Source organism: Piliocolobus tephrosceles, chromosome 1 (genome assembly GCF_002776525.5).
Source record: "Piliocolobus tephrosceles isolate RC106 chromosome 1, ASM277652v3, whole genome shotgun sequence".
Taxonomy (NCBI): Eukaryota; Metazoa; Chordata; class Mammalia; order Primates; family Cercopithecidae; genus Piliocolobus; species Piliocolobus tephrosceles.
The window spans coordinates 23,025,727-23,169,905 of NC_045434.1; the positions used below are offsets into that span (position 1 = coordinate 23,025,727).

Consider the following 144,179-nt stretch of genomic DNA (forward strand, 5'->3'; position numbering starts at 1 on the left):
ATAGTTTATGTACTAATATTCTTTATCACTCCCCAGCTCCCGATTAGAGTGCTAGCTCCTGAAGGTTTGGTTTGCGTTGTTCACGCCTGTGTCCTCTGCACTTAGAACAGTGCCTGTCACATAAGTGTTATATAGGTGTGCCCTACATAGGTGTATGTGTGTATGTAGGTGTGCCCTATATATTTGTTGAATAAATAATAAATGAATATTTATGAGGGCTGAGTAACGGGAACGAAGAGAGGTAATTGGGCCCATTCTTCACATCTACTTCGTTGTGGACCACAAGAGAAATTACTGGGAAACTCCTCAGCTTGGTTTTCAAGCCCCTGCTCCGTCAACTCTAAGACCCACTCTCCTCTTTCCTAGAGGCCTCATGTCCCTCTACCAGACTTAGGTCACAGGCATCTTCACAGAGTCATTTGGGAGCCTCGGGGCTGGGAAGGGAATGCCGTGTTCCTCTTTGCATCCCCTGTATAATAGATGATACAGTTTGAATGTGTCCCCATCCAATCTCATGTTGAAATGTAATCTCCAGTGTTGGAGGTGGGGCCTGGTGGGAGGTGTTTGGATCCTGGGGGAGGATCCCTCATGTACTGGTGCTGTCCTCATCACAGTGACTGAGTTCTCACGAGATCTGGTTGTAGTAAAGAGTGGCACAATTCCCACTTCTTGATCCCACTCTGCCATGTAAGATGCCTGCTCCCGCTTCACTTTCTGTCATGAGTTAAAGCTCCTTGTGGCCTCCCCAGAAGCCGAGCAGATGCCAGTACCGTGCTTCCTGTACAGTTTGCAGAAGTATGAGTCAACTAAACCTCTTTTCTTTATAAATTACCTAGTCTCAGGGACTTCTTTATAGCAATGCAAGAACAGTCTAACACAGTAGATGTTACACTGAATCTCTGAGGGGCTGCCTTCCTTTCCAAGTTCCTGCCTCCTAGTGTAACTTGGTAACAAAGGAGCTAAACACAGATACAGGAATTTCCCTGTTCATTGCTTTTGGTTTCTGCCTAAGTGAGCTCACCAGCAGGAAAATCTTTCATTCAGGAGGGAAGGAGGCAACACTGAGCTGGGGCCGTCTGTCAGCTTTGGTGCTAATTTTTCCTGAGACTTTTGCAGGAGCCTCCCTGCCTCTAAGATCCCAGGATGACTGGTCACTAAGTAACTCAGCACTCAGACTCACTGTGCGTGCACACACAATCACTTTGCAATGAGCTTCAGCCCATCCATCCTGAGACCTCCTGGTGTCTTTTCCATCTTTAGGGAAGATGGGGCTGTGTGATAGGAGAATAACACAGTAAGTAGCAAACGGGCAGGGGAAAGCCTGGAAAGGAAAATATCACAGGGCCAGCTGAGATTAGGTCTGGGATTGGACCTCTTTTCCAAAATGTGTTTCTTCATAGAGCACGTGAATCAGCCTAGAATTCTCTTGAAATCAAGCTTCCTAGAATTGGCCCAGATGAGGGGGATTTCCTCAGGGCTGGGGATGGGAGGTGCCCATCAGTCTTTTCCAGACCTTAGCAGGGCACTCTGAAGGATCCCTGACACAGCTACCTCAGCACCTACTTCCCAAGGCAGCAGGAGCCTTCAGCTAGAAAGGCGTGTGGTGAGGGGCCCCGTTTTTGACTGAGCTGGTACATGGATGAATTGGTGAATCAGTGGACTATGGCTGATTCTCCCTGGGGCTTCAATGGTATTTGGAAAGAGGGAAACATAGTGGTCTCATATCCTAAAAGGAAGTGGTTTCCTGGAGCACTCCCATTTCTGTGGTAGCTTTTGGCATGGAATTGAGGCCACACATGAAATAGGCGACTTACTGTTATTCCCCAGGAGCCCCTCACCCCTTCCATGACCCTGGAATGGGTTCAGGGCTAGCATTGTAGCTAGGATTCACAGCCAAGATGGTAGCTGTGTGGCAGGTTCTTATGTTGGAGGCTCACACTGCCTGGAGGGCTTATCTCTACTGGAAGCAGAACAGATGGAGGCACAATACCCAGTGGAATAAGTTGGAACATTCCCTGCCTCTCTCCCACCTAATGGGGGAGGGAGAAGTTTGGGCTGAAACTGACCCCACCCTCAGTCCTCTCTCAAGGGCCTTTCCTTGGGGTGGCAGCCTCTCCATCCCTGAGTCGGCAAGACCCCAGCTAGCTAAGAGCAGGGGCGGAGGATGTCTCTCTTTGCTGAGCTCAGGACAAGCTATGTGGCTAAGCTAATGGACTTAATTGTTGGACCTCAGTGTTCTTCTCTGAAAAAATGGCATGGCTGCATAATATGTAGGCTTCTTTCTCAGCTTTAAACTTCCACACCAGAGCCATGCAAAGCACACTGGATAGACAAGATTGGGAAACTTCAACTCAAGCCCCAGCTCTGACATTTATGAGACTGTTTTTTCATATGTAAATCAGGGCTAGTAACACCCACAGGGTTGTTGATAGGACGAAATGAAGTACCACTATATGTGTCAAAACTTGGTAAGCCATGAGGCTTTATACAATTGAGAGGGCTTAGGAATCTCTGAATCTGAGAAAGAGAGATGCATGGAAGTCAGGGGACATAATGGATCTTAACTCTGGGGGAGGTAGGCCTGTCCACTTTTCTTTTAAACTAAATCGCATAGCTATACAAGTGGATGGCAGCCTCATGGCTGCTATTTATTTGACATTGAGGAGATATTTGTGTATCATTAAACACTCAAGAGAATCAGACTGCAGGCCACCTCTTGGTAACCTTGAAATGTAGCCTGGTCATGGGCACCTTAAGTTCTCCTACGTCCCACTAAGGGGCACTGTTCCTCTAGGGGTTGGACTCTCGGAAGAAGTATGATTTGGGGGATCATTTCTGCCATCAGTTTAATATTTTGGAATTCAGGAGTGCCAGAGTCAACTCAGAATTGCCCAGGGATGAACTCTTCAGCCTGCTGCATTTGCCACTGAATTGTGGACTCCTCTGTTCCGAGTAGGAAAGCGATGTCAGGAACAGAAAACACTCAAAATTCTCCACCAGGTACCATTTTTTTTCATCCTCTCAGAATCTTAACAAAGGGTCCATAGGGCTTCAGTTGGAGCCCATTTCTCTTTCCTCAGTGACAAGAAATAACTGGTTCCTCTCATCTTCAATGTAGATAGTCTTACGGGGTGAAGAATTGCCACGGACTAGCTGTTGAGCTGAAACAAAGATATGTTCTAGAATTTGGGGGAGAGATTTGATTTAAACTATTTTATGTCTTGATCAGGTGAGGGACAGAAATTTTTGGTTTGGAAACCATGATCATCATGATTTTAGCATCCTCATATCTTTTTTTTCCTTCAGAGATGGGGTCTTGCTCTGCTGTCCAGGCTAGAGTACAGTGGCAAGATCATAGCTCACTGCAGCCTTAAACTCCTGAGCTTGAGCAATCCCTCCATTTCAGCCTCCCAAATAGCTAGGACTACAGGCATGTGTCACCGCACCTGGTTAATTTTTATTTTTTTTTCGTAGAGATTTCCGTATGTTACCCAGGCTGGTCTCGAACTCCTGGGCTCAGGTTGTCCTCCCACCTCAGCTGCCTAGTGTTGAGATTACAGACATAAGCCACCATACCCAACCTTCATCTCCTTTTTATTTACTCCTGAAGTTATTTCATTTCTGTCTTGGTTCATTCTCTATCTTTCTTCCTGAAAATGAGACTTCCCCACTCCCTTCATTTTGAACCTAGGCTCATTAAGATATCTTTGTTTTGGGGGTGGTTTAATCCAATTTCCCTTGGAATCTTGGTGAGGAGCCTCAGAGGCAGGGATAGGACAGTTTTGCACATCCCCAGACTGGGTAGATGGCTGAGGAGCTACCTGTCTTTCCTTGTTCTAAAGTCTCCCACTCTGACCATGGGTTCAGAGCTAGGATTGTAGCTAGGATTCAGAGCCAGGATTGTAGCTGTGTGGCAGGGGAGAAGAGAGACGGTGACATTTGCAGCTCTCTGAAGGTACACTTTTATTTTTTATTTATGTATTTATGTATGTATGTATGTATTTATTTTTTTAGGGCAAGAACATTTCCTTTGTAAAAGCACAGGGATTGGGCAGATGAGCTTCAGAATCTTTTCAGAAAGTAGAGTATGCCTCTCCTCTTATAGTTTGTACCTCCTAAGATCTCCCTTCTAAGATCTGCTAAGCCGAATTCGGTTTTATTTATCAGCTTAGACTGATGGACTCGGTACCAGCTGCCTTGCAGGCCAACGTGACACTTTTTTCTGTTCACTGGTGGGCATTCTCCAATGACTAGGATAACAAAGAGGGAGAGACCTGGAACAGGAATAAATCCAACTGGTTGTTCACAGCCACTCCTACACCCCTGGGAACCATCACAGGCTTGGCCATTTCTCCACACTTGCACTGTGTACACTGAGTGCTCAGAGGCTGGTCACAAAGGCCACATGTTGGTGCTTCTTCAGTATACGTACTGTAATTATGCACATCCTTTTAGAGAACACCTTAGAAGTGGGCTTGCTTTGAATCCATTTGAATCAGATAATTAGTTTATAGACAGAAAATATATGCTGTTTTAATTTTTCAAACTTGAGTAAGGATTGCTTTGGGAGTTGTGTGCAGTGTGTTATAAAAATAACTCCTTTTAATTATATTTATTTACTTAATGAATCACACAGATGATAGGTGAGTGGGGTTTTGAGACAGCCTGCAGAGTTGCCCCAAAGCCTCACATTTGTACTGTGCCTTATGATTTATAAAGTAATTTCACATCCAGTCTTTCTTTTTTGAGATGAGTCTCACTCTGTCACCCAGGTTGGAGTGCAGTGGTGCTATCTTGGCTCACTGCAGCCTACACCTCCTGGGTTCAAGAGATTCTCCTGCCTCAGCCTCCCGAGTAGCTGGGATTACAGGCATGCGCCACCATGCCCAGCTAATTTTTTGTATTTTTAGTAGAGATGGGGTTTCACCATGTTGGCCAGGCTGGTATTGAACTCCTGGCCTCAAATGATCCTCCTGTCTTGACCTCCCAAAGTGCTGCGATTACAGGCATGAGCCACCGCACCCAGTCACATCCAGTCTTTGCAGGGAATGTTTGCAGGGAACATTTCAAGGTTTTGTATACCTAGTAAGAAGCAATGCTGGGTCTCTATTTTAGCTTCCAGCTAAATTTAGCTCTATTCCAGCTTCATGTTTTGTGCTTTTTACAAGTGCATTGAGAAAATCATATGATGAAATCAAAAGAGCCATATTGGAATCCTCACTCTAATGTTTAACAGCTGTGTGAACTTGAGAAAGTCATTTTATTTTTTAAAGCTGCAGTAAATGAACTCTCCATGGATTATGGTAAAGACAGTAGACGATAATTCTGATTCTGCTCTGAAATGTATAAAGTGTAGATGTGAAGCCTTTAATGGAATAGGATGCCTGTTAATGCATAGATTAAAGGAGGTGCCTGGAGAGGCCAAAAATTATTATCTTTATTAAATGTAATAATTGATAGCTGCTTTGTGGTATAGCCCAGACATAAAGGAAACAACTCTGTCCTTTTAGTTCCTTTCATCTGTTCTTTTTTCTCCTCCCATATTTCTCATTGCCTAACATATACAATTTCTATACTTATTATGTCTACAGTCTATCTTTCCTCCTACTAGAATGGAAGTTCTAGAGGGATGGATTTTTGTCTGTTTGGTTTGCTGAGGAGTTCCTAGCATCTAAAACTCTGGCACATGGCAGTCACATAATAAGTGCTTGCTGAAATAGTACATCCTTCTGCTCTGCAGATCACTCCAGTGATCTTCTTTAGTTATGAAAATGTAGGGTTTCAGGGAGAAGAAGGCATGGAGGACATGGAAAGTTCATTAATTTGTAAAGGGAAGCTGGAATTCCTACAAGGCAAACAACTGACAGCTCAGCTCTGGAACTTTCTATAAGGCAAGGAACTGAAAGCTCAGCTCTTCTTCCTCAAGGTTTGAAACAAGGATTCCCATGGGAGCCCCAAGGGGGCCCACACCTGGGCTGGGAGCCCAAGAAAATTGGCAGGTCACCAACTTGGGGAGGACAGCGGTTTAGGTTGTTGACTTAGGTGTAATGAACAAACTTAGAGAATTGGGAGGGAACCTGTTTCAGCACAACTTAGGAATGATTCTGGACAGGCCTCCAGTACTGGCCCCTTGGCATCATCCTGCTTTGAGAATAATGACTTGGTATGCCAGAAGCTAAACCAAGGTGACAACTTATGTCCTGGGCTTCCTGGCTGCAATGAACTGCCATCTTCCTTTAGGCAGTGGGCAGGGAAGGCAGGAACAGGTTAGTATGCCCGTCTTCTGCTTGGGGTTTTGAATCTCTTGGGACTGAGTTCAGGACCCAGGATTTTTGAGAAATTGGAAGTAGATGGACTGGGAAAACCTTAAAAAGGGATTACTGTGCTCTCTGTTAACAAAACATAAGATGGTTCAAGTAATTAATTTCAAAAAATAAAAGAAATGTGACCATACATGTAACATGGCAGGCTATACCATTTCTTCATGTGGGTAACAATAAATACATAGTTTTGCTTGAATATTGTCTTTGCTCCCCCAAGTGACTTCTTTAAATATATGACAATTTGGTTTTCAAAAAATCAAACACATCCCTGTTCCCTTTTCCAAGTTAACATGGAACTTACAGTTTTTTAAGTGAGAAAGAAATACTACTTGTATTTTCAGTTTGCCTCAACTGTCACTATATTCTACCAACCCCCACTCATACATTTGTGTTGTATATATACACACATACATACTGCAGTGTGTTCAGCAATTTCCAGTGCCTTATCTATTTCTTGAAATGAATGAACTAAGAAAAAAGTGCCAATTGTTCTTTCCAGAGATCATGCATTCTGATAGAGAAGATGCAGGAATCCCTTTTCTAAAATGTATCTGCAAAGCTGCTTGCTCCAGAGTTGAGCATGTGCTGCTCAGGTGACCTGGTGAGGGTAGAGGGTTATCTTAGGTTAGGTTGGACAGATGTGTATTTAAAAATATTCCCTCACCCCATGACATGCATGACAGAGGCTCTTTTCTTAAATCTTTTTTTCCAGGAGTGATAACCACTATTTATCACTTTTTATTTCAATATCTGGGTCTCCTTGCTCTCCTTCTTTTGACTGGTGTGTGTGTGTCTGTGTGTGGTGGGTGGCGGGGAGCCCGGAGAGAGAGAATATGAATGAATGAATGTGAATTAGTGACTCTCAGCCCTCTTAAAACTGTCGACCCCACAGAAGGGTCATATATCTTGTGGAAAGGTCGAGTGCAGGTGGTGGGGAGGGGCAGGAGGAGGGCTCTGACAGGCCGGGTCTTCAGTCCTGTCAACCTCCAGAGTTTTCAGAATCCAAGTACACCTCAAGACCTGTCTTCCAACCATGCAGTTCACATTCTTGCCTGGATAAGTCTGACCATTTACAGATACCAATACTCAGGGAGAGAAGGCAACATTCCAGAAACCTAACTGCCTTCAGGAGCTCAGACTTTAAGATGACCTGTTTTGATCAGATCCTAGGTGGCAAACATTAAGCTAAAGTAAAATAATTTAGCAACAGCAAAGCAGAATCTGGTCAAGGTGTCCCACGAAGAAATGGTAGTAGGAAAGAGATGGATGGGCAAACTTTATCCTCTGGTTCTAGAATGTTCTCTTTCTCCCAATTTCACAGCACTGAATCATAGATGAGAAGAGTGCTATGTTCCAATGTCTGTATCCCCCACAAATTGGTAATTTGAAATCCTAACCTCCGTGGTGACAGTATTAGGGGGTGGGGCTTTTGGGAGGTGATGAGGTCATGAGGACAGAGCTCTTGTAAGAGAGGTACAGGAAGCTCATTTGTCCTTTGTACCATGTGAGGGCACAGCTGGAAGGTGCCAAGTATGAACCAGAAAGCAGGGCTTCACCAGTCATTGAATCTGCCAGAGTCTTGATCAATGGACTTCCCAGCTTCCACAACAGTGAGAAATACATTTCTGTTGTTTATAGGCCACCCAACTTAAGAAATTTGGTTATAGCAGTCCCAAAAGACTAAGCCCAAAGCGTGTCATTAGGGAGAAGGGCAAGGATCCCTTTCTTTCCCTTACAGTTGTCCATGCTTTTCCTCATCTTAGAATTGTCTTTTGGACCACATTTAGTGGCAACATTGTGCCTTAGCCTGCCAGAGCTTTCCTAGCTGGGCAGGATTCCTGCATCTGCCCTCTGTATGTTCCAGAGCTTTCTTGTTCCTGGGGCCATCCCCAGGTTTTGTAGAAAACCAGGCACTGCATCTTTGAGGACCAAATTAAAGAGAAAACATATTTTGTTGTTGTTGTTGAATACACACTGTATTTAACTTTTTTTTTAATCCCAGAGAAGTGAAATGCAACATCTGTTTGAGTTTATGTAACATCTGAAGACCGACAACTCAGAATTTCCTAATTAAAGTCATTTTTAAGGCACTCTGCAGAGCCAGCTTTCATCTCTTCCTTCGCTGGGTTTTTCTCCAAACTGTAGCAGAATACCTGGTTTCTCTTTCTTCAAAGTGATACACACATGCTCATGCCTTAACCTGCTCTTCTGTCCTCCAGGACAACGAAACACAGCATAGTTCTAAGGAGGAAACGGTAAAGGAAGGAAATACATGGTGTAGGGGAGCAGGGTAAGGAGAGAGCAGGGAGGACACGTACAAGTAAATTAACTGATACAGTCGGTCGTAGCTGAAAAGAGAAAGAGCAGAAGGGAAATTGAACAGGGTGGGGTGGGCCAGATGGCTGGCAGCCGGTGAAAAAATAGGCTACGTTTCCCAGTGAGATCTAAATTGATTTAGCTAGTTCCCTGGTTTTTTTTTTTTTTTTTTTTTTTTTTTTCATTTTTAAAGATAGGGCCAATGCAAGGAAGGTATCTCAAAATTATGGAGGGTATAACGTAGATAAGTGTGCTTGCTTGTGCTCATGCACTTATGAAGGGCTGCGCTTACAGACAGGTATGACTTGGGGGCTTTAAAATGCCCTCCTGATATAAAAGAATCTCCCTTACTGGCCCACTTCTGTGCCTGAAATTCCCACCATTACAGCCACTCTTTCTGATTAAGGCATTATCTGTAGCCCCTATTAAAACATAAATGTCACCTGGGAAGGGTAACACTCGACTCTAGCACCCACTGACTGAACTGTCACCTATCAGAGAGTAGGACCCTGAGAGATGGGACAGAGGGCAGGGACATTTGGACTGATGGGGAAAGGCGGCTTGGTGGTATGGGACGCTGGAGAGGGAATGGCTGGGCAACTGAGGGGAGTGTGTGAAACAATGCTTGCCCCAGGAAATTACTTAGATGGAGGAGATGGGATGGCGAAATGAACTTACCCACATCACAGGTTTCCCTAGGCTTTCTGTGTGTGTGTAGTGTGTCTAAGAGTTTGTATATATTATACATTCTGTGTATATACCTGAAATGGAATTCACTGGGGCCCGTCATGAACATAGTACAGTGAAACTCCATCAAGTGAAAGACAACGGAAGCCCTCAATTGTTTTCATGTAAAATGTAATCACATGTAAAGTGAAGTCTGGCATCTCTATGTATCTAGATGGTTTGTATGCAGATAGTGTGTGCAAACATACGTGTATACACACACACACACACACACACATTTACTCATACTCAGCAGTGGAGATCTTGTAGATGTGAAGGGTGAGATGCCTCTTCTCAGCCATCTAGGACTTGAATGCACAGTGGCTGCTGCGTTGTGCATCCAAATCCTAGATAGCTGAGGTTGGTTGCTGGAAAAAGGACTTGCTGGGGGAGCACTATGACCCCTTTCTCTGTTAACAGTAGACCCTCATTCAACTCAGTTGGCTCTGCAGAAATGGCCAAGGCTTGGGTTTTAAGACTTACATGGGCCACACCACCAAGATTGGGGCTTGGAGACAGAAATGTCGCCAAAGTGCCCTTTAAACTTTTGGAGTTTGGGAACCTGGAGAAGGCGCTGGTGAACAGAGAATCTTGCAGGGGATAGGTTTCTGTTTCTAGAAAAGCTGGAAACTGTTTGGGAGCAGCCCCCAGGCTAGATGCAGGAACCAGCCTCAGAGTACCACTCATGGGACCTGTCCCCTCTCCAGGGATCTGCTATCGTTGGCTGAGCTGATGGGGGAAAGGTTCAGTGAGGAGAAGGGGCTAGAGGAATGGGAAGAGGACTCTGGAGAAAGCCTGGGAAGTAAAGATGAAAGAATCTGGGTGGGGAGGGGCAAGGGAGAGGTGATACTAGAACTTTCCAACCCTATTTTCACATTAGAGTCATCTGGGTAACTTACAAAACTCCAATGCCCAGGATCTACCCTTCGATGCTGTAATTGGTTTGGGCAGGGGACCAGGCCTGGATATTTTTTAAGCCCTTAGACGATGCTAATGTGCATCTGATGTTAGAATACTACATCAGAGCGGAATGAGAAGTTTTGCTCTGCACTGTTAGGCTGAAGGTGGCTGGTCAATCCCCACCCGAGTAAAGGAGAATGAGAGGATTGGTGCAAGGTGGTTGGGGTGGAGGCCGGATTCTGAGAGCTGTCTGGACAGTCAAGCCTCTGCTGATTTGTGTGACTTTACAGCCTTGTTAGCTGGTGATTTCTAATCCCATGTCTGGTTGGAAACGTGGCTGAGGTGGAGGTGTTTTTGGGCGTAGGGAGAAAAATTTCCCTCTCTATTCTGAAGCTTCAAAGAGAAATAATTCACTGTGCTCTATGGGCCCAGGAAGATAAATTCTGGGACTGATGTTTAAAAAATGGAAATGGATGTTGTGTTGTATAATAAATATAAATAAATACATTAGTAAGCAAGCCAATAAATAAACCAATAAATAAACCAATGCACACCATTTCTGCCATCTTAAGGTGGTTTTCCCCTCACCCCACTGATCCTGGTGACTTACACTCTGCCCCTGGTCACCTGAAGGCACCCAGCCTGGCCGTGGAAGGGGGAACAAGATGACTGCCTTGGCCCTGGCTCTCCGAGGGTCAGAGAACTTAGAGAAACCTAGAGAGGTCACCCACAAAGAGAAGGAGGAGGAAGGGAGATACAAATACTCCGTTTCCCACCCAAAAGCAAAAGGAGGGAAGGCAGGGTTTGGGAACCAAGGCTGGGCCACGTTAGGTATTTAAAGTCCCAGGCTGACCAGCTCTTCATTCCTGGGAGGCTTCGCTTTGAGGGTTGGTGAAAGGACTTGGGATCTGAATGAACCCCATCTTTCCACACACAAAAAGATACAGCAGGCACAACTCCCACTTCAACATAGCTCCCCGTGGGCCAAGCAGGCAGCCCAGTCAGCCCAGGGCAAGTGCTGCATGGCTCATGGAGGGTGGGTAGGAGGGACTGGTCATGGGATGGGAGGAAGGCGAGGAGGTAGGCAGGATGGTACACGTTTTAATGGGAAATCAGCTGTCCAGGGATTCAGCTTCTGGAGCCGCCAGCCATTGCTCACTTCCTCCTTCTCAGTCTCTGCCATGTGGTTGTGCTTGCTGGGCTTTCCTTGTCCTACTAGGAGACCTGTATGTGGACACGGAAACATGTAAATAAAGTGGGCGTTAAGACAGTGATCAAATTAATTCCCTAAAAGCAGATGGTCATGATCTGGGCTCCATTAATAGATTTCAAGGGGAGATGACCCTGAAATTTTATGCAACATTTTTGTTATTTATTTTCATATGCACTTCTCTATAAAGAGAATCTATAACTTTCATATGGTTATTTTAAAAAGATTAAAAATAAAATAATATTAAAGGATTATAGGTCATTTATATGTATAACCCGTTAGCAAGGCACTGCTAAGCAATCCATGGAAATGGGGGGGAAGCTGAGATCCCCCATGGCATTGTTTTTTAGCATCCAAAGCACAAAGGGACTTGCAAGAATCATTGAGTGACCAGAGCTGTAGCTTACTCAATATTCCTGTGCAAGGGGGTCACACCATGACTGAGCTAAAACTTAGTTTTATTCCAGAGTCCAAATCACTGGTAAAGAGATAAGTAAGAGATAAAACTTACTTCTTGAATATGCAACATTAGAGAAAACTGAAGTTATTCAGTTATTCAACCCGAAGTTGTCATGTAATAGTTGTGGTCATAACAAAGTGGGTGAACTAAAGTTTTAAAATTAGAAAAAAGCAGTCTTGAATATATGAAGAGAGTTGCTCTAGCATAAAGCCAAGCATCAGGCATCCTGCTCTTTTTTTTCTTGATCATTCTTCTGTTTGGTATCTTTGAATTTTTGATATGCTCGGTTTGCTTACAGGGATGTACTGCTATAATGAGACAATTTTTTATGATTATAAATTAATTAACATGTTGCCTTTTCAGATTGTATGCATGGTTTCAATTTTAGGAAAAAACCAAATTTCAAATTCTTACGTAGATGGTAAAAAAAACTGGTTCCAATTGTTTGAAGTCAGTAGACAACGCCATTACATATATAATTGGGGACTTAACAGCCTAGAAGACAATGCCATTACATATATAACTGGGGACTTAACAGCCTAGAAGCCATTCTAGAAAGTGTTCCTCTGTATTCCCTGTGCTGTGGAACAGCTGCCATGCTCTTTGGTGCCACTTCCCCCTCCTGCAATGAGATTGGTTAGAATTGGTCAGAGGCACTGACTGTGCTAGGCTTTGACAGCCCTCAATACCTTGTGTGACACAGAATGACAGACACAACAGGAATAGAGGGGAATGAGTAGGGCACAATGTGGCTGCACGTGTGCAGAGGCCTTGAGACACCCTGAATCTGCCTATTTCTCCTGAACCATACTGGAGAGATGCCTGTGTGCCAGTCACATCAGCACAATGACTGCTTTATGTCATCATTATTTCACTATATTATTTCTGTTATACTTATTATACAATAAGGGTGTCTCTGGGTTAGGACAATTTTTCTGCAGAAAATATTTTAAATGCATGTTTGGATTCTATCAGTTTTCTCTAAGGCAAGGCACAGAGGCTCAGGGCTCTCCGTCAAATGTGCTCTCACAAGCCTAAAGACTTTGAGGGTGAATATGGTACTGAGATTGGCCTTCTTCCCATTTCACAGACGGAAAAGTGAAGATCCCAAAGATGGCCTGCATCAGACCACCATCAAGCCAAAATCAGGCCTCAGGGGTCTCAGGTCTTCTGGTCCCTGACACCACCCTGTGCCAATGAACACTGTGTTTGATACAGAGAACAGGCTTGGAGAGATGTAATTCTACTGAAGAGAAAAAGACAGGCTCAGGTCAAGCTGCAGAAGCTTTGGAATCCAACTGAGTTTAAAGCTGTGTATTCTTTCACAATAAATGCCCTATTTCCCTTCTGATGAACGTGCCTGAAGAAGGCGTTTTCCTTTGTTTGATTTTGTGAGTGGCTCCTGGGAACAGATGCTTTCTTGCTATTTCAGAAGACTTAGGACATTTTTTAGGTGAGACAGATGAGTCTTTAGTTCCCTGATGCGTGTGCATGTGCCTTCTCAAAGAGGTGGGTGGGGTAGCCTCTCAGTCCCTGCTCATCTGATAATGCATGTGCAGAGTCTTTCTTTCTTTCCTAATTAATTAGAAGTAATAGCTTTCCATAGTTTCTGGTACGTGAGGGAGTGAAGTGGGAAATAATTTAATTGGCTGTCTTGCTTTCAAAGCCCAGTTTAATGAAATAGTTCTCAGCCTGAAGTGCATGTATTATCTTTCCTGTTATTTTTCCAATTAACATTTCATTGGATCACGTCTGTGTGGAATATTCTAATTGGTTTGAAGGGTGGGGTGAAGGGACAAGAGCAGATGGAGAGATAACCAGCTGTTTCTTTCATCCCCAGTGTCTGTGCACGTACTGATGTGGCTGTAGGTTTTTCCCAGTGCCTTTCCTTGGAAGAGCTCTAAGTGCTCGACAGAAGTCCTGCCCTGTCAACCTCACCCATCCTCATGGACCCCCTGGGCCAGGAAGGCAACATCTCCTCACAGGCACACTGGCTGATGCACTGGATAGAGAGAACTAAGCAGGCATTTCTGTAGGTTCTGGGCTCCCCTCTGATGGGTGAGCCCAAGGGGGAAAATAAGTGGCTCCCAAAGCTTCCTGTTGGCATTGTCTCCCTGAGGACAGGACTCTGTTTAGCCTGACACATAGGAGACACTCACTACAGACTTGTTGACAGAACAAGTATTCAGAGGGATCCCATGACATCCTCCCTGCTCGATCTTCTTGTGAAGAGAGCAGTGAGTTGGAGGTGGGCATGAAGCAGGGCTGGGACTGGGGGAGGTAAGCCAGGTGCCTAGGGTAAACATTGAATGAGGCTTGCTTGCACAGGGGCAGGTGAGTGCAGGATCCAGTATTTAGGAAGGGTCTTACTCTCAGGCCTGGGCATGGCCTGAGAGTGAGTGCCTTCTTAAATACAGGATCTTATGAGACCAGCCTGGGCAATATAGCAAGACTCCAACTCCGTGAAAAAATAATAATAAAATAAAAATATCCTGGATCCTAGTGCCTGCTTGGCTCACCCAGTCCCAGGACTGGCATGAAGCAAACAATCTCTCCTTGATATTTCCTCTCTGTTCCTAGTAATACTGGCCTTCAGCCAGCCTGAGAACAGCCCTAGGCTCAGCGATCTCACTATCCAAATACTTCTTGGCACTGGCTGTATTTCTCACAGTCCCCAGTGAGGTCCGTGTGGCACTGGGTTGTGCTCTGTGTCTCTGGCCTCTCCCATCATTGCTGTTAATTCTAATATGTTTTCCCTTCTCCCGGGCATTTCTGACCCAGCACTCAGCTGTTTTGAAGATCAACCCGTTTTCTGGGTTAGCCAAGGACAAATGTGGGCCTGGAGGCAGAGGAGGGGCTCCTATGCTTGGCCACATGGCCTGCTGCCCAGAGGCCTGGCTTCACATTTGTCCTGGTAAGAAGAGTTAGTTAGGTTCTCTTAGGGGCCATTCCCAGGCCCAGCTGGGAGAGGCACAGTTTGGGTATTAGGACAGGGAGCCCTTGGGAAGCAGCCCTGAGGCAAACAGTGTGGCTGGTCCATGTGGGGCCATGGGGAACGGGGCTGCCTTGGGCAGGTGCAGAGAGACGGAGGCCATCATCATATATGCCTCCAGTGTGGTGAGACAGGCTGGGGGCTATAGGATACAAAGAAGTATGTCTTCATTTTATTTGCACCCACATGGCCAAATGTGAAATGACACCATTAAACTGTGGGGGCCCAGCCAAGATCTGGGACATCAAAAACTGTGTAGAGACCCACATAAAACTTTGAATATATACATATATTTTCCTCTATCTCTTGTCTGAGCCCATAACCGGAAGAATGCAGCTGTTCCTGGCTGGCTTCTCTAGGTTTAAACTATGCAAATTGGGCTGGGATTTCAAGTCTGGCCTAGATTTGACATTCCAGCCTCCTTTCCTTTCCAAAAGGCCTCTTGGAGTTCCAGCTACACATTCTTTCTAGAGCTGCTTCCCGGAGCGTTATGCAAAAATCTTTCCTTCCTTGACCACCAGGGTTCAGGCCTCCCTGAACAAGCAAGGTGGCTGGGGGAAATGGGGCCCACTCTCCGCAGGGGCCAGGCCTCACTTGGCAGGAAGAGCGGGTTCTCCTGAGATGGTTTTGGGCTTCCAAGTAGATGAGGCCACAGGGCCTGCCGTCAGTTTCAGGCACTGTGATTCCACTCAAGTCTTAATATCTTACATGAGGCAGCACATCAGGCAATTTGGAGTATTTTCAGACATTGTCCCACTTTGTCTTTCTGATTTTGACACTGGGTGGGCTGTATTAATATCTCAGTTAACAGAGAAGGAAGCCAAGGCTCAGAAAAGTTAAATGATTTGTTTAAGTTCAGCTACCAGCAGGACCTCCGAGATCTCAAGTCATGCTGATGTCCCGGGTTCTGGCCTCCTACCTCAGAGCACCCAAGTAGGCCTCCCTTCTAATGTGGGACAGGAGAGAAACCACTTGAAGGCACAGCCTGGGCCACCTGAACCCTGACTCCTCAGTAGAGCTTATTCTGTCTGGTTAAAGTACAAGAGATCAATTAGGGCACTCTTCCCTAGTCAGCCCTGCCTGACTAGGAACAGTAGTGGCTGGACAAGCGGAGGAGGGTGCCTGCATTTAACCAGGGAATGTTCTGTGAGAATGGAGTAAAGGTCTGGGGTAAAAATATCTGTGTGCAGAGGGCTCAAGTGCTTAGGGTACCACTAAATTAGTGTGACCTTGGACAAGTCACTTGAGCTTTCTGCTTCAAATTCTTCATTATAAAGTGGTGACATAATGCCAAAACATTACAGGATTGTTGAGGATAAAATGGCAAAATATTTGTGTCTGTACTATGTAAACTGTAACATACTAATCAGATGGGAATGTTGTTACTATTAATAACAACAATGACAGATCAGGCCAATATTAAGACTTTCCATCTAGAACAGAGATGCCTTTCATTCTACACAAAGGAAATGAAAAACTCCTTATAAAAAACCGTAAAGCACTTATACATAAAGGGAATTTTAGGACCCTAAGGTTGGTGATGGGCTCTGTCATGGGTGGGTGCACCACTGACCTGGGTGGGGGTGGGGATGACACTCCATCTCCCCAGATGCCTTCCTGTCAAAGTGTTTGGAATGACCAAATAACCTTGACTGTCTTCTGGCCACTGAACTGGCAACTCTTCTGATGGTCTTCCATAGGCAGATATCCTACCAGGGAAACTGGAACCAGATGTACTCAAGATCTCAAAAGAAATTAATGGCAGTAAGACTCTGGGGTAAAAATATCTGTGTGCACAGAGCTTGCTCACTCAGCTCCCTTTCTATCTAAGGATCATTTAGGCTTAATTATAGAGTTCAGGCATTCATTGGGTTTTTGATTAATTTTCTTTTCAGTTTGAAGAGTATGTGAGTGTGGTGGGTCTGTGTGTGTGTGTGTTTACATCTTTCTTTGCAACTCAGTTGGGAGCTGGCTCTTGCAATGTTTAATTGTGCCCTCAGTTCTAACAAGCATGTTCAATGTGCCAACCAGGGCTTGGAAAGCCATTGTTTCCACTGCTCACACCCCAAAGGTTGCTCCTGCCATGTTGAGGGACGGCGGGTGGCAGGGCCTTGTTCAGCTGGGACCTCAGTTGCAGGATGCATGCTTTCCCTCTCCTTTTTGGCCTTGTGGTGCTTAAGGGATTCTGAGACCAGGAGAGCAGATTTCCTACTCCAATTACCAGTACTCTGCTAAGAGCTGCTGAGTGACAGCTAGCTCACCCACACTGCAGCCCCTGTCAGGCATTATTTTCTGGGATAACCTCCCAAAGGATTTCTTTACATAAGAAAGCAGTGTTTGTTCTCGTATGTTTAGCATATCCATTTAATAGATTGGGAGAGACTACATGACTGTGTAGATGAAAAGTGACCAGCTTTCTCCTTTCCTTCCTTTTCTTTTGTGCCCTCTAGGCAGGGATGAACAAGAGAAGCAGAAAAGGATAATGGAAGGGCATGGAAGTTGGAGCCAAAAGGCCCCATTTGAATCTTGGCTCCTGACATTTTGTTTGTGTACTCATGGATATGTCACTTAACCTCTTTGGTCTCAATTTATTATCTGAAAATGGGGATAATAACACTCCTTAAGAGTATTACACTCATAAGACTGGGGATGAGAAAATGCATGTGGAAGACTTCTGTAAAAACACTCTATAAATCATAGTTCTTTAATTTTACTGATCAGAATTGCTGCTCAGCACTTGATTCTGACCTATGAGATGTCATTCCAGCACCAGGAGAGAGGGAGTTGCAAAAAGGTCCATGGAATGGGAGGTGGGTAGGGGACTAGCCTCCAACCTTCTCATGTGCCCCCATCTCATGTGAGATGAGATTCGGGAGATGTGCTTGGCTCTTCTTCTGGCTAGGTATGTGGGCTACAGCAATGACCCAGGAATGTCAAGTGCATGCAGCGAAGGGCCCAGATTAAGGGTTCAACCTCAAAACAGCCGTCACAGATAAAGGGAATCTGGAACATTCAAATTTTCTTTTACATAATAGTAACAGGGATTTTTCTCTTGTTCTTTAAAGGATGGATCCAATTGTCTCTAGTTTTTAGACTCACTGGTTTGTGGGTGAATAGATTAGGGATGATGATAATGTTTTGGTTGCAGACAAGAGGCTGTGGGTCCTCGCTAAGTGTGACCATGTTGTCAGATGAAATTTGGGAGATGGTGCCTTCTTTTGGCTCTTCAGCTGGCTAGGTATACGATTCTGAATAGATGACCTAATTTAATGAGGCCTCAATTTCCTTCGAGATCATGGACTAAAAGATCTCAAAGGACTTGATTAAGAAAACTTAAGACCTGATGAAATGCTTTTTCCTATAGAATTCAAAACTCTGTTGCCACCAAGAAGCCATGTGTTGTGTGTGTCTAAGTCCTGAGACCACCCAACTAAAACTTAAGGCACTAAATGAGCCCCTTTAAATTGATGGCATCTGGCGTCAGGCCCAGGCACTTTGAGGGGAAGGAGGACTGGATGGGAGGGCAGAGGTGACCTCAACAGAGATTTCAAGGTTAATTCTCTCTTGTATGACAGACTTTCATTTGGCAATATCCTGACTAAGCTGAAAGATAATGACCCACAAATCACAGGAAGAAAAGGGGTCATTTCCTTGTAAAACAACAGTAACTTGAAAATAATTGGCTACAGGGCAATAGAGCGTTCTGCCAGGCTGACTTCAGAGCTGAGAGACACAACTGTAGAGTTCACAATGGTATCAATAACAATAATCACAATGTATATGCTGCTTTTAACTTTCATAAGCACTTTCCCATTTTTTTTTTTTTTTTGTCATTACACAATTTCCTAGAAAACTGCTGTGGGGTTAATTTAAAACTCTGAAAAAGTGTGATTTTTCACGGGAAACAAGTCTAGCTAAATATGCTACACCTTGCTTTAGAAATACAGATATGCTTCTGAAAAAGTTATTTGTAAATATAGTTGTGTAAGTCATATAGTATTTTAATGTACTAGGGGAATTTGAAAACGTAACTCTTCCATAGCATTTTGTAATGTAAATTCTCATTAATCTGTTGTTACAACTTTGGAGTTTAAAATGTCAGGTTTTCGTCAAGTTGGGCCACACGGATTAGATTCTAGGATCAGTATCCACTCCCCAGAATCCCACAGGGGTAGAGTCTAATTCAGTCTGGGGGAGAGATTGCGGCCTGTGGTGTCAGCATGGAAAATAAGCTGCTTTGTATTTTAGCCATGGAGCTCTTGGGGGCTGCCTTTCCCAATAAAACAAGGAAACATGGGAAGGGACAGAGAATTTCAAATGTAACAGCTGAATTATTTCTCAATGAATGTCTCCAGGTCCTCTGTGAGCCACTGATGTATTATTAACGTGCTGTTATAAATAACTTGCCATCAATAACTAATCTATAACAGAATAGTTGATGGTTGGGGTGTGAGGTTAACACTACATAATTTGGAGCAGATCTGTTAGCACTCTTATGTAAATAAGTACCATCCCCTGGGACTAGAATCTGAAATAAATTACACTAAATTGAATTTTTAATAAAAGTAATAAACCCTCCTGCTTTTTATTCGCTATCCACAAACTCTAGTAGAAGACAGCTCTTTGGAGCCAATCACGAGATTGTAGAACTGCCTTGAACTTCAACTTTCTACCTCTGAAATTAAGCTAGCAGTGTCTACTTATTATATCTACAATGACAATGTGAAAATTTTATAATTAGTTTGCATGGAGGGGGGTGGTGAACAAGCAAATATATATACAACCATATATATGGTTGAATTACTAAGAATAAAGGGAAAAGTTCTTTTTTTGGAGTGGGGGAGGGTAGGAAGGGTGATTCAAGCTAGAACTGCAAAAATCCTCACTGTAAAGACTGGAAACCCTCAAAAATAAGTTTTATATTGGCCTGATTAAAGGAAACCTGGCCTCTCATCTTTACTGGTTAAATCTTAGCAATACAGGCTTACTTAATATGAGTAGCTTAGATTTTCTTTAAAGAGCTCTAAAGTTAAGGCTTAAGTAGTAGTTTCTCACAAATGCTCAAGTTTGAGCTTCTGTGAAATAGAGCTAAAATATATATATATATATATATATGAACATACAGTGTATGTACATACAAAGGCTACAGGTAGATATGTAGGCACTGGTGGCAAATATGCCAGTAATTATGCTATATGCATCCTTCATGTGTGCATGTGTCTGTGCACACGTGTCCATTCTATGTGTTCAGATCATTCAGAAACTCAAAAGAAATAGAATGAAAATACTGTTCTTATTTGCTGAAATGTTCTTGAAATCTTACATGGATTCATGGCTTATAATTTTTTAAATATAAATTTAGGGCTAATCATGGGAACAGAATAAGCAGCTGTAAACAAAATCAGTTAGGATTTCACTAAAACATGGACAGAGCCCCAAATATCCTAACTACTGCAGAATACAGGAATTACAAAGTCAAATACTGTGATTAAAAATACTCCGAATAAGCAATCTTTTTGGAAAGAGGTGGGTAGATGGAACTAATGAAGTGTTTCCGTTAGTTCACATCAGCACCTTGGACAGTTCCAAGGAGGCTTTCTCCCTCAGAAAGGAACAAATATCAGTATTTGTCTAGTTTTCTAAGTGTTCATTCATTCCAGTAAGTGTGTGTCAATCTGATCAAGTAATAAATGCAGAGGTATTAATGTGTAATAAAACCTTATTCTTTCCTCTCCCCATCACCCATTCTTTCACCACCCTTTTCCCCAGCACCCTCCAGTCAGACAGCAGGAGTCTGCCTTACGACCACCTGGTGTGGATGTTTTCACTCCTACTTCTTATTGGTTGGGAAGCAGCATTTGCCACTGGCACTGTTTAATTTTGTTTCCATCCCCTGCATCTCACAGGAAAGAAATGGTCAATAGTTCAGATAAAAGAATCATCCTGGTCAGCTCCAAAATATGGCTACTTGCATGGTAATCACAGCAAGTCTGTCAAATCAGTGATTTCTTTATTCCTAAGAGGAAGGGATTTTTCCTAAGGATTATGGTTCTACCACCCAAGGAGCAGCCCTACTCTTCAAAAGTGGCTGCAAAGGCTGGCAAACCAAGAGGTCTACTTTGGCTCAGAAACTCAGTTTGGCTCCTGTCCACCCCTGGCACCCTCACTGCAGGTCTCAGAGGCATGTGATCCACACACAGTCAGGCCAGTCTGCTTCTACTTAGGAGGGATCACAACCAGAGGTGGCCCCCGCTTGGGCCTCCACATGAGGACCTGGGCATCATTGGCATTGGGTTTCACTAGTGCATTAGGGGGGATGGGTTCCATCCGGCTCAGGATCCGGGGCTGCTCCTGCTGAGTCCTGCCCACCAGCCGGGCCCGCTGCCCCAAGAGCTGAAGAGGGTCCACCTCAATGTCCACCCTCATCCTCCACTTGATGGTCTGCAGAATGATCTTCTCCTTTGTGGTGGTGTTCATGGCCACCAGCCAGGTCGTGAAACTTTGGTCTCTCTTGATTCTTGTGAGCAGCGGCACATTGCTGTCGCTCACAGGCACTGCCCATGTCACACTGGGGTAGAAGTTGTCATTCATGCTGACGGAGAACCTGGAGATCTTGTTGGTGGGGCCAACCAGGGTCACAGTTTCTGTGGTGTTCCCGTACCAAGGGTAGCTCACCCCATCTGAGTCACTGATGGCTTTTACTCTCCCTTCCCTCAAGTCAGGCAGTTCCCAGCTTGACCTGGCAAAGCAGAAGACATGCACAAGAAAAGAAGAGGCTGAATGAATTTTTCAAAAGCTGGAGAGGTGCTCACTGCTTACTAACATAGTCAACTTGGGCAAAATGAGAAGTTCACAGGGGAATTCAGGTCAAAAAGTTCTATGCTGTGCTGTTTCAGGATTACACGAGAACAAACCAAAATAAAAATAACAAAGCCGTGCCAAAACAAGTTAAACACAACCATGGCTGACCCAATTGAGAACAGGAAGCTCAAAGAGGCAGTTGTGAGACCACAAAGAGACATCAACTAGTTAGATGATGGTAATCAGCAATTTAGAGGAATTCCATTACAAGAACCACTTTCTTGGAAATATGAGTGTAAGATTTGGTTTTTGGGAAGAAACGATGGTTGAAATTCGATGTACTTGGAAGGCAGTATCTGGTGGAAAGAAGGGCAAAAGGAGGCAAAATTAAAGGTTATATTAATTTCTTAGGAAATCACAGTAATAGAATTTCTACTCAACAAAGAGGGTTGTTTAAATCCTAGGCATCAGCCAATTCATCACTTAGGCATAGAAAAGCATAACATGAGGAAATAATGGTCATCTTCTGGAAAACCACCTGAAAGTGAAAGTTGTTCTACAGGCTGGCATAAACTCTAATGCACTGCCCTCCCGTTGCCTTCCAGTTCAGCCTAGAAGCCTCATAGCTTAGTTTGGCAAACTTGCCATTTAGCACCAACCTACTCCTGGCTGCCTCTGACCTTGTACAGAAGGAGGAACCAGTGTCTCTCCCCACTGCTGTAGACTGTTGCTAATAATAATTGCTGATACTTATTGAGTGTTACTCTATTCCAACCATTGTACTAAGTACGTCATCTCAGTTAGTATTCAAAATACTCCACAAGATAAATAAATTTTTATTTCCATTTAACACATGAGGGGAGGGAGGCTTAAAGATGTTAAGGTACATGAAAAACGTCCTACAGAGTGCAAGAGGTGAAGCTGGGAGCTGCCTGACTTCAAAGTCCATGGTTCCATGGTTTTGACCACTAAATCATACTGCCTCCCAAAGTGCCCTTACACAGTGCTGGAGAGAGCAGAGCAGAGAGGACTCAGGCTGTCCAATGAGTTAGCAGCTCCAGGACCAGTCACGGAGAACTGGACTGGACCCCAAGGGCAGAAGTCTAGTCAGCAGAGTCTGATTATGCATTCTTCATATTTTCACTCCGGGTACCAGGGATGGTGCTTGGTAATAATGCACTAGAATTTAATAATTAAAGAAATGTGACTGCTTTATTCATCAGCTAAGAGGTAGTCGTCTTGTCTGATATAAAGTTCTTCCTCCTATGAAGTGACACAAGATCCTGCAGGGTTTTATACAAGTGGTCTAAAAGGGAGTTGCATTGTCAAGCTGGTGCTGATTAACATTTCAGCATTCTTTACTGTCACATGAGGACATGGAGACACTAACTACTGCCTCCTACTGACCCCTCACAGTACCTCCTAGGCTAGTCAGCCCCAGCCTGAAGTGAAGGGAGGGCTTGGCTGCCTGGGGAGGAGGTAAGCCCACAGCTGCAAGAGCCTTTTCTCTTGTCATGCCCTTGGTAACTGCTGGGAATAATTGCAGTGTATCATGGTTGGCAGACACTAAGTAAGGAATTGACCTGACGCAGAAAGTCAGAGAGAGCTCATTTTGCTACATATGCTTTTGCAGCTGGGGGCAGGAGTGCCCAGGTAATTCTATGCCATTTCTTACTGTACAAAAGGGAGTACATGTTGTTTGAGTGGGTCAGAAGTTGGGTAGAGACCCAATCTGCTCATTGGGTTCATGAAATAACCATACTGGAGTTGGTTTCATGCCCCCATGCAAAGGGCTAAGACAATTCTTCAGTCACAATACATCTATTTTCTGTGTTGCCTAAATCTTGTTTTTCATTTTGGTTGTAACCAGTCCCTGCTGGCCTTTGATTTCCTCCTTAGAATTGGAGGGCAAGCATTCCCAGCAGTGGCAGACTGTTCTTGCTCTCCCACCCTACACACTGGGTTTACTGTGGCATATTGCCTGGGGAATTTGGTTTTGAGTGGATGTACTTTGATTCTGTTACAACACAGTCCTTTTCAGGACTATCTTGCTAGTAGATTCAGTGACTTTATCTATAGAGTCTTTATAGTTCTCATATTTTTGCCTCCTGTCTTCCTGCCCAGAGCTGTGTGAACAGAGACTTGGGCCCAGGGTCTGCAAGTCAGCCTTGTAAGACAAACCATAAAACTTAGTTTGGTCCCAGGTTTTTTTTGGGGGGGGGGGGGGGGAAGAGAGAGAGATAATACAATAAAGACACACTTTTGTGGCTCTCTTAGGAGGGAAGGAAAAGACCTTTTCCTTGGAGGAGTTTCTGGAACAGAGAAATATAACAGGCTTCTTAATTATCACATCAGAACAAACACATCTGGCTACATGTAGTCATTGGGAATAGTGACATTGGAGGCTACACTTTAGTTTCAAACACAGTGCTGTTACTTCTGCAACTGTGCTTTTGGGAATTCCTCAGGTCAGAGGCAAGTTCTCCTCCATAGCCCTAGGCAATTAGGATTACATCATTAAGGGATGGTTTGATTTTGGAAACAGCCAAAATTCATTATGACTTAAGTCTGGTGAATAGGGAGCTGCTTTAGATGTGAAAAATATCAAATTTTTCCTTTATGAAAAATAGATACTAATGTACACCCCAAGGCAGTGACCTTCCCTTCTTCCCTCCCTGTCTTTCCCTCCCTTCCTTTCTCTCTCTCTTTTTTTTTTTTTTTTTCCCAAAAAGAGTCATGTCTATAAAATGCATGACTGGTTTACGTAGCTGATAAAATGTCTTTGGTCATGGTTTTTTGGGAAGTCTCTGTAAAGTTCCAAGAACAGTAGCACTATTTGAGTCACTCAATGACCATTTAAGGGGATTACTTTGAACGGAATGCCGGAGGCATTTCCAACTCCATATGGCTCAAACTGAACTCATCATTTCCACCATAAACCAAGCCGTCTTCCCCTGTCTGTGCTGCAGGGGGTGGCCCACTGCTCACCCAGTCTTCCAGGTCAGAAGTTAGGGCCATCTTTGGCTCTTCCCACACCCTCCCCTAGGCTGCCACAGTGACTGTATCACTGCATCCTGTGAATTTTGTCCCATGGTGATGCTTGACTTTATCTCCTTTTCCCTATCCAACTCTTACTGCCTTCACTTAATCCAAGCCCTCAGCATCTCTTACCTGGTCTACTGTAATGGCGCATAACTTGTCTCTTTGCATCCAACTCTGGTCCCTCTCAAATCCATCTTTTAGGTTGCCCAAGTGTTCAAACATGCAAATCTGATCATGCTCTTTCTAAACATAAAATCCTTCCAAGGCTTTTCTATATGGATATTGCTGGCATCACCCACAGGGTAAAATTCAAGTTCCTTAACAGGACATACATGGCTCTCCATCATCTGGCTTCCCCATCCCCACACACCATGCATCTCACTTCCACCGCTGTGCCCTGTGCCTATGCTGTTCCTCCTCCTATTCAATTTCCACTGTATCGAACTACTCATCCTCTGAGAATCACCACATGTATCACCTCCTCCATGAAGCCTTCTCTTCCGTGTACCCATAGATATATCTACATCTACAGGTGTCAGATTATATTATAAGGATTTATGTGTCTTCCCCATTAGATTACAGGTTTCTTGAGGCTTGGAATTATGACTTATTTTTGAATAATTAGTGTCTTGCACATTGCTGGCACATAAAGCTTAATAACTATTTATTAAAAGAATAAATACTTTATTTGAATTATTTTCATGACTATATTCCTGGAGCTTGGTAGAACTTGTATACAACAAAGTGTTTTATTACAGTTTTATACTTTACATATTTACTAACCTTTAAAAAAAATCTAACATCTACTATCCATTTAGAATCTATTTATTAGAATAGTATCATGCCTTGCACTGAAAGTTGCTTATCCTTAAAAGGAGGAGGCACACTTAAATGAAACTGAATTAGTGAATATGAATGTATTTTAGTGACTACTCATGCCAACATATGCCTATGTATAAAAATGAGTGTCAGAGACTCCAAGTGATACAGCAATTCAGAGACATGGACAACTAGGCAGGCTACAGCAGGGGAAAAGCTTTGTGAAGGAAATGGGATATGAACACTTTGGAATAGAGACAGGCATTCCAGGTGGGAGACTGCGTCATAGGCTAAAGTGTGATATCAAGCATGGATGTGGCGTGTCCAGGAAACAGAGAACACTGGGAAAAGTGAAGATACTGCTGGGGGCGCAGGGTAGTATCGGGTTTGTGGAGCACCTTCCAAAATAGACTTAGGTACTTGGGCTGCATCCTAGAGGTGGTGAGACTTTTGCTCAGGAGAGTTAACTGCAAGGAAGAAGAGTAATGAAAAAAGTAGGATTAGAGGGCTAAAGGGAGGGAACGAGGATGTTTAGGAGCTTCTGCAACACTGCAAGTGATCTTTAATGATGGCTTCATCTAGACTGGTGGCTGAGAAAATGGACAGGTGTCACATATAAGAGATATTACAAAGATAGGTTCTCTAAGGTTTGGTAACCAATTGCCTGTTAGAGACAAAAGAAGACAAAGAAAAACAATCACTCAGAAGAGGCAAGTACGGCTGACTCTGTGTGTGTGTGTGTGTGTGTGTGTAAATCATTCACAAAAGTAACAAGGTTGTGGTCTCACTGTCCCTGACATTTTACACCCATCCCTGAACCAATCACAGTGGTATTTCAAGGTGTAGTACCTGACTCCTGCATTAGAGCATGAGGATGGTGAGGATGGGGTCGTATTTGTCTTTGTATCCTTTGTCTGGAGCATGGTGTCTGGCACATGATGCATACTTACTAATCTTGTTTCTCTTTATATCTCATTATTTCTTTTTCATTGTCCTTTGCTGGTTCTGCCTCATCTTTCAACCTTTTAACATTGGAGGGCCCCAGGGCTTAGGCTTTGGTCTTCTCTTTTCTGTCTATTTGCATTTCCTTGGTGATCTCATCTGGTCTCATGATTTTAAGTACCATCTGCACTGTGACAACTTCCAAATTTGTATCTCTAGGCTGGATTGCTCCCTTGAGCTCCAAATCCATATATTCACCTGCCCACTTGCCAAAAACTTTGGAGTCACTCTTGGCCACTTGCTCACATTCCACATGCTACCTATCAGCAAATCCTGTGGATGCGATCAAAATATATCTAGAATTCTACTCCTTCCCACTACCCCCATCACCATGACACTGGTCCAAGCTAGAGTTGTCTCTCTTAGATTACTGCAGTGGCCTTCTAACTGGTCTCCTTGCTAATTACTCAAGTTTGCTTCCCTGGTCTATTGTCAACATGGCAGCCACAGTGATCTTGTTAAATATTTGTAAAATTGTGTCACTTTCCTGCTCAAAACGTTTCCATGCCTCCTAAAGCACTCAGGAACAGCTCAGCTACTTAAAATGGCTTATGTGGTCCTACATGATCTGGTTCCCTATTTCCTCTCTGATTGTATCTCCTTTTCTCTCCCGCTTGCCCATTCTGGCCTCTGCGCTGTTCACTGAACATGCCAAATAAACTCCCACCTGAGGGCCTTTGCACTTACTGTTCATTTCACCTGGAACAATATTCCCTTGGATATCTGAAAGGCTCGCTCCCTTGCCTCCCTCATTCCTGGCTCCAATACCACGTTCTCACTGCAATCTTTCCTAACAACCATATTTAAAATTGCAACCTCCTGTCCCAGTGCTCCCCATCCTCCATCTCTGCTTTGTTTTTTCTCCATAGCATCTTCTAATACACTATAACTCACTCATTTTGTTAACAGTCTGTCTCCCCTCATCCCACTCTCCAAATATAATCCCTAAGAAGGCAAAGATTTTATTTTATTTTATTTTATTTTATTTTATTTTATTTTATTTTTTGAGACGGAGTCTTGCTCTGCCGCCCAGGCTGGAGTGCAGTGGCCGGATCTCAGCTCACTGAAAGCTCCGCCTCCCGGGTTCACGCCATTCTCCTGCCTCAGCCTCCCGAGCAGCTGGGACTACAGGCGCCCGCCACCTCGCCTGGCTAGTTTTTTGTGTTTTTTAGTAGAGACGGGGTTTCACCGTGTTGGCCAGGATGGTCTCGATCTCCTGACCTCGTGATCCGCCCGTCTCGGCCTCCCAAAGTGCTGGGATTACAGGCTTCAGCCACCGTGCCTGGCAGATTTTATATATTTTATTCACTGCTATACCTCCAGTACCTAGAACAGTGCTGGAAAAATAGAAGGAGTTCAATATTATTTGCTGAATAAATATCAAATTGATCTGAAGTGAAAGATGAGAGGAGACCATGAATTTCAATTTGGACACTACCGTTTTTGTGGAATTGACTAAACAGGCTGACACTGTGTCTGTGAGTTAATTGCAAACTTGGGTCCAGAGCTTAGTAGAAAGTCAGGGCTAGGGATGTAAATTTGGCAACCATCTGCATGGAGAGGATCAGGTGCTGGGTGAGCTCTTTGAGGATGACAGACCTGTCACATGGCCAGAGACAAAGAAAAGTATAAAAAGCAAAGGAATAGCCAGGAAAAAAGGAGAATTAATTTCCAAAGTCAAGAATTTCAGGGAGTCAGCAGTGTCAAAAGTCACAGAAATTGAAGAGAAAAAGCCATTCAACTTGTTAATTCTCAAGACAGCAGTAAAGATATGCTGGTGGAAGTCATTCTGCAAGGGAATTAACAAGCACAAGGAAAAAAGAAGAAGTGGGCAACAAAGGGGAGAAGAGAGATGAAGTAGAGAGCTGGTCCAGCATCATGGCTGAAAGCAGCATTCTGGAGCCAGACTGCTTAGGCCTGTAAACCTAGTGCTACTACTTACTAGTTGTGTGAACTTTCTGTACCAGTTTCTCCATCTAAGAAATAAGGAATAAACATGATACTTACTTGATGTACTTGGTGTGAGAATTAAATAAGATAATGAATGGGAAGTACTTAGCACAGCTAAATACTTTCATGTGTAAAACAGTAAGAAAAACAACTCCAAGTCTCCCTACATCTCAGAACTATTACAGAAATCAAATGATGATGTAGGAGCAAATGCTCTGTAAACTACAACACATGATGTCTCTCTCTCTCTCTATATATAAAATATTATTTTTATATATTTATATATTATATATTTATATATTTTCTATATATTATATTAAAAAATATATAATATATATTTTTTGAGATAGAGTCTCACTCTGTTTCCAGGCTGGAGTGCAGTGGCACGATCTTGGCTCACTGCAACCTCCGCCCCTTGGGTTGAAGCGATTCTCCTGCCTCAGGCTCCCGAGTAGCTGGCACTACAGGTGTGTTCCACCACACCCAACTAATTTTTGTATTTTAGTAGAGACGGGGTTTCACCATGTTAGCCAGGATGGTCTCATCTCCTGACCTGGTGATCCGCCTGCCTCGGTCTCCCAAAGTGCTGGGATTACAGGCGTGAGCCACCGCGCCGGGACGTCAACATTAGTTATTATCTAATTAATTCCCTTCCTTCTCCTACAACCGTTCTCCTCACTGTGATAAACAGTGTTTTTGCTTCAGACAATCAGCCATTGACCCAAAGCTCACAGCTAATGGACTTGCCAATGGGCCTGATAATGAAAATATCGATTATTGCAACTTTCATGCTTTCTGCATCCCATTTTTAAAAGAAAGAGGCAAATCTCAATCAAACATCACGTTAAGCATTTCATTCAAATAAGGAGTCCATGGGTTTAGGTCAAGACTCCACTCAGACCCAACAAATTCTCCCATTGCCTTTAAGGGGTACAGCAACCTCTCTGAGAACCCCACTTTGCTCCCCCTGAAGCCCTGCAGTCATTGGGGAGTCTGGAGAGAGGCTGCCAGCAACATTCTTGGAGGCAGGGAGTGGGCAGTTGTGCAGGGACTCTACTGATACTAATGTCCCCTGATGCGGTGTGGGATTGGAGTCAGGGGGAACCACACATGGAAGACTGATGGTTTCAAGTCTAGAGAGCTTCTAGGGCAGGCTATGAAATCTGGGGCAGTACTACCCTTAGACCCAGGGGAGAGGAGCCCTGGCCTGGCCTTACATGTTTTGTTTTTTTTTCTTTAGAGATAGGGTCTCACTCTGTCACCCAGGCTAGAGCACAGTGGCACAATCACAGCTCACTGCAGCCTTGAACTCCTGGGTTTAAGCAATCCTCCCGCCTCAGCCTCTGGAGTAGCTGGGACTACAAGCATGCACCACCATGCCCAGCTAATTTTAAACCATTTTAAGAGAGACGGAGTTTTGCTATGTTACCCAGGCTGGTCTTGACTTCCTGGCCTCCAGTGATCCTCCCGCCTCTGCCCCCCAAGTTGCTGGGATTACAGGCATCAACCACTGTGTCTGGATGGCCTCACCCTTCGAAGGGACCCACTCTGGTATCTTCTGGCCACGCTCTTTCACGCTGGGTAAGAAGTCTGTGGGGCTGAGAGGATGCGCCCCTTCTTCCAGAACACTCTCTGGGTACCTAGGATCTCAACATTTCCAGCCCAGATGTCCCCTAAACATGCCTCCAGAATCTATTCAGGCCTTTTCCCTGTCCTGTCTTTCCAAGGGCAGTCCACTCCACTGTGTATGCACTTTTGGGCCCAAGGGGTGCCCAGAGGGTGGCTGTTTGTTGGGGGTATGCATGGAGTTTGGGACCATGTGTTGGGCGCCCACATGCATATGTGTGATGGAACATCTCTTTCAATAGGGTACAGAGCCAGGGGTGGGAGGGGAAGTGGGTGGGGCTAGGGGGCTGAAGGTCACTTGTTCCCATGCTGCTACGTTCTGGCACAAAACTTTCAGGAGTCCAAGAATCCTAAATTTGAACATAGCCTTCAGGTTTTTATAAAAGGTATACTTGTCTAGGTAGGAGGACAGAACTTACTTGATTCAGCCCTCTGTTAGTCTGAGCTATAACTTACAAATATTGAGAAACATGGCACCCAGGCCTTTGTATTCTCACTCTGAAGCCTCAAATGTTAGGGATGGGCAGAGCTGGGAGATCTAGATGCACAATTCTGGAACCCAGGGCAGTTCCAATCTGGAATATTTTCCTTTTGTTATGTGTGGTTTCACTGATGCTTGTTATGCCTTAACATGCACAAAGCACCCTTACAACCGGTATCACATCTACTTTGTACATCAATTGCATGAGGTGGGCATCATTCTATTTTCCACTATGCAGTAGGGAACCTGCTCAAGATCTTTCAGCTAGGGAGGGGCAGAACTGAGCTGTGAACCCAAGGTCTGATTCTAAACACATGCTTTTTCATGATGCCTCCCTGGTACAAAATTAAGAGTCCAAAAGCTCTGAAAAATAATAAAAGTCATGGATGAGATTAGCTGATACACACTGCTATGACCATGCCAGTTGTTAAAATATTGAAACATTTTTGGAACAATTGCTAAACGATCCCTCTCGCTCCCCGTAATGCCTTCTCTTTGGCCACCTAGGTTCCTCCTCAGCTACCCACCACCATGTCTCCAAAAATTAATCAACTAAAGGGTTAACACAGGCACAGCTGGGGATCTCCAAGACAGGCTCTGGTTCTAAGGCTGAGTATATTTATAGTTCTGATAACATCACCTTGACCATAGCTCACTCTAAACCTGAATGCCAAGCACTGTCCTGAGAGTTTGTGGTCTAACCACTATGTTCAGTCTGCTCTTTAAAGGAATCCTGACTGCTGTGTTAACTTTACTGCACTTAGAGGGTGGGAAAAGAGGATTCTGCCTTTTCTCTTCATCTTCAGGGCTGGAACCTAAGGTGCTACTATGTGGGTATGTGGAAAGTTTAGTTAAAGAGAGCACCGCACACTGAGCACACTGAGGCTTCCCTCCATCTAATGTGAAGGACAGCAATGTGCTCCCAGTCTTGTGAGTCTCATGTTCTGTGTCATTGCTCACTTTGCAGCAACTTTCTCCTCCCAACCCCTCCACAGGAGGAGCTGGAAATAACAGTCCATGGTGGGACAGTGAAGAGAGAGGAGGCACGGAGCAGGTGGGGAATGGCGCAGGGCCAGGCCCCTGTCACCTGGGCAGCCACCTGGCCCCTGAGACCAATTTCCAGCCCTGGCTCTGGCAGAGGTCCTGATTCTCAGATGCTCTGCAACCATGATTACAGAGTTAAGTGTTAAAATTAGGATTTTCCTCATTCTGCACTGTTTATATCAGACTCCAAGCAGCCTGTAAATACTCCCCTCCCACTTCCTTTCTGACCACATCCTTTTCTTTTTGGCGCACAGGGAGGCATTTTTCCTATTGCAGAAAAGATCATTTTCAGTGTTTTTCAAGAGTCATCAGTGCGGAGAGAGGCTTCATGTTTGTTACTACCCTTGTGTTTGTTCTGTTTAGTGAGTCCTTCCAGCATTGGAGACATCTTCTCACTGTGTATTTAACCTTCACCATGTGGAGGTCAGGTCACCTTGTGCCCTCTAAGTTGCTCCAGCTGGGTTCTCGGAGTCCTCTGCTGACTTGTTTCTATTTGACAGCCCTGAGGTCTGGGGTCAGTGGCCAGTTTTCTAGGTCACATCTGAAAATGGTTGACTTCCGACTCCAATTCTGAGTTTCTTGGGGCAAAGTATCTTATCCCACACAGAGAAGCAGTGTTTGCTAACACCTGCAGAGCGCCGTGCAGGCCCAGGCTGTGTCCCTCACAAGGGTCATGTCCTCTGGCCACACAGCAAGCCCTTTTGGCTCCTTACCAGTCACTGGGCCTTGTGCTAGGCCCAGGGGCGTTCGTTCTCCATCCTGAAGGAGGTCACAGCCCACCCGAGGTGACAGGTCAGATGTCCTCCCACAGGAGTAAGGCCCTGCTTATGCCAGGCTCCGGGGGTGCCAAGAGGAAGCAGAGGAAACGGCCTGGGGGTAAAGGTCAGGAGGGGAAATGGGGCTGCAGTGGGACCCCAAAAGATGAGGGGAAATCGATGTGGGTGGCATTCCAGGTGGTGAGCATGGAGACCTGTCTGTCCCTCACCAATGCCCCAATCCTCATCTGCTCTTGGACCAACATGTTTCTCCACTATGCCTCTATAATATGGCCAGAATTCGTCTCTTCTAACCTCATGGCCACCAGCCTGCTCCAAGCCATTTCTCCTCTATCTGGGACCATGCAGGTCCTCTCCTCACTGGGGCGCTGCTTCCAAGCTTGTGCTCCCCCTACAAGCCACAAATGTGGTTTTTATAAGATGTACATCAGGCCGTGTCTCATCTCTGAAAAATCCCACGATGGTTTTCTACTGCATTCAAATGTCCATGTTTCCTTATCTGCCCCACCAGTTCTCCATCCTCATTCATCCTCACCCCCTCCCTCCTGGCTCTCTAGATTCCAGCAACTTGAACTTTTCTCATTTTTCAACAAGATAAGCTTCCACCCACTGGACTTGTTGGGCCTTTGGATTTGCTGTTCCCTTTTCCCAGGACCATTTTCTTTAAGTTCTTTACATCTGGACTCCTTCTGTTTTTCTGAAAATAGAAAAGGAGTCTCGCTACCTTTCCCAGGCTGGTCTTGAACTCCTAGGCTCAAATGATCTTCCTGCCTCAACCCCCACAAAGTGTTGGGATTACGGGCATGAGCCACTACCCTTGGCTCCCTTTCATCCTCAACTTGCAGCTCCACGTCACATTCTGAGAGTGGCTTCCAATTGCGTACACATTTCAGTGTGCTGATTTGCTTGTATCTATGCCAGTTTTCCACTAGACTGCATGCATCCTGAGGACAGGCTTTACTGTATTTTCAGTACCTCCAGAAGAGCCCAGAACAGGTGCTTCCTTCAAGCAGCGCAATGAATGGGGCAAGTGTTTCTGGAAGAGCAGGCAGGGCTGGCTGTGAGATGAGTTCAAGGGAGCTGCAGAGGGAATAAGATGGGGAAGGCTCTTCTGGAGTCTATGGGAGAGTCCCACGTGACAGCAGAAGGGATGGGAAGGGACTGAATACAGATACATTGGAACGAGTGTCCCTGGGGTTCCTGGCAAGGTGCTGAGTGCCTTTCCTCAGACAGCTTGCATTAAATATGAGCCCAGCTAAGCTGGGAGAAGATATAGGGGCTGGGTGGTGGCATTGAGGGGCATGGGGATGCAACACACATTCAATCCAGGCCATGGCAGTAGACTGTATCCTCTACTTCCAGCCCTTGAAGCTACACAAATGGCAGGTAGAGGAGATGGGGAGTGGATGTGTTTTTTCCTTCCTATTTTGGAATTCTGCTATTATAGGCAGAACCTTAGTTAACCTGAGAAAAGACATTACTGGGTGGATACACCAAAATGTGAAAAGTGGTTATCTATAGTTGTGGGACTATAGGAGTTTTCTCTTTACTTTTGTGTATATTCTCATTTAAAAAATTAATTTGTCTTTATCCTGTACTAAAAAGGAATGAGTTACCTCACAGAATTGCACAGAATGAATGTGAAGCATTTCCAGGAAAGAGAGAGAAGGAGGTAGGGGAAGAGTGTGGGGTGGGACTCCCAAGACCTGTATGCAAATCTGGATGTTACCACCTGCTGACCATGTGGCCTTGGACAAATCACTAAGCCGTTTTGGGCTTCCATTTCTTATGTGAATGGGGATAATAACAAAACCTATTCTGTAGGTTTTCCTTTTTTTTTTTTTTTTGAGATGGAGTTTTGCTCTTTCACCCAGGCTGGTGTGTGGTGGTGCAATCTCGGCTCACTGCAACCTCTGCCTCTTGGGTTCAAGCGCTTCTCCTACCTCAGCCTCCCGAGTAGATAAGACTACAGGTGTGCACCATCACGCCCAGTTGATTTTTGTATTTTTAGTAGAGATGGGTTTCACCATGTTGGCCAGGATGGTCTCAATCTCTTGACCTCATGATCTGCCCACCTTGGCCTCCCAAAGTGCTGGGATTACAGGTGTGAGCCACCATGCCCGGCTTTTTTTTTTTTTTTAAATGAGAACCCTATGAAAAGTAATCTATATCATGCCTTCCTGGCACATAACAGGTCACAAATGAGAACTATTATTATGGGTATTGCTCATTCAAAAAGGATGTTGGCTGGCTGGGACCTGGGCTGCTTCAAAGGGTAGGATGCATTTCCTCCCTTTATGCAAGTGAGACCTGAGAATTTCCCTTCTATCCTGACAAGGTAACAGGAGGGTAGATGGTCACACTTCATTTACATAATAAGGACACTGAAGTAGAGAAATGACTAATTCATGGCATGCACCAGGAAAGACGCACATCCACAGACAGTATTCTTTTCACAAAGAGCACCTACTTTGTTCTTAACATTGTGTTAGGTTTTGTGGATAACAGAGGATGTAGAAATCACACACACACACACACACACTCTCTCTCTTTCTCTCTCTCTGCATATAATTTCATCTGGTGAGGGTCTCAAGTCTAAAAATATATGCTCTGGAAGCTATCAGCCTAGATGCCCTTTCTGGGATGACTTTTGGGCTGCAATGTGAGCCCTTTCACCTTTAATTTCCTCATCTATAAAACGGAGTAGAATAAACAACCTCATGGATAAGGATATGTCCAGCTCCTATAATCTCTGACCAAAGACCTCAGTCTTTGTGCTGATGGCGAGTGGGATTTTCAGGGCCACAAGGGACGAATTATGGTTTCAGAAGAGAGAAATGTGGTTATTTCCAAGGGACGAGTTGCTCCTCCCAGAATACAGGACACCACACAACTGGTTCTCCCTGGGCTGTAAGGCTCCCAGGGATTCAGAGTGGCTTCCCTGTACCCGAGTCCACATCTACTCTTCTATCAGGTTCCAGCTCCTCCTGATTGACTTGTCGTGACACCTGCAGCTGGGGAAGGACTACAGCTCTTGAGCCCTGCTGGATGTCTGACTTGCTGCTTGTCAAGCCTGCCACCTGCGCATCAGGTGGTGGAAGTGGGGCCCACTCCTGCCTGCACATGGCCTGGATTCCAGCCCCAAAGCCTGGCCTACCTTGGTGTCTGGACCTGGAGTCTGGAATCTTGTAGGTCCTGTGGCTATAAAAGGCCTTAACACTGTGAACACCTAATGCCTTTTAATTTTTTTCCCTTTGTGCCTGGGCATTGACAGAGAAGGCGTGGTGCACTTCTTTCTTTTTACCTTATTTGTCAAGTAAGATTCCTAGTATGGAATCTTCTGGTGGACCCTGGAAGAGGAGCTCTTGGGGCCCTCTGCCATTTACCCTGTCTTGGTTAACTGACACAGTTTGGCAATGCATCCTCATCTCATGGACTGTTTTAGCGCAGAACATCTGCAGTTTTAACTGTTACTTGTAAAGACACGACTAGTTTTTTTGTGGCTGAATCTAATGGCTGCACATGCATCTGATGGAGATAATGAATACTGAGCATAGTTGGCTGGGGACTCTGGGCTGCTCAGGGGAAGGAGGGCCACTGTGCCATCCCTTCCCATCTGGACCTAGAGCTGATGTGTTAGCTTTGGAGGCTGGGGTCAGAATTCAAGATCTCTTCAGATCTTTTGGCCTAGACAGCAGCACTTCCTGCAATTTATTCCCATCTGATTTGGGAATCATTAAGGAGAACAAATTTTCAAGGTTAAGGAGACACTGATAAGGACATGGTTATCAAATCTTCTCCAAGATGAATCAAGAGTTACTAGATACTTATCAGCTGAATGAATGAATGAACCAGGGCAGGTCTGCTGGGCACAGCATGTGAGCAGGAGTGCAGGGCACTACCCGCCCTTCTATCAGACAGTACTCTTGCCTTTCTCCTGCCTCCCTGGTTACTGAGGCCTCAGTGACCTCATGACAAGTGATCATAACCAGAAAGAACATAACCCATAGGGTCTGGGTAGCTGGGAGTCAAAGGCAAGTCTGGGCTGGGGCTCCTTGGCCTCAGTGGTCTGCAGGGGTCCAAAGTCTGGAAACCAGGAAATAGATGTGTTTACTGGGGCAAGAACAAGGCCAGGACAGTCACACAGCAAAACAGCTGTGGTGACAAAGTTGAGATGATCGACAGGCTGGGGGCAGGAATCTCAAATGTCAGGTATTATTAATACTGCTACTACAGGTAAGAGGAGCTAATATTTACTGAAGGCTTCCAGGCAGTCTGAATTCTTCCTATAGTAACCTTCAAAGTAGATACTATGTTACCTTTTTTTTTTTTTTTTTTGCATAAAGGAGCTGAGGCTTAGCTAAATCACTTGCCAATGTCACAAAGCAAATAAGTGGCAGAGATGGGACAAACCTAACTCTGGCCTCTGGCTCTCCAGTACCTTTGACCCCTCTTCCTGGTCAAAACCCAAGGCTTTTGCAGCCAGTACTGACCCAGGTCCTGTAACCTGATTCTCGCTTCCCCACCATCCCCAAAGCACAGAGTTTCTTCATAGGTGACACTAGAGCAGAGGAATGTCCCCAGAGAAAGCACAGTGGCAGAAGGGCAGGACTCTGCTGCTGGAGCAGTCATTTCTCTCATTTCTCTTACTGGTGCTGGGCAGGGTGAGGGTGGGAGGACAGAAGGGGCTTCCCAGTTTCCACCAAATAATGCTCAAGGTGTAGGGGGAAGGGTCAAGGTCATGAAAGCTGGGCAGAGGGAGGCAGATACAGGAAAACAGAAGGGGAGAGGCTGAGGATGGAGTGCTCTAGCAGCACAGACTTTAAAATCAGAGTTTATTGTTTTCATTAACTTTCCACTTTGTGTTCTTTGCATGCCACATTTCACTGCATGCTGAGTAGGCCAGCAGATGTGGGGAATTTCCGGCAGCAGCTGAGCTGGGGCAGGAGATATAAGGATGCTGGCAGCTGAGTGCGTACCCTGGTGACAGGACCATGGAAATGTCTAACTAGGCAGATGCCAGCTTAGAACACAAAAGGGGTGCCTGTCTGCAGTTGGCAGAGGTGGGGCCACATTGTCCACACATGTGTGGACACAGGAATTCACATGGATATGATCAAACTAGAGGGGCAGAGAGACTGCAAAATTCCTAGGGATGCCTAAATGTTCCCCCAGTGTGGCTACATGCAGTCTGGCCCGGGTGAGATGTCTCTCCCAGCGATTGTGGATGAAAGTGGTACACACACTTGCTTTCATTTAATGTGCAACAACGCTACCGGGCGGCTACTATGATTACCTGATTACCATCTCCATTTTTTTTTTTTTTTGACGGAGTTTCGCTCTTTCACCTAGGCTGGATGGAGTGCAATGGTGTGATCTCAGCTCACTGCAACCTCTGCCTTCCAGTTTCAAGCAATTCTCCTACCTCAGCCTCCCAAGTAGCTGGGATTACAGGTGCCTGCCACCATGCCAGCTAATTTTTGTACTTTTAGTAGAGACTGGGTTTCACCATGTTGGCCAGGCTGGTCTCGAACTCCTGACCTTGTGATTGCCATCCTCGGCCTCCCAAAGTGCTAGGATTACAAGCATGAGCCACCATGCCCAGCCCACCATCTCCATTTTGCAAAGGAGGAAACTGAGACACAGTGATACCCAGGATGACAGCTGGAGTAAACCATGGAGGCAGGATTCTCACCCTAACAGATACCTCCACAGCCCAAATTTAAGTATTCGTGGAAGGAAAACTACTATGTCTTGAGCACCTGGTGTACTTCAGGCACCATGCTAGGTACTTTGTGTGGGCTAACTCATTTGGTTGTAAGTCCTTGTGAAGGAGGCATCGTAAGTCCTGTGTTACAAATGCAACAACTTAGATGGAGAGAAGTTAAGTAATGTGTCTCTATTAGCCCAGCTTGTAAGCGGCAGAGCTGGGACTTAAACCCAGAGTAAACATCCACATGACTGTGTTGTGTTTTCAATTTTTAAAAATTACATTACTTATCTGCACCCCCTCAAATGTTTTATTATTAATTGATTGGTTAATTCTTTTAACGGGTAATGGTTGAAATGTGTAGGCATCTAAGGCAGTATGTGGGCGGGGGGGGGGGGGGGGGGGGGGGGGAGACACACAAAGATGACTCTGACCTGGCTCCTAGCAGGTATAAGCCATAAGTAAATGACTGCAGTGCAAGGAGGAATGGGAGGAGTGCCTCTCACGCTGGAGAGCACTCTGGGGTGCTAGGGATGGCAGAGGGTACTTGTGTCTGCTGCTTTTACCTTCTGCACCCTGGGGAGGGTGGTTCAGAAGTCAGCCTGCCCCAACGCAAAGCCCAGGCTGCAGATGCTTTGACCCAATTCTGCTCAAGCTGTTGGTCATCTCCTTCCAACACTCAAGAGACTGGCTTTTGTCCCCGGATGGATCATCTCTGCTCTGATGATTCTGGCATCCATGTGAGAGCCAGTGGGGGAACTGCCATGCAACAGAGGCCTCTGGAACCTCACGCTCTTTAGATGTTAAATTGAAATCAGGCCCTTTATGACTCTTCTGTATTCAGGAGCCCATCAATGCTGCATAGGAGCTGCTGTGGATTCAAAAGGAACACCAGTGTCATCACTGCATGGCCCTTTACTCCACTGGGCTCCATGTTCTCTTCACTCCCTCCCAAGGGAGTTTTCTCCCATCTGCAGGCCCTGCTGGGTGGGGCAGAAAGAGCACTGGGGTTGGACTCAGAAGATCCAGGTCCACTAGCTGGTCTGTCACTCAGCAGCATGACTGTCACGAAGGCTCTCCTAGGACTCAGTCTTCTGAGCTATAAAATGGAATAATAATGCCTTCTCGCAGAGCTGCCATGTGGGTTGCATGAGAAGTATATGGAATGGTAGGTGTTACACTTATTGCATTTCCAGGCCTCACCGACTGGCATCCAGCTATGGCCAAGTCATTCCCATCCTTCAATCCTCTGTGAAGGGCTTTCTGACTGTTCCAGCCTGCCAGACTTCTGGAGGAATGAAGGACTAACCCGAAGTATTTGGCCAACCAGGGGGAGGGGCAGAGGGGGCAGACACTGGGTGAATATGGCTTTGGGTTGTGTGGAGCTAGTGGGCTCCTCCAGTGTACAACTCTTGAGAGGCTTCCTAGTACTGGTAGAATACCACCCAAACCCCTAATGTGCTCCACACAGTCCTGCATCCTCTGGCCTCTGACTCCCCAGCTTCATCTCACACCACACTCCCCCATGCTCTCAGTGTTCCACTGCCAACAGCTTTCCACCCCCAATAGCTTTCCTTATGGTCCTCCAACATGCCAGGCTCTTCCCTGCCTCAGAGCCTTGGCACACACTGTCTGGAAGATACTTTTTCCCACTGCTCACTTGGGCAACTGACTAATCCTTAGGTCTAAACTCAAGTGTCACTTCCTCTGGGATACCTCCCCTGATCCATGCACCTCCTCCTCCCACGCTGAACGAAACTAGGTCTCTGCCATAGAACTGCAACTTTTCCTGATTCACAGAACTTATCACCATTTGTAATTATATACATGTGAACCTATTTATGATTTAATGTGTCTCTCTTCATGTGGATTGGAACACCTTAACTGATCACTACTACTGATGAGGACCCACCACCGCCTGGGATATAGTGGTATTCCATCAGCGTGTACGAAGAGTGAATGTCTACATGAAACAGGTAGCAACAAGGGGCAAGAGGATGGAGGAGAGTGGGGAGGGAGTGGTGGCAGTGATGTGCCTGAGAGGTATCACAGTGGGGAGCAGGGAAAAAGCAGAGGGCTCTAGGAAGTGAAAGAATAGGTCAGGAGGAAGACCTGAGAGTCGGCTGTTTGCATTTAAGATTTCAGAGGGGCAGCCATGAAGCATGGCCTGTTTTGAGGCTCCTAGGAAGGGGCAGTTACAGCCTTGTGATGGGTTTTTGTGCAGTTAGGGCATCCAGAGTGCCCTGGGAGCTGGGAACTGGCAAGGAAGTAAGAGAGAGTTCTGGGAATGGGGGGTGAGGGGGTGGGTACCCATGGTGCCTGTGTCCCTGTGTTATGGGGTGGCCCTGCCCTCCAGATGTCACCAGTATGCCTTGGACTCAGTAAGAAGGAGCTCCCTCTGGGGGGAAGGGAACTCTGTTAACATAACCGCAGTGGGGGTTAAACAGCAGCTTTCCCTCAGTGGTACAGAGCCCTGAGGCTGGCAATACTGCACAGCTCTCCGAGACTCAGCTCCCACTGTCCCTGAGCCACACTGGGGCTCTTCGCCCTCCTGGCAGCAATTATAAAGTTGAACAGCAGAGGCAGGGGAGGATGGAAAGCCAAACAGGAAGCCAGTAATTGCCTCTTGCAGAAATAGCTCTTTCAAAATAAAAGTGAGGTCCTGAGGTTCCTACCCAGGTCAGTTATACAATGCTGCTCCTGTCCCTCCTAGAGCCCTGTAATCTTCCCAGTGTCTACTTTCTGGCCCTGAACTCCAGTATAGGTCAAAAGATGTCCATGTGAAAACTAAGAAATGAAAAGTCCAATCCCCCACGCAACACTTTTTAGGGCTCCTGAGCACATAAACACGAATGAACATATGACATTTTCTAAGCCTGGTCATCACAATCATCTGTCCGCACACCGACACATGAACCTTCTTAGCTCCCAGACAGGCAGAGCAATGCTTCACTCACTGAAACTGACCCTTACTCAACGGGAAGACTAGGCTGAAAAAAACAAAACCAACAGGGGAAGTAGGTGTCAGGAACCAAAGGAGGAGGCCACTCCAAGGACAATGGAATGAGAGATCTCCAAGGTCACAGGATATTAACTCGGTCCTTTCATGGGTAAAACTAACCCCTTTGAAGGGAACGCAGTCTCAATCAAAGTCAGTAATAAAAGCCACCTCAGAGATACAGTTCATGAGACATGCGTTCGAATGATTTCTTCACCACCTGCCATGTGCTTGGTACTGTCCTGGGTGCAGGGGACACCAAGACTAATGAGACAGCGTCCCTGCTCTAATTCTGGGATATAATCAGAGGCAGATCACTTCAATACAATATGGGATATTTAGGGACAGAGACATGTCATCGGGGCAGCAGCAAAAGCCATCTGGCCACCTGGGAAGAGGTGGATGGTGGTGCCCATAATGATGGCTAATGTTTATTGAGGGCTTACTCTGTGCAGGTATTGCTCATGGCACTTCACACGTACCAACTGATTAATCCTCACAACAACCCAATGAAGCTGGTACTAACTTTATTCCCATTTTCCAAGTTGGGGTGGGGGCGCGACTGAGGTTTGGGGAGGTGAAGAAACTGGCCTAGGGCAACACAGGATTTGAACGCAGGCTGACTGGCTCCTGAGCAGCATCCTAGGTGAAGGATGAACAGCAGAGGAGGAAGCAGCGTGAGCAATGGCCTCAAGGTGTGGCACAGGCAGAAAGGGCAGACCTAGTTGTTTCTGTATTTCTTAAACACAATGTTGGGCCAAGAGTGAGGGAAGTCAAGGCTGAAGGGGAGGTGGTGGCCTTGACAGCTCCCCCATCAAAGCCTGGTTGGATTGGTGCAAGAAGGATGGTGATATGGTTTGGCTGTGTCCCCACCCAAATCTCATCCTGAATTCCTACATGTTGTGGGAGGGACTCGGTGGGAGGTAACTGAATCAGGGGGGCATGTCTTTCCTTGCTATTCTCATGACAGTGAATAAGTCTCACGAGATCTGATGGTTTTAAAAAGGGGGAGTCTCCCTGCACAAGCTCTTTTTGCTTGCTGCCATCCATGTAAGACGTGATTTGCTGCTCCTTGCTTTCCACCATGATTGTAAAGCCTCTCCAGCCATGTGGAACTCTAAGTCCAATAAACCTCTTTCTTTTGTAAATTGCCCAGTCTCAGGTGTATCTTTACCAGCAGCATGAAAATGGACTAATACAGATGGTATCTCAAGCCTAATTCTTTACGGGTCCCACCACCTGACACTCCCACGGACACCTGACACCTGACACTGCCATAAGGATTTGGTGGCTGAATAAATGGGAAAGTAACCATAACCAGATATGGACTTAGTACTTTACATTTCACAAAACAATCCCATATAAATGATCTCATTTAATCTTCACAATAATGCTATGAAATAGGTATAATGTCCTCTACCTTAAAAACAAGGAAACCAGAACTCAGAAAGGTTACATGATTTTCTCAAAGTCCAACAGTTCGTAAGTGATGGAGACCGAGGTCTTAAACCTACATCCACATTCTGTTAGCATTTTCTACCACACTACCCCTGCTTCTCAATGAGGCAAGACAGCAGGAGAACCTAGACACTGTGTAGTTAACATGATTCAGTCATTATTTTTTTTTGTTTTTGCAAAACAAAAAGTAGGAGAAGCTTATGTATCAAAAATCTATCTTTCTGAAGAATTTTCCAGAACTTAGCTCTCAGGAGGATGATCTGCTCAAAATACCAGTAGTATACTTGGTAAACATGAGCCAGAAATAATTAGCTAATGAGCTGCCATCAATGTTAACTATCTGTGCCAATGGAAGCGAGCACTGATTGATATGGAGAATAAAAAGTGTGGCAGTGTCCCTTGGATGGCAGAGCCACAGCCCTCCTCCTCCCAGTGGGGGATGCTGAGTTGTCCTGCCCTATGTGCAGCCTGCACCCCCAACCCTTCCTGGCATTGCTAATCACCACCTGCCCACCAGGGGCTTGTTCAAAGGGGCCCCTCCAGGTGGTCAGTGCTCTCAACACCTCTTCTACACCTCCTCCCACCCCCAGTTAGTCCTGCCCTGCTTCTTCTCTTCTGTAGACCCCTTGCTGTGGATTCAGTTTTGGTTCTCTGCCTATTCTATGCCTACTGGTCTTTAGGCCTCAAGCTTCCTTAAGCCTGATCTTGTCATGAAGGATGCAGACTCTGAGTCCCCTTCACCCCATGCTCCTCAGCTGCAAGCTGGCTCTGCCCATCCAGAACTCCAATCCTGACCCCTGGGACCCCAGGGTGTGGGCTCCCCAATATGAATTTTGTGTATACAGCACAGCTTTCATTTTAGGTCCAACTATCCCAAACACATTCTTTAAATTTGATGACATCTGTCTAGTTATTTTTATGTGATACAGTGAGAGTAAAAGAGGCCTTCAGAAATGCCATTCTAATACACATTTTTGATGAATGAAGGAATAAGTAACTTGTTAAATCCTCCCAACAATGTTGGTTAGGTGGGTATCATCATCATCAGACAAGTTTGCTGGATCTAAGAGACGTTCTACCTTGCAGATAAGTGGCCGGGCTGAAATCAAACCTGGATCTGAGCCCCAAACCTATACTCATACAAATCCACTTACAACAATATTAGTTAAGAGTATATTTAAAAAAAAATATACTTGGGTAGATACTCCTAAAAGGAGCCCTGAGAGAAGCATTGTTTGGAATAGAAAACTCTTTACATAATATGTAAATAAGCACCTATTAAATTTTCCTATTTTATATATTTTTTCAAATATATATCTCTCCAGCTTCTTAAAGTGGGGCATGCAGTTTGTGAGAAATGGCCCAGAACAAATATTCGGCAGAAAGGTGGGAAGAAGACACGGCCAAGTCTTGTCTACATTCCAGGTGTGAACAATGGTTATAATCAGCAGGAAAATCATAAAAATGATTTTAAATCCTCATCTCCAAGCAGAGGTTCCAAGTCCCTGCCCTTCCCATTGCTCCCACCTCTTGTCGGAAACACGAGGCCGACAGGGCATGTGTCTCCTTTTATTTCCTTTACTCCTGGGTCAAAGGCAGAAGAGAAGAAACAGAAACATTACTGCCCTGACATGTTTGGGCAGATCCTATATGACCTATATGACCTATATGACCATGGATCTGCGTTTTAAAGCCAGGGGCTTGCCTTCTTTTACAGAAAATATCTTTCTATTCCTCCTCACATGTAAAGGCTCTAAGAGACTGAACCTTTGCCAAATTAGTGGAGGACAAACTCATGAGAGAAAAGTATTTCAGGGCAATTCTTTGCAGAATAAAAGAATCCTGATCAGCTGAGGCTTCTCCAGGGCCTGTCAACGGCAGACAAGCAGGTCCCATGGGAAACACTATGTTTTTTTTTTTTTAAAAGAAAGCAGTAATATTAGCAGTTGTAGATTGGGCTCTGGTGGTAACGCAAACATTGATTTTCTTAGGAAAGATCTGAATTATACCTTGATGTGTCCTGATTGGCTGGGATGATACAGAATAGGGCTGCTGCAGAGGGACTTGCATAGGCCCAGGATCAATGATGGTGCATGGGGAGAGAGGGGCAGGGTGGGGGCATGGGGGACAAGGAAGAGGGGCACACAGGGCTTGCGAATGAGAGTGTGTGTGTGTGTGTGTGTGTGTGGTGTTCTTCAATCTCTGCTTTATTGAGCCAGTGGTGCAGCAGGGGAAGGAAGCAGGACATTGGGATGCAGGGCTGAAGGAAGCACTGAATGCAACCAACCCCGAAGCAGAAGCCACCAGAACAGACAGCACTTAGGAACATGCCTGTGCCTACAGCCAAGGGACAAATGATGGCAAGTGAGGAGCAGGAACAGAGGTGGCAGGAATGACTGGAGGGAAGTGGGCCCTGATGGAGCAGGAGGCTGTAGTCCGGAGGAGACAGAAGCAGAAGGCTACCAGCCTGCTTTGGGACAGCTATAAAAAGAATCTGTGTCCCGTGTTCCATGTAGGGCTCAGTCTCACGCTATGGCAGGGCTCTCCACTGCGAAGTGTGCATGCAATGCTGACACCTGCACTTTGACAGAGAGCTGCAGTGGGCATTTCCCAATCACTATGGACCTAGAACTGCCTGTGGCCAGGCTGCACTGTGTGTTGATGAGTCTGTGAATTTGTGCCATTGTGTTCTGTCAGGGCAGATGTTCCTTGACTTCCAACAGTCTGCACTTTTCTTGGAAGACTGATAGTGCAGGAGTGTCCTATATATGTGGAGACAGAATGTGCCTTAATGTTTCTGCAGTGAATATTCTGACCCTATATGGATGATCCCGTGAATCAAAATGGTCACATATTCTGGACGGACCCCTGAAAAGATGAGGAGGACATCTGGATGCTAAGTCAGGTTAAGACATGCCGGGAGGGACAAGACAGAACTTCCTTGGTAGTGACGGCAATAACAGTGCTAGTAACACTTACTGAGGTTTATACACCTACTGAATGCTGGAGGGGGTAAAGCATGCTACATACATTTCTTTGCTTCATCTTCGGAATGACCATTCTGCCTAGTAGATATAATTAGATCGGTTCTGTCTATAAGACAAGTTTAGGGAGCTGAAGAGACTTGTCTAAGGTGACCAAATCAGCAGGTGGCTGAGCTGGCAGGTCTGACGCTCAGGACACTTTTGCCTTCATCATTAGATCTGGTCTAATGATGACTGTCTGTCCATACCAGTCCTTGCAGGGTCATCATCATCCTCGCAGGAGCAAGTCTGCTGACAACCCTTCCCTCAGAGGCTTGGAAGGTCACTCCTTAGGGTGGCTTCATTTCCCTGTTCCTAGAGGCCTTGCCCACGCCCCGTGTGCGGGGTGGGCTCCTTTCCCTTGAGCATGGCATACTCGATGCAGCAGCCCCGCAAGAGCAGCCAGGGTGCAGGTGGCAGCAGAAGAGTGTAAAGCTATCACAGGTGAGAACAGAGGTGTGCTGAGCAGTTTGGACAGGTTTAAAGATGACAGAGGGGAGGGTAGAGTGGTCAGTACAGCCAGTGGGCCAGGAGCCAGGACAGGCAGACAGGAATGCTGATGAGGTTCAAATAGGCCTGGTGCTGCCCTGAGGTTCAGTACATACGCCTTTGGGGGTGTATGTACTCTTCCTAGCCAATACTGGGGCATAGGCAGGGGAAGGGAGATTAGGAACATTATGGCCAGCCCCTCCACCTCTGCCCCAGTCATTGTGAGCCCGTAGGAACCCCAGGCCCACCCAGAGTCCCCTCTCCTCATCCTGCCAAAAAGGGGGCAGGAGGAAAAGGGCAGGGAATTGCTTATGTGATAGACAGTGAGTGCTACATAGACCACACCCAGTGCCAAGCCAGGGAGAAGGTCTCTGGGACCTGAGTAGATGGAACGATTCAGAACTGTTCCTGTGTGTGTGTGTTGTGGTGGTGGGGGGTGTGTTTGGGGGGGCAACACACCAGTGGCACAGAGGAGTAAGGTGCTGGCTCCCAGGATCAGTGACAGATTAAACACAGAGAAAATCAAATACTAAATGCAGGAAGCTGCAGACAGAAATGTAATTCCCAGCTGGAAATGGCAGCACCTAAAAATACTGAGCCGTGGTTTTCACAGGAATGCTCAATGCCCCACATTCAATCTAGAATGGCTTCTGGATTATGGGTTAGAGTAAATAAAAAAGATAATCTAAGCAACGTAACCATAGGTTTTTAGCTTAAAATGACATCTGGTATCAACATATTATCTGTCTCTAAGAAACTCAAATTGCCAGTCATCCCACGAGCCTCTGCTGCTTTCAGCAGATTTTCATCCTGACTTGCTATGACTGCTGGGGAGAATATAAGTTTGGATTTCAGCTCTCCCTTGGGTCTTGGAGTTCTACTATTACCCAGGAGCCACTGTTGAGGGCAGGCTGGTCATTGGTCAGCACATGGCCTGGCCACTCTGGCACTGCACAGTGAGCCTGGGCTACTTACATCTGTGGATGGGCAGCTCATCTCACTGGCCAACCCAAACAGCCCCATGCATAGATCACTCTACATCCATCTCTTCTCCAAGAAAAACAACGTTGTGTGCACCTCTCGATGGTTGGTCAGTGGTAGCATTTCATTGTTGTTGTTGTTAAGAAGGAAAACTTGCTCCATAATAGATCTAATTCCTGGTTCTACAAAGTCCTAGCTATGTGGCCTAGGGTGAGTCACTTGGCTGCTCTGTGCCTCGGTTTCCTCATCTGTAAAAGAACTAGAGTATCTCCGACTGTCCTGAGGTAGTGAGAGAGGCCTGCCTCAATGTCACTGTCCTCCTCTCCTTACCCAGTTGGTCTTCCTCCCTGAATACCTACTATGGCAGCTATGCCTGCATCCCACCCTAGGCTGACCTTTGACTCCAGAAACCAGCCTGGAGTCCTAGGATCCAGAGAAGATGAAGAGTTGTCTTCAAAAGAAAAAGAATGGGGCGAGGGGAGAGATCATGGTGGACGAGAGGCAAGACTAGATTGCAGCTCCGGACAGAGCAGCGGGCAGTGGCTCACATTGTAAGTTGTAGCTCCAGATCGACTGCAAGAACAAAACAGCACTCCCGAGAGGACCCACAGACCCTCTGAAGGAAGCGGACTGCTCCTGCAGGACCCAGGACAACACCTGCCAAAACTGTGAGTGCCCCAACTGCAGAAGCAGGAAAGGGAGACCCTCCTCTCTTGCCCACACACCCCTGCTGGAGAAGCTGAAGGTCTGTTTGTAGGAGAAGTTTCCGACTTTACCTGGAGTTGAGTCAGTCTGCAGAGCTGAGTGAAATACTGGAGTAGAGGAAGCAGCAGAAAGGCTCTGGGAGCTCGCTGGGTCCCCTAGCAGGCCATTCTTGCCTCGCACCACAGGGATCCAACGGGAGAGGAGTAGGGGGTAAAGCTCCACAGGGAGAAGGAATTCTCTAGCTGAACTCTGTAATAACTTGAATAGGGCAAGAAGCCTCCTGGCTGGAATTCGGCGGAGGGTGCAAATCCAGTGTGTAGACTGCAGAGGCAGGGGAAGAACCAAGCCCCTTTTCTTTCACAGCTGAGAAGCAGATAGCCAGGGGCAGGTTTTCAAGCCCATATGGCTCTCCACCTGGAAAGGGTCTGGGGACTGTTGCGGGGAGCATGGTGGGAGTGAGATCAGCTCTTTGGGGACTGAGACCAGCCCTTTGGATTGCATGGGAGCTGGGTAAGGCCTGTGACTGCTGGCTTTCCCCAACTTCCTTGACAACCTATATGACTCTGCAAAGGGAGCCATAAGCCTCCTAGGTATACAACTCCAGTGACCTGGGAATCTTATCCCCACCCCCACAGCAGCTGCAGGAAGACCAGCTCAAGGAGAGTCTGAACTCAGACATGCCTAGCCCCGCCCCCACCTGATGGTCCTTCCCTACACACCCTGGTAACAGAAGACAAAGGGCATAGAATCTCGGAAGTTATAGGGCCCCACCCACCACCAGTTCCTCCCCATATTACCACAGCTGATGCTCTCTGGAAAGTGTCACGTCCTGGCAGGAGGCCAACCAGCACAAAAATAGAGAATTAAACCGCTAAAACTGGACGGAGTCCTCACGGAGTCCATTGCATACCCCCACCACCTTCAACAGAATAGGCACTGGTATCCATGGCTAAGAGACCCATAGACCCAAATCACAAGACTCTGTGCAGAAAACGCCAGTACCAACCCAGAGCTGAGGAGACTCACTGTGTGGCTAGACCCAGAAGGCACGACAATTACTGCAGTTTGGCTAACAGGAAGCCACATCCACAGGAAAAGGGGGAGGCACTACATCAAGAGAACACACATGGGACAAAAGAATCTGAACAACAGCCTTCAACCCTAGACCTTCCCTTTGACAGAGACTACCCAAATGAGAAGGAACCAGAAAACCAACTCTGGTAATACGATAAAACAAGGCTCTTCAATACCCTGCCTCCAAAATCACACTAGTTTACCAGCAATTGATCCAAACCAAGAAGAAATCCCTGATTTACCCGAGAAAGAATTCAGAAGGTTAGTTATTAAGCTAATCAGGGAGGGACCAGAGAAAGGCGAAGCCCAGTGCAAGGAAATCCAAAATATGATACAAAAAGTGAAGGGAGAAATATTCAAGGAAATAGATAACTTAAAGAAAAAACAATACAAAATTCAGGAAACTTTGGACAAACTTTTGGAAATGTGAAATGCTCTGGAAAGTCTCAGCAACAGAATTGAACAAGCAGAAAGAAAGAAATTCAGAGCTCAAAGACAAAGTCTTCGAATTAACCCAATCCAACAAAGATAAAAAAGAATAAACTATGAACAAAGCCTCCAAGAAGTCTGGGATTATGATAAATGACCAAACTTTAGAATACTCGGTGTTCCTGAGGAAGAAGAGAATTCTAAAAGCTTGGAAAACATATTTGGGGGAAAAATCAAGGAAAAATTCCCTGGTCTTGCTAGAGTTAAGACCTAAACCTCCCAACACAAGAAGCACAAAGAACACCTGGGAAATTCATCGCAAAAAGATCTTTGCCTAGACACACTGTCCTCAGGTTATCCAAAGTTAAGACAAAGGAAAGAATCTTAAGAGCTGTGAGACAGAAGCATCAGGTAACCTATAAAGGAAAACCTATTAGATTAATAGCAGATTTCTCAGCAGAAACCCTATAAGCTAGAAGGGATTAGGGCCCTATCTTTAGCCTCCTCTAACAAAACAATTATCAGCCAAGAATTTTGTATCCAGAGAAACTAAGCATCACATATGAAGGAAAAGATACAGTTGTTTTCAGACAAACAAACGATAACAGAATTTGCCATTACCAAGCCACCACTATAACTGCTAAAGGATCTCTAAATCTTGAAACAAATTCTGGAAACACATCAAAACAGAACCTCTTTAAGGCATAAATCACACAGGACCTATAAAACAAAAATACAAGTTAAAAAGCAAACACAAACAAAAAACAAAGCACACAGGCAACAAAGAGCACAATGAATGCAACTGGTACCTCACAAATCAATACTAACATTGAACATAAATGGCCTAAATACTTCACTTAAAAGATGCAGAATCACAGAGTGGATAAGCACTCACCAACTAACTATCTGCTGCCTTCAGGAGACTCACCTAGCACATAAAGACTCACATAAAGTTAAAGTAAAGGGGTGGAAAAAGCCATTTCATGCAAATGGACACCAAAAGCAAGCGGGGTAGCTATTCTTATATCAGACAAAACAAACTTTAAAGCAACAGCAGTTAAAAGAGACAAAGAGGTACATTATATAATGGTAAAAGGCCTTGTCCAACAGGAATATATCACAATTCTAAACATATATGTACCTCACACTGAAGCTCGCAAATTTATAAAACAATTACTAATAGACCTAAGAAATGAGATAGACAACACCACAGTAATAGTAGTGGACTTCAATACTCCACTGACAGCACTAGACAGGTCATTAAGACAGAAAGTCAATAAGGAAACAATGGATTTAAACTATACTTTGGAACAAATAGACTTAACAGAGACATACAACAACCATAGAATACACATTCTATTCAACAGTGCATGGAACTTTCTCCAAGACAGACCATATGATAGGCCATAAAATGAACCTCAATAAATTTAAGAAAAACGAAATTATATCAAGCACTCTCTTAGATCACAGTGGAATAAAACTGGAAATCCACTCCAAAAGGAACCTTCAAAACCATGCAAATACATGGAAATTAAATAACCTGGTCCTGAATGAGCATTGAGTCAAAAACAAAATCAAGATGGAAATTTAAAAATTCTTTGAACTGAACGACAATAATGACACAACCTACCGAAACCTCTGGGATACAACAAAGATGGTGCTAAAAGGAAAGTTCATAGTCCGAAATGCCTACATCAAAAAGACTGAAAGCGCACAAACTGACACTCTAAGGTCACACCTCAAGGAACTACAGAAACAAGAACAAACCAAACCCAAACCCAGTAGAAGAAAGAAAATAACCAAGATCAGAGCAGAACTAAATGAAATTGAAATAAACAAAAAATACAAAAGATAAATGAAATGAAAAGCTGGTTCTTTGAAAAGATAAATAAAACTGATAGACCATTGGCAAGATTAACCAAGAAAAGAAGAGAGAAAATCCAAATAACCTCACTAAGAAACAAAACAGGAGATATTACAACTGACACCGCTGAAATACAAAAAATCATTCAGGGCTATTATGAATACCTTTGTGCACATAAACTAGAAAATCTAGAAGAGATAGAAAAATTCCTGGAAAAATACAATCCACCTAACTTAAATCAGGAAGAATTAGATACCCTGAACAGACCAATAACAGGCAGTTTGAAATGGTAATTAAATTACCAACAAAAAAAAAGTCCAGGACCAGATAGATTAATAGCAGAATTCTACTAGACATTCAAGTAAGTATTGGTACCAGTCCTTTTGACACTTTTCGACAAGACAGAGGAGGAACCTTCCCTAATTCATTCTATGAAGCCAGTATCACCCTAATACCAAAACCAGCAAAGGACATAACCAAAAAAGAAAACTATAGACTGATATTCTTGGTGAACATAGATGCTAAAATCCTTAACAAAACACTTGCTAACTGAATTCAACAACATATCAAAAAGATAATCCATCATGATCAAGTGGGTTTCATACCACGGATGCATGGATGGTTTAACATACGCAAGTCAATAAATGTGATACACTACACAAACAGAATTAAAAACAAAAATCACATGATCATTTCAATAGATGCAGAAAAAACAGTTGACAAAATCCAGCATCACTTTATGATTAAAACTCTCAGCAAAATAGGCATACAAGGGACATATCTTAATGTAATGAAAACCATCTATGACAAACACACAGCCAACATAATACTGAATGGGGAAAGGTCGAAAGCATTCCTTCTGAGAACTGGAACAAGACAAGGATGTCCACCCTCACTGCTCCTCTTCAACACAGTACTGGGAGTCCTAGCCAGAGCAATCATACAAGAGAAAGAAAACGGCATCCAAATCAGTAGAGAGGAGGTCAAACTGTCACTGTGTGCTGACAATACGATTGTTTACCTTAAAATCCTAAGGACTCCTCCAGAAAGCTCCTAGAACTGATAAAAGAATTCAGCAAAGTTTCCAGATACAAGATTAATGTACACAAATCAGTAACTCTTCCATACACCAACAGCGACCAAGTGAAGAATCCAGTCAAGAACTCAACCCCTTTTACAACAGCTACGAAAATAAATAAATAACAAATACTTAGGAATATACCTAATCAAGGAGTCAATAGACCTTTACAAGGAAAACTACAAAACACTGCTGAAAAAGATCATAGATGACATGAACAAATGGAAACACAACCCATGCTCATGGGTGGAATCAATATTGTGAAAATGACCATATTGCCAAAAGCAATCTACAAATTCAATGCAATTCCCATGAAAATACCACCACCATTCTTCACAGAACTAGAAAAAACAATCCTAAAATTCATATGGAAACAAAAAGGAGCATGCATAGCCAAAGCAAGAGTAAGCAAAAAGAAGAAATCTGGAGGCATCACACTATGTGATTTCAAACTATACTATAAGGCCACAGTCACCAAAACAGTATGGTACTGGTACAAAAATAGGCACACAGACCAGTGGAACAAAATGGAGAACCCAGAAATAAACCCAAATACTTACAGTCAACTGATCCTTGACAAAGCATATAAAAACATCAAGTGGAGGAACAAGTAGAATGAAACTGAATCCTCATTTCTCACCTTATACAAAAATCAACTCAAGATGGATTAAGGACCTAAATCTAAGACCTGAAGCTATAAAAATTCTAGAACATAAAACTGGAAAAACCCTTCTAGACATTGGCTTAGGCAAGGATTTCATGACGAAGAACCAAAAATCAAATGCAACAAAAACAAAGATAAATAGCTGGGACCTAATTAAATGAAAGGGCTTTTGCACAGCAAAAAGTAGTCAGCAGAGTAAACAAATGGACCACAGAGCGGAGAAAATCTTTACAACCTATACATCTGACAAAGGACTAATATCCAGAATCTACAATGAACTCAAACAAATTAGTAAGAAAAAAAGAAAACAATCCAATCAAAAAGTGGGCTAAGGACATGAGTAGAAAATTCTCAAAAGAGGATACACAAGTGGCCAACAAACATATGAAAAAATGCTCAACATCACTAATGATCAGGGAAATGCAAATCAAAACCACAATGCGGTATCATCTCACTCCTGCAACAATGACCATAATCGAAAAACCAAAACACAGTAGATGGTGGCGTGGATATGGTGAACAAAGAACACTTCTATGCTGCTGTTGGGAATGTAAACTAGTAGAGCCCGCTATGGAAAACAGTGTGGAGATTCCTTAAAGAACTAAAAGTAGAACTACCATTTGATCCAGCAGTCCCACTACTGAGTATCTACCCAGAGGAAAAGAGTCATTATTTGAAAAAGATACTTGCACATGCATGTTTATAGCAGCATAATTCACAATTGCAAAATCATGGAACCAACCCAAATGCCCATCAATCAACAAGTGGATAAAGAAACTGTGGTATATATATCTATATGATGGAATACTACACAGACATAAAAAGGAATTAATTAACAGCATTTGCAGTGATCTGGATGAGACTGGAGACTGTTACTCTAAGTGAAGTAACTCAGGAATGGAAAACCAAACATCATATATTCTCACTGATATGTAGGAGTTAAGCTATGAGGACACAAAGGCATAAGAATGATGCAATGGACTTTGGGGACTTGGGGGGAAGGAAGGGGGAGAGGGATAGAAGACTAAATATGGTGCAGTGAATACTGCTCAGGTGATGGGTGCACCAAAATCTCACAAATCACCACTTAAGAACTTACTCTTGTAACCAAATACCACCTGTACCCCAATAACTTAAGAAAAAAAATAAGAAAAGAAAAAGAATGGGGATTTATCACAGGCCCTGATCCTGCTATTCCCTGGGTATCATGAAATCCCAAACTCAGACCCTCCCTCTGCATAGCTGGGCATCTTTGAAGAGTCAGGCAGTAAGAGATAACAAATGAGCTTTTACTTCTGCCATTTTGGACGTGACTCATTATTATTATTCTTCTTTTTCCCTGTGGCCGAGGACAACACAAGTGGTAAGCAGTCAATGGCTTTTTCTCCATGTGGTAGTACCCAAAGCCCAGATGAGAGTTAACTCCACCACTGCTTTCTTGCTTGCCTGTCATGGAAGCAGTGACTGTACCACCTGTGCACACTGGCTGGTGGCTTGGTGGGCAACAGTGACTTAAGATGGTATCCAGCTTTGAACGGAGCCACACGGGGAGACCCCACGAGTCTCTGCTCTTAGACAGTAGAGCCTATGCCCCCCACTATTAGAGATTCAGCTTATGACACCTTTCCAGAGCATCTGGCAGAATTCTGTGCAACTGAGCACGTTTAGACCTGAGAGGAGTGAGGCAGAAGTTATAAAGAGATAAAAAGATATTAGGACAGGCTGTGAATTAAGAGGTTACAAGTGTGAGCATATATTAACACTATATAATCAAGCTTTGGAAAGTCTGTGCCCCTATAAATGTATATAGAAATGACAGAAACCTGAAATGTCCCTGCTGGGCAAATATGAAGGAGGACACAGGAGTTGAGGTGAATAAAATGACCAGTATGAACTACCATCTGGATAACCCAGCTAGAGGGGAGGAAAGTGTAAGGTCTCTCTGCGAAGATAAGCTGACAAGGCCACTGTAGATAGGTGTCTCCTGACCATCCCAGGAATACTAGCCCAGACTTGGCCCTTCTCTTTCGTATCTCCTCTGGGTCAAGCAACCATGAGGTCCAGGTGGCTAGGATCTGTCCAAGGATCAGCGCTACTTTCTGCATCAAGGACACTCCAAATGTATGAAGTTGGCAGAAACAGGAACTCTCTCCAGGACTGACGGGCAGGGATAGGAAGGGTAAGGTGATGCTGAATTTCGTATTTGCTCTCTGCACTCCCACCAATGGGCCTCTGCTTTCAGAGCTGGGTTATCAAGTTGAGAGGCCTAATACACAAGTGTAGAGAACAAGTTAGAAATCTCAGATATGTCCAGGGCTCCCTGTTACACAGGCTGGAGCAGTTGTCCACAGCAGTAATACATCGACTGTGATTCACAGTGTCCCTGCTGTGCCTATAGTCTATTTTGGAAATGTAAAAAGTCTCTTGCTTTAGTTAAAGTAACTGGGAATATAACTTCCTTTTGGCCACCTGAAGTGGGGGAAAAGTCAGACTCCCAAGGTCAAAGTCTACGTCTTTATAACAGAAAACTGTCAAGTGGTAACTGGACTGGGATGCCCTCTGCATGGGGGGTTTTCAGGGGATCCAATGAACGCAGGTCATCGAAGTTCACAGCACAGTTCTTGGCACATAATAAACACACAGAGCATGTGCAGTTATCTAATTTCCTCTAACATTTAAAATACAACTAGCCATAGGGCAGGGTTCCTGGCTTCCCAGAGGCTATATTTCATTGCCTGTTCCATTCTTTATTGCTATCTGGCTAAATTTCCATCCAGGTCATAGTGATTTTGCCTAAGAGAATGTAAGTTGAGTGCAGTTAAGTTGCGTGATCCAGGCTCCTGAAGTTACGTTTTCTTTATTAAAACATCAGAAGACATGACTCAGTGCTGTGGCCTTCCCTGGCTATAATTCTGCAGTTTCATCTCCAGAAGCAGCCTAGCCTCTCTGGCATCACTGCCTCTGCCTAAATTCTTGGGGTATATCTGTCCACTGCTCTGTAATTCTCTTCCAGCTAGCTCATTCCCATCTTCAAAACAGATTTGCCAGGGGTTAGCCTTCTTACTTATTTACCACATTTCTATTATAATTGTGCTCACAACCCTGGTCCTTGGATTGATAGACACAAAACAGATTAAGAATGAAGAAAATAAAGGTGTGAGCCCAAAGCAAAGCAGAATTCTATGAAGCCCCGCTGATTTCATTTCTTGTGATCTTCACCTCAATTCACCCTGTTTATTAAAAAGTACTCATCAGGTTTTTTAGGTCAACAGTCTGAATTAGTCTAGGAGCGAAGTCTCTGGAGTTTGAAAGGGCACCTTCCCATAGAATCTGCCACCAAATGCTGCAAGACCAAGTGCTCTCATGGGTCTGCCTCAGGGAAGGCCTTGAAAAAAAGATACTAATTCTTGGATTCTAATGATGACAAAAGGAGTACACACTAATGTCCCATTCCAGCTGCTCCTTTCTGAGGATGCCCTATTATTCAAGGAGTGGCTAGAATATGCTGGTGCTCCATCACTCCATAAGGCAGGCATTATCCACACCCCTGCTCTCAAACCAATAACGGATGGAGATACGGCAGCAAGGCCATGGTCCACCTCGGATTCTGTGAGCACTTCCTACATGCCAGGCCCTGTGTAAACACTATGCAGGCGACTTGTCTTCCCAACAATCCTATGAGGTACACACTAGCATTACTCCCATTTTACAGATGTGGAAACTGAGGCCCAGAGAGGTTATATATTGCCATAGTCATATCACTAATAAGTGCCAGAGTTGAGAAATAAACTCAAGTAATTTGACTCCAAATGTCTGTATTATTGGGAAATCCACTTAAAGTGCATTGTTCAATTACCTAAGTTAGAGGAATGAGAGATTTTTAAAAATCTGTTTTCTAATTAAAAAAATGAAAATACAGAAACCTATTGTAGGGAAAGAGGCTCAGCTGTGCTGTCTGATGGTCACTCAGCTGAAAGATGCTCAGTGGCCCCAGACCCTACATATCCTGTCCTGGTCAAGGTGAGGAGGTGAGCAAACTGACTCTCAACACGACCTCTGGACCAGGTTTGTTGGCCTTGACCAGGACCCTCCTTTGGTGGGCCCTGCGAATCCCCCAGTCAGGGTTCTGCCTCCTTACAGACTTCCTGGGAGAAAAAGACTTGCTTTCCAGGGGGATAATGTTAGGTTTGGAATCCCATCTCTGTTCCTTGCAGATGCATGTTCAGATTACTTCACTGCTCCAGCTCTGGTTTCTTCATCTGTTAAACAGGGCTAATAGCTACTTCACAGAACTATGTAGATTAAATTAAATGTGTGATGAGATAGCACGTGTGAAAGCCTTATAAACATTAGCAACTAAGTACACAACTAAATTTATTTTCACTGGGGTGTGAATGCCCATTAGGATTTACCCTCCAAGGACATCTGCAAACAAATGATGCTCAAATTAGTGGGATGTGTATGTGGCATCAGAAGTTAAGGAGTCCTGAGACTTCCTCCAGCTGGCTGGAAGGACTGGAGCCACACCTGCCACCCTTCTGCAAGGCGCGTCCTGCCACAGTGTCCCAGCTGGCTTTCCCTGAGCTCTCACTTAAGAATTTTGCCTTAAGCAGCCCTGGGCAGCAATGAAAGGGTGTTTCCTGGGACAGAAGGGATGCTGAACAGGCATAGGAGATGGGCCGGTGTGCAGATGGGTGTACCTCTGAGACCACCAGGCCTCTACTCAGCTCTGTCCTCAGTGGGGAATGGAGAACTGGAGAAGGTGCCATCTTCACAGGGGCAGTCTCAGGGTCCAAACTGGTGAAAACCATTGAAGGTCAAACACAGGTCAAAAGCAGCTCATCAGAACCCTTAGCACTGCCCACCACATTAGGGCCCACCAACCTGAAAACAATTGTTAGACATGCAAACCCTTTCCCAAACAAGACATGGGACAATAAATAAATAGACATAGACACCAATTATCCTTTCACTGTTCAGCCAAAGGCGTCCTCTGTGCACACTCTATGCTGGGCACACCTCTGGGTGCATGATGATAAAAATACATTTCTGTTGCACATTTGAATTTTTGAGGTGCTGACACATGCATGATCCAACTAAATTCCTGACACAAACCTGTGCAGAACATGGTCTAACGCCCATTTAGAGGTCGGGAAACAGGCTCAGGGAAGAAGAGTGCCCTGGGTCATAGTAATTAAATGACAGAGCCTGTGCCAAAGCTGACAGGTTCACTCATTCATTCATAAAGTGGTTCAAATTTTTCAGAATTAATTTTGATCCAGTTTGGAATAGATGTGCCACCTTTTAGAAAGACTGGCATTTAGAAAGTTCTGTGTGAATACTGAATACTACACTTCCCACCAGGATGGGGTTTATAATAGAGACAAATTCTCCAGAACCAATTTTCAAGGAGAAAAGAAGAAATGCACTGCAAGCAAGAAAACTGGGTGTCTGGGAAGGTTTCCAGCCAGGAGATTTCCAGCAGGACTTGAAAAGACTTGGTCCATCCTGCATTAGAACAGATAGTGGGAGTAGGGAGGAGGTGGCCTTTACTCATTCCTCCCTGTGCTAGTTACCTCAGAGGACATGGGAGGGGAAGACAAGGAGCCTTCCCAGAAGAGAATAACAATATGGATTCTTTATTTTAAAAGAGACAACAATAAAGCGTATTTTTTTTTTTTGTTCTCTTTTTCCTCCCCAAACTCAGAAACCATGGCCATCCTGGCAAACAGCTTAGAGTTAGACTACATCTGACGCATGTGTATCCTGGGGCCTTCTGACTCCCAGGGAGATAGTCTGGTCTTCTGGAACAAGTTCCCTTTAGCCTTCCCCATTGATAGCATTGAGGTGGTGATTCTCAAATTTTAGAGGGGAAAGGGTGAGACTGACAGTTTTGGGAGGAGCATGTGGTATGACTGTCCTCTCAAGATGCGACAGAAAACACCTTTGGGTGCCTGAACATGGAACAGCATGGTTTGTTCGTTCATCTGACAAAAGTCTACTGAGTGCCAGGGACCACTCCAAGCTCTGGGCTCACAAGAGTGAATGAAACAAAGCTCCTGCTCTCAGGGAGCTTACGTACTGGCCGGGGAAAGAGACGATACACAAACAAGATAAAGGTAATGAGAGATGGGGCGGCTTTTTAAGACAGAAGGCAGAGATGGCCTCTTTGAGAATGCTGTCACATTGTCATTTTAAGCAAACCCCCATATGAAGTGAGGGAGAGAACTGCACGGTTATCTGGAGGCAGTGTTCCAGGCAGAGGGGACAAGCAAGGGCAAAGGCCCTGGGGTGGGAAAGTGCTTTGTGCATCTGAGCTCCACTTGGGAAGGTAGATAGGGGTGAGGTCAAAGAGGTAGCAGCCCAGCAGCAGGACAGGTCCTATGGGCCCTGGAAGCCATGCTGAGAGGACCCTGAGTACTTATAGTGCAGCATCTATGTGCCAGGGATGTCCTAGGGCCTGAGAGGAGAGAAAAACATGTCATGATCCCTGCCTTCACCGGGGCAGCTTATGATCTATCAAAGGTTGACAAAGAAGGAGGTGAGTCCAGGACACTGTGGTAAGTGCTGAAAGCCATTTGGAGGGGCTGAGGGCTCAAGAAAGGGCTTCCAGAGGAGATGACACCAAAGCTGGAAGGAACAGTTGTGAAATAAGCCAGAAGTCAGCTGTGTTCTGGGGCCACTTTTGCCCATTTCCCATCTCAGTCAAATCCTTGGATCTTTCTGAACTTCAACTTCCTTGTGTAAGAAATGGAAATAACAATACCTGTTCTCTGAACAGAAAACAAAGTCAAAGGTGTGAAGGTCTTTTCAAGACTGTAATGTTCTAGAGAGATGTAAAATACTCCTACTATCTCACCACAGTGCTTTCTCTTCCTACAGACCTGTGACTGTGTGTGAGTGCACACAGCTAAATGCATAGGCTCCTAGCACCTCTCCTTGCACCCACCAAAGCTGGTCAGTTTGTAAAGCCAGGCTTCTTGGCCCAAGGCCTGGGTGCACTCTGCAGCTTTCACGTGTCTTGCGGCTCTTGGTGGGGCTGCTGGAGACACCATCCCTGTGGCGTTTTCTCTGCTGGTTAACCGGAATTCCTCAGACATGTGTGCAGACTCCTGTTGGCTTCTGGGCTCCTCATCTTCTCTGATAAGAACCAGAGATGGGATCCTGCCCCTGCTTTCCAGGCCTCAGAGAAGAGGTGGCCACTAGGCTGCAGGTGCTTGGTCACCCTGCATTGCTGTTTGAATGCATTCAGGTGGGGGATGCTGTTCCCACATAGGCCAGGTTTGGCTCTGTCCAGGGCAACATTTCTCCGTAGTGATAGGCGCTCAGCCAGGGAAAGAGAAGCGTCTGCCCTCTCTATTAAGAAGGTACTTTGGGCCAGGAGATCGAGACCATTCTGGCTAACATGGTGAAACCCCATCTCTACTAAAAATACAAAAAATTAGGTGGGCGTGGTGGCAGGCACCTGTAGTCCTAGCTACTCCGGAGGCTGAGGAAGGAGAATGGCATGAACCCGGGAGCGAGCCAAGATCGCGCCACTGCACTCCAGCCTGGGCAACAGAGCGAGACTCCGTCTCAAAAAAAACAAAAAAAAAAAAAAAAAGAAAGTACTCTGGGGGAGTAAATTTCCATCAGCAGATTGGCAAGGTCATGGTTTAAAACCAACAATGAAAGCCAGATTGCAGCGTGATCCACCTGCCCTCTCTGGGGTTAAAAAGTTCTTTTTATCTAGGACCCTTCAGAAAGAAGAGTCTATTTTCACCAACCCCAAAGCTTTAATGTATTTCATCTTCCAGTGTATTTTCTCCAATCGGAGCTGTCCTACAGTAATCTTACCCTCTTCAGCTGAAAAATCCCCTTTCAACTTATGGGAAAACACTGGCTGGGTTCAAGTGTTGGTTCTGCTCTGTGACCTTGAGCGCCCCTTTGGCCTCAACAATGATCTGTAAAATGGGAGGATTAAGAACAGGTGAATCTTAAGGTTCCTTCCAGCTCCAGCCTTCTAGGATCCCATGACCCTTTGTCTCTAATGGGAGCGCCCTGCCATCTGTCTTGGCTAAGGAGTCACCACACCCCTTGATGTTGACCTTGACTTCTGCCTTTTAAAGTAATAAATGAAGCCTATAAATGCTAAATAAAATATGTGGTATTCTCCTACTTTGACAACTATATCCTCATATCTGGAAGACCAAATTCAAATTTAGAATTTTCAGAACCCCCCCAGAACTCTGTGTCGCACTATGGTTTCTTTCTGCTGTTTTCCCCCTTAGTTTAAGGAGACACACAATCTCCCTGAGTGGAATTCTTATTGAATTCCAGTAGAATTCAAGAATCCTACTGAACAATCCCTGAGTAGGATACTTGTCTATTTTGCATTTTGTATCTTGTGGGACATGTAGTTTGTTGTTGCTGTAGATACAACAGCAGACTAACGGACCTCCAAATAGCACATGTTTTCTCTCTCCATTTTTTATTTTATTTTTTATTTTTTTGTAAGGGGATGAATATCAGTTGTGAGGCATATTTTCCTTTCTTCATTTAGACAATCAGCTGTTAGTCTTAGCATCCCATATCACATTTCCTCGTCAGCAGAAGCTGCTATTTCTCCTATCCATTAATTTCCATGTGAAAAGTGCAGCTTCTAGGGTCCCCATTTCATTAGTTTTAATGGCGCTTATTTTTCTATGGATATGCGCTTTGTTAGAATAGGTTTCCGTCAAGAAGGCAGTTAGTTGTTTTATTCAAGGCAAGAGTGGCAGACCTATGGGTATTATAGGTACGTGGAAGGCACTGGAGGTCTCACTGGTCGAAATAATGCGCTTTAAATATATAAAGGGTTATGGTATATTTTAAACCTTTTCCCTAGATGAATTGGGACCTAGGGGCTGGACACAGCAGGGCTTCTGGGTATCTGGGAAGAGCACAGAAGTTGAGTCAAGTGGGGTCTAAAAAACAAGAGTCAGGAGCACAGCTGGAACGGAAAGCTAAGCAGACAGTCCCACAGAATTGCTCACCTTAAAAATCTGGGCAAGGGGGAGCAAACCCGACATGAGGCAACTGGGAGGGGCAGGGGTGCTGGGCCCAGAGCCAGGTTCAGACTGGAGGGAAGGAGGCAGAACTGAGGTGGTCCTTTGAAGCAAACTTCACAGACTCTGTAAGAGAACCGCAGCTCCATTCCTGGAGACAAAGGTAGAAAGAAAAGGTGGAATGAAGGAGCAGGCATAACTAGGACCACTGGGAGAAAGTCACACGGAAGCAGATTCCGCCTTCACTAAGAACCTGCTCATGGACACGAGCTTGGATGGTGTGGGTTGCCTCCTTAGATGACAGGCTCTTTGCAGGATACAGATAACCAGGAGTTAGGAACTTGTTGAGCTTTCAGCATGAAGGGCGCAGTGGGACTCTATGATTGCTAAAATCTCTTTGAGCTCTAAGGGTCTGAAATTCCATGAGATTTTTAAAAAGTCTGTACCAAGATACCTATCTAATGTATAGTTTCAGTTAATCACATAGCAAATAAAAGAACCCATAATTTCACACACTAATAGGTTTTGTCTTCACAAGATAAAACATAGCTTTGTTGCTAGAAATAACCTTACATGTAATTTAATCCAGCACTTGACAAACTATGGCCTACTGCTTGTTTTTATATTAATAAATGAAGTTTTATTTAAACACAGCCATGCTCATTCATTTACATATTCTCTTTGACTGTTTTGGGGCTATCATGGCAGAGTTGAGTGGCTGCAAAAGAGACCTTACAGCTCACTAAGCCTAAGATACTTATTCTCTGGCCCTTCAGAGAAAATGTTTGTGACCCTTTGATGTAATCTAACCCCCCATTATACAGATAAGAAAACTGAGGCCTTCAAAGTTAAGGGCTTACTTCGAGGCAGCTAGGTGGTGACTGAGTTGTGGCAAGAACCATGACACTTGACAGCGAGGCCTTTGTTTCTCTACTTCCGCTCCCAGTGTCCCATCCCCGGCTCCTCTGTTGATGTGCACCTCTTCACACCAGTCCATTTTGTCATTTTGCAGACACCAGGCCCGAGAGGCAGAGGTGAACTGACTGGCTCAGGGTCACTCTGCCTGTCTGCCGGCCACAGGACAGGCCTCACACTTTTGAGTTCTGATCCTACAGAACCGGCTTCAAATGGTACTCTAAGCAGGAGTAGAAGAGAGAGAGAGAGTTGGAAGGCAGAGAGAGCTTCTAAGAGCTTTGAAGACAAGAACTCATTTGGCTCCCCAAGTCCCTCTCAGCATTAGCATTCACCTTCTGTTTTCCAACAAAAGGACACATTTAAAACTGTCTCGAGTTCAACTTGAAAACCCTTTTCATAGGTTTCCAGGGAAATTACTCCAAGCAGCCCTGTTGGGCTAAAATGATTTCAACACACCCAGTCGTCTTCAATTCCTTCAGTGGCATCTCCTACAAACAGCAAAACATATGAGTACCTGATATTTACCTTCCTTTGACATGAGAGATTCCAAAGGAGACGACGCACAGGGTAAAAAACAAGCCCTGTCTACCCACAATCACATTTAAAGAACAAACAGCCAATCTGAGGCCCAGATCGGGCCTCCGCTCTCTGTGTGGGAGATTTCCCAGAGCGACAAGAATCAATCAGCCCATTAGCATGCTCTACATTTGTCCAGGAGAGTATCGGCTGAAAGCCGACCCCACTTTAACCCTTCTTCCAGCTGCCTCCCTAAGAGAGCAGTTTTCCTCCTCTTTGCCATTTACAAGCCTTTACAGTTTCTGCATTTCCACTTCTATTACGCGTCTCTCTTGGACAGACAGGAATGAATATTCATCCAAGAGATTAAAGCGCATCAGTTCTAACATAAGTGGTCAAAAGAATAAAGGACGCGTGTCGTAAGTGGCCACACGAGACTCCCTGAAGCCTTGCCAAGGCAATACACTGAACACGTGCATGGTTCCCCAGGCCCGCAGAGCTTCTGCCCAGCTCAGATGTAAGCCTGAATTTCAAGGGTGACATTTCCAGCCAAAAGAGGGAAGCTAAGCACGAGAGAGATGCATCAAGAGAGGCAGCTCTGTTTTGGGCTCAGTCTGTGGATCTACTGTTCCTTGTGCCTCTGAATTCAGCCCACTCCCTCCCATAAAGTCAGCTCCGCACAGCTTAAAGGTGAAAACCAATAAGGATTGTGAGAGGCACCGGGTGGGCTGCCGAGAATCAAAGATAAATAAAGTCCTTGTCTTTACATTTATTGAGAATCTCTCTGTGCCAGATGCTGTGCCGGGGGCTTTATATATGCCATTTCTTTAAATCCTCACACAGCCAAAAGGTCAGCATTATTTTCCTCATTTCATACACATAGCACCCACAACATAAGAGAAGTTAAGTAACTGGTCCAAAGACACACAGAAAGTTGGTGGTGGAGCCAGGCATTCAAACTCACAAGTGTGCCTGTGTGTTTTCCATCACACTGCACCATATCCAATGCCTGGAGGCTTTCTTTCATCACAGTTGCGGGCTGACTGTGCCAAGCCCACTTAGCAAGGTGGCCACCAATTGTGGGAACATGGGTCGAGGCTCAGGTGCATTCAGTGTCCTGTAAATCATGTTGAAACGAGAGCATGTTGAGCTGAAGATCATTTGGAGAGCGGAGGCAGAGGAATGAAATGAGAGAACAAACCCAATTTGTGTGGAAATATAACTGTGTTAATGTGAATTATTTGGATTGATTGTGGCTGGTGAGAACTCCAGACGTACAGACAACAGTGCTCATTTGGATAATAGGGGTCCTGAAGACGGGTTCCTGTGGACCACTTCAAGGGAGGTTTAATATAGCAAAAACACAAACTTCCAGCAGAATCTGAAGTGAGGTGGGTGGATGAAAACAGAAGGAGCTAAGAGCTGTCCCTAAGAGCAGCAGCAGGTGGTGAGCAGAGGACATCCATGGTGAACTCATAGTTAACCGGGGCAATGGATGAATGCACTAGGCAGGAGACTCCAGAACCCTTGCCATATCTGCAAACACCATTTGTCTTGTTCTTTACAGCTAAGTTTCCAACACTTTCCCCTTCATCCACTTGGCCAAAGTGAGTAGATGGAGAAGTGTGAACATAAGTCAGTACGGTAATACTATCACTTCTAGATGCTGTCACTAGAGCTTCAACTCAGAGCGACCTTTCTTGATCTCATTCTTTACCAGCAAGATTATCATCACCAGGTATACTCTTAAAATTTGCAGAGCCTCGGGCAAATTTTTTAAAAAGCCCACCTATCATATGACTAAATCTTTAAAAGTTACAAATCAAACCTACAAATGCTAAATAAAAGACATGTTGCACTATGGGGCAAAGGACGGCACACACATCAGTGTCAACACCATCAAGGTCCACAAGGGGCCACATGTATATGGTCCTGGGGACTTCAGCATTCCACCATGGTTGTGTAGCTGTGGTGGGACACTGAAGTCCTCAGGACCTGGCTCTGTCCACACCCTCACCTCAGTCACTCTTGGACCCCTGAGGGTTCACAGGGTAGTGGGGCCCACCCTTAGGAAGCAGACGCAGGGAAAGTGTCCACACAGGTTCTGGGAGCTCTAGACTGTCTAAGCAGGGAATTCCAGGGTCCTGGCTACCACTGAAGAATGGTCTAGAAGGAGGGGTACAGGCCTGTGTTCTTGGCCCTTCAGAGCTCCATACCCTGTGGAAAGGGACATAAGAGAGGGCCAGAGCAGGGCCCTCTAAAGCATGGGTCCCAGGGCAAGGGGCTCCAAGTGGTAATGACCTTTGATAGCACCATGTACTAATAATGCTTCTAATAATTAGCACCATGTGCCAAGGTTTAGTTGTCCCAAGCATTTTACATGTGCTAACTTGTTTAATCCTCCTAACAACTCTATGAGGTAGGTACTATTACTACCATCATTCTACAGATGAGGAACCCGAGACACAGAGCAGGTAAGCAACTTGCCCAAGGTCGTAAGTGACAGAGCCAGGTCATCTGGCTGCAGGTCCTCACTCCTACTGTCTACACCATGCCCCCTCTAAACACAGCAGGGCCCACCTTTGAGGCACATACTGGCTTATAGGGCAGCCTCCCAGAGCTCAGCCCTGAACGTAACTCCCAACCCAGCCACTATGGAGCACATACTGTGTACTCATGGCCTATATTCATGAACATCTGGGACAACTCTTTGTCACATCTCCGCACTTCTGACTGCTTTGCGGAATCACAGATTAATTCCCAGATCTGTCCAGTAGGTTTGCTGAAGCACCATTCTGGAAAGTTGAAAGTGAGTCAGGAGATGGCTTTTTTTCCTTGCCTCAGCCAGGATAAGGAATGAAATCATTACCTATAGGAGGGGTAAGCATAGTCTGAGGGCATTGGCAGTTTGATGCCACAGCTGATAATCAGGAGAAGGCTGCTCTGCCCAGGACACAGATCTGCCTGAAAGCAGGAGAGATGGAAAACACCCCAGATGAGTGGGGTTTCTAGCAGCCAGTGATGATAGCTGCCCTTGAGTTGGGAGAAAGTACAAGCCAAAGAAAAGAGATCTCAGTTCTCTTGAAAGCTTAAGCCACCTCTATCTAAATCAGGTAACAAATGCCAAGGAAAACACCATCAGCTTGATGTTTATACATGTTTATAAAGCTTATTAACTAATATTATATAAGCCAACTCATATCTCAGATATTAACAGGTCTCAGAATAGAGATTTACTACAACCCACTCACAATGCTTAAAGAAATCTTTCCAAATGTGGAAAGGGCATTGTGTGAATCACCCGGAAACTGGGTTCAAATCCTCATTCTCTCTCTTAGCAGCTGTGTGGCATTGTATATGTTATTTGATTTCTCTGAACCTTGGCTTCTTAGCTGCAAAATGGGGATGGAAAATATCTAACAGGATTATCGCGAGAATTCAATGAAATAGCATGTAAATACTCTGGTATATAAAATCTGCTTTAAATATGTTACTTTTCCCCCTTTTTTGGTCATTTCCAGTTTCTCCTCCTCCCTCCTGGAAGCCTCTGCTCTCAGGTTCTCTTTAGGATCCCATGGAATGGGTTATTCACAGCTATCTGAGGCCCCTCTTTTACATGGGGGAAATGTGGTCGGGCTGAGAGCTCCAGGACGAAGGTATAAACACAGCAGAGGGCAGAGCCTGCTTTTGATCAGGGGCCACTCTAAGAAAGGCAGGAAACTAGATAAATACATTTAAAAGAAATTTCGCAGTGGCAGGGACAGCAGAGCAGCATGGGGTAGATCCCGACATGGAAAGGTAACCGTGTGATATGGCAGAAAGGCTTTGGTTGCAAGTGGAGAACAGACGTCTCTGGCTGCCTCTGGCAGCTGCCTCCTTCTGGGTCTTGACCTTTCAAAGCCAGGCCAGGCATCCCCTACCTGTACCACCTGTAGCTGGTTCAGGGGCCCCAGGCTGGGCTTCCTAGATGAAAACACAGCTGACTCAGTCTCTGGCTCTGTCGGCTCTTGGCCACCTGGCCGCTCCCATAACTGATTCTCAGGTCAATCCCTCTTCTCCATTCCTACTTCAATGACCTCAGGTCAGGCCCTTGCCACTTCTCTCCTGGACAACGATGACAGCCCTTCACTGGTGTCCTCGTCTCCAACCTCTCTAATTTATCCTCCACAGTGCTGTCAGAGCGACGTCTCTAAAACACAACGAGCCCAATTTAATATTCTTCCACGGCTTCTGAGGATGAAACCCAAGCTCTTTAGTCTATTAGTCAGGACTTTTTCATTTGCAAATATCAGAAACCAACTTGAAGAAGCTCAGATTAAGAAATAACGAAAGGATTTATTGGTAGGATACTGGGAAAGTTTCTAGCAGAAAAGAACCATAAGAACTGGGCAGTTCCTGGGATCCCAGGGGTCAGGGCAGGGGCCTTCACCATGGGGTGAGGAAGAGGCGTTTAGGGGCCCACAATCACACTCCTCCAGCAACACGCCATGAGGGGCAAGCTAGATTCTTCCACCCCAGCTCCAGCAGAAATCCTGGGCAAACACTGCGACTGGCCAGCTTGGGCTGCATGCCCATTGCTTGATAATTATTGTGGACAGAATGGGGAATGTGATTGATACCTGGGTCCTAGGCCTGGGCCTAGTCCAAGGTGGGAAGAGGAGGAGTGGGATCTGGGCTGCAGAAACCAGGAGAAGGTGCTCAACTGATGAGGACAAGAGTCCCCTGTGAGCTGACCCTGCTTTGGCCTCATCACTCACTACGCCCCACGCCGAGGCTGCCACCACAGCAACACCAATCTCCTTGCAGTTTCCAGTACACACCAGTCTGCTTTATGTCTCTATGTCTGGCCCATGGGTTTCAACACCCTTTTCCTGGAACATCCTTTGCACCTTCTTTGGTTGGGTAATACACAGTCATCCTTCCAGATTCAATTCACAGTTGCTTCTCCCCAGAATCCTTCCCAGAGCTCTTAGATTAGACTGCTTCTTTCTGGGCTCTCAGCACACCTGTGTGTCTTCATTGTAGTTACTACAGAATAACACTAAACAATGATGATAATAACAAAAACAAACACACGCAGCACTTACTATATGCCAGGCACTGTTCTAGGCATTTGGTATATTTTAATTCACTTGCTCCCATAACAACCCTATGAGGTGGGTACTACTACTAGCAAGTAGAGCTTGCTTTATTGAAGCAAGGACACTGAGGCACAGATAATTTATGTCACTTGCCTGAGATCACAGAGTTATAAGTAGCAGAGCCAAGTTCAAACCCAGGAAGTATAGCCCTGAGTTCTGCTTTAGAAATAATTTAACAGGCTTCAGTCTACCTGGCTAGGCTGTGAGCCCTCCAGGGCAGATACTGTGACAGCCATCCTTCCACTGCTGGTATTGGCTGAGTCCCTCATGAAATACTGTCTGACAGAACTGAACAGAATCTCCTCTGTTGGGCAGCAGGAGGAGGAAGAGAGAAGTAGAAAAGGCCACTTGGGCCCTTGGGAGCGGGATCATAGAGGGCTGTGGAAGGAATGGAGTCACTGGAGTCTGGTCCCAGGTTGGCTGCGTCCTTGCAGACCTGGTGTGGGAAAAGGGACACAGACGCTCAGCAAGCTGGTCAGTACCCTACACCCACCAGGTCACCTCTGAGAAATGTCTCTTCCCAACTCAGCTACGCTTTCTCTCTCCAACTTGTTTCCTGATTCTTTAAGCAAATTTGGCTTCTCCTATGGTCAACCAAGACTTGCCAGCATTGAGCTCTCACAATTGCAGTACTTTTCCATGTGTAACTTGATAAGGCCTATGTTGTGGTATGCATGTTCTGGAGTGATTTTCACTCAGAGCTGATTTTCACCCATTAACTTAATTGAGCTAATCCCTCAGTTTAGCTTCTTTTTCCTATGGTTGTGGGACCAAGGGCCAGGCAGGTCTCTGACTCACTGTCTTTCCTTAAATAAGCCATTGAATGCCCCCTGAGTCAGTTTCTCCAGTTGCATATTGAGGCTGAGTCTAATAATCTGCCTCAATGGGCCTCAGAGCTCAGTTGAGGGCCTATTTGTCTCCACTGGGAAGGCTAGAGGCAGGAGGGAGGGACTGCAATCATTATGGCCAGTCATTAAACATGGTCCATCTTCCCTGCCAGTGGGACCTGAAACTTAACTATAACCCGACAGCAAATTTATCAAGGTCAAAATCAGATATGATGAGAGAAGCCTTATACTGAGTCCTTCCTATGGGTCAGGCATTGAGCTAAACTATTAACAAATACAACTGTCCCTCTCTATCTGTGGTGGATTGGTTTTATGACCAATTCAAATACCAAATACCCAAATCTGCAGATGCACAAGTTCCATATATAAAATGGCACAGTATCTGCATTTAACCTATGCACAGCCTTCTGTACACTTTCAATCATCTCTAGCTTACCTATAATACTGAATACAATGTAAATGCTATGTAAATAATTGCAATACCATATTGCTTTTTGAATTTCTGTTATTATTGTATCATTACTTTTAATTTTTTTTTGAGATGGCGTCTTGCTCTGTCACCAGGCTGGAGTGCAGTGGCGGGATCTCGGCTCACTGCAACCTCCACCTCCTGGATTCACATGATTCTCCTGCCTCAGCCTCCCAAGTAGCTGGAACTACAGGCACGTGCCACCATGCCCAGCTAATTTTTGTATTTTTAGTAGAGACAGGGTTTCACCATGTTGGCCAGGATGGTCTCGATCTCTTGGCCTGGTGATCTGTCTGCCTCAGCCTCCCAAAGTGCTGGGATTGCAGGCGTGAGCCACTGTGCCCAGCCTATGACTTTCAATTTTTTAATTTTCTGAATATATTCAATCCATGGTTGGCTGACTTCTTGGATGCAGAACCCATGGATACACAGGGCTGACTGTCCTATCTAATTTAATTTCCACAAGTCTGTGTTAATCCTTTTGACAGTTATGATTAAGTACCTGTAGATGCCAGGATCTATATTGGACACTTGGGAAACAGCAGTGAATAAAACAAAGATTTCTGACTTGTATACGGACAAGCAATAAACAGAATAAACAAGTAGTAAACTACAAGGTAAACCATGTAGTAGGTTAGGCAGAAACAGTATGGATGAAATAGTACAGCAGGTAAAAGAGACTGGGAATTCCAGGGGAATGGTCCAGGTAGGCCTCATTGAGAAGATGATAACTGAGCAAAAATTTGATGGAGGTGAGGGAGTCAGCCATCTGGGGGAGAGACATTCTGGGCAAAGGTCTAAAAGTGGGAACATGCTGGGGTGCTCAGGGAGTGGTAAGAGGGCATGTGAGGCTGGGAAGGAGTGATCATGGAAGAGATGAGGAGAGAGAATGAGGGGCTACATCATACGGGGTGTAATATACACAATAATATGTGATAATTATTACATTATGTAGGCCACAATATTGAGTACCAATATTAGCCCCATTTTATAGATGAGGAAGCTGAGGCAAAGGAATATTACATATCTTGTCCAAGGTGACATAACCAAGTATTGGAGCTGGGAATGCACCCAGGTGGTCTCAGCTCAGAGCTTGTGTGTGCATCTTAATGCTAACACATGGAAACCAAGATGTCAACCAACTTAGGCACAGTGACATTTGTGATCTGAAAGGAATCCAAGAGATTTCATCTGATTCTGTTGTGGTAGAAGGAATAAAAGATTTTGAGGCTGAAGCCTGGGTTTTTCTCTCTCTTACTGGGTGACATATAATGTAATCTTTCTGAATGTCAGTATCCTCACCTGAACAATGGAGAAAATCACTCCTGCTTTACAGGGTTGTGAAGATTGAAATGGATGCATGTCCAAGGGCTTTGAAAAGTGCTAGCAGCTCCTCTTTCATTTCCTACCATGTCCCCAGCTTTTGGCAGCTGCAATCACTGACAATTCATCTCCAAGTTCAATTCTGCCGTAGACAGAGACTGCATCTATATTGGCTGCCTCTACCCCAATCACCACCAGTCCAGGAGGGAGCTTGGAATTAAGTCTTTCCCCAGACTTTGGGCAGAAGGGTTTACCTACGATTGTGGAGGACCACCTCCCTTTTTGTCTCTACTACATGGAGAGTCCAACTTCCTTCCAGGCGACTCAGGATCTGGTGCTCGAGGAGTCTCTAACCTTGAGACGCTGTAGTCCCTTTTCTACCAATTGGGGCCTACTGTATGTGCTCACAGCTCCGTTTAAAGTGTTAGACACATTCTAGGTGCTCAATAAACAGCTGTTACTGATAATAGTACTAGTAGAAATGGAATCTGTTGCTACCAAAATGTACTGCCAGTTTGAACAGATGTTGGTAAAGGAAAGCCTGGTGATGAAAAGAGAAAGACAAATTTAGTTCAAAAATGTGTCTGACTGCTACTGTATGTCTGTAGCAGGGAGAGGGGGTGGGTGCAGTGACACAAACACACTAAGGTCAGAGAGCACACAGACCACTGCTGAGGTTAACTCAAACGCTAAGGATGGCACCAAGATCATATCTCACCTGCAATAGCCCTGGTCCATCAGGTGGCAAATGGATCCACACATAATTACTTGGCACATACTTATGATTATTTTAGAAGTAGCTGGTATAAAATATAGAGCCACCACATCAGACAAGATATTTTGCTGTTTGATAAAAACCACCTATGAAATTGGCCTCAGTAGTACAAACTTTATTATAGGAGCACTGGAAAACTTGTAGTAAATAAAAGCCTAAAACACAGGAAGTTAAGGAAATGTGGCAACTGAGAAATAGGAGAGCTAAGCCAACAAAAGTAATTCTGACACCCTATTATCTATAGGAGCTAAACTTTTCTTCTCTGCAGTTCATCTCCTTTTATTCCTCTTTTATTTATTAATTCATTCACTTTATACTACCCTCATTCATTTTATACATTTATTTCATTCCTCCTTTATTTATTCCTCACTCCACGAAGGCCATAATGAGCACTGAATGGACTGGAGGAAGCCTGCAGCAAGAGAAAGAAGGGATGCAAAGGGCCGTGGCAGAAGTCAGGAGGTGGACAGGGCCTGGGCTGGCAGTCAGACACCTGGGGTCTGGTCCTTGCACTGGCACTGAATCACGTCCCTCCCTCTCTGCACTCTGTCCCTTATAAAGCAGGCAGTTAACACCTGCACTAGTTTGCACTGTGACAACTGAATGCACTAATGTTGGTGAAAATGCCTAATTGTGAAAGGCTATCCCCATGTAAATCACTGTTCTTTGGTTGTAAGTCAGAGAATAGAGGAGAGAAGGTTTCACAGCTGGATACCACTGCTAACATTCACAAGCTAGAGCCAAAGGAGGTCTGGTCTTCGGGCATCTCCTTCCACTTTCCCACTGGGAGAGAACATGGCATTGAGTCTGTGAGGGACAGTGGGTGAGGCAGGATGACTTGGTTCCCTATGACAGACCCACCAACACATGGAGCATCTCTTTGGCTGGTTAGTAGATAAATATTAATGACTAAATATGTATGCAGGGTAGAAGATGGATGGGTGTCCTGGGAGCCATCACTTTGATTGTCCCTTCTTAGATGCATTTAAGGATCTCAATATCGTAATTGCATAGAGTGCTGGAATGAAATAATACAAAGCGTGGGAGGAGGTGAAGCAAGCTTCATGGGAGGAAAAATAGATCAAAGTCGGGTCACCTGCTGGGGGGCCAAGATGCGAATGTGATTGAGTTGTCCCTGAGAACACAAATGTGGGGATCCTGCTCACACCCTCAAGAGTCCAGGCTATGCTTCTCTGTCTGGGTGTGTGAGCAGTGGCAGAAGGCCCAGCTGTGCCAATTCAGTGTCCAGAGGCCCTGCTGTGGGCGCACTCCTGTGTATATAGATTCAGAGCATCCCAGTGTATTGTTAGAATATTAGAAAAAAGCAGCATATGGCATATGCTCTGCATGCAATTCTGCTCCTGCTGTTAACTTAGTTAAATCCAAAGTCTGATTCTTTCTGCTCATAAAAGGTGCTTTGCACAGGAACGAAAGCCCCAGGCTGAGTTGCTTTTCTTTTTTCCTTAATGTTATTTTTTGAGGGCCACATAAATAGTCCTTAAACGATAAATGGATTCAAGAAGCCCATCTCTGCAATAAACAAAGCATCGAGCAAACACTCACATGCCTTTTCTCCCGGGAAGTGTGTGAGACCTTTTCAGGCATGGATGTGGATGAATTTAGGAAACCCTCAATTTTAATGTTTTACCTTGGCCCTTCTCCAGTGCTCGAACTTCCTGATTCCTGGTTCCTCCTCTTTCTCCTGTTCTATTCCGGGAAATCCTTTTCTCCGAGCTCTAGAGTCAAAATTGTAGTCCTCTCCTCCTCCTCCCTTTCTTCACCTTCATAGACCCTGCTGCTGCTCCTCCTGCACTTTCTCTTCCATTAACCTCATCCTCCCTTCTCCTACCACAATCACTCTACTCAGGTCCCCCAGCCACCTTGTGCTGGCCTCTCTTTACTCGAATCCATTGCCACATGACCCCTTCAACACAGCTATGGCCATGCCATATCACTGCTAAATTAGGGACAATGAACACATTTGGCATTCCAAGCCTTCGCAGACTGACCACAAGGTCTTACCTCTTGCTACCTTCTCATCTAATCTTATGTGCTTTCTATCCTGGGTCACACCGCTCCCTCTGATTCAAGCCCCTTCAGGCTATACCAGCCCATCTCTGTCTACTGAAATCCAAACATCACCTCCTCTGTGAAATGCTTCCTCTCTGACACCTGAGCATGACTTTCTGGTCTTAGTCGTTTCTGTGCTTAAATATTCCCCCCATGAGAATGTGTCAACCATGAAAACAGGCACTGCTACTCACCTTTGTGGCTCTCCACACACAGTAAGTATCAAGCCCATTAGAAAAGGAGAAACTTACCTGAATTGCACAATGTGAAGCATGGACATAACAAGTCACTTGCTGGACCACGTAGGGATGTGGATAGAATATGCTGTTTCTTCTTTCTGCTTCTACATAAGTATAGCCAATCAGAGAAGACTGGAATGCCAGAGGAGGAGGAAGACAACCATGATGTTTTGTATTTTCACACAGTTATTTACAGTATCCTGCTAATCCTATGAGTTAATGCAGTGGTTCTCAACTGGGGGCAATTCTGCCCTTCAGAGGACACCTGGCTATGTCTGGGAACACCTGGTTGTCACAGCTGGAAGGTACTTACTGGCATTAGTGGGTAGAGGCTAGGTATGCTGCTAACATCCTACAATACACAGGACAGCACTCTGCTGCCACTCCAACAAAGAACTAACCAGGCCAAGATGTCAATAGTACTGCTATTGAGAAACCCTGAATACTTATTAATTCAAATAAGTATTATTAATCAAGTTGAAAAAACTGACGCACAAACAAGTGAGGTGGCTTGTCCAAGATAGAACTATTTAAGTGGGAGATACAGGCCCAAGCCCCAGTTCCCTGACTCCCAGACCTGTGCTCTCTCTCCTGCACTGTGTGGATATCTGCACAGCCAGATACTGTGGCAGAACTGAGAAGAAACAGAACCAACAAAGAATGCTGTCATTACTAAGCTTGGCAGATGTCACAAGGCTATGGGACCAGGAGGTAGAATAACTCAGTCTATCTGCATCTCCCCTACGTGCTTTTTTTTTTTTGATACAGCAGTCTTGTTCAACATGTTGCCCAAGCTACAGTGCAGTGGTGCAATCTTGGTTCACTGCAACCTCCACTTCCCAGGTTCAAGCACTTCTCCTGCCTCAGTCTCCTGAGTGGCTGGGACTACAGGTGCCCGCCACCACACCTGGCTAATTTTTGTTTTTAGTAGAGATGGGGTTTCACCATGTTGGCCAGGCTGGTCTGGAACTCCTGACTCCAAGTGATCTGCCTGCCTCGGCCCCCCAAATCGCTGGAATTACAGGAGTGAGCCACAGTGCCCAGCCCCCTAGGTGCTTTTTAATAGTATCTCCAAATTATGTAGGACAGTGAGAGGCAATGTCAGAAGCCCAGCAGACAGCTAAGGCCCATCCCAGTAGTCCAGGCAAAACTGCTCTAGAGGTGAAGCAACTCCACTGGTCCACGTTATAGAGGAGGTTAAAGGATAGCAAACTACCTCGCAGTAGTGGGCAGCTGAACCCTCCAACAGACAGTGACTTTACTGAGACCAAGCAACAGCAAGGTTAGTTTTCCTGGCTCAGAGAGCTGCAGTGAAGTCTGGGAAGCAGCCCAAGGACAGTAGATACCTTTGTGATGGGAATAACATGCTGGGAAATCTAACACCAACCCTTCCTTGGTTACTGAATTCCTTGACTCAAGAGAGCAGAGAGGTAGCATGCTGGCACGGAGGAGGAAGAGCTTAACAAACATAGATCATAGATGCCATTTTTCCTGAGCATTTGGACCCATGTCCTAAAACCTACCACCTGCATGAGTGGTGGAGTGGAGGGCTGGGGAGGACTGCTGTGGACAGAACTGAGGGGAGGGGGCACAAGCACATCCTGAAGTCTGCAGAGTGGCTATGTGTGTCTGTGAGAAGAGCTATCTTGGGGGGCTCTGGTGGGCAGAACTGGGCTGCATGAAGAATAAAATTTGACCGATTTGGGCTCAGTATGAGGAAGACTGGGGAGAACTATCTACACTGGCACAAAGTTCCATGTCATTGGGGTTCAGGTAAGTTGGGTTTCTCCTAAGGGACACTCAGTGTCAGCAGATATCTCTATAGTAAGGGACACTCAGTGTACTTTAGAAGAAAACAGTAAACATATTTTTACTATGTTTTATGAAAAAAGTAAAGTTACACGGCTATGCACTAGTTGGAGGGCCTGAACCGAAGACCCCAGCGGCAGGGCTGTCTAGGGGTGGGAGATAGAACTTGAAAAAATTCTGCCCTCAAATGGCAGAAAATAGTCAGCTGGGGGCAGAAGACCCAGGTCTTACATTGCAGTGACAGTGGTGTACGTGCATTGCTCTCCCTCTGATGAAAGCTGTTGACTTCAGTTGAGAGAGACGTCTGCTTCAATCTGAGGCTGAATGTCAGGAAGGCCACATAAAAGGCAAGGCCTAAACACAATTTTCTCCGATTTTAAAAACTTGTCAGCAGATATCTCTACAGTAAGAGCAACAGGCTATTGGAAACATACCGGAAACATACTAGCCATCATCATAAAATAAGAATAAAGTAAATATGACATGTTTAGTGATGTCCTATCATTACCATTGTGTAACACCAGAATTAAGCAGTTCACATAATAGCTGAAAGGATATGTTTTGGTTTTTCTGTCCTCTCTTTGCTACCTAGAAGAGTGGTTCCAAACCTCCCCTCTCCCCTAACCCTGGCAGTGTGAAGAACATGACACACTGGACTTGACTAGCAAAATCTAGCTTGCAATTTAACAGTGTGACCCTGGGCAAGTCAAGTCATTTTTATTTTGCAGTTTTCTTATTGCAAAATGGAGATAATACTACTGCTTACCTTTATTAGGTAATTGTTGAGGATTAAGTGAGATGTTTGTGAAGTGCAAAAAAACCCAGGTGTGTGCAAAGTAAGTGGCTTGTGAATGTCAACCATTATTACAAAGGGCTTTACCATATGCTATCTCCCTTCTTGTACAGCAGTGGGAGATTCCCTCCATCCCCCCAACGAATGAGTCTCCACCTGACTATTGCTCTCTCTTGCCAAATCATTCCACCTAATTAGACAAAAATTTTCATGTTAGGATGAAGACACCAAGTTCAAAAGCCACTTGCCTCTAGTTGTTTTCTGTGAAGAAACCACTATAAAGATAATACTACATCAGCTAAGTGTACCAGAAAGGCCAGCTTTGTTATTTTCTGCCCGATATTGTTAGATAAACATGACTTGAGTTACAGTACCAGCTTATCAGTGTGATGAAACTGCTTCATAGTATCTGCTGGTTTCTCAAGATGAACCATGATTAAAATGGTAAGGGCGGTTTGTAGGGGTGTCACTGCCATATTTATGCCCTCTGGGATACGAGAACAATCTCTGGGGCTGGTCTAAGGTTATCAGCAACACTGAGAATTTGTTGAGGAACTGGAGCTTCCAAAAACAAGGAAAGGTATGAGTTGTTCATTAAACTGGTAGATCTTGGCAGGGCAAGGAGATTGCTGACTCTGAGAATAGCAGAGTGGCCCTCCTTTTCTCTTTAAGAACAATATTTCTGCTAGAGGTTAGACCCCAGCGTTCTTCTACTGGCTTCCTGGAGAAGGAATAAGGGCTGAGCTCTGCACAGCTGCATATCCTGACCTAGTGGCTTCATAGTAGTACCGGAAACTCCTCATAAGGTCCACTCTGGTCTTCCTCAAGAGTTGGTTACGGGAATTCTCGGGAGAAGAGAGGATACTTGTTATTGTGCAACTTTAGGTTTAGAGTTACATTTTTCTTTTTTCTTTTTTTTTTTTTTTTTTTGAGGCAGAGTCTTGCTCTGTCACCCGGGCTGGAGTACAGTGGCCGGATCTCAGCTCACTGCAAGCTCTGCCTCTCGGGTTTACACCATTCTCCTGCCTCAGCCTCCGGAGTAGCTGGGACTACAGGCGCCCGCCACCTCGCCCGGCTAGTTTTTTGTATTTTTAGTAGAGACAGGGTTTCACCGTTTTAGCCAGGATGGTCTCGATCTCCTGACCTCGTGATCCGCCCGTCTCGGCCTCCCAAAGTGCTGGGATTACAGGCTTGAGCCACCGCGCCCGGCCCTAGAGTTACATTTTTCTAAAGATAAGATGTATGTTAGAGGTAGAATTTCTCATGCAACACCAAACCTGCAATTTGCACATTCTGCCAGCAGGTGACAGCGATATGAACCAAAACACAAGATGTCTTTGCTTCATGTGGGGATCTTTCTGCAAATCCCACAAATGTGTAACTGTTAATTTCAATGATTTATTAAAATATATGCAACTTTTAAATAATACTAATCTGTAAAGTTGAGCAATCTTAAAAAAAAAAAAGAACCATAAATATAATGTGAAAGTGTGAATCTGATTTTTGGTGGTTAGAAATGTATTCCAGTGCTAATCTTATGCCTAATTAGAGTGGGCCTTTGCACAGCTGTGGGCTTCAGGATATGGCCTTTCTCAGGCTATCTGCTTCAATTGCACTGGCTTCTCCTTCTCTGAGGGCTACTCACTAGGTGTTTACCATTATAACTGCCGTTTTGGAACTCCCATCTCCTTTCTTTAAACATTATTATTTATTGAACGCTTACTTTATACCAGGAACTAAATGAGATAACTTCATGCCACTAGTCTCATTTCATCCTCACCACCCCAAAAGTTACATGTGCTTACCTCCATTTTACCAACAGGAGACTGAGAGTCAGTGGGTGACTGAGCCCAGACCTGCGTAACTCCCACCCTATGCTCTCCCAACTATCTACCTTCTCAGGTTCAGAGAAAAGAAAGTCTGGGGGATTTCCCCATGCTGACAGGGGTTTCCCTGCACTGTCCCTATAACATTCATTTTCTCCTGTCAGAAGGGAGAAGTGCTCTACTTTATCCTCCGCCCCTGGTGGGCAGTCCCCCATCCCACCCCCAACCCCATTATTCTTTTATTCTAGGGACTCCCTGTGTGAGTGTGCATATAATATTTATTTACTGATCCACAGTATTTTGCTATCAATGGGGCCTTGGAGGGCATTTAATCCAACTCCCTTTCTTTGCAGAAAAATGAAGCAGAAGTGCAGTGTTGCCCCTAGTCAAGTAACTAGCTAGTGGCAGAAGCAGGACTGGAGCTCAGGTTTCCCATCGTATGGTTGGGTTGAGTACCCCCTAGCTTTTCCAATTCATTTCAGAGAGTTCTGAAGAAGTGGCCATTTGAAAGACACCAGAACATTAAAATAATAATAATAATAATAATAATAATAATAATAATAATAATAATAATATGTATAGAGGTTAAACTGACCTAAAAAGACTGGAGTATAAATAGTTATAGAGGTTAAACTGGCTTAAAAAGACTGGAGCATATGAATTGAATAATACCTCAGTAGGTCAGACCAGCATTCATCTACCTAACATTCTGTTTCTGATTGTGGTGTCATGAGGGTCACTGGAGAATATGGGGGATCCATTCATAATGATAACTTAAAACGATTAGAAAATGCCCCCTAGCGTCCCTTTAATAACTCAATTTATATCTGTCATCCATGACGCTCTCTAGAAGTTCGTGTCTGGCATCTATTTATAATTTCAACACATACTGTTTCTGGGAGTAATGATTTTCACACATTTACTACCTACGGTGTAAAGTACTACTTCCTTTTATTTGTCCTAAAACTATCAAGCTCTTTGGCTCTGCTGAGCAGGGCAGGATGAGAAGCCATTAACATCTTTCACCTGAAGAATTATTTTTAAAGAAGCTAATTAAATGTACAATGAAAACAGGTATGTTACTATGCAAACACATTAATTAGATCAATTTTGTGAGGTTCCTACACGTTCCCCGAAAAAGTTCAGTCCACCTACAGAGGTTAATTTTCCCCAGATGACTTCCAGTTAGAACTACTTCTGTAGGAATTTTCTCTAAACAGCTGTATCGACATGGCTTATAACTGCCCCAGAAAAAAAAGTGAAAAAAAGCAAGACCAATGGGCAGGAATGTATAAGTTACAAAGTCTAATAGCAATGACATCTTGAAAACACATTCTTTTGTTTTCAAAGTCCAAAACTCTGAAAACAACTCCTCTTTGGACAAAGGGTACACTGGTAATGGTTAACCAATTCCAGTATCTAAAGCTAAAGCTGGGAGATGGCATAGCAGGAAGTATCATCCTGATGATGATTCACATGGCATTACCTGAACCCTTCCACATCAGGATTTATAACGAAAGCATGTATCATGATTGCTCCTTGTCTGTTTCACTAGCAATAAGTAATAAGATTCCATTGCTCTTCTACTCAGTCCAGTAGCATGAGACATGCTGGGTGAAGACATTCTGCTTGAAGATTCAAAGAAAGGACAGAGAAAGATAGCACCCTCTGAGTATTCTTTTGCAGCCAGGTGGGGAAAAGGAGAAGGAACCAAACTAGAGAGAATTCCAAATGGAGCTGTTTCCACCATGGTCTCAGGGTTCTGGACTACCTGCCCCAAACAACACAGGAGCAGCCACAGCACTTTTAACTCAACACCATGACTTTGTCAACTGCGGAGGGGAGGTTTAGGCCCAAAGACATTTCTTTCCTCTGAATAGTCACATTCTGTGTGTGTTCTGCAAAGATGGTGCAAAGGTTAACAATCCAAGGTATTTTAGAATCAGTACAGACCAGACCCATTTTCCAGAAGTTGGTTTTTGACATATTAACAACAGATCTAGTCTCCTAAGACCTAGAAAATCCCCAGGGGTTCCTGCATTCTCAAGATGGAGCAGAAGAACGCTATAAGCCTCAACGCTAACTTTTTTCAAACAGCTCTTTTAAAGGGGACTTGTCTCTCATGAGTATTCTAGGTGGACTAAGTTCAGTGTCTTAAACAAACCCTGCCAGTAATTTGCTTGTCTGTGGGACCAGCTGGGAACTAGCAAAGGACACTGAGGATGTAACAGAACAAAAGTGTATGAATTCTGATGCATGGAGGGTGTCAGAGATTTAATAAGAGTTCAATCTTTTAGCCATGCCTGAATTCACAGCATGGCTTTTTCCAAGAAGTGCCAAGTGCTTTAAAGATGACACGCTAATCTTCACAGAGCCTGGGTAATGGAAAGCCTGAGCCTGCAGGGACAGGGTGTGAGGGTTGGAAGCTGACTTCTAGCTGTGTGCTGGCCCCGGTGAGCGGATCAGTGACGTAGGTAACAGAGCAGCCATCTCCAGATGCCTTCTCTCTCTGCCCTCGCAGCTGCTGCTGTCTCTGCCAACTCTCACTCCAGTGTTGTTATGAACCAGGATCCCTTCTTCTTCCCCGCTTTAAAGACAACAGCATAACTTTGTCGATAAGTTAATGGCAAAAAGTAAAGGCACCAAAGAGCAGATAAACAAGTAAAGGGCAACAGGAAGATCTACCAAAAAGAAAAAGCAATGAACTCCTGGAAGGTAACGTTATGAAATGAAAAAATCCACCTCTACCTGAGGCCCCAGGATACCTTGCCCCTAACTGGGCCGGTGACTCTGATTTAGAACAGTTGCAGCAACACAACTTGCCTGGATGGTCAATAGTCTAGGCTCCTATTCAGTTCCTGAGAGGGAAGAGGGTCTAGATGCCTGGTGGGGAGCTCAAGTTGCTGTGTGTTAGCACAGTGCCTGGCACACAGTTGTCAAGCACTGACATCAGCTAACTGAAAGTACTTGTATGGCTCATAACTAACATGTGAGGTAGGTGTTATTATACTCTGTGAGGATACTAAGCTCCTAATGGAAAGAGAAGGGTCCTGAACCTAGATCTTATTTTAGTCCCTTACTTTTCCTACGGATTTACAGAAAAGGAGTGTTCCAGGATGACGTGATGTAGAGAACACGAGGCTGGGAGGAGACCAGTTTTCTATGCCCAGAATGCTAGACTGGAAAAAAACTTGGAGAGCTAGTTGAGGAATGGCAAGCAATTTCCTTTTATGTGCTAACCCTGATTTCCAGCAGTGGTTGCTGGCTCCCAGGAGCCCTGTACTGAGGACTCTGGGCTGCATCTGGCTCAGCAGGACAGTGAGCTATGATCAATTAGCCATGTCTGCCACAGGCACGCAAAGGACTAAAAGGACTAAAGATGTCCACCATCCGCCATATTTTCTTCTTCTAGTCCAACCTATTTATTTTATAGATAATAAAATTAAGCATCAAAAAACAGATGTATTCTAAGTTACACAGCTGGACAGTAGCTAATATGTGAACCCAGGATTCTTGACTATAAGTCCAGTACTTTTTTCTTTTTTAACTGTGTTAGCTATCCTGGTCCTAATACAAGTTATATTATAGCTCCACAAGTATGGATAAATGTGCTCCCTGTGACTCAGTTTCCTCACCTGCAGATCAGAGGAAATAATTCCTGTTTTATCTACCTCACAGAAATACTGACAACCAAATAAAACATTAGAATTCCAGAACTTTGAGTTCTGAGGCCATGTTCTTGCTGTCATACCACGATGTTATTAGTAAATAGATGTGGAAATACTGAAAAGCATAAGCAGCACTACAAAATGCAGAGTAGTATTATCGGAAGTAAGGAGTCTGGGCTCTAGACTCTGCTTCAATTGCTCCATACCTGCAGGCTTCCTGTCTACATCCCCGCACGCAGGAGTGCAGGAGGGAACCAAGGCTAACAGCAGAAACAGACCCTGGTCCCCCTGCAGGCAGCTGGTCTCAGGTATGTCTCAGAACAGAGCGGGTGGCTGCAGGCAAAAACTCCTGGCAGGGCAGGGCTTCTGCCCTCTTAGAGCTCTCTATCCCTCCTTCCTGCTCTCACAGTGGACGTCCCACTAGTCCATGAGTACGAACTTGTGTTTGCAACCTGGGACACTGCACCTAGATTCTCACCTCTACGGAAAGAGGATGACAGCAGTAGGACCTAGAGGGGAGGGAGGCTGGGTTTCTGGGACTTGAGTTGGTGGTTTCCCCGTGTCTGTCTCCTACTTCTGCTCCTTCTCACTCCCCTCATCAAAGGCTTCACCCCACCTCTCCTGCTCTGTCTCCTCCTTCTCTTCCTCATGACTCACATTCTCTGGTCCTTCAGTGAAGTTGCCCACCCCCTGTGTTTCTCTTTCCTCATCCTCAATATCACAGGGATCTCAAGAAAAAGCAACCCCTCCACCCAGATACTCACCACAATGCACATTTCTAAAGTACTGTTTTTTTTGGTGCCTTTTCATAAGAACAGCCTGCTGCATCTACCTTATCTCTCTTCCTAGAGTGACAGTTGCCACTGAGTGGAGGTCATGATTTGGCTTAGCTGGTGTTAGAATAGAGAGATCACACATCTTCACTAGCCTTAGGTTCATGGGATTGCCGGGCTAAAAAAACCTAACAATGTCATTTAGTCTAAGCAGCCACTGGAAGCAGATTTCTAAGTACTAAACATATTCCCAAACACAAAGAGCTCAATAGTTCACAGGCAGTTCGTTTTGAGGGTCCAAGAAGCTCCTCTCCATTGTGTTTATTTTTGAATTGTCTCTGTTCACTAGAATGTCAACTTCATAAGGGCAACAAGATTTTTGTCTGTTGCATTCATTACTGCATCACTATTGCTTAGAACAGTGCCTTGCACATCGCAGGTACTCAAACATTTGTTGAATGAATTAATAATTGGTCTTGTTTATAACCTGTGGGGCTTTTCATGATAATCTAATCCTTTTCATCTTCTACAAGATAACCCCTCAAATAATTCCAGACAGCTGCCATGTTCCCTGAGTTGTCTCCCACCCTGAATACTGTATGAAGAATTTCCAGACCCTTTGTCACGTTGGGGTGTTCTCTGAATGCACTCCAGAATTACAAAGCAGCAAAGGGGCACCAGAAATTTTTCTAGCTAGCCCACACTCTCATTTTACAGACAGGAAAATGGAGGTCCATAAAGGTATAGCAGGTTTGTTAGAAGGGGAAGCCTAGACTCAGAGTTTTATGTAGTTGGAGATGAGCCAACATAAGACACTTTGTAGGCAAAACAAATCCCAGACCAATACATTTCCCATCATCTTGATGCTGTCCATATCAGTAGAAGAATTCCAAAACAAGTGTCTCCAAAATCAAACCACTGTAGCTTTACATGCAAGCAGACTTTTTATTCATTCAATAGGCATTGAGAGTACTGTATGTGCTATGAACTATGCTGAGTTTTGGGGATACAGAGTTGAAACAAAAGTCTCTGAACACTTAATACTTACAGTCTAGTAGAGACACCAAGCCAGTAATTAAAATTCTATAAAATGGCCACAGTGATAGAGGGGCAGAGTTGAGAGGGAACAGAGAAGGAGCCCATAAGGCAGCCTTGGGGAGGCGAGGAAATCTTCCTGGAGGAAGAGGTGGCATTTGAACATCAAGACCACACTCATCTGGAATGGGTTTGCGACTGGCTTCAGCACCAACTCTAGCATATATTGGTTCTATAGCTGACAGAGGAGCCTGCAGGGTTGGTCTTAACCAGACTAATGAATCCCAAAGGCTGTTCTTCCTATGGACACCATCAACCAGGTCTGTGCTGCTCCAGAAATAGCACAGTATGGTCTTTCAACCAGAGAGCTGAACAGCCTTTTGAGGGTCTCCCTGTTGCTGTTGCTTCCTCATGAAAATCCAAGTTTGGCTGTCCTGCTTTGAGGGTGGAGGGAAGAGACTGGACTTTCCCACATGCGAAGCCAGGTGGCAGCCTCCCTACTACCACCACCAGAGGAACCTTGGAGCAAGGATGTGACAAAGGCCACGCAGGATGGAGGAGAGGGTAAAGGCAGGTTTCTGCAGACCTTTTCAGGAGCCTACTTTAAATGAGCAGGAAAGAGCTTAGAGCACATATGCTTCTGAAGCCTGCAGCAGGGCTAGACTCTTCTAAGGAATAAGATGGCCTTTCTAATAGTGGCCTGGACATTCCAGGAGCAGAAGCATTGCTCTCTACCCCAGCAAGCCTTCAAATGTGCAGGCTACACATTCACTCTTTCCCATAGCACAATCCACCATCAACATGTGGCTTCTAAGTGTCCTGGAGAGTGAAAGCTGACTTGCCAGGAAAAAGTGAGCCCACAATCAGATGAGGAACCAGCCCCAGCTTGATTGCTGCCTGGGAGGATCTGGATTGGACAGTGGAAGTGAATATGTAAACCGAACTCCAGCTATTGTTAGGGGCTAGAAACCATGGTCATAAACCTGGGAAGCCAGACAACAGCATTACAGGACTTCGGGCCTTCAGGAAACGATAGTTAGGATGACCAATACATCTGAAACTTGACTTCTTAACTGAGCCAGAGCAGCGAGAAAGGCACCATCATCTCTGCTTAAGAGAAGGATGATAAAGCTAATCCAAAGGAGACTTCTGTCTTTTGTGAGGCTGCTGATGCTAAATAAGCCATCAACGTGTGCCTCAGTTTTCCTTACTGCAAATGGTGGGATAAGTGGCTGATTACTAGAAAATAGTGTGGTTTGTTGAGGTTCTCTAAGAAAACACTTGAGGCAAAATACAACAAAGAAGCCTTTTTTTGGCATATGATTTGTATCCTCCCTGATCACTGGTCCACCACTGATCTGTACTATGGAGAGCAAGTCACTTGAAGTTTACGAAATGGTTTTCCATAATCCTGTTCACTCTCAAAACAACCCTGTGAGGCAGGTAATATTATCATTAGCGCTCAGAGGAACCAGGCAACTTACTTGGAGCTCATAGTCAGCCAACAGCAGAGCTTTGACTGCAATCTGGTCTTTAAACACCAAAGCTAGGCTGCCGCACTGCCTATGTAAACAAATGCAGCACAATTAGAGTGGCATTAATATATCAGAAATGCTCCCCTGACATTAAAGGCCAGGCCAGTGAGCAGGTGGAACCCTCACAAAGGGCTCACCTGCCGTAGTCCAAGAAATATGTATAAAGTGCCTACTGGGGCAAGGTGCTGTGCTAGGTACTGGGGACAGCAATGTGCAATGTACATAGGTCTGATCTCTGCCCTTATGGTCTCTAGTGGAAGACACAGACAAGATGCATGTAGGTATGTCACAGTGAGAAATGGTTGAGGGGGCAGGTTCCAACACTGACCACACCAGAGGTTTGGGGACATAGAAACCTAAGTGTAAAGGTTTTACTCCAATTATCGAGCAAGATATTCCTCTCCCTGAACATCCTTGTCATAGAGATCATTAAACAACTGAAAAAACAGCATGGACTACTACTTCTTGTATATTCTGCACATAGTTTTGAAACTCCTTTGTCTAAGACAGATTTTCTTAAAGCTATTGTAATTGAGTGTTTACTATGTGCTGGTAGCTAGGCCAATAATAGGTACTGAACAGTTGTTAAACTAGTAAACATAGAATCTTCAAAGAAGCTCTGCAAAGTAGGTAGGTTCATACCCATTTTACAGAACAGTAAAGTGTATTCCGACTTGGAGGTGATGGGAGGTACATATCTATGTGAGGCCTGTCAAAGGGTGACTGACAGGTAAGTGGCAGCTACCTCTGGTAGCTACCCAATGCACAGTCCATCACAGCTTGCGTTGGCTTTTGCATGGACACTGACAGACGCAAGCTGTACATGCCAAGCACAGGTGAAGAGTGCCCTGGAACTGGGGGAGAGACAATGCTCTGGGATGGATGACCATTCATCCAAATCATCCAATGCTGGATGAGCATTCATCCATATCATACTGATATGGAGAAAGGGAGGAGGCAGGCTGACAGATGCTGGTCCTGCAAAGTTGCAGTGTTCTCTCCTGGTCTTGGAAGGGCATGCCACCTGTGAGAGGTCCCAGGTGTCCTTGCCCTGAGCACAGCTCCTCAACAATCAGACTGGCTGTGAAGGTGAGTGGCACGGTGACTAGCCCTGCTCTGACTTGGGGTAGTCTGCATGGAAGGGGACAGCTGCCTTGCAGAGAGCTGTACCCAGGCAGGTCACTAGAGGACATTACGCAGTGGAAAACCATTACTGGGGAGTGGAGGGTTAGACTGCACTTAAAGGAGGTTCTAGTGTCCTGAACCTAGAGTCTACTAGGGTCTATTGCAGCTTGAGACTCTGTACCCAAAAATCTACTTCCAACCTAGACTCTCCCAGACTCTCTCTGTGCCCTAAGTCTTCTGGGTGACTGCTACCAACCAGGCCTGGGAAGACTGCATAGCTGAGGCTAGGACATGGGGCAGCAGCAGAAGCCTGAAGTCCACAGATAGGGTCAATGGTGCATTAGCACCAGCACTTGCTGAGCACTGGGCATTGACATATGTATGGTACACTGTGGGGTTCCTCCCCTCAAGGATCTTGAGGTCTAGGTGAGAAAAGAGGGAGACTAGTTTTACTTGATTGACCACAAAACAAAGAAACTGGTTTTGTTTGTGATTTGAGGACTCATTTTCATTACTTCAGGTTTGGGTATAATCTTTATCTCTTCAACCAAATTCTAAGTTCCTCAAGGGTGGAGCCTTGTCTTCTAAGTCTCTTGCCCTTACCACTGTAGCATATAAAAGGCCCTCTAGGCACTTTTTAAATGAAATGATGTACGGGTAACAGGTTGTAAAAGGTGGGCTAGTCTTAAATCTACTGAATACCAAAGGCCTAGAAGGATGAATAGGTTGCAGGGTTAATTAAGAAGGAAGTGTGCTCTTGCCCTGTGTCAGGGCACAGGGTGCAAACATGAGCAGCACATGGTTTCTTAGTTCAGGGAGCTCAGTCCAGAGATGGTCATGGTTTGGTCAATGGTACAGTAGTGTAAGAGGCCACAGAGCCCAGTGGTTATGAGTGCAGACTCTGGAGCCAGATCATTTGGGTTCAAATCTCAGCTCTTAAGAGCTGTGAGATGTTGGGCAAATCAGATAATTTCTCTATGTCTTAATTTCCTTATCTGTAAGTAACCATAATAATAACAGTATCTAATATAGGATTGTTGTGAGGATTAAACGAGTTAAAACATAAAATATTTCTGAACATGTGTTAACTATTAATATATAGTAGAGGCTGGGACAGTGGCAGGGAAGATGAATAATTCAGACTGGGAGAAGGGTGCCAAGGAGGGCTCTGGGGAGAGCACAGGTGTCTTCTAGGAGAGGAGAGGGTAAGCCTAGCTGGGGAACAGCATATGCAAAGGTCTAGAAGTATCACGGCTGGGAGCTACATGCAATGTGGTGTAGCTCTGCCCCAGTGCCAAAGAGAGACTGACAGATGAAGACAGGCCAGAGATGTTTCTGGTTCCCTATGCAGGAAAGGTCAGGCCAACAGAGGCTTGGCATTACTTGCTAAGGTGTGTAAATTTTATCTTGAAGGGAATGGGGAACCTTAGGAGGCTTTTAAACAGGAGAGGGTGATATGATCAGATTTCTATTCTGAGTTGCCTACTTGGGCTGTGGTGTAGAGGACAGGTGGTGGAGGGGAAGAATGTGGAGCCGGGAAGAACAGGGGCCCATCAGGAGGCCATGGCAGTAATGAAGGTGAGAGGCAGTGAGGGTTGCTCTGAGGAAGTGAGGTGGAGAGGAAAGCACAGATCCGAGAAAGATCAAGAGGTTAAACAACAGAACTGCATATACTAAAACACCATCACTGACAAAGCATTGAGCCCTTAACCACATGTCAGGCCCTGTGCCAAACACTTTGCATGGAGCATCTCTTTTAGTTCTTACCCAAACCCTATGAACCACACTGTATGTGAGGGTTGAGGGCAGAATGGGGAGGGAATGTCCCTCCTATTTGGATGCTATTTGGATACATTCAAAATAGCTGACAAAAGGCACCAGAGAACTCCTGGGCCCAAATTAATGGGGGTCCAGTAACCAGGGTTCCCAGGAATGAAAGGCTTGATGGGTGCCCACTTCCAATTATTTAGGAGATGAACACCAAACTCTACATTTCCTGACAGTCTGTCGTGTGTGTGTTAGCGTTTTCACAGATCCCTGCTCAGGCATTTGGATTGGGGAGAGCTATGAGTAAGGCCGGGGGGTGGGGGTGGGGGTCTAGAAATGGGCCTGATTTTCTTTATGAATGATCTTGATGTGGGTGTCACAGGAATGAAATCAACAGATGGCAATACATTTGTAGGAAATGAGAGAGACAGATTTAAATCCAGAATCACAGGAACCCTTAAACTGCCTCTATGCAAGGAAGGCACATGAACATTAAATATTTTTGAAAGGATTAGCTCAACTCTGATCTGTCTCCATCCAAAGGTGGGAGGCAGGGATGGGGAGGAGGACATCGGCTGTTGTCCTCATGATGGAGCAGGAAGGATCAGAGAGTAATAGGGTAGGCGGAAAGGGGGGCAGAAGGAGGTCCCCATTCATCTTAAACTGTACTGGCTCTTGACAGACAGGGAGTGGGTGGCTGTTTATCTCTCAATCCTCAGCTATTTTCTCCAGCAATAAGGTGTAAACTAACTTTCCTCAAGGCAAAAATCTTCAGCTGCAAGAGGGGAAAAGCACATCAAAGGTATGGAGCCCACAAAAGAAGGAGAGACCTGCCACCTCATGGGAGAAACCCCCTTTCTGTTCTTCATCATGGCACCTCACCCAGGGCTTTTGCTGTGAACCCACCAATCTTTCCATAAAAAGGCAACCCACTCCTCTGATTTCCTGTCCACAGAAGGGAGAAGTTTGGGGTTTCTTTGGAAAAGATAGAGGTGGGGTGGGGATTGGGAGGACTCACACTACCTACCAGACTTGACTATCATTTTAAAGGATACTTCAGTCCCCAGTTCCTTGAATCTCAAACCACACCAAAGACGACACGTGGGAGGATGGGGGAAATGCCCTCAACTTGGGTCAGGTCTATTCCAGTCATGGTGAAGATTGTACCAACTGGCTGGCCCTGGACAAAAAAGCGGAACCCCTCTCCGTTTCTGATATCCACAAACTAAGGAGGCCAACCACTGCAGGAATCACCATCCCTGCCTTAGACTTCCACCTCTTCCATCAAAGCTGCTTCCATCAAGTTTATCTTTGCAAGTCAAAGGTGCCTCCTAAACATGGTACCAAAGCAAGATTTTACATGTTGGGTGTGCTTCCACCTGTCTCACTCCCCTGCCTGGAACCTACCTTCTCACGTGCACTAAGGCATCCTGTAGGTTGGTACCAGGTGCCATCATGGCAGCAGCACTTTGCCCATGCTTTCAAAGGGAAAGAGGGCTTCTGATGGGCAAACAGGAAGACGGAAGGGCCTGCATACAGGATATTTGCCTGCCTCTCAGTTGCATGGAGGAGGGAAAGGGATGAGTCAGATGTTTTCCAAAATTCTCTTCCAGCTGCTTTAGGACTCTAAGGCCACAATGCATTATCTTAGCAGAAATCCAGCAAAACATCTAGTCTTGGATCTGTAACTTATCAAAGACAATCTCAAGTCAGACACATTTTTGGCACCAAATGAAGCCCATCCATGCAAGCTTTTCAAATGAAATGTGACTAACACTTTTTCTTGGTTGGCTGCACATTAAACTGATGCTAAATTCACAACCTGAAGGCTAGCAGGGTGGTAAAGTAGACAAATACTGGATAATGAGTCAGAAGATACTGTTTTAGTCTTTTGTCTCCTCCTTCTGGCCTTGGACAAGAAACGTAAGTTCTCAAAGTCTTAGCTCTTTTTGTTTACGAAGGAGAGATGATAGCTTCTCTGCTTCCTCTCACAGCTACTGTGAGGAGCAAAAGAAATGTGAATGAGAGCACTCTGTAAGCTTCTACTACCTGTATGAAGGATGAAGGATGGTTATTATTAACATTGCTCAAAAGGTCCAAAATCTTCCCTGACGGCAACTCAGGGGGATGCTTTAAAACATTAGTTCAATGGACTCATGTCTCACAGTGCCACAGCCATTCTGTTGAAAAGACTTCTGACCCAAGGACCAATTTCTATTTTCTTCACTCAGGGTTTTACGGCATCTGGGACCACAAGGCATTACGTTTATTTAGGATACTGTCTGAGACATTTCTTCTACGTTGAATCAAACTTATTGATTTTCATAGTCCTCTAGTATTCTAGTATGGTGCTTGCTATAAAGCTGGTGCTTGATAAAATAATAAGAGCTGCTGACTGGACAGGCAGGATGATGCAGTCCTACAGGAATGAAGATGGACAGAAAGTTGCTCTTGTTTACCAGTTTTAGGAGGAGATTTCTAAAAACTAACTGGGCTAAAAGTACTCCAAGGTCAGAGATCTACTAAGCCAAGGGCAAGGCGGGTCTGAGGCTACCTCTGACGGTCTCCACACATTCAGAAAAAGGAGGTCGAGAAGTTGTCAATATACAATGGGTCAAGGGCGGCACATTAAGCTGATGCTCAAATTCAGAATGCAGAGGGGAAGTGGGATGTTAAAAGTAGACAAATCATAGAGAATGAGTCTTAGGGAACATCTCAGTCAATCTCTCAACAACAGTAGAAATGGCCTTCTGAGCATCAGCATTCATTTCATTTGTGCTGGCAGGAGTTATCCTGAGCTTCCTCTTTGCAAGCTTCAGGTCATTCACCTCCCTCTGTATTGAATGCGCAGGCTCAGTTCACCACTCTGTGAGACTAACCTACGATGTCTCCTTGCAGGTCTGATCCTCACATCACCAAGCACACACACAAAGCTGTAAGGTTCCTAGACATTCTGAGCTCATAACCTCATCCCAGAGCTTTGAGTTCCGGGTCTGGTACTCGCTTGACTGGAGTTCATAAGAGACCAGATCTAGGAGGAGATAATCAGAAAGAGCCTTACCCTAGGAGAGGTGGTGAGGAAAAAACAAAGTTCAGCTTAGAAAGTGCAGCAGTGGATACAAGGAGGGGAAACTTGCTCAACACCATGACAGGAAAGGCTGATTGTGTGTATGGTGAGCACAGTCAGAAAAGTCCTAGGGGTTGCTGAAGGTAACAGCCAGCCTCTCTTACTGGCCTGCTATGGTTTCAGAGACAAAAAGCAGGCAATGCCAGGATGATAATGTCTAAATGAGCAACAGTGGGCAGGAGGCCCAGGGATGTCCTCTCATGGCTGCAGCCAGCTTAGGCCAGACCCCAGGAAGTTCCCCAAGAAGTTGGGGAGCCGAGCCCAAAGGATAAGTTAGAACCCATAAGGATGCTTTAGAGAATTGGCATAATTCTGCCTGGGGAAGGCTGGATGGGAAATTATGGTATTGTCAAGCTGTTCTTATGGGTCTACTGCGTTCCCCCTGCTCAGACAGTTAATGTGCCTGAAATCACAGCTAGTAAATGGTGCAAGCAGGATTTGAACTCACATACTAAGGTTCCAGAGACCATGCTTTTTTTTTTTTTGAGACAGGATCTCACTCTGTCACCCATGCTGGAGCAGAGCAGTGCAATCACAGCTCACTGCAGCCTTGACCTCCTGGGCTCAAGCAATCCTCCCACCTCGGCCTCCCAAGTGGCTTGGACTTCAGGTGCACACCACCACACCCCAGGCTAATTTCTGTATTTTTTGTAGAGATGGGGTGTTGCGCTTTGTTGTCTGGGCTGGTCTCGAACTCTTGGGGTCAAGTGATCCTCCCACTTCGGCCTCCCAAAGTGCTGGGATTACAGGCATGAGCTACTTCCTTGGCCCAAAGTCTATGCTTTTTAATGCTGCCTGCAATCAAAGAGGGGTTAAGGAAAATGAATTCTTGGTGACTGGTGACTTCTGAATCTCATGCTCCTCTCCATTGTGGTACACTCTTTCTGTTAATTTAACACTTCAACTTTAACAACAATTAATCTCTTTTTGTAGAAACCCATCTAGAAACCTCAGATGAATGCAAAGTAAGATATGAGGGATCTAGAGAGCTGGTAACTCAAATAATTCAACTCTAATTAGATGTTTTAAGGAGTGTCTTATGGCTAACAGATAAATCTTGAAATACCTCTGGTACAGTAATTTGGGAAGAGTGATTGCAATAGTTTTGCCAAGAGATGTTCAAATTATTTGCTGTGCCCAGCTTTCCCAAGTCCTGCTCAGAATCTGAGGTTCCTTTTTCTCTTTTAGGTGAAGCATCTATATACGCATGATGGTAGTTGGAGGCATAGCTTTGGAATTCTTTGAACCTGGTGTTATATGCTGATTCCAGCACTGAAAGTTTGGGCAACTTACATGGTCTTTCATGAGCCATAGTTTCATTATATGTGAAATAGAGATAATGTGAATGAGTGTTAAATGAGATATCATTTGTGTAAACGCCTAGCACCTCATGTTCATCTGTTCCCATTAGGTGATGAATCAATGATGAAAATCTGCATTAGAAAAGGATCTGCCCAACGGCGGGCAGGCAGCTGGGATGCAGCTCAGACTTCTAATGGGAAGTCAACGGAAATGAGAGAGGAGACAACCTGTGCTGTCACTTTCAGCCAGGACGGTCAGGTGACAAAGGGAGCTCATATCCTTTCCTCCCAATGCAGTTGTCCATTCGGCTAGGTTATTCCTGTAGACTGTCATCCCACCACAGAGTCGGTTTCTCAGAGAAGCGATAAGCATTCATAAAAATTACACTTACTGAATTGAACTGTTATAAAAAACAGACATTTTAAAATAAACTCCATCCTTTGAGGATCTCTCAGCTTTTTGTATGAGCTTGGGCAATTCCTTTTTACCTCTTTTTACATGTCTTTTCACCTGTCAAGTCAAGGAAAAAGACTGGGATCTCCAAGGTCTTTTCAGCTTCAGAAGTTCTATCACCTTCCCCTTTTCCAGCATCAGCTACCTAAAGGGAGTAACCAATTTGGAATTGGATAGCGAGTGTGGCCACCTCCTAATCATGTAAACCTGCTGAATCAGTTCAGCATGCAGAGCCTTGGTTTTCTCTCATCACATGGAGAACAATACCACCATTTCTAAAAGTGAGTGTGAGGCTCAACAGGAGTAACATACATGGGAGCATTTTTGTAAACATTAAACTTCAAGCCTATCCTTTTTCATTACATTCAAGGTTTATGTGGCCCCAACCACCTTGAGCTCCATATCGTAGAATAGCTCCACACAGGGAATCCCCATGCTCCATCCCCACCTCAGTGTCAGCCTGCTGAGTGCAGGGTGATACTAGGCATGTGTGCCTTCTTGGGGGTTGCTGGCTGCACCTTCCAAATGACATTGCTTTGCCTCTTGGTCTCCTCTCCCACCTCCCTTCCCTCTGCTGGTCCTTCCTAGAGCCACCTGGAAGAGAAGAAAGCAACAAGCTTCCTGCCTGCCAGAAGCCAAATGCCAGTGCAAAGTGAGCCTTGGAGGTAAAATCAGGGAACAGGCGCAGAGAAACCTGGAGCTAGCTACTTCACACTCTGATACTGCACGGGGACAATGAGGATGGCTGCGCATCAGGGGGGTTTGAGATGTCTGAGGAATGCATCTCAGAGAAACTGGGTCTGCTGAGGCAGCAATATACTGCAGGTGGTTGTGCCTAGTGCACAGTGGGACAACGTGCTGGACTCTCTTGCCCTTGGCCTTAGACCCAAACCCTCCCAGTGCCTTGGCTCCCACTTCACCCCTAACAGTGGGGTGCTAAGTAAAAAAAAAAAACCTCAGTTCTTTTTATCAAAGAGCCTTGCCTAGATAGGCAGCTTGCTTTGAAAGACATTCATTCAAATCAGAAACAGGAGACATGAAAAGCTTACCTTTGTCTATAACTGAGGAACAAAAGAATATAGTAAGTAAACCATAATAGACTAAATCTCCTGAAAAACTCCCACATCCCAAGTTTCTTCTTGAATACACAGCTGAATTTGCAAAAATAAATTCCTAGGGGTCAAAAATGAAGAGGAAATCCACAACTCAAGAGGTAAGAAGCCTCATCCTCAAAATGTATGAAGCAAAATATGAAAAAACTGCAAAAAGAGTTATGACCACACTAGCATACACAAATTTCAACAGACTTTCTCAATTGATAGATCAAACATAAAAATTACCAAGAATATAGAACATTTGTACAATACAACTAGCAAGTGGGATCTAATGGACAACAAGAAATACACATTCTTTTAAAGTATACATAGAAGCAGGCTGGGTGCAGGTGCTCATGCCTGTAATGCCAGCATTTTGGGAGGCAGAGGCAGGATTACTTGAGCCCAGGAGTTTGAGACTAGCCTGAGCAACATAGTGAGACCTTGTCTCTACCTATATTTAAAAAATAAAAAAATTAAAAAGTATAATAGAAGTTGGATGGTATCACCCAGAACTGGGGTTTTAATCTGGCATAGAAGTTGACTTTTGCTAAGGAGCTTGCAGGGAGATTCACCTCGGTTCTGTGCTGGGTTATAGAGGATGGCATCAGAGAAGCTGAACACTTGAGACTGGAAACAAATGCCTGTAGACTTGTAATAGCTCAGGAGTTCAATGCTACCCTGTAAATTGGCCTGTGCTTTTGAAATGTCTCAATGAAGACAATCTGACTGTCTCGTCCACTTCTTTCTCTCTGGTTACTCTGCTTCAGTTTAACCAGGGGCATTTCTGATAGAATATTTTTTCAATCTTTTTTTTTTTTTTTTTTTTGCTTTTTGAGGATGGCATGAAAACATTCCAAGATTTTCCTTTTTGTGGAAAGTCATAAGTACTAAGGTATAATTCCAGATTCTAATTCTGATGACCAGACATTTCAGGAAGCACCAGATGTTGAAGGTAAATCTTGAAAAAACCCTCCCAGCACCCAAGGAAGGCTCTTGCCTCTTAGAATAAAGCCCTAAACATTCCTGGGTTCTGATCCAGAAGCATCCTGCTCTTCTTGGTTAGCAGTGAGTTTGTCCAATTGTTGGCCTAGGATCCCTCAATCTGAAGTCATTGATACAACCACAGAAACCATGGCCGGATGTAAGTGGACAAGTAACCATCTTAGCCTCCAGTTGTTCACAAACACTCCTCAGTAGGGGCTGTACCCAAGTATCTCTGCTTCAAGTGCCAGACCTACTCAACTGTTCAACCATTTGGCTAAGGATAATCGGCTGCTTCATGAAAAAGTAACTATGTACAGATCCCAAGGTTAAAGGTCAACAGACAGGGTTTCCGCAAAAACTTTATCATGTAGACAAATGCTACCTTTCCCCTTCCATTCAACTTTGAGGGCCTGGTAGCAGGAAGGAGCCCATTAGCACTAAATCCACACCAGTACTCAACCTTCCCCTGGCCCCAACTCTCAGCCTAATTATACAACAGTTCCATCTCTGAAAGACTTTTCAATTGTGATTAAGCAACTCCATAGGTACCCAGATTACCTAGAGTCAGATACAGGTTCTGAAAAGACAGATTTTCTCAAAGATATCTGAGAATCCCAGCAGCCCAGGCACTGGCCAGGGAGGAGGATGTCCACCCTGGCTGTAGAACGGCCCTTCAGTGTTCCTAGCGCTCCCCCTCTCTGGAATCTTCTAGCTAAAGCCATCTGCTCAGCCATCCAACTCGAGATGTTACCTCAGGGAACTTTGCAGCACAGAAGCCTGTGGTGGTGGTTGTTCTCAGGTGTCAAGGATAAGGATGGGAGCAGCTGCTAACCTTGCCTGGGCCTTTCAGTTCTGTGCTGTCAGGACACGGCAGTACCTAAGGTCAAGAATTTGTCTGGTCTTGTCGTGAGGAACTAGGCCCACCGTAGTTTCTCTTGGCCCTGCCTGCACCCCATTAATTGTTCACTTATCCACATTTTAGAATCTACTCTTGATATTCAGGCCTTTAAGATGCTTGCCAAGAGGACAATCATGTTCTTAAGCTTCTTTCATACTTCCTCTCTGCTGCAGACTTGCTGTATTTGAACTGGCCTCGGACACTTGTTGAATCAATCCCCCTTTAACCTGTGCCCTCTAGATTCCAAACCCCACATACTCAGAGGAAGTTCTCAGTACTCTATTCTTTTTTTTCTTTTTCTTTTTTAAGATGGAATCTCACTCTGTCACCAGGCTGGAGTGCAGTGTCACGATCTCTGCTCACCGCAACCTCCACCTCCGGGGTTCAAGAAATTCTCCTGCCTCAGCCTCCCAAGAACTACAGGTGCGCACCACCACGCCCAGCTAATTTTTGTATTTTTAGTACAGATGAGGTTTCACCATGTTGGCCAGGATGGTTTCGATTTCTTGACCTCATGATCTGCCTGCGTTGGCCTCCCAAAGTGCTGGGATTACAGGCGTGAGCCACCGCGCCCAGCCGGTACTCTGGTTTTAACTGTTCCCAGCTTCCTCACCAGCCACCCAAAACTCTAGTTGAGTTGCCCCTTTAGATCACAAGTAATTTTCTTTATAAAGATCATCCAGGGCTTTTGGAAACCCGCTCATGAGATGAAAGAAGCAGTCCAGCCAGGCTTGGAGGCAATGTGGAGGACAGAGTGACTCATGGGTTCCCAGGAGAAGGGTGAATGGTTCTGCTCCAAGGGTGGAGGACAGCTTTGCTTCTCCAGCTGTGGTTCCTTCCATATTTATCTCTTCAGAGGGAGATGGGGAACACAAGTCAGAGAGTCAATGAGAAGTGGGGGGGTCCAGGGGTTTGGGGAAGGGCATCTGGCTAAAGTCCTGCAGCTTGAAAGAGTGACCATTACAAGACAAGCAGAGGTCAGAAATCAAGCCAGTAGAACTTGGGATGGACACAAAGATGAACAAGCAGTTCAAAGGCAGGCAGGAATCTGCCAACAAATACTGAGTATCAGGCAGCAAGGCTGATCGATCAGACAGGCAGGAGCCCTGCGAGCTACAGGTCTTAAACAGGCCATGCCAGGCAGGCAGGACAACAGTGAAGGGTCCACATAGCCCAGAAAACACGAGGATGCCTCCTCCTCTATAGAGGCCTCCAGGGAGGGCAGAAGCCAGGTCCCAGTGCGAGCTTGGAGAAGGAGGGCCAGGCAGCAACAGGACTATGTAAGGGGGAGGTGGACCACATGGTATCGCCCTGGATTCCCAGAGTGCTCATGACAGGCAGCGTGGAGTGGTACATAGACTACAGCTTTAGAGTAAGCCAGACAGGCAGTGGTGGCAGGCTGCTCAGAGGTACACACTCATCTTCCTCTCCAGTCCTCCCTCTATACCCCCCTTAGATCCCAATAAGGACAAAGCAAAATGGGGTGCTGCCTGGACCTGTTCCCTCCCATTCTTTCCCAACCACACCTCCTTTAGGGTAAGCAGACACAGCACCATTTGATCATGCCCCTATGCTGAAATGCCTCAATAAAACAAAACAACGACAAAAGAGTTGACTGAAACCAACTAAAAGTCACAATAGAGACAGGGTCTCCACGCTGCTAGGATATCCCTCTCAGACTTCTCCCATCTGTTCTGCTCCACAGAGGCCTCCCAGCTGAGCCCTGCTGTCAAGGGAGGCCCCGTGGCCCCCTCACAATCCGTCATATTTGACACTACTTGGATTTTATTTCTTCTAGAGCTGCCAGGGGCTATGACGATACCTTTCCTGTGTGTGGGTAGTGGGCCAAGAGGGCCATGCATGCCATCAGCACCGGGGCTGGGGTGAGGTGGGTATTGAGGGGTGGAAGAAAGGGATTCTGGGTTGCTGGGAATTCCAGCTGAATCTCAATTTCTCCACACTTTCCCCTTCCCTTGGGCTGCCAAGTCCTCCCATCTCCTGCCATCTGTCATAGGTGTCTCTGGGGAGACCCTCTTCTTTCTTGCTTGCTAATCACTGCATATAGACACTGAAAATATGCTGGACTCTCTGCTCCTGGCAACTGTGTAGACATCCCTTGGGCTGATTTGAGTTCCTCTCTGCTGCCAAGGGATGGGTTCTTCCTGCACCCTGTGCACCTTCCTTTCTTGGGCAGGTGGCCATCTCTGCCTGAAGACCTGGACCATCAGCAAATCTGTTGGGGGTGGGGGGCTGGCAGTGATGAAAAAACAGGGGGTGGTGACCGCTGACTGCTGCTTTGAAGACTAGGTGTGCTGGGTGCCTCCAGCCTTGACCCACAGAGTGAGCCAGTGATCCAGGCCCATGGACCTGGATCTGAGTCCTGGTTCTGTCCCTCACTAGTTGTGGCACTGCCCTTTTCTGGGCTTCAGCGTCCCCACCTGTAAAAGAAGCAAATGAGCTAGATGATTTCCCGCACCATTTCAACACCCTGTGAGTTAAGGATGATGCTGTTGATCTACCTCTTGCATTCTTCTGGCCATTTCTCTACTCTTTAATCAAGACCCTGCTGTGACTGGTAGCTAGTAACAGTCACCTGTGAGGTAGCTGAAAGGACAGAGTACTGCGTCTCGTGCTGGGATGGTCCCCTGGGTCTGGTCCCAAGACCCTGGTTTCATTATTATCACATCCTGAGCAGCTGAGTGAACCAGGCAGCTGGGAGGTGAGGAGGCTAGCCATTTCCAATTTGATTTAAACCTTTTGTTTCCCAGGTCTCCTCAGCAAGGACAAAAGCAAACACTCAAGCAATATCCTGAACACTTCCTGATCATTCATTCATTTGGACATTCATTCCTTCAACCCTTATGAGGCAGTACAACATCATAAGGAGTCACAGGAATTAGTTTGACCTGCTTTCTAAATCTGGCTCTGGCACTACTTAGCTGAGTAATGCTGGACATGTTATCCAACCGCTGTAGGCCTCCGCTTCATCTCTAATATGAGGAAAATAATGGTGCTCTCTATTTCACAGACAGTACATCTGAAGCATCTGGCACTAGTTAAGTGTTCAACAACTATTTGTTGTTATCAAGTTGAGTAAGTTTCTTATGGTTTCATGTGGAGACAGACAATGTGTACATAGCTGCCCATCACTCAGTGTGTGCAGGTTTCTTAGCAAAAGACAGGCTCCTGGGTTCTGAAAGCCAAGAAAATAACTTCAACAGGAGTTTGGGGGTCAGTCTGTGGCACAAATCACTCATCCTTCCTAAAGAATGTGAAGATGGTTCGTGGAAGCTTGAAACACTCTCAAATCATTAAGTCATAACAAAAAATCTGTTCTTGAATTGATTTGCCCAGCTCAGGTGTGGGGACTTCCATTTTGGAACGGAGGTTCAGCGTGTGTGGTCTCGGGAGAGGGACTGGAAGGTAAGTAAAATCCTGCTCTCACAGAACGGGCATGTCTGATTCCCTTCACGCCTCTCTTCCCCTACATATCCCAGCCCGCGCCCCCATGCCGAGGGCAAAGCAACATCTAATTTGCCTGTTTCTGGCAGCTCTTGGACTTGCCAAAGCCTGTACCTGCCGCCACGCATGCCCCAGAAGCCTCTGCCTGCTCCCTCAGGTTGCTGCCGAAAGTGCTGACTGCGGATGCTGATTTACCACTTCCCATTAGCCAGGCCTCTAACAGCCTCTGAGAGCCTGTGCCGGACACAGGCCCACCAGCCAGCTCTGAAAGGTCAGGCTCCAGGAGCAGGAGCCAGCCAGGGGCTTTGCAACAGTGACCCTGTTGATGTGCCATCCTTTATTTTGTTTTAATAACAAAATGGCCTTATTTATTTTATTTTAATCTGACAGCCTGAAAATTTCTCTTTGTGCTTGTTGAAGACATTTAGGTGGTCCTGTGTACCCTCTCCTGTCTTCAGACACCATAAATGATGCCCCTAAAACTGTCCACATGCTGGCTGAGCCAGAGGTGCCCAATGCACACGGCTCTGAGGATGACCTCTCCCATCCCCGACTCCCATTCTTGGTTGGCTGAGTAAGGACTCAGTATGGGGGGCACTGGGAGAGAAGGTGGGATGCCTGAGCATCAGGCCTGAGTCTACCAGTGCTTGCCAGGATGACCCTGGACACATAATTTAATCTCCTTAGGCCTCAGTTTGCTTATCTGAAATAGGAATAACTATTGTCCTAAATGTTTCATGATTATTGTGAGGTTAATTATGACAGGTCCCCTTATAAAGAAGACAAAAATCATGAAAGGGACTTGCAAAGAATAAAGTACCTTAAACACAGCTTTGGACACAAATGATTTCAGGTGCTGGTCTCACTGTCCACCCAAGCCAGACGCTGCACAACCTTCCTGAGCATGAACGGCATGGCTCACATGCTCCAGCATCACCCAGCCCTCAAGTCCTTGGCTTGGACAAACTGTAGTTCCTTCTCCCAGCCTGAGTGATACTGTTACCAAAGGAGGGCTCAGGGATGGGGCAGGAAGTCCCCCCAAGGACGTGGCTAGGCTGCAGGTATCATGCCCAGGGATTAGGAGCAGCCAGGGTCCTGGAGGCTTCCCAAAGTCTACAGCTTAGAGGAGAACAAGGAGGGTGACTTCTGAGTGACATGACGTCAGCGGGAGGGGGGCCTCTAGTGCCCTCCTCTGAGTTGGAATAGAAAACAGCCCAGACTGCAGAAGTACAGAGCAAGCCTTTCTCCTTCCCTCTATCTCTGAGTGGGTTTGAGGGGAGGTTTGTATAGCTGACATACCAGAGACCCCTCTTCAGAGTCTGAATGCTTCTCTGTCCAGGGAAGTTGCAGGGCCACAGCCACAACCTCCCTGTTCCTTAAGGCTGATCCAGAGTCATCCTCTAGCAATAATAACGAGCATGCTCTGTAATAACAAAAATCACAAGTGTTGATTCCTAATCCCTATGGCATTAGGATGGGGGGATCTTATTACTGTCCATTTATGTACAGGCAAACTAGACGCTGACTTGTTAAGGGACCTGCCAAAGGTCATGCAGCTGGCACTGGGACCCAGGTCTTCTGACTGGAACCCTGTGCTGGGGAACCAGCAGCTCAATCTTCCACTGGCACAGTGAACAGTTCCAACTGGCATGTACCCCAGAACCTAATGGGGGAGCAGGGTCCACATGGCTAACATGGTAGCCTGAAGGGGCCTCGAGAAAAGGAATAGTGCAGGAATTCTTGGGAGCCAGAGGTATGTCCAATGAGCTGATGACAGAGCCAGGGGTCCCTTCCACCACAGAAGGGAATCCTCGTTGTCCTTCTCTTCCTAATCATCCACCCGAACAGCAACTGCCTGGAGAGTTTGAGGGACGAACAGAACTCCATATCCAGTACCTGGGTGGTCTGGGTGACTGTCTGCTGGGGCCCAGGGCTGCCCATTAGGGCCTGAAGGTATAGGCACAAGGCTAAAAGCTATAGTCCAGATCAACCAGCTTGCAGTCCAAGAGCTGAGGATGTCCTTCCCCTGCTCCCAGGGATGTGCTCCTCGGCATGAAAGGAGCTTACTCCCTGCTGTCTTTACTCCTGGCCCCTCACAGAGATACGGCTCTTACAGCTACCCACCAATGCCATTCTCGGGGGGAATGCAAGGAGGTTCACACACATGATCTCAGAGCAACTTACTCTGTTTCCAAAGGAGGGAGGAAATAGAGAAATCAGAGAAAACCGATAAAGCTAGGTCCATTATTACTATTCTGTAAAGCAAGTTCAGAGAACCCCCTTCCTGGGAGATAAGGCCATCGTCTATTAGAAATAGAATATCAGTCAGGTGTGGTGGTACATGCCTGTGCTCCCAACGACTCGGGAGCCTGAGGTGGGAGAATCGCTTGGGCCCAGGGGATCCAGCCTGCAGTGAGCTGTGATTGTGCCACTGCACTCCAGCCTGGGTAACAGAGCAAGACCTTTTCTCAGATACATATATAGATAATTTTTAAAAAGAAACAGAGTAGTCAGAGGACATGGGCTTGACTCCTGGCATGGCACCTTGCTGGCCATGAGGCCTTGAGCTAGTTACTGAGCATCCCTGGACCTCACAATGGGATAACTTCTCTCACTGGGTAAGATTTCCATGAGGCCATGTATGGAAAGCACCCCGCACAGTGCCAGGCACATAGACCTTTCACGTGTGTTATTTCCCTTGTCTTTCTTTTCCTTCCCAAACAGCATCTCCAGACGTTCCTCGATCTGGACAACTCTCCCGGCACAGGCACACTCACACTTTCTTTACTAAAACCTGAAACAACAACAACAATAACTCTAGAACCATCCTTAAATACCAGACTGATTTGGATTGGTGAGAATAAGAGGCAACTTGCCTCATGACTCTGCCTCTGTGGGGGAATACCCCACTTTCTGGGCAGCTCTGCTGTTGGTGTGCAGGTGGGCACACCAGGGACCCTTCCAGGGACCCTCAGCACCACGAGGACTCTGCTTCACCAGGATGAGTATTCACCAGGATGCCCTGCTACTGCCAATTTCCTGTTATTTCTCTTCTCAAAGGAGTCCATAATAACCAACTTATAAATGACAGCCACTTCTTGTGGCCTGTTTGGTGTTAACACAACAGAAGTTGTGGCCCCTCTGTTATCTGTGACAACTTTTTCTTATCGGTAGACCAAAGTGGTCCAGGGAAGGAAGCTGCGGAAGAAGAAAGCCATGCTATCAACTACTTGGAGCCTTTGGGCAACCCTAGGCTTCCTTACAAGAAGCTTTAAGGAAAAGAGCTAGGTGCATGATGACAGTAACAGTGGCCATGACTACTAACTTTTCTAGTGCTGATATGAATGGAGGGCTGACCTGTCCCCTCAACAGGCCAAACTGTGGCAGTATACAGAAAGCCAGGACACAGGGCCAGAAGACATGGCTTGCAGTCTCAGCTTGGCCACTTACTTGATGTATGGCCTCAGGCAAGTTACCTGACCCCCCTGAGACTCAGTTTCCTCATCAGTAAGACAGGCATGATAATAGTACCTAGTTCTCAAGAACCAGGTGGGTCAGATGAGATCAGAATGCAGTACGAATTAGAAGGAAAGGGTGTATTTGGGACCGCACACCCTACAACAGACTTTGCATTTCCCTTTCACTTGCCAGTCTGCATCCTTAAACTGGAACATGATGCCTCTGCAGACCTGGCCCCTAAAATAGCATGTGCCCCTGCTGCCTGTGGAAGGTCACCAATACCTTGCAGTCTGATGCTCTCACAGTCCATCTCCTGTCCTTGCTTTCCCCAACCCATCCACTGCCCTGGAGTGCAGATTAATATCCCAGGTGACACAAGCCACATTTTGTTAACTTTCTATTTGTTTCTCCCCCTCTACATCTTTTCGTAATCATTTGTTTCCTCCCCTATCTCTCCAACCCCTCCTCCAACTCCAGAGTTGTGCTTTATCTCTAGTGAGCTTAACGCTTCCCTGATAAGACCGGTTAATCCTCTCCTGCTCCTCTTTTGCAGAGATGGAGGAGATTACAGGCAAAGGGGTTAGGCCATCTCCCCTTCAAGGGCACTCAGGACTTTAATAAAGGAACTGGATCCCACTTTCCCATCTGATACTCTAGATTGGCATCCCCAGTGTTTCTGCTGAGAAGCAGTTCTGGTTACTTCCAGACCATGAGCCTCCTGACTGGAACAAAATGGAAATGGGGGTGGCGGGGAATGGGTATTGGTCAAGTGGCCTGGAGACTGAAGATGGGCTGATCTGGTCCTCAAGAGCAAAATGCCTAACTTTGTGACCATCTCCATGGTCACCAGTGAGGGCCACACTTAAAGCCACACTGTGCATGTAGCAGCATGTAACTGGTAACAAGAAGAGGAACTCTAGCTTGGGGGACATAACTGTACCTTCTCCTCCACAAGTCCTGGGATTAGCGAGTTAGTGATGCAGGTGGCACAGTGCTACAACAAGGTCTCCTTGGGTACACACTGAATGCCACTTTACAGCAGGTAGGTGACATGAGAGCGAGGCTTCAGTGTTTGCTGAACACCACTCCCGGTGTACAGAACACCTCAGGGAGACGGAGGAAGTGACAGAAGTAAGCCCTGTGCCGAGAAGCAGACCATCTGGTGGGGTAACACAGGACACATAACGCAAAAGCACAGCAGAGTTAAACTATAAGCTAGTGCTAAGTAACTGCTGGAGTGTCTTGGGTTCAAGATCTTTGTGGGGTCAGGCTTAGGTTTAACATGAAAAGCTAATTTTGAAGAGACATGATTTGTTGAAGAGGACATAGACTATTTGAGGTCAGAAAAATCATTCATTTATTTTGTATCAAATGTTTATTGAACATCTGCTATGGGCCATGCACTGTTCATAAACAAGATAGATATAACATCTGTTTTCATGAAATTTATACTGTAGTGGACAAGTCAGAAATTAAGTGAATAACTATATTCTCACTCCCATTCTTACTAATGGTAACCAGTACAAGAACTGGGCATTTTGAAGGAAAAAAACAGGAGGATCCTAATTTCAGCTGTGAGATCAGGGGTAGCCTCTCAGAGGAGATAATGGCTGAGACCTGAATGAGTAGCAGGTGTTAGCTAGAGCAGTGCAGAGAGGAAGCACATTTCAGATGGAGAGCAGCATATGGAAATGTTCTGAGTTGGGATAAAGTTGGTTCTTTTGAAAGACTGGAAGACATGGCTTAAGAACATAAATTCACAGAAGAGAAAGAGATTTTCTTTCTCTCTCTCTCTCTCTCTTTCTCTCTTTCTTTCTTGAAACAGAGTCTCACTCTGTCACCCAGGCAGGAGTGTGCGATCTTGGTTCACTGCAACCTCCGCCTCCCAGGTTCAAGTGATTCTCATGCCTCAGCCACCTGAGTAAATGGGGCGTGCGCCGCCATGTCCAGCTACTTTTTGGAATTTTTAGTAGAGATGGGGTTTCACCATCTTGGTTAAGCTGGTCTTGAACTCCTGGGCTCAAGTGATCCACCCCCCCCCCTTGGCCTCCCATGCAAGAGATTTCTCCCATTTTATTCCAATTGCAATGGTAAGTTATTAAAAGGTTTAAGCAAGAAAGTAGTAACATCTACATTTTTAATATATCACTCTGGCTGCTATGTGGGAGGTAGACTGGAGGGGGACAAGAATGGTGGTGACAGGTTCAGTTAGAAAGTCTCTGCAGGAACAGGTGACAGTTGATGGTGACACGTCCTGAGATGGTAGCAGTAGACAGAGAGTGGTAGCTGGATTACAGATATATTCTGGAGATGGGATCACTAGGATTTAATGATGGGCTGGATGTGTGGGGAAATATCTAGGGTGACATAGAGATAGTTTCACTTGAGCAACTCAAAGAGTGGAGGTGTCATTTACTAAGATGAAGGACGGCAAAGGTGCAGATTTTGGGTGGACGCTATAGTGGGGATCAAGAGTTTGGGTTTGGATACCCTAAGCTTGAGATGTCTTTCATTGTGTCATGTCATTATTGTGCGAAGACACACACACATCTAGACTGGAGGCGACTGTGTATCACAGAGGTTATCTCCCACCATTAGGACGGATGAAATTACCAGGGAAAGCATAGAACCAGAAGAAAAAAGTCCCATTAACTGTATTTTGGGGTAAGATGGAGATACAGAAACAGCGGAAAAAATAGCATAGAAGCTAAAAGATAGGAGTGGTTCCAGACAGAGAAGCCTGTCTACAAGGAATGCTGCTGAAACTGTGTGTCTCTCAAAAGTGTCTGAGGGATTCGGCAACATGGAAATCACAGACGAACTTAGCAAGAGCAGTTTCAGAATGGATAGAAATCAGCTTGGACTAGACTGAACAGGCAACAGAGGTGGGTAGGTACAGCCAAATCCTCAATAACCCTGGCTCTGAAGGAGGAGTAGAGGGACAGGCGGGAACTGTCTCTTGAAGCTATGACTGAGCTATGACTTCCTAAAGTTTCACACAGGTCAAAGTTTTCCACATTGGCAGTGGAGACGGTTTCCACACTATCAGCCCTAGCCTGACCATGGAGAGTTCCCTTATAGCCCCAGGAGACTCAAAGAGAATGAGAAGGGCCTTTAGCTATTGCTGGTTTTCCCTGACCTTGTCTTCACCTCATTCATCCCTGGCACAAGAACCGCATTCCTTGTTTAAATCTTACCCAGGAAACCTCTTCAGCGTTGTACTCCAGCACTCAAAACTGTTCCATTACAAACATCTTCCACCTCTGTTGGAAAGCTCCTGCATACTCAAGAGGTATAAAGAAGGTATAAAGAGCTTTCTGACACCCTGTCTGGTCAAGATCTGATTTTAATCTTTCCTTTTACCAGACTGTGTTATTCTGGGCCCACCCAACAGACCCAAGCTACCTTTCAAACCTCATCTCCTACTTTCTCCTTCTTGAACACTCCCCTCCAGTCAACTTATGTCCCCTTAAAACACCTTCTATTTTCCTACCTCCGTATCTTTGCTGGCCTTCCCCTTTGGAATTAGTCCTTCCTCCTTGCCTACCTGAATATTACCCATACCTCAGAGTTCGCCTTGAGTCCATTCACCTCCACAACACCCTGCTTGGCCTCCCAGCTCTCTCTTTCAGGCATTTCGTTCACACTGCCCAAGAGCACTGCTTTTCTCTGCATGTGTCATCTTATAATGAGAAGCAGTGAAAACTGCCTGCATATTCCTTTGTTTCCTTTGGTGCTGCTGCCTGTACATCAGAAGCATTTGGTAAATGTTTGTTTACTGACAGGTTGAGAAAGTCAGGAGCCCTTCCTCCCCAAGGGATGAAGACTTGCAGCAGTCTGTTCAAGGCTGCACTAGCAAGACTCACCAGGGCCAAATGAGAAATAAATAGGTGCTACAACTATTCACCAGCCTGGTTTCTAGAGAATCATTTGAGGAAGTGCCATGGCAATGAGTTAAAGTTCAAATTAAGCTCTGGTCATCATGGCCATCAACTATTTCAAACGTTCTTTTAGAAGCCTACCCCTTCTTGGAAAAGTTTAAAATTTAAACCACAAAACCTCATGCTTTCTTTCAATTCTGTAAACAGAAGTTTCTTGCCATTTTATGCTGTGGATTTCCTCTGGCACAATCCTTTTCAAAATATTGAAAAGGCAGTTTTCTAACCCAGACCCTTTCACCATATTGTGGTTCATGTGATGGAACACTGCACAGCGGTGAAAATTCACTCCATGCTATTTTTTACAATCCAGGTATTGGCTAAAGTACACATAATAACTAATAGACTGCCGCAACTTTCATGCAATATGAGTTCCCATTAAAAAGTTTACACTAGCAAAGTTTTCTGGGCATTAAGTATCTTGTGGAAATTGGTTCATTCAAATCTGGGCTCCAAAGTGGCCTTAATTAAACACATAGCAATTATTGCAACCATGAAGAAACAGGTAGACTGTGGACACAAATCTATAACAATATGCTTTATTACTCACTGGGGGTCTATTTTTGCTCTCCTACATCTACATGAAAACCAAGATTCTTAAAATACCAAAAGTGGCAGTTTAAAAACAAAACCTCTTTCCAAATCCCGAATGCAAGGATTCAGTGGAGAAGGGTCAGGAATCCTACTACTGATTCATATCCATTAAAGTTGGTTCCAATGAGGACATACCTTCCCTATAGATTCCACGAAGTTCGACTACCATGTCTGTTTATATCTCAACTTGACTTCTCCTAAGGTAAAATAAGTTTTATGGAAATAATTCTGTATTTATATATTTGCTTTTGATTTACTTATTCATAAGAGATTTAAGGCCACAGAGAGCTCCGCTGTGCAGTCTTGGGAAAACTGAGGCTGCTTCTGCACAGTCACTCCTGGCTTCCTCTACCAGAGGCCCCAGGCTGTTGAGGGGAGCAGTTGCTGTCCTCCAAAAACCCACTGTCATCAGGGTGAGGCCAGGGAAATGAGAGGGAGGGCTCTGGCCCTGCCTGTGGCTTTCTCTGACTTGGCTGGAAATAATGAATTTATTTTAAAAAGCAGTTTTAAGAGACACATGTGTTCACATATAATCATTCTTTTGAGGGTGTGTCTGTTTTTAAATGGCATGATTCACCCAAAATAAAATATCCCTCATTTCTCATATCTAGCTGTCTTCCAGAAAGAAGAATACAGTGTGCCGAGGCATATTGGAAACTGGGCCTCAAATTTCTTCACTAGAAATTGAGTTTTTCTTTAGCATTAAGCTTTTGTGCTTAAAGAGTAAAGTGCAAAATCTTTGGGTGGAAAAAAGGAAACAAAGACCTGTCAAAATTTCTGTTAGCGCCTAGACTACTGTTAACTTACATGCTCTCAGAGTGCAATAAAAAGCCTGCAAACTGCTGCTAAAAAGATAGTTTGACCTTTTAAAATGGGAACTCCCCCATCCCATATCCATATTAAATAGGCGAACCTTGGGAGCTCTAGAGTTTTAGATCAGTAAGTGAAATGAAGTTGAATTTCCAGAAAAAGGGTTTCCCTGTAGGCTGCAGGTTAATTAGGGTGTTCTAGACCTACACTGTAACAGCAGGTAGAAGGCAGGCCCTTAACCTTTTAGCTATTGTCGTTGCCACCTGCTCAGAGTCTAGTTCTGAAAAGAGGCGGGTGCGGAGTTATGAAAATTTGGTAAATATAAAAGTCCTGGACGCGATCGCCCGCAGCCTGCGGCCCCTGGCGGTTGAGGAGCCGCGGTGATCCTCGGTCTTCACCGCAGCAGCCAAGCCCAGCGCGCACCAACCGGCGCTGCTGAAAGTTGGAGAGCTCCCAGCTCGCCGATAAAATTCGGCGGTGGGCGCCAGGGGAATCCCTTCCAGTGCCGCAATTAGCAAAGTTTTGAAAAGTAAGGACCCTAGACAGACAAGAGACCCATCCTTTCCTTTAGCATAAGAAACACTCCGCGCCGCGCCAGCCGAAGGCTGCTCGCACAAGGCCATCCGCCCTGCTTGGCCGGGACGCACCCGGTGCCTTCAGCTCCCTACCAGAACTGGTCCAGGGGGCGCGGAGACAGAGAGGCAACTATGTCCGGCTTGTGGTTCCAGACGGAAACGCCTCTCGGCTCCCTGGCCTGGGGGAAAAGGGTTCGAAATTCAACAGTCGCGAGGGCAAGGACAGAACTACCAACTCCCGCTCGGATGCCCGGGACCTGCTCTTCCAAGCCCGCTCCGGTTTCTCCAAAGGACGCGCGGCACAGCCCATGCGCCCCCGGCACTCCACTCCACTCCTCTATGGTTTCCCCCAAACTCTTCCCGGGGAGCCCCACAAAGCATAGACGGCGCCCTGAAACTCGCCAGGCACTCGCCAGCCATCCCCACCTCCGCCTCTCGAACCCTCCTTGTCGCGTTCTTCCCGCCCCGCACCGTTCTCCTCGCGTTTCTGGGGAGTCAGAAGCAAACCACGAGAAAATGCCTTCGCGAGGAGCCTCCCTACACCCGCCCTGTCACTGAAACAAAAGCGTAGGGAGGAGGGAGGTGGGAGAGGAGGCGGGAGGAAGGTTTAGAAAGACGATGGGGACAGCAGTAGGAAGGAGCTGGGGAGGAGGGTCAAGGTGGCGAGCAGAGCTGGGGGCCCAGAGTCAGCTCCCGTGCCGCGCGGCGGGTCGCTTACATGCCCAGGTCGCTGTAGGTGTTGAAGAACTCCATCTGGTTGCACGCCTGAATCCAGCCCACCACCCAGGTCTCGTGGCGGGGGATGGGGGGCATGACCACGCGGGCCGAGGCTTTGAAGTACGGGGTCTTGTAGCGCAGGACGATGGGCGAGGTCTCTTCAATGCGCGTGGGGCACTGGTCGATGGTGGCGCACACATCGTACACCACGATGTTCTCGCGCCGGATCCGCGCCTTGCAGGTGATGCTTTGGATACAGCCCATCCTGCAGCCCGGCGCCGGCACGGCGCGGCGTGGGGCAGCGCGGGGGCCCGCGCGGGCAGCTGGGGGCGCGTCACGCCGGCATGGCGACGCGCCGCTCGCTCCCGGTCAGACTCAGCTCGCACCTAGGAACCGGGAGCTGCCGGGCATCCTTGGGGAAGCCCCCTCCTCTTGCAGCCGCGCGGGGTCTCCGCTGCCCCGACGCCCGCCCACGCCCGCCCCCTCGCTCCGGCAGGGCGCGCGGAGGTGCACTCCTAGGAGGCGAAGGGTGCCCTCGCCGGCTCCAGCGCCCGGGCGGAGGGCAGGGAGGGGAGCGGCGCTGCGAGGAGTGGTGCCCACCCCGGGCCGGAGCCCCCCGCCCCTCGCCGGAGAGGAGGAGGCGGCAGCGGCGGCGGCATGGAGCCGGGGGAGGGCGGCGGCGGCAGCGCCCGGTCTGTCTGCCTCCGCGGCGGCAGCAGTAGCAGCCGCCGCCGCCGCCGCCGCTGCATGAACCTCTGCACCGCGGCTGCCTACCGCGTGCAGCGCACCCAGCGGCGGGCGAGCGGGCGGCCCGAGCGGCAGGCGGAGGCAGCAGCGGCAGCGGCGACCGGAGCTCCCGCCGGCCCCGCCCCGTAGCCGGACCGCGTCGACACTCCTCGGCCCGGCCGCCCGGGCCCGGGAGGCGCCAAGAGGCTGTGGCCCGGAGTGGAGGGCCTCAACGGTTGGGGCAGCACAGGACGTGCTCCGCGGAGGAAACTGGCTGTACGCCATGAGTTTTGTCCCTCTCCGGCTGCCGTCCGGGTTGGGGGGTAATGTGTAACCGTGGGGGTGTTTAAAGGGCCGCTAGCGCCGGGGTGGGGCCCCGCACGTGGGGCTGGGGCGGGGCGGGGCCCTGGTAGGTGGTGCCCTGGGGTGGGGGAGTAGGGCGGGCCCAAGCGCCACCGGGTGGGTGGGGCCGAGCAGGGCGCGGCGCTGTCCAGAGTCCGCTGGGGAACGCAGTATCCCGGTAGGGGCTGTGGAGTGTTTCGGGCAGCAGAAGGGTTAGGGGAACAGCTTTATCAGAGATTGGTCGTTACTCAGAATGTAGCTTGTTGGATTAGATTTAGGCTTGAGCCCTCTTAGTATCCTACCTTCAGCCTCTAGCAGTGTTACTAATTGCAGTGTATTTGCCTCTTTCCCTGACTGGATTTGTTCTGGAAGCTCTTCTTTCCACCAGTGTGTAGTGGGGATACCGGAAGAATCCCTCCGTACTCCAACACTAAGTCTCTCATATGCCAGAGTTTTGGCAGACATTGGACATTGTGTACAGTATGACCACGGTCATGTGTCTGATACTGCAGTCTAATGTGCCAAACAGGAAAAAACATTTAGCAGATGCTTTTACTAGGCATCTTCTTACATTTATATTTTCAAAGCCAATAGCTTCTAAGTATTTCATATCCGATCATTAAACATTTGCTGCATCAGCTGCCCAAGCGTGAAATACTAACAGGCCGCAGGAGGTGCTAGAGTTAGTCTTTAGCTAGGACAGATGTGACGAGTAATTTTTAAATTGATTGAGATCTAAAAGCACTCTTCATCCTTGTTTTAACTGTTCTGATGCCTTGGTTCACTTTATAGTTAACAAAAAAGCAGTTTTTCCCTTTGATGACTCGTCTCTCTCATTTTACCATGTAGCCACAGACCTCAATCACTGGTCCTTTCATTCAGCAAAGGCTGACTGCCTGGCAGGAGCCAAACATAGTGCTAGGTACTAGGGATTCAAAGTTGAACAAGAGCACATGGAACAATGGAGAAAATAAACCTGTTAACAAATTATTATAGTGAACTGTGACACCTGCTTTAGTGGGGATGTGTATCCAGTGCCGGTGGAAAGCCAGACATGTAAATCTCTGGCCACATGTAAATCTCTCAGTGGCCAGAGATTACATGTGACTTTGCTCAAGTAGTGACATTTAAATTGAATACTGACAGACTACAGAGTCTCACTGAAAAGAGAACGGTGAATGAGTAGTACAGTACCAGCATTTGGCAAATGCAGAATGTATAGAGATATGAAAGAACTCATCCTGTACTGGGGGGAGAAACAACTCATAGTCAAGGCGTTTCTCAAAGTGTTATGTATCTACCATGGACATCAGAATCACTGTCCAAGAATCAGTTGGTTGTTGATAGACCATATCTTTTTTCTTTTTAAAATTAAGACTACAGACTTTATTTTGATTTTACTAGTTTTTCCACTAATGTCTTTTTTTTTCCACTAATGTCTTTTTTATTTTCCTAGAATCTAATCCAAGATATGATGCTGCATTTAGTCATTACATCTCCTTATTCTTCTCAATCTGTGACAGCTTCTCAGTTTTTCTCTGTTTTTCATGACCTTGACATTTTTAAAGAGGACTGGTCAGATATTCTGTAGAATGTTCCTCATTTGCATTTATCTGATGTTTCCTCATGATTAGACCAGGGTTTTGGATTTTGGGGATGAATACCACGAAGATGAAGTGCTTTCTCATTGCATTATGTCAGGGCTACGTGATAGCAATATGACTTATTACTGGTGTTATTAACCTTGATCACTGGGTTTGGTGAATAATTTTTTTTTTTTACTTTTATTTTAGGTTCAGAGGTACATGTGCAGGTTTGTTATATAAGTAAATTGCATGTCATAGGGGTTTGCTGGACAGATTATTTTATCACCCTGGTAATAAGCATAGTACCCAATAGGTATTTTTTTTTTTTTATCCTATGCCTCCTCCTACCCTTCACCGTCTAGTAGGGCCCAGTGTTTTTTCTCTTGATAGGACCTTATCTTAAACCTCAGTGGAAGCCAATGAAGGCAAGCCATGCATTTTGAGAAAAATTACTCTGCATCAACATAGAGAATAGAGGAGGCAGAGTTTCAGAATATTGTGATGACAGATGCTTTGACCCTCGGCTAGCTTGGGGCAGTGCTGTGGGGCTGGAGAGGCCTGGCTGTATTTGCATTTGAGAATCACTTAGGAGGTAAATTTATTTACTTGATAACTGAACAAGGAGATAGAAGTGGAAGCAGCTTGGGATTGTGGGTGATGTCATGTTAAGTTTGAGGTTCTTGGACGTATTTGGGAGACGGGGTGGAGTCAGTTCGAGTTTCAGTGATTATTAGGTTCCAGGCAATAGACCAAAAGGAAAGCATTTCATTGATGAATGTAGTTATCTTTCTTAATTTAAGTTGCTTGTCAGGCTGCAGTTTTGTGGATAAATAACTCCTTTGTCTTCTGGTGATACATGTTAAACCTTCATAAGCAGGAAGGGGAATGGCAGCCTTTCCCAAAATATAGGGAAATCACATAAGAGAGAATATCTTCCTTTTCAAACTTAAAATAAGATTTTTTTATATTTAGTAAAGTCAATAAAATGTAACATTATTCATGGACTTGGACCTTTGACATTCTCAGAGGGTTCATCCATGACCTTGGTGAGTCTCCAAAATCACGAACGTCATCATGGCATGTAATTTCCACCATAAAGTACAGTAAAGTATAACTGAAAAATGTAAAGAATCTTTTCAGACTCTTAATGGTTCTGTGAATATGGGGCCAAAGTAATTTCTAAAGCTACTTAAATAAATTTTGCCATTAAAATAAACTTCGTGGCCGGCACGGTGGCTCACCCCTGTAATTCCAGCACTTTGGGAGGCTGAGGCAGGCGGATCACGAGGTCAGGAGATCGAGACCATCATAACGAACACAGTGAGACCCCACCTGTACTAATATAAAAAATTAGCCGGACGTGGTGGCGGGCGCCTGTAGTCCCAGCTACTCTGGAGGCTGAGGCAGGAGAATGGCGTGAAACCAGGAGGTGGAGCTTGCAGTGAGCCCAGATCGCGCCACTGCACTCCAGCCTGAGCGACAGGGCGAGACTCCGTCTCAAAAATGAAAAAGAAAAACTTCTTACTTCATTACCTTCTATCTTTACCTTATTAACGCCCTATTACCCTTACTCTGCAAAGAAAAAAATTGATCACAGTATGAGAATTATTGTGTGGATGTTGATGAGAAAGGAAGGAGAGCTAAGTGGTACTGGGACACAAATCCCAGTGTTAGGAGTGGTCATTCACTAGCCGAGTGGCTGGCAAGTACAGTCTGGCCTCCTGGCAGCCCCATTCAAATTTGTGTCTCAGCAAATTACCTCATGACAGGGACCTTTTGGATTACTCACTGGGGGTTTTTATCATTCATGCATATTCAGTCTGCAAATGCCAATGCAGGGCTATCTGTAGCTCAAATGAAATCCCCAGAATTGCAACAGTTTCTCTGTGCTGCTCTTCTAAGTTTCTCTTTCTCTCTCCTCATGGTAAGTCCCTTGCCTCTATTAACACATTTAATGCTATTTCACAGTTCCTTGCTCACACTTTGTCTCTCCCAATAAGCTGTTCACTCCTCAAGAGAACGCATCATCATGCCCTGTTGCCCAGCCTAGTGCGTGGCACCTAGGTGCTCCTCAATAAACATTTGAATGACTAAAAGTATTCTTAAAAATCCAATAAAACATTATTTCCCATATATCATATTTAGTAGAGTGCCAGTAAAATGTAACATGATTTACAGACATGGACTCTTGACATTCCCTATAAGCCTCTCTCTAAGCTCTGTCTCAATACCTGCAGCAAGCACATGTTTTTATTCTAATTCTTTCTGCACTGTACCTCTTTGTCCCCCCACTCTTTTCTTAATGTGCCTCCTTGATGTTAAGCCCTTTGTCTTCGAGCACTATACATGATCTCAAGGATTATCAGTTCTAGACACCACGAAATGGGAACACTCCAATGACAAGACCTTGACAACAATCATTCCTTGTGAATAATTTCATTGGAGTTTATTCTCAGGGCACGGTACAAATGATCCTTTGTACTTCAAGCTTCTGATGTTCTTGGGCATGACAGAGCTCCTCAGTTCCCCGAGTTAGAGCCGTGCTGTACACTCTCCAGGATGCTGGCCTCTGTGCCCCTTTACAATCCACTCCTTCAGCTGTTGATGACTCGTTCCTTCCAGAAGCAGGGTGATCTCTGACTTTATTTTTCCTCTTGATTGACTCATTACTCAATTTGTCAAGTGAGCTTTTTAGAAACTCTGGGTCACAAGGGCCTAATTTCTAGTTGACCTTGGCAAGGGTTTTCAGAAACTGTGGAACAGACTACCAAGAGATGTTGAGGAATTGCCTCTGGAGCTGTTAAAAACAGATGAATTTCTGTCTCACTTAGATGGCCCAAAGACAGGCAAGAGGTTAGCCTCAGGCCCAAGACTGCAGGATTAAGGAAACAACTCCTTCTTGGTTGTGACCTCTCCCTACCACCACTTCAGAGCCAGGGTTACTAATTTCTCTTCCAGGATAGGCTAAGAAACTCAGCAGGGAGTGGAATATGGCAAGAGACTAAGGCACTGTGCAGAAGTCATTCAGTCCAAGATGTGGCAGCTATTGTGTGGTTCAAGTAGTAAATATTTATCAAGCTTTTTCAACCAGCCTTGCATTAGATTAGGTCACAGAAACTATGAAGAAGGATACCTTGGTTCTCAGCTATTCTGTTGTAGATCTGCTGTGCCTATCTCTGCCAAATTCAAAGTCATTTTCTCTGTCCTGGTCTGTCAGGTTTGACACTCTTAAAAGAAAACTACTTTTAATCCCATGATTCTGCAAATCCTGATTCTCCTTTTAGCTTCTCTGACTCCTCTTGCTTTCCTCATTTTCCAGGGCCATATTTCCTAAGGGTCTCCCCAATTCTACCTGAACTCCCTCAGGATATTTATCCATGTTTTAACTGGTGTTTTTCATGGATGTCTTCCAAGTTTGTCTTGCCAGCTGAGCATTTCTCCTGAACTCAAGGTCAGCAGGCCCATCTGCCTGCTAGATGTTTTCATTTGGATGTACTGCTGTATCCTCCTCCATCGCAATGAGTTTTGATACCTCTCTTTCTGTGAGCCAGTGTCTCTTCCTGACTACCTGTTCCTGGTTGAAGGCACCAGCATCTTCCTACTCTTAAAAGTCCAGAATCATCTTGGTCTCCTCCCTCTCCATCTTTGCCACTCTCATCTAACACATCAAGTCAGAGCAAATTTTGATCATGTGTTTCCCTACTGGGGAAACCTTCTGTGTTGTCTTATTACTATTAAATTCATCATAAATCCCTCAGGTTGGTATTGAAGTGCTACACCATGATGGGACCCCAACCAACCTGTGTTTCTAGCCTTCTTTCCCTCAGCTTCCTACCCACCCTGGGCCTCAGGTCAAGCAGATGACTCACCAGTCCTTCAGCAGTTTCCTCTCCTCTGTTTTGGTTAGGCCATGTCCTCTGAGGGTATGTTCAAGCCCCACCCTGTTCCATGACAGTTATAATAACCGTGTGTATCTCATTTATTCCTGGCATAAGTCTGTGAGGTAATATCATTATCCTCTTTTACAGATAAAGGTACAGTGGAAAAGAGAGTAAGAAACTTCCCCAACGTCACAACTGGCAAGTGGCCAGGCTAGGACTCAGACCTGTATCCGACCACACGCTAATGACCCTCTGGCTCCCCTGAGAACTTCTGGGAGCACTTCAGCTATACATGATCTTTCCCACCCTAGAGTCTTGCTCAGAACATGAGTAACTGATGCCTGAATGAATAAAATAACAAGGTTTTGTAATAGATTTATAGAAAGATCAAAGGAGAAGGAATATTCAAGGATAAATCCAAGAGGCTAATAGCTTAAAGGACAGTAATGCCATTGTCAAAGTGAATCACGTGAGACGAGGAGAGTTTAGTAGGTTGAGAACTACAATGATCTTGATGTTAAAGTATCCAGGTGTTCAAGTGAAGTGAAGATATCCTGTGGGGGAAGTCACTAATGAACACATCTTGTTTGAGTGGTCATTTTAAAATTATAGCTTAGTGCAACTCCTTCCTTCTCCTGTTTCTCCCTCCTTTCCTTTCTATCCCTTTCTTTCCCTTCTTTACTTTCTTCCAGAAATATCATTGAGCCTTTTCTTAGTGCCTGTTATTATGATGGTGCTTAGAGATTCTGTGGCATGTAAAATACTACATGTAGTTCTTACCTTATTAATAGCACTCATACTTTTAAAAATACAATTTATTTACATGTCTCTCTCGTGAATACATTATCATTTTCTTGGGTTTGTGCATTGTATTTAATTCGATTTTGTGTCATCAGTTCTAAGCACAGTGCCTGGCACTTTGTATGTGCTCAAAGGATAATGAGTAAGAGGTGGCCTGGTGAGGAGTAGGGGAAAGGGTGTTGCAGGTTAAGACCAATGCTTCTCAAATTATTATGCACATACATATCACCTGGGAATCTTGTTAAAATGCAGATTCTGATTCAGTAGGTCTTGGTGGGGCCTGAGATTCTGCATTTCAAATGAGCTTCTAGATCTTTGTTACTCAAAATGTAGTGTGAGGACCAGCAGCATTGGCTTTCAAATTCAGGAAGCTCGATAGAAGGGATAGTGTTCTAGAGAGAAGTAGGAAGTTTAGTATGGCAAGCATAGCACATGGGGTGCAGGGGTGGGGAGAGGTAAGGTCAAAAAGGGAGAGTAGGACCAGAGCCTACAGATCCCAATGTCTACATGAGGCAGAGGGAGGTATAGTGAAAAGCTAATGCAACTGGAGTCAGACGTACATGAGTTCTAATCTCACCTTGGACAAATAATAGCTGTATACTTTCCATATCCCTAGGCCGCATGTTCCTTGTTTATAAAATGAGAATAAGGAGAACACAATGTCTTTTTTATGAGGTTGTCACGAGCATGAACTGAATGTAAATCTCCTAGTGCAATGCCTGGCCTGTGGTAGGTACTCAGTAAATGGTAGTAAGCATTGTCACCATTGCACGTGACGGACAATGTGATAGAGAAGACATAATCCCTGCCTATAGGAATTTCCAAAATGGTCAGTTTCCAAAATGAGCCTCCTGGCTATGGCCCCTCCATTTTTCCTGTTTCAGTTTCATGACTGAAGCAGGTAAATTGTCATTTGGTTGCACAGCTTGAGGCCCTGGGTGGGATTGCCACTTGCAAAGAAACCCAGGTCCGTAAAACCATCAGCAGAAGGTCGTTACCTTCTCTGGATTTGCTTTGGACTCATTCATATTTCTTCTAGTCAGCTTTCCTCCTTTTTTATCTTCTTACTTCGCCCATGGGTTTCCCTATCAAACACTGACTGATCTTGGATAAGGTGTGTTTTACCGTGATCCCTCTGCATGGGTCAGACTGGGATTTAGTCTGAGGATTTATCCAGCGTCATATTAGAGCAGCACCTCAGTGCTGGTGCATGTCTGCAAGCGTTCCTCATCAGCTGGGTTGGCGGGTGTCCAGCTTGCTGCTGTGTGGAAGGCAGAGCCACCCCTTGTCCTCTCCAACTCCCTTACCATTGCCACTATTCAATCTTCATCCACTAGGGCACTGGTCTCCAAAGAGTCTACACTGGAGGAAAAGAATGATATAAGAGAATTTCTATTTTCCATTATTTTCCGCATTTTCTGTTAAAATTTATATTTTATGTTTTATTAATTTATCAGTGTTGTGCTACTGACATATATCATTTATAAATAAATAAATAAACAAACAAACCTAAATGGCAACCACTGATCTAAACAATTGCAATTCCTTCTAGCTGATCTCCTTATCTCAATCCTTTCTTTTATATTACACTCTGAATTATCTTTCAAAAACGCACTTCTTATTGTTCACTGGCTTATCTAAAGCTATTCATTCACTTATTCATGCATTCATTCATTCATCCATTCATTCACTTGCTGAGCAGCTGCCATCTGTCAACCATTGAATGAGGTGCTGGACAGATGAAGATGGACAAGATACTGCCCTTGTCCTTACAGAATTCAGGGCTCCTTGTGACCTCCTGCTCCCCTGTGTGGTGAAAAAGACTTTGTAATCTGGACCCTTCCTGTAGCCTAAACTCTCACCCCTCTAGTCACATTTAGCCACATGGAGATTCTTAGCATTGCCCAAACAGTTTGCCATGTGCTTTTAATTTTTACATCCCACAAGCATGTATACTCTGTGAGGGTGGGGTCCTTGCCTTTTTGTTCACTAATCAACCCCAAAAGCTTAGGATAGCACCCAACATAGAGTGGGCACTTAAACAAATATTTATTGAATGCATGAATGCCTTGCACATGTTGATTCCTCTTCTTTGAGGTCTTTCTATCTGATGAATGTCTGTCCACCCTTTAAAAGTCACTTCCTCTGTGAAGCCTTGAAGCCTCCCTGCTCCCTGGCCCCCACATACATACCCTTCCATGCGCAGTGAGCTCTTTTTCTTTTTCCTGGCTGCTCTAGTGAATACTCCTCCACATTAGCAATTGCCAGGGTGTCCTGCAACTGCTTAGGTGTCAGTGTCTTCTGCTAGTGTATATGCTCCTTTTGGGGTTGTCACTATATGTTTTCCATTTTTGTATCCTGGTGCCTATCTCAGACTAAATATTTAATAATAGTTTCAGAAAGGAAAGGGGAGTAGAAGAAGTGAAGGCTGATGTCCTTGTAGATCTTGCTGGGCAGAGAGACTGTGATGTATAAAGGGCTAGGTCAGGCTCTGGTGGTCTTCCCTTCAATCACCCTCCTGTAAAGTATTGAATTGTGCCCCCTGGAAGAGATCTTGAAGTTCAAACCCCCTGTAACTCAGAATGTGACCTTATTTGGCACAGTGTTGTTGCAGATGTAATTAGGTAAGAGGAGGTCATGCTGGAGAAGGTGTGCCTTTAATCTGAGTGGTCAGTCCTTGTAAGAAGACATCAATGCACTGAGAGGAATGTCAAAGATGGATGGTCACCATCAAAAGCTAGGAAGAGGCAAGAAAAGATTCTACCCAGAGTCTTGGAGGGAGCATGCCCTGCTAGCACCTTGATTTTGGACTTCTAGCTTCTAGAACTGGGAGAGAATAAAATCTCTGTTGTGTAAAGCCATGAAGTTTGCGGTGCTTTGTTTTTACGGCAACCTAGGAAACTGGAACACCTCCTTGACTTCAGCTGAGACTCCTCCCTGCATGCTCTGCATCACCCCTGCCTGGACAATTAAGTTACACCTGACTAAGGTCTGCCAGAGGCCCAGCGACACCCTCTGAGCCTTAGCAGTGCCAGCGTATCCTGGTTGTGGGCTGAATCTGACCTACAGCCTTGTTCCCAAGGCTCACTTTGGACTCTGGTCCTTGTCACAGAGTTTCCACCTCTTTCCTAGGATCCACTGTTTACCCCGTGCCCCACTTCTAAGAACTGGCATCCCTCTGTTTTCTTGAGTGTTCCAACTGGATTCTCCACATTTGCCCTTCTCCTTTGCCCCTAACCTACTTTTTTCACACAATAATCAACATGATCTTTTAAAAACTGGAATAAGATTGTGTCCCTTATTCTCAAAAAGCATTTCAATGGCTTCCTACTTCTCTTGGTACCCCATTTTCAGTCTTACCACATGGTGTGACTATGATAAGGTGCTTCATGAGCTGGTTCCTGGCTGCTTCTCCCGCTTTTTCCTGTGCCATGTTCTATCTCATCTGTTCCGTCTGCACAGTTTCCTTCTTTCATGTCACTGAATGAGTCAAGCCTCACTTGCTGCCTCAAGGCCTTTGTGCAAACTCTTTCTTCTGGTGAGATCAGTCTTCCTCCTGTATCCCTGTCCTGACCTCCAGCCTGCAACCTCCAACCTCCACCGTCTAGCCTCTGCACTTTCACATAGCCAAGTTATCCTTTAGGTGCAGCAAACCTAAATGCTGCATTCTCAGCGATGCTTTCAACCCCACACACCCAGACAGGGCTCATTTTTGTGCATTCTCGAAGCCCTCTGGACCTCTTTCTCACAGGATTTATCATGTGAGTAATTAAATAATCATTTCTGTGATTACTTAATTAATTTTTTTTTTTTTTTGAGATGGAGTTTCACTCTTGTTGCCCAGGCTGGAGTGCAAAAAGGCATGATCTCAGCTCACTGCAATCTCCGCCATCTAAGTTCAAGTGATTCTTCTGCCTCAGTCTCCCAAGTAGCTGGGACTATAGGTGTGTGCCGCCATCCCTGGCTAATTTTTAAAATATTTTTAGTAGAGGTGGGGTTTCACCATGTTGGCCAGGCTGGTCTTGAACTCCTGACCTCAGGTGATCCACCCACCTTGGCCTCTCAAAGTGCTGCTATTATAGGCATGAGCCACCACGCCCAGCCTGTAATTATTTAATCTGTCTTCCTTGATAGATTATAAGCTTCATGAGGGTAGAAACTATGTTTGCTTTTTTCATTGCTATTTCCCCAGCCTTCAAAACAATGCTTGATACCTAGTGACTGTTGAGAAAATATTTGTTGAATAAATGAATGAGGTTGAGACCTGTCTTGGTAACCTGCCTAGTATCCCAGTCCTTCTAGATACATTGTCCTTCTTCACTCTCAACACTCCCTCACACCCTTGAGTGGGAGAAAGATCCCCTAACTCCAGCGTAGTGCAGGGGTCATGCTACTTCCTCTTAGATTTCCCTCACACTGCCTGCTTCTGGCTGCTCCTGGATCTGTTTCTGTTATGTCCCCTGCCAGGACATGTTCATTCTTCCATCTTGGAAGCTATAGTGCCAAGGCCAGGGCTCCTTAATGACGTGTTGTACCTGTGGGGCTAGACACATTTCTCTCTGCACTTGCTTTGGGATCTCCACATTAGTTCCAGGTCCCACCTCTCCTGGTCTGCCCCATCCAGATTGTCAGGGTCAAGTGTCTGGAGACACAACAAGAGGATTTGAGAAGCCAATGATGGGATCTTCAGGGAGTGCTACTGTATGCTGTGTTTACTTAGAAAATCCAACATGGGCCTCAGTCAGGCTAAATAAACACAACGTAAGGGCAGAAACTTTCGTGGCATTTACGGCTAACATAAGTAATTGTTTTTATTACTGCTAGAAACTATTGAGTTATGAATAGAAAGGAAGTCCAAATCATATTAAAATAAAGGGAATGAGCAATATAGGAAGAAAACAGTACAAAAGGGAAGGAGAAAACCTGAGAATCCCTTTACGTTGGGTATTGTGTTTACTGGAAGAGAAACTAATTTTATCTGTATCGCTTAGTAAGTATCACACACAGTGGAAGCAAAATAACATTAGTATTTACACTTCCTAAGGCAGCTGGGGACAATAGCCACAATCCTGCGCTGATATGAGATAAGCATCGAACAGGTCACACAGCACAATTTCATTTCCCAAGCCCCCCGTGGTGCTAGATGGGGAAGGCTATGCTGTTTCCCTAAAATGTTTGAAGCACAATTGATGACGTCTTACATAAGCCCACAGCCCGGCACTGGGAGCTTTATGGGAAAGTTGTGTGTCTGAGACTTTGTGCCTGTCCGTTAACAAAGGACTGGTAGCGGTAGTAACTCCTTTGGTCTTGGGCAAGCCACATAAATTCTTTGAGCCTCAGCTTCTTTGTTTGCATTTGTAATTCAAAAAGATCTTCATAGCTGTTTCCAGATTTCCTCCTGTTTTTGTCTTGGGAAACCCCTTGATAACTGCCTAGGACAGGAGATGAGTATCTGATAAAGAACTTGAGATCTGGTAAAACGATGCTAGTTAGTTCTTCCATAGAAATGAATATGAGTTTGGGGGATGGGAAGAGACTAGGACAAAGAGAAGACAAGGGAGAGAAGAGACAATGAATGGCCTACTAAGATGTGTAGGGAGATCTACCCGTTAGAATAGGGAGATCCAACGTTCAGTTTTAAGTGGTTTCTAGTGTGTTTTCATGTGAGAGACTCACTTCTCCATATCTCCAAGTCTTCAATACAGTATTCTTTACATACACAATCCCTGTATGTATATGTGTGTGTCTGTATGTAGGTTAAAGAATGAGTTCTAAAGCTGGGTTAATTATAGGGCAAATATATAGAAACAACTATGAGTCAAAGTGGAGACCAAGAGTTGAGAAGTTACATGAAGTCAGAGTCAAGGGAGACTATGAGGACATAAGCCCCCTGGAATTGACAGAAATCTTGAAAAGGAAATTGGATTTCCTAGCGACATGGGATGAGAATTTAAGCCAATCTAAGTCTTTCTCAAGGAGAAGGAAAACCTAAGCACAACTGGGTGACATATAAAATGAGAAAAATAAGGATGACACAAGAGCAGAAATCTTTGTGGACACTACCTTTGGAATGAGTAATTATTTTTATTACTGCTAGAAACTTCCCTGCCCTGATGCCTTATATGGTTGTCATGAGTTGAGAAGGATAATGCATGTGAAAAGATTATCGATGTCAAATAATTACTATTTTAGGGGACTTAAAGCCTTCTCTGCTTGTGTCCCAGACTTTATCACCGAATTTCCAATCTGGAAAGAGTTACACAAAGGTTATTTTTTTGTTTGTTCTTGTTTGTTGGAGATTAAGGGCCACCCCATGGGACAGCATCTTCCTGAGCATGCTATGGTAATAGCTAAAATAAATGCAAAGCTGAGCAATTTGGCAGCGGTCTAGAGAGATTGAGCAATTTCCTGCTTGAAAAGAAGAAATTAAAATACTACATTAAACTTATGAAAAAAATGAGTGACCAATGAGAGGCAATTCAGCTTCTTTTCCAGATGAGAGAAAGTGATGGATCCTGAAAAGGGGAATCTAAAGAAGTTCTCAAGGTAAAGAGTAGAAGTGAAAGCAAAAGTGGTCTTCTCTGTTTCTTATTTATTTATTTATTTATTTATTTATTTTAGAGACAGGGTCTTACTCTACCACCCAGGCTGAAGTGCAGTGGTATCATCATAGCTCATTGCAGCCTCAGCATCCTGGGCTCAAAGAATCCTCCCACCTGAACCTCCTGAGTAGCTGGGACTATGGGCATATGTTACCAGGCACAGCTAATTAAAAAAAAATTTTTTTTGTAGAGACAAGGTGTTGTGATATTGCCCAGACTGGTCTTGAACTCTTGAGTTCAAGTGATCCTCCTGCTTCAGCCTTCCAAAGCACTAGGGTTACAGGCTTGAGCCATAGCACTTGGGCTTCTGTGTTTCATCTAAGGTTTACAGGGATATAGAAACAATTGAGCAGAATGTGTCAATGTGAACACATTTGAGCAGAAATGCTAAAAACCAAAAAACAGACTGGGAAGTTAGTGTGATGAGATACGTGTCAAACAACAAGAAAACCACCCCCAGGCACATTAGACTAGGGCAACGACCCCCAACACCCCCCAGGTGGAAGCCATTGTCACCATGGAACTGGCAGGCTTTGTCTGGAAGATTAAATGATTTCTAAGATGTAAAATGGTAAACTTTCCAGGCATCAATCTGAGGAAATTGTAGGGCTCTCCTCATTTGTTTCATCTCTTTCAGGAAAGCCTATTCTTTACTTCCTGTTGTCCAATGTCTGAAATCTTGTTTTATAGAGTTTGTTCGGTTTTTAAATTATTTAACGAGGGAAAGAAACTTAGGCTATTTTTACTCCATCTTGGTTGGAAGTGAAAGTAGACATAAAATAGCTTAAGGTGAAATTGCTTAAAGATCTGACTTTTATGGAGCCTCAGATTCAAAAAATAATGCCATGTTCATGAAATCCTAGAACATGAAAACCCTAGAGTATCTAGGGAGCAAGAGGACAATCTCAACATGCCTAAAATCTGCACAATTTGTTCCATTCTGCCTCAGATAGAAGCACATGCTGGGCCCTGCTGAAAGCTTTACTAGAGTAAGACAGAGGAGCCGCCAGTCATCACTGGATTCTGAGGCTCTGAGCTTACCCTTAATTTCAGTGAACCCACCTGCCCTACCCAGGGCCCCGGTCACGGTAGATTTGCCTGGTTTCCTTGAAGACTATTTCTACCCATGTTTCCAGGGAAACAGGCCTGAGCCCTATGGGGCCTCCTAACCCCTCAACATTAAAACTCAAGACAGAGACATGAAGCCATCCTCCCATCTCCTATGGCTGGCCATAGGAGATGATGAGGAAGTAGCACGGAGTGACTTTAAAACACAATTAACTCTATTGCAGCAGATTTATGATAAATCACTTTCTTTCCTTACAGAAATTCAGATTTCCTGGGTTGGCGGGACCTGTTGAAATAAGGAGTAAGAGCTGGGCAGCTTCCTGTGCTGTAGGGGAACTGATGGCCTGGATCGTTGAGCATCCCTGAGGACTGCCCTCTGGGAAAAGATCTTGAAATAGAATTCTCAGGGGGATAAGCCTCTCCTGAAGCTTAGAATCTTTGTTTCAGAGAGTCTGGCCAAATGGCCTAGAAGATTCTTTTCTAGTACTCTTTGGAAGGCAATATCATTTCCCTTCCAGTTTATTTTTATTGAATCAGGGAATAGAACTGAATAGAAATCAATACCGAGGAGGTGCAGTGAGGGTGGCCCTGACAAGGGAAGCTCCCACCTCCTTGAGTGACCATGAAGTGTTTTTTGTTAGGGCAAACTGTGATGTTTCCTATAATGATGATAGATTACTGTAGTGATGACAGATACCAGGTGTCATTTCTGTGCACAATACATAGCAGGCCCTGTTGATCACAGGGTATGAGCACAGGTGTGTTCAATGCTTCTGAATCAGCAGCAGTGCCCAACATAGGTCAGGACACACAATAGGTATATAGCAAATGCTCACTGAATGAACAAGCCAGAGAGTTCCATAGTTGTCATGGACTTGGACAGGGCCATGTTTATTGAGCTCTTCCCAGGTGTGTGGCACCAACAACATACAAAACTCAAAAGACCTCACCTGCCACAGGGAGTTTTCCAATCCGGGAGTAAAAACTGTAGTACAAAGTTGTCATGTCTACAAAAGCAGTGTCTCACAGATCCCAGAAGAAAGAGATCACTTCATTCTATGTTTTTGCTTAAACAGTAGCCCTCTGCGGCACTCTCTGTTTTCTAATCAGCCTGTTCTGAAATGCTTCCTATGTTTTAGGACATTTTCTGCATTGTAAATCTCACCTCCTTAAAAGGAAAGCCAGATACTTGCTTTCCCACTTCCTTGCAGCTAGAGCATATTTACTGGATCCGAGTTTTGCCAATCAGACCCTCTGATGGAAGACTTCAATTAGGGAAAGAACAGAGTGAGGAAGCAAGGGCTGTAACCCATTTTCTGATAAGGATAACTATGGGGCACTTTGTTGTTAGGGGTAACAGAGGTGGAGTTTCGGGCTTCCAGGGCCCCGTATCAGGGCTGGAATCTCTGTTGGAGCCAACCACAGTGTGGTCCAAGTATTGTCCCTGATCATGTTACCTTCAAGCTTGGCTTTCTGGCCCTCCTGGAGGTTTTCTGAGCTACCCAATGTCTTTTAATAAATTCTTTTTCTGCTTAAGGTAAGTGGAGGGGGTTCTGCTATGTGTAACTGAGAACCTGATAGATATGCCTCTTGGTTGTTGGTTGTTAAGGGCCAGTGCTTCTTGTTTATGTGAATGCAAATTGAACTCATTTGTCCTGTGATTCAAGGTACAACTTTCTAAGAGTTGCTAGGTCAGAATGAGCAAGCAGGTCCCAAATTACCCTTGAAGGAGTGAGTAGAAATCTCACTTCTGAAAGCTTCCTTACAGTTTCTGCATTCTAAATATACTCAGAATGAATCACATTAGTTTGCTTCTGTGCCTGTACCATCCATTTTTGGTAAGTACACCTGGATACCCAAGCCAGAGATGTGCAGTCATCCCAGACTCTTCCTCTCTCTCACCTCCCAGCCACAAGCTTCTAGAATTTCATTTCATTACTATTGTTTAAGTAATTGCTCTTCTGCACATCCCAACAGCTCCTGCCCTGGCTTAGACCTCCATTCATGGTATGTGTCTCCCTGTTTAGCTCCCTGTCTCTAGCCTCTTCACATTTCAGGTCATCTTCCGTGCCACTCAATTTAGTTAGGTCACTCTCCCTTCTAGGAGGAGATGAGTTTTCAAGCTTCTTTGTGATCTTGCCCCAGCGAACTGTTTTAAACTCACTTCCTGCTGCTTTCTCATCATCTCCTATGTCCAGCCACCCACCAGTCTCCAAACACCAGGTTCTCATTGCAGCATCTTAAGAGTGCACTGCACTTTCTTCTCGAAATGTCCTTTATCAAATCGTGCATCTGGCATACTCCTACTCATCCTTCAAGATTTTGCGAGAATGCCACCAACTCTGGGAGACAGATTCTGCCATTTCCAGCAAAGTGAAGTGCTTTTTTCGCCCCCTGTGCTCCCAAGGCACCATTCCCCATTCTTCTAGTATATCACTTAAGTACTTCAGTGTAGTTATTGACGAAGAGTGTATTTTTCTATTAGATGATGAGGATGTGAGGGGTAGACCTGGAGTCCTTTTCATCTATGAATCTCCAAGGCTGAGGATGGTGCCTGATACTTAGTAGGTACTCAGCTGATGCTTATGAGATTAATTAATTAATCAATCAATCAATGATAAAAGCAATTTCAGGAAAGAACCTTGAAACTAATCTAAATTTGGAAACTAAACTAATTTGGGAACCTGCACTTCCAAATAGAGGCTATTAAAGTAGTAAATAGAATTAAAGATTCTATTCACTCCAGCCATACATGTCTCCTGTTCACTGGGCCAAAGGCACCCTCACCCCCCACGGGAATTTTTCTGCCCAGGCAGCTTAAAGGCAGACCCAGAAAAAGAAATTACATGTACCTGCTAATTTACAAACACCTAGATATCTGGAATAGTAATTAACACAGAGCTCACTAATAGGGAGTAATTAATAGTTAAACGTTGGCATTTAACAAAATGATGTTTTCCCCTTTTTCTACCCAAGCAATGAGTTTAAGTTGAAGATGCTCAAAATGGCTTGAAATGGGAGGAAATCCTTCCAGACACCACGTGTATTTAAAAGGCAGTGCCACTTGTGGGCATCCTTCATTGCTGTCATTAACCACAATGGTAACAGCAAGTATTTACTGAACATTTACTGCCAGCCGAGGCAGAGGTGCAGAATTGAAGGCAGGGCCACTTTCATAAAAGTCTCTCATACAAAAACAAATTATGCCTGCAAATTAAATAAATTTGAAGGGAGACAGGTGATAATTCACAATCCAAAAAGACCCTCTGCTATACCAAAAGATCTCCCACAGGACTCTTTTGAATAGGAAACTCCATGAGAGCACTTAAAATATCATTGAGTTTATAAGGAATCAATTAAGAACGAATTCCTTTAGAAACCAATCTATTGCACAATGGGGGTGTAGCTCCCTTTAGAATTGCAGCTCCAATTTTTGCCTTGTCAGCAACCTTCACACAGCAACACTATGCAAAGGAAAGTACATGGACAGGGTCTGGAACCTGGGCTTGAATCTGGCCTTTTGCTGACTGAGCATGGGCAAGCTAGCCTCTGTTTTCATCTGAAACTGGGACCAACAATCTTGGAGCAAGAGGTGAAAAAGAGACTGAATGTGAAGGACCCATGACATAGGTGGTTGTTCATTCATTGCCTTGCTAGGGCTAGCATAACAATTTACCACAAATTGAATTACTTAAACAACAGAAATTTATTGCCTCACATTACTGGAGGTTAGAGATATGGGATCAAGGTGTTGGTGGGAGTGGTTCCTTCTGAGGGCTGTTCCACGTCTCCCCCCTAGCTTCTGGTGGCTTGCTGGCAATCTTTGGCTTTCTTGGCTTCTGTTGTGTCACTCCAATCTTTGCCTATATCATCATATAGAGTTCTCCCTGTGTCCACATCCAGTACGACCCCATCTCAACAAATTATGTCTGTAATGACCCAATTTCCAAGTAAGTTCACATTCTGAAGTACTGGGGGTTGACACTTTAACATACTAATTTTGGTGGGGGACCCAGTTCATACCATAACAACTCATTATTGTTCTCAAGTCACTGAAATAACAGACAAACTGTTTTTCTGTTAGATATTTTGCTTTTCTTGGCTAGTGTTGCCAAGTGAAAGGTATTTTTATAGAAACAATAGCAAACCACAAAAAGAAGCACTTGGACACAGAAACTCAAGGCAAAAGGGACGTTTTTAGCAGAGAGCAGATTGGGTTACAACTTGGGTAGCAAATCCAGTAGCAGTTTCATTTATTCTGCCATCCGTTTCGGGAAAGGAAGTGTATTCAGTGTATTCATCAGCGTTTTGGTCACATCCTCCTTACCACATTGAGGAGTACGAGGGAGGCCTGGCATTCTTCTTGTCATGACTCACTTTTTTGCAGGAAGATTTCTCACACACTGGAATAATCCTTCTGTCAGGTAGAGACAGCCCTCTGCCTGCAGAGTTCTGCCAAACCAGTTACAGAAACAACGAATCGGTCATTTTTTTCTAAGCATGGGTTTTATTATTCTCCCAAAACAAGTGAATTGATGCTACTGTCCTATAGATTCTATTACCATTGAGTTGCTGGAGATTTAGAGGTCAGCGGCTGAAAGAAATAACTTTGGAGGCTTTCAAATCTGTGACGTACTTGTTTTGTGTTCTGGCCGGCACAAGGATCCTGGACTATTTGGGTAGATTGTGTTAATGGCCCCATTTGTTCCCATCTTCCTGCGTTCATGCATTTGATAATGATCTCCCACACTGCCTTCTGGTACAGCCAGGTGTCTTGCTTTTGCCAAAGGGAGTAGCTTGAAAAGAGCTTGTGCTTTAAGGTTTATCCTTTTGCTGCTCTTGCAGCCTCTGCCTCTGCCACTGCTTGATCAAGCTCAAGCTAGCCTGCTGGAGGAAGAGACAGCATATGGAACGGAGACAAGCTGTCCCAGCTGAACCTTATTAGATTAGCCAGCCAGCTCTGCAGCTGATCGCAGATGTATGCAGGAATCCAGCGTATATTAGCTGAGCCTGGCCCAGGCTGGCAGAATCGCCCTGCTGAGCCAAGCCCAAATTGCAGATTCTCATATTTGTGAGCTAAAATAATGCTTTTTTTGTTTGTTTGTTTGTGTTGGGTTGTAAGTGACTGGGTTTTGGGGTGGTTTGTTATATAGTAAAACCTTACTAAACACAGATATTTCCCCAAAGGTTTTTCTAGAGTCTAGTACCACTGGTGAGATCATGTGTTTTGGGATTTTGGGAGCAGTTTTCTATAAAGCTGGGTGAAATTAATAGATACTAGATCCTAGGCTAGGAGGTGGGACACCAATCATGCTCTCTGTCCTTTGGGAGCACAGGCTTTCGAGTCAACTGACTTCAAATCATGGTACCGTGTCAAGGTGGGGTAACAGCTATAATAAACAACATAAAAATCTCTGTGCTTAACACAATAAAGATGTATTCCTTTTCCATGTCAAGGTCCAGTTATATATATTTGGTGTCTTATACATGTACAATCAGCTGTGGAGTTGGCTGGGGGTTGGTTAATATAAGAAAGCTCAGCTGGGATGTCTTGTCTCTGCTCTATGTGGTATCTTATGCTCAGAATACTAGCTTGAGTTTGATCATACTTATATATGTATATCTCTATGAAGAAATTCAGGGACTGTGATAGTTAATTTTATGTGTCAACTTGATTACATCACAGGATGCCCAGATCTCTGATTAAACATTATTTCTGGTTGTTTCTTTCAGACTGTTTCCTAAAAAGATTAGCGTTTCAATCTTTTTACTATGTAAGAAGATCATCCTGGCCAGGCGTAGTGGCTCATGCCTATAATCCCAACAGTTTGGGAGAACAAGGCCAGCCGCTTAATTGAGCTCAGGAGTTTGGGACCAGTCTAAACAACATTGCAAAACCCTTACTCTACAAAAAATACAAAAATTAGCTGGCATGGTGGCGGCAACCTGTAGTCCCAGCTACTTGGGAGGCTAGGTGGGAGGATCACTTGTGTCTGGGAAGTGGAGGTTGCAGTGAGCCATGATTGTGCCTCTGCACTCCAGCCTGGGTGACAGAGTGAGACCCTGTCTCAAAAACAAACAAATGAAAAACTCCAGAAGATAGACCTTCCCAATGTGGGTGGGCCTCATATAATCCTTTCAGGGCTAGAATAGAACAATAAGGTAGAGGAAGGGAGGATTTGATGGCTTTCTCCCTTAAGGCTTGAGCTGGGACATCAATATTCTTTTGCCCTCAACTCTGTGGCTCTTAGGCCTTCAAATCTACCTGGAGGAAAACAAGTCATTATATGAAAAAGATATTTGCACACACATGTTTATAGCAGCACAATTCACAATTGCAAAATCATGGAACCAACCCAAATACCCATCAATCACCAAGTGGATAAAGAAACTGTGGTATATATATATATATGATGGAATACTCAGCCATAAAAAGGAATGAATTAATGGCATTCTCAAAGACCTGGATGAGACTGGAGACTATTATTCTAAGTGAGGTAACTCAGGAATGGAAAACCAAACATCATGTGTTCTCACTGACATGTGGGAGCTAAGCTACAAGGACGCAAAGGCATAAGAATGATACAATGGACTTTGGGGACTTTGGGGGAAGGGTGGGAGGGGGGCAAGGGATAAAATACTACAAATAGGGTGTAGTGTATACTGCTCGAGTGATGGGTGCACCAAAATGTCACAAATCACCACTAAAGAACTTACTCATATAACTAAACACCACCTGTACCCCAATAACTTATGGAAAAATAAAAAATAATGGTTTTTAAAAAAAGATAGTTCTGTTCAGTTGTCTTCTTGTCCAAATGCATAAGTCCAACTTTGGGTGGATCAATTATTCCCACACACAACTCCTTTTCCAAATGTCTCACATTCTTACATTTTTATGTTAGTGGCACTGTTCTTCTCCCAGTCTCAGTAATCTTCAGCCCTTTCTCTTTTATTTTCTGTAGTTATTCTAGTTCTTTTCTTTTCCATCTGCCCTGGTTCGGACTCAGGTCAGCTTGCATCACACTCCCGATAACCTATCTGTGCTCTGCTGCCAAATGAGCCTTCCTGAACACCACTTTCATCGAGTTATGGCTCCCCTGAGAATCTGCAATGGCTTCCTGCTGCTATTGCATCACGACTGCCTCCCTTAAGGCCGGAGGAGGCTAGAGCCAGTGATGTGGAAGCTGCCAGCTTCCAACTAAGGATTTTTTTTCTCAGATCTATGTTTAAGCCTCATTATTCAGGAGAAAACATGTAAGTGAGGCAAAAGAAACACCATTTTTCCTCCAAACCCGAGAGGGCAGAGCTGACCAATTTAGGGGTCCAACAGACATTTCTTGAATAAAGAAAATAACTTTTGGATAGTGTATGAAAATATAACTTCCTTAAATGATATAATTTGCCCATATTCATTCATTGATGTCACTTTAGTTATCTGTAGCTACATTAATAAACTATCCTAAAATTTAGTGGCTCTAAACACAACTATCTTATTTTATATTTCTGTGAGTTGATTGGGCTCAGCTGGGCAGTTCTTTTGCTGGTCTCTCTTAGGTTCTTTAGGCAGGGATAGTCAGAAAGAAGCTTGGCTGGGATGCTGGGACAGTGGGGCCTCTTCCTCTCTTCCTGTAGGCTTAGAACCTGTGTCTCCCCATGTGGCCTCTCCATGTCATCTTTCAATGTGGTCTTTCCAGAAGGGCAGCCAGACTTCTTATATGGAGGCGCAGGGTCTCCAAAAATGTAAATGTGGAAGCTTCCAGGCTTATAACGCATAGGCCTCTAATTGGCACCATGTCAGTTGGGCTATATTTTGTTAATTACATCAAGTCTCAGGGAAGCCCAGCTTTAATGAATTCACAATAAAAGTGTGAACATGGAGAGGTGTGGCTTATTGGGAGCCATCTTTGGAGATGAGCTACTGCCTGTGGCTGTTCATGATTCATGACCTTCCCACATAAAAAATACACTCACCCTTGCAAATCTCATTCCAATATGGTATCAGCTTGAAGTCCAGGATATGGTGCACTAAATCATGTCCCAGAATGGGGCTTCTGGGATGAAGTTCCTTATGTGCATTTTCTCAGTTGCAAGGACCAAGGAAAGAAAAGGACAAGTATCTGTATCCCACTCACTAACATTTAGTTAGTTGAAAATGAGACAAGAAAATGACAATTGACTTTCCTGTTCAAAAAGAGGGGAAAAAAAGAGAGATGATCAGTCAATGATTCATAGCAATTCTGAAATCCAGACTGACACATGTCCCAATTTTTCTGACTTGAGGCAAGGGATATTCCTGATGAAGGCTCACTTTTGTTCTTTAAAAGTGGTTCTGTTCAGCTCTTGGTCTCACCCTCTGGGATTCGAGCTCTGCCTCTGAGTCATACTTCCTTTGTCATAGAAATGGCGCACATTTGTAACTGCATATCTGTAATCCCGCTTTCTGCTCTGTGGGAAATTGGGGCCCAAAGCAAGAGAAAATTGTGGTGGCTCACCTCAAACATGCCTCAGTGAACCCTGCCTCCTGGTACTCATGCCCTCCTGTCCCTCCCTCACCCACTGAGTTTGGGCTGGCCCTGTGGCCTGCTTTAATCAATGGAAGAAGGCAGAAGGAACACAGCCAGCTCTGGGCAAAAGGCTTAAGAAGCCCTGACAGTCCTTGATTCTGTACTTTTGGGATTCCTAAGAATGTAAGAAGTCTGTCTAGCCTGCGGGAAAGACCACACAGAGAGTCCACGTAGAGAGGGAGAGGCCTGAGAATACAGAAAGAGGGAGAGAGGTAAAGTCATGCCAGCATCTCAGGTGAGCTTCCAGAAGCTCCATGCTATCTGAGTTTCCATTTCATGGAAAGTACATGTGAGAACCCAAGTAGGACTACAGAATAACTTCCCATGGAGCCTAGCCAACCTATGGAACTGTGAGAGATAAGAACATGAATGTCTTTTTAAGCCATTAGATTGGGGTGGTTTTCTTTGCAGCAATAGATAACCAAAACATACGTACTTACTCACTGAAAGTTATTTAACTATCCATTGGTGCTTGATATCCATCTGTGCCTGATACTGTGTTAGGCCAGATAGATGCAAAGCTAAATATTAAAGCATGGATTCTGAACTCTATCTTGTTTATATATGTTTGTTGGTGGAAAACCTTTGTAAATAGAACTATTTTAATTTTATACTTTAAAGGCAAAATATTTATGTTTAAAATATACTTGTAGTGAATCCTTTCATAAAAGAAATAACTACTGAGATGTGTCATATTTTTCATTTTCTTCAGGTTAGACTTTTTAAATAGTGAGGTATACCTGAGGTTTTAAAAATGTAATTTAATTCAACAAATATTTTCTGAGTACTTGTTATGTACTTCTTTTATATAATTTAAAATCTGTGACTCAAGTGAGATTAGGTTGAAATTCAGGTACTGTTTTCCATCTGACTTCTATTAGCTCACATGGGGTTTGTTGTCCTAAGTTACTTGGGGATCTTGTTTTTGTCTATTAGTGTATATTCTTGTAACTATTATGCATCCCCTGACTGTTTTCTTATTACTTCAGCAAGAATTACATTCAGTTGTTCAGTTTTTAAATGACCTAATTAGCAGCACTATTTTACATTCTCTTTATAATTCTGTCTTCAGCTGGACTCCCTCCCCATCATCCTCTCTTCCTCTCTGAGTTTTACTCAACATCCTGCTAATGAGTTCACGTTCCACCCTTGGCCCTCCATGAATTACTGTCTAGGCATTTGTAGACCTTCTTGCCTTAATTATCGGAGGAAAAATAATCTCATATTGGTTTTTCCTTGTTAGACTCTAACGGCTTTGAGCTTCCAGTCAACTTACAGCTCATATGTCTTTGTTTTTCACAAAAACAGAGACCATAAAGCGGAGAGGAGCCCTGTATATCATATAATTTTACAGATGAGCACACTTTGGACCAGGGAGCCAAGGGACTTGCTCACAGAATCACTGTCGCTAAGGGCAGAGCTAGGACCAGAACCCAGAAGTCCTGGCTTCACTAATGCAATGAATGCACTGTGAAACCTCATCACACTGATGTAAACACACTCATTGATGATTGATTAATCAGTTTTTATTTATAATTATTAATGGACTTTAATTAAGCCTCTGCTCTATTTTCAGTCTTAGGCTAAAACTGGGAGAAAGCAAGAGAAAAAAAGAGAAGTATGGTGGATTCAGAAATTGTAAATTATGTAGTAGTAGGTCATAGTGTTTTTAGGGTTTAGAATTTTGGTGAACATTCTTGCACCTCATATTAATTTATTCAATAAATATTTATTGAGTACCCACTATATGCATACACATAAGCATGCATGCACACATAAACCCAACACATATTTTCCCTAGAAATGTGTGAAATAGTGTACAATATCCTCATAAATATATTTATACTACATACAATTACAAGTTTCATGCCTGTTGCAATGTATCACAGATTTGTTGCTTCTCTGGGAAAATGGACACTTTGAATCATGGGTATTTTCTCTTTCTAATAATTCCCATGTCCCCAGTTGTTAGAATCATCTGATCATTGTATTTCATGATAAGGGATCTCAAATTCAAATGTGTTCCTAGGTCATGCAATCAGTGTGAATAAGTTGAGCAGGCTGGGTGTTACACAGGTAGAGGAGGGAACTATGGAGCCTTGAGACCACAAATCCTGTTTAAAGGGGGCAGTTGCTATGTCAGATGGTTGTGGTCATGTGGAAATTCAAGGGCCAGTATTTCTAAAACTTCTGAATTTTCAAGGGATGCTGGAAATCTTTATTTTTGTGTAAAATCTCCTGAATTTTAAAATGTTGGTGATCAACTAAGAAATGTAAAACCACCGTGTAGGCCAAACTAAACATGTTTACTATACTCAATTCCTAGGCAATTTGCCCCACCACCCTGGTGTGTGCCTTCCTCATGGTCAGGGATAATGGTATCCAAACTCCTCAGCCATGGGATTTTCTCATTTTCTAAGAATTCTGTAAGTAAGAGCCTTGAGTGCAGTGGCTCTTACTCACTGACCTCTATGATGTGGTCAAACAATCACCCAATTATTTGCTTGGCCAGTCTCCAGTTGATATCATGAGAAAATAAAAATCCCTTACTAGACTAAATGGAGAAACAGTAGTTGCTTTTAAGATGATCCAAAAAGGGATTGCCTTTGCCTACTTTTTACTAGTTAGAAATGTATTAATTATTCTAGAAATTAAAATATAGGCCTGCATGCAGTGGCTTACACCTGTAATACCAGCACTTTGGGAGGCCGAGGTAGGCGGATCACTTGAATTCAGGAATTCAAAACCAGCCTGGGTAACATGGCAAAACCCCATTTCTACAAAAATATATACAAAAATTAGCTGAATGTGTTGGTGAACACCTGTAGTCCCAGCTCCTTGGGAGGCTGAGGTGGGAGGATAACTTGAACCTGGGAGGTAGAGGTTGCAATGAGTGTTGATCTTGCCACTGCACTCCAGCCAGGGTGACAGAGCAAGATTCTGTCTCAAAAAAAAATATATATACACACACACACACACACACACACACATATACATATGCATACACATACATGTACATATATATGTGTGTATATATATATATATACACACACACATATATATACACATACATATATATAGTATTGGCAGTGCCATCCGATGAGTGTGTTAGATGCCCATTCTTATGGGGTGATGCTAACACATCTATACATGTGTTTCTTCAAACCCCAAAATGGTTATTCAGCCCCCAAATAAGTATCTGGTATCGGCTCAAACTATTCAGTTCAAGGTCCTCAAAAGTCTCTTCACCTTCAAATTAAATTTTCTGTTCTCATTGCTTGTTTATTTCATTTGTTTATTTGTCAAATACCTAATGAGCAGCTGCTGGGTATCAGATACAGTTTTAAACACTAACAGTATCACAGTGAATCACAGAGACATAGCCTATTCTCTCATAAAGCTTACACCAATGAGGCAGCTGGGAAGAAAATAATAAAGTAAAGAAATGAATAAATAAGATGGTTTCAAATAGTGATCGCTGTTATGAAGAAGGTAAAATGGGGAAATGTGATAACATGATTAAGGGAAGGCTATTCTGTAGAGTTATTGGAGTGGGAACCTGAATAGTGTGAAGTGGACAGCAATGCAAAGGTATGAGGGCAAAGGGTTCCAGTCAGGGAACAGACCTGCGGCCAAAGCCTCGAGGTAGAGATGGGTTTGAAGTGTTCAAAGATCAAAAAGAAAACTTATGTGGCTGGACTTCCTAGCCTGACTTCTCTGCAGCATTTGGCACTGTTTACAACCCTAGTCTTGGCACAGCACTTGCCTGCTTTCTGCTCCTCAAAATCCGTTTCTTTGTCTGGTTCTCTCCAAGGTCCTGAATATAGCTGTGCTTCCTTATGAAACTTAGTATTTTCAGGTAAATTTTAGGCACAGAGAAGGGGCAAGGCTTACTACCTTCTTCTTAAAACTTAAGGCTTTCTTCTCTCTGGAACCCAGACACATTTTGTAATAGTCCAGAAAGATGATGTCCTGAACTACAGTCATAGCGGGGGTAGAATCATTGGTACCTGATAGTCTATTAGGCATATGTGTGTAGGCCTAGATGTGTGTTGTGGGAGTGTGGGGACACATTCAGGGTGGGTGATTCCAGAGCATCAAACTTGAATAACTGGGTAGATAGTGATGCCACTCATTGAGATTCAGAAAGCAAGAGAAGAAGTAGGTTTCATTTAGTTGCAGAGCAGGGTGTGTGGGGACACATAGTGGAAGATCAGACAGAATGGAAAGAGTGTTAAAAAGAAGTTCCTGAATCTGAAGCTTTGACTCTAAGAAATGGGCTCTTACTGCCATCTCATATTGGAATTCCAAATTAGGGTTGGCATAATGAGAATATGGTTCTATAATGCTACTGGACCCCATTATTCTTCTGTGTTAGAATAAAAAAATTTATAGATTGGTCTAGAAATTACTCAACAATAAGAGAACTGCTTCTTAAAATCAGAATGCTGCAAATGTTAAACATTTAAAAAGTTAAAAGTTGAGGCAATTTCCTGAGAAATTCAGGCCAGAGTTGTTTGGTGTCATTTCAATTTTCCTTCTACCCAACTAAGTAGATTTTATTAGCATAATCATTGGTTTTGAGAATTAGAGCACAGGTGGTAGACATGGCCATCATTATATCCTGGATAGTGTTCATCAATCATTACACAAAATTTATTAGGCTCTTACTACGTGCCAGACGTCATGCTAGGTGTTAGGGATACAAAAATGAGTAAGACACAGCCCTTGCCACGAAATTATCAACAAATCATACCTGTGCTGAACTTTCAAACTAGTGGTTCCTTTTCTTAACTGACAGATATTGCTTGCTAAAATAGTCTGTTAATGTATTAAGAGTGTGTGTGGCAGGAACAGAAAATCAAACACTGCATGTTCTCACTCATAAGTGGGAGTTGAATCACGAGAACACATGGACACAGGGAGGGGAACATCATACACCAGGGCCTGTCAGCGGGTGGGGGGCAAGGGGAGGGAGAGCATTAGGACAAATACCTAATGCATGCGGGGCTTGAAACCTTGATGACCGGTTGGTGGGTGCAGCAAACCACAATGGCACATGTATACCTATGTAACAAACCTGCACGTTCTGCACATGTGTCCCAGAACTTAAAGTAAAAAAAAAGAAAAAAAAAGAAAAAAAAAAAAAGATTGCATGTGAGCCAGGTGTAGTACTTTTCTCTCTCTGGGAGGCTGAGGCAGGTGAACCGCTTGAGTCCAGGAGTTTGAGACAAGCCTGGGCAATATGACAAAACTCCATCTCTACAAATAATACAAAAATTAGCTGGGCATGGGGGCACTTGCTTGTAGTCCCAGCTACTTGGGAGGCTAAGGTGGGAGCATTACTTGAGCCTGGGAGGTGGAGGCTGCATTGAGCCAAGATCATGCCACTGCACTCCACCCTGGGCAAGAGAATGAGACCCTGTCTCAAGCAAAACAAACCGAAGAGTATGTGGGACCCACTTGTGTTTACTTTTTTGCCAAACAGCCCTACAATTTTGAGAGACTGTAGGTCATTTTGAAAAGGGAAGGAATCTAGTAGTGGTCAAAACCTGCTTCTGATTTTTTTTTCCTTAAGAGTTAATTCCACTCGGAAATAGTTTGCTTGGTTGTTACTTACGAATCTTCTCACTGGGAACTCTGATACAGTAGCTCGAGGGCCTGTGTTCTGGCATTTTGATGGAACGGGTTTATTTTTTCAACCCTGGACACCAGTTGCTACTTGTGAAAGACAGCAGAGGATTGAATCTCTCCCCTTTAGGCTCTTGGTAGCTCTGTAGAAAATCTGGCCACTGAGCTGGCCCAGGCTCTGTCACTGCCCTCCCTAATGGGTGTGTGTGTGTTGGCCGGGGGGGGGGGGGGGGGGGGTTGTGGAGAGAGAGAAACAGAGAGAGAAATGTGTTTTAATTTCCTTATTCTCAGATGGGGATAGTGTTCTCTGCCTTGCTTGTTTCACAGTGTTGCTCTGAAAGTAAAATTATACAAAAGAGGAAAATAAATATGACTGTGCTTAGAAAAAATGAGTTACGACAATTTAAGATGTTATTAATTAGTGACACTAAATCAGCATTACTCTGCATTCCCCTGACATAGTGTAATCTAGTGGTTAAGACTCTGTTTTGGCTCTTACTAACCATGTGATTTTGGGCAAATCACTTAATTTATTTGAGCCTCAGTTTCTTTAGCTGTGAAAGAAAGATAACTTTACCTACTTCATGCAGTTGCTGTGAGGTTTGAATAACTTATTACCAGTAAAGTGATTACCCTAGTGTCTAGCATACAGAAAGTGTTTGCTTTCCTTATTCCTGCCACGCCCAAGAGGACTACAGCTCTTTGCAAATGTTTTTGTACAGAAATGACCTCCTGTTCCTTTTATGACCCATTGAAAACCAAGAATATTTGCAAAATGGAGAGACAACATGGCCCCAAGGGAACAAAGAGTTGAAAGATCCTAATTTTAATTCTGGTACTTTGGCCAATTGGCCAGGTGATCTTAGACAGACTCTTTGTTTATGGTGGTTAGCATGTCTGCAATATACAAATGAGGGAGCTGAGGTCCTGATTTATCCCCCCAAGCTAAAATAAATGCTCAAGTGTCTCCTACCTTTAAAAACAACCAACCAACCAACCAACCAACCAACCAACCAACCAACCAACTAGCCAACCAATACTCAATCAAACATTTCAATAAAATATTTTCTCTTTTTGGTCACAGTTAAACTTCTTAAAAGTTGTCTACATTAATCTCATCACTTTTTTCACCTGGGTTCACTTCCTAACAACAAGTATAGCAGTCTAATTTGGCCTTTATCACTTTGTTACCCCTACTCTGGTTAAAATCTTTTCATTGACAAAACCAATGGACAACTTTCAAACTTCATCTTCCTTAACTTTGAGACACAGAAAAGAAGGCAAATGACCTTCATGGATGATAAATAACATTTTCAAGTTGGACTCCAGACAGCAATTCTTGATGCTGAAATCAAAATTGCCATTTAAAGGAACTCGGTTCTGCTGAAAACATCCCATATTCAGATACAAAATGTGAATTATTCAAGTAATCAAGGAAACTAGGTCTACTAAAATATCTTACTGTGGCATCAGGCACCAAGAGTGAAGTCTGATGACAAGAAAATGATTAGAGCACAAAGCAATCTATTGCTTTGTTCTTATATGAAATAGTGATGGTGAAGTAGGCACCTGCTGCCATTTGTACCTGATGGATCCTACTACATCTAATCATTCTACCTCTGTCCAATCAAAATGCATTTGTCCTGTGTCACATACCATCAAACCCTTCTTTGTTAAGAAGCCTCTATAAAGATTGAAGCAAAATGTAAAAAGTAGTCATTTGCCTTTCAACAATATTTTCAATGTGTAATTTTAGGCACATGGGTAGGTGAGTATGGGCAATATTTTTGGTCATGGGTATCTTTTCCAAGCTCCCTGAAATTTCCACTTGGAATCATTTGCCTTTTAATGGGACATTTGGTGAAGCTGCTACCCTGAGCTGAGTCAGATCTTTGTAGAGAAGGTTTATCATTCTCTGAAGCTGTCAAGATGATTAAATAGGGCTGTTGTGCAATAGGTCCCAAGCAACAGCAGCGATAGAGCGGGATGAACACTGGACTGGGAATCAGGGAACTGCTTCCATGACTCTGGCAAACCTCTTCCACTCTCTTAGCCTTGATATTGTCACTAGTAAAATGAGGGGCTGGATTAGATTATTTCTAAAGTCATGTCTAGTCAATGCTTCTGAAGTCATTTTTAAAATTTCCTTTCTCTACTGACTCTGCAGCTCTCCTCCTAATTTCTTTGACCTATTTTTACCTTGCCTGATTTTACCACTACTTTCCAAATTGATTATTTCTTATCTCTCTGCCTTATCACTTACTTTCTAGCTAGTTCACTCAAAGATAAGCCCAGGAAATATGTATCTCACAAACAAATTGTCTTTTTCTTTGGAGATAGTATATCTCTCTGCTATGTTCACAGCAGGGCAATTACATGGCAAATCTGGGATGTGTCCAGAATATTCATGCTTACAAAGCAAGGCTCTTTAGCCTGAACTCTTGGCCCTTTTCTGAAGTTGTTCATTGATGCTTGTGTGAAATGCCAGTTGGGTGGCCAGGTATGAAACTAGATAATTCCACTAGACTACAGGGTCCTATAGGGAGTAGACTATAATCTCCCCATGCCTCTGCTCTGAAAGGAATTTTATCTAAAGATTTTCAAACTCTGGGGTTGATGAAACTGTTTATATATTTTTTTTCTTGCTCTGGTTCCTCAAACCCAAGCTGACAGAGGGCTGGAACCTGTAGGCTATAGTGATCCACCCACTAAACATGTCAACAAGAACTATACCCTCTTTCATGGGCTCATTTGGCATTAATATAATGAGCTTTTAAAAAATAAAAAAACAAATTAAAACCCTCACAATTAGAAATACTGTGAAATTTCAGAACATCAAGGAAAAAGAGAATATACTAAATACTTTCCCTGTAGGGTTGACAGATAAAATATAGGACACCAGTTAAATTTGAAGTTCATATAAACAATAAGTAATTTTTTTTTAGAATAAGCATGTCCCCAATATTTCATTGTTTATCTGAAAGGTAATTTTAATCAGATGTTCTGTATTTTTATTTGCTACATGTGTCTATCCTAGTTCCTAGAATAAAGCTAGATCACCCAAATATAGCATCAGTAACAGTGGATAGTAAAAGGCAATGTGAGTACTGCTTTCAAAATTCCAAGACACAATCATTTTTCAACCTAGAATCCCATACCTACCCAACTCATCAATGAAGTATAAAGGGGAAATTAAAACATTGAAAGATATTCAATGACTCAGAAACATTATTTCTATAATAGATATCTTGGAAAATTATCCAGCATGTGTTCTAGTAAAAGCAGGGAGTAAATCAAAGGAGAAAGACATGGGGTCCATGGCAGTATGACCCAGGTTCAGAAAATCAGTGAAGGGCTACCTAAGATGCCAGGTACTCAGCAGAACTCAGGTAACAGGTAAGCTTCTTTGACTGAAAGTAACAGAAAATCCAACTCAAATTGGCACGAAAACAACAATAAAAAGGCAGGGAGGTCTCTTAGGTTGATTTAATGGTTCAAAGATCAAAGAAGATCCAGGCTCTTACTGTCTCTCTGTTCTGCCATCCTCGGTATTGGCTTCTCCAAAGGCTGCTTTTCCTCTTGGTCAAGATGACTGCCAGAAGCAACCTAAGCAATGCTTTTTGTTTGTACCTAGTGGGAGAGAACTGACTTCTCCTTCTCAGAAAGTCTCTCCTCACATCCCATTGGCCCAAAGTGGCCTACGGCTGCCCACTCCCAGAAGTGTCTAGCAAAGGAGATGGAGTGACTTTGATTCTTTCGTTCAGTGTCAACTGTGTATGAGGCACTGTTGTAAGCACTGAGGATAAGGCAGAAAGTAAAACAGACAAAACTTCCAACTTTTACGGAGCTCAGATTTAGGAAAACAGACAATAGACAAAGTATGTAAAATATCTGTATGCTATATGGTGGTAGGTGCTGGTAGACAAAGCAGAAGATAGACTAGGTAGTATTTGGGAGGGTGATTAAATTTTAGGGAAGGTGTTCAGGAAAATCCTCACTAAGGGTTAATGGGGGAATCAACCACACTCTTCCTATGACACATACAGGACAAAACATCAAGGTCAAAGCAGAGGGACATAGAGCCCGGGGAGGGAGGTCTCCTGGGCAAAAGGGGGACTTCTTAGAATACTTGATATAATGGAAAGTTAAAAAATAGTGTTAGAATCAGGAGAAATAAAAACATGTGTAGGAAAGAAATTATACTTACAGAATACTACTTAACTCCTCCACGAATTAATGTTTACATAGTCACAATACTATAAATGCTGTTATTAGTTTTCATGTTTTAGAATGAACTGTTGGAAAAAGTATGGATGATGGAATTATGATTACCAAAGCAAATGTAAAAGTTATCAACTTGAGTGCTCCAAGGTTGCAATCCTGAATATGGGAGGTAGAAGAGCTTAGGACAAGGCTGAGAGCACCAGTCTTCTCTTTGTACCCACTGGGGTGTTCAGAGAGACTATATATGTTTGGCAGAATAAGAAGAGATAGTGTATGTTTATTACTTAAACTTTCAAAAGTAAGCAAACAATACAGGAACTAAATATGATATTACAATTGTATTGGGAAGTTGGGGAGGAAAGGTGGGAGGTGATATAAATGAGTTAAATCTTATAGAAACTCATATATACCATAGAACCACAAAAGAACTACCGTATTTCTATGTGACTATAGAATAAACGTGTTGAGTGAGTGGGCTGACTTTGGGAAGGTAAGACTGAAGGTGAGGGCAAAAGGCAAAGTATTGTTTTTGTTGCTAGTTCTTTGGCAAAATTTGACTTTTGAACTGTGCATTCGTTACTTTGTCTTAAAAAAAGTCTGCTCTCCATTCTAGAATTTTTTTCTATATTCTTAAAATTGACACATGCTTATTATGGAAAAGTTTGAAAATATGGAACATTGTAAACTATTGGTATATTTTCCTTCAGTCTTTTAAAATTCATTATATTTATACACATTTGT

At 44.7% G+C, this 144,179-nt stretch overlaps 1 protein-coding gene across 4 annotated transcripts; it reads right to left on the bottom strand.

The window, feature by feature from the left end:
* Positions 1–8,272: 8,272 nt before the first annotated feature.
* Positions 8,273–111,021, bottom strand: FAM78B (family with sequence similarity 78 member B). Of its 4 annotated transcripts, none has more exons than XR_004229256.1 (3): positions 110,012–110,811; positions 20,737–21,666; positions 8,273–11,489 (listed from the first exon to the last, which is right to left on the bottom strand). XR_004229256.1 is itself a non-coding variant. In XM_023207013.1 (2 exons), exons 1-2 carry the CDS (start codon positions 110,272–110,274, stop codon positions 11,435–11,437), a joined length of 318 nt encoding a protein of 105 aa, XP_023062781.1. In that variant the 5' UTR covers positions 110,275–110,811; the 3' UTR covers positions 8,273–11,434. The 4 variants fall into 4 exon arrangements, 2 of the variants coding, with proteins under 2 accessions (XP_023062781.1, XP_023062780.1); XR_002730614.1 differs by having other exon boundaries at positions 20,734–21,666; XM_023207013.1 differs by lacking the exon at positions 20,737–21,666.
* Positions 111,022–144,179: the final 33,158 nt, after the last annotated feature.

Excerpts from the sequence above, each read along its gene's own strand:
- FAM78B (XM_023207012.2), bottom strand. The coding sequence starts at position 110,274 with ATGGGCTGTATCCAAAGCATCACCTGCAAGGCGCGGATCCGGCGCGAG. Across the intron at positions 21,667-110,011 it reads ACCTACAGCGACCTGGGCAT|GTCAAGCTGGGAACTGCCTG; the intron begins GTAAGCGACCCG and ends CTGCTTTGCCAG.